The following is a 144,179-nucleotide window of genomic DNA, read 5'->3' as shown; positions in this document are numbered from 1 at the left end:
GTCGTCGATGATTCTCGCGGCAGTTGACAGTGGCGAAGGTTTTATAGAGAAGATGGTGGTGTTGGTGTTAGCGCGGACGGAGGGAGGTCGAGGGTGTGGGAACATCGGATTTTGTGGACGCGGAGGATTTAGTGGTTCGAAAGCGAGTGGTTTGCGGCGTGGTGACGGAGAAGAGGAAGACATTGTGTTTTTGATGGATGAAGGAAAACAATGGTGGGTATGTGGTGAAAGGAAGAAGAGTTTATGAAAGGGTGTGGTTGAGTTGGCGGTTGTTTGTGGCCGGAGGAAGAGTGAGCCGCGGTGAGGTTTTGCGGCTGTGAGTGGAAAGGTGAAGTGACACGTGAGGTGTGTGGGTTGAGCGGCAGCGGAAGGAGAGTGACAAAGAGGTGAGTGAAGATGGTGCGGTTTTTGTGGAGGAGATTTGGTGAAGAAGCAGAGGATTTTTCGGAAGCTTTTAAGAGAGAGAAGATGAATTTTCTTCCCAAAATGCACAAAGAGCATCCTCTTTCTTCTTTTCTTCCCCGAATTTTAAGAGACCCCTTTTTGATCTTTTAAAAGAGACATTTTTTCTTTTTCTTTTGTCCTTACCTTCCCAGCTGATGAGAGAGGGCATTTTGTCCGTTGAGAGTGGAGTCATGGGAATAACATGTGTCTCCAGGGAGAATGGGATGTGTGGCCATGTGTTATTGGAAATGAGAAGATATTATTTCTTCTTATTATCCGTAATTCCCTGCCAGCTAATGAGAGAGATTTATGAGCTGTCACACATGGAATGGAAAGATTACACACTCTTATTATTTTTGTTATTTTGAAATGTTAGTAATAAAATCTATTATCTTTAATAAATTCAAACTAACTTCTTATTAAATTCTAATAATTTCAAATGTTAATTTTGCTAAAAATTAAAAATAAAATGATAAATAATGAATAAAGATCGGGCACAAATATGTTCGAAAAATTAAACTGAATGCACTAAAATGATCAGCGCGAAATAGCTTTATTGAAAAATATAGCGTTTCTTTTAATTCTAAACTTTGTTTTGACCGGTTGAAAGGCTTAGACGGATCAAAATGCAACCGAAAAAGTCGTCGAAAAATATAACGAGCACACCAGGTTTAACTACGTAGACCATATATTAATAGTACTGATATTTGCATGCTTGATTTCGAAACTTTTTACCCGCTGATTTTTCATGTATTTGAGAAATGATTCAATCAGTCTGTCTGTATATTCGAGAATTTTTTCTGACTGATATTTTAGGTATTATTCATGATAAAATGCAAGTTATGTTGTACAACTGATGCAATTTGAAAATAAAATCAAATTTATGAAAATTTTAAAATGCCCGGACAAAATTAGGGTATGACACCCTCCTCTACCAAAATGCCATCGGGTTCAAAAGAAATCTGACCCAATAGGCGGAATGTGTCTGTAGCATGATCCCCATAAAGAGTGTGCAAACTTAACTGGGCAGCGTGAGCAAAGGTTTCCTCCGGCGAATCAACTTCGTCAATCAATTCCGCAACCGTATACTATAATTCACCTGTCATAAAGGGAAAATCCTCATCGTTAACAACCATTAAAAAACACGAGCACCACATTTGTGTTGTTTCGACCATGGTTGATCACAGTTGAAATAGAGACCCTTGTGATGCTGTTAATCCATTTCATGCCCAAAGAGATGCCAGAAACGAGGCTTGATAGTTGGTGTGGGAAAAAGGCATGGTAGCGGTTTCACCATGGAAGAGGAATCAAAGGTAGGTTTGGGCGAATGGTGAACCCCCAAATTAGGTTGCCACGACGGTGGCGACGATCGAGGGCGTGGAGAACGCGCAGTGTCTTGCTACTTATCTTCCAGTAAACGAGCAAGACCGGCGGCATGCAAAATGGGCGTTGGTTGTTGAGCCAACACTTTACAGTGAACCTCGTTCTTCAACCCAGAAATGAAACAATCGAGAAGATCAACTTCTGATAAACCATCAATGTGATTGGCGAGGGCTTCAAAATCTGTGAGATACCCCGTCACAGATGAAATTTGGGTGAGCTTGAAGAAGTTTCTGCAAGGATCGTCGAACGCGGTAGGAGCAAATCAAATTTCCAACTTCTCTAGAAGTTAAGACCATGAAGCGATATGGTTGTTGCGGTACATCCATTGGTACCAAGCCAGAGCAATACCGTCAAGGTAGAAAGAAGTAATTATTATGTGTTCTTCTTCAGGGGTTTGGTGGTAATTGAAAAATTGGGAAATCTTGAAGATCCACCCGCGTGTCTCAGATCCATCAAAACGAGGGATGCCAAGTTTCAAATGAGGTCGAAAGTTGGATTTGTTGGATAAACGCGATGAAACGGTCGAAGCAGTGTCATCGAGGCGTTTATGGAACACGTTAAATTAAGTGGTGAGGGATGCAACTTGACAGGTGAGTTCAACAATGGGGTCTGGCAGCGGAGGACGAGAACCCGTGAAGGAAGGGATCAACATAATGAAAGCACCAAAATGATAATATTGAGTTTTTGTAAGGTCTGAGTAAACCTCCTTAAGCAAATGGAAAGGTAGGAAGAGAGAATTTTAATGATCATTCATCAGTATTGCTATTCTTACACTTAAACTTACACATACACCGTATGCACTGTTCACAAATACGGTGAACAATATCGTGAACAGTGAAACCGTGCATGAACAGTAACGTGAACAGTGTCATATGAACAGTGCGTATGCATGAACAATATCTCTGTGAACAGTGTCCGTGCACAGTGCATGAAAAGTGAGTTTTTATACTAAAACAAAGTTGGTTAATGAAATATAAACAATTGGTTAATAAAGTGATGAAGTTGGTTAATAAACGCTCAAATATTAAAAATAGTTCTTAGTGGTAAAATATAATTGGTTAATGAAATATAAAAAGTTGGTTAACGAACTTATGAAGTTGGTTAATAATCATCCAAATATAAAAATAATTTTAATAGTAGAATAAAGTTGGTTAATAAAATGTTAAATGTTGGTTAACAAAGTTATAAAGTTGGTTAATCACATAATACTCTTTAATCCAAAAAAAATATTAATTTTTATATATAATTTTTAAAATATTATTTTATTATAATATTTTACTGTTCATCATATTGAATAGAATAAAGTGTAGTGTATCTTTTGGTGTAGAAATAACATATTTCATGATTCATTTATAATATGATCCAATAGCTGCATACAACTTAAATAGCAAAATATTCCAAATTTGATATAATAGAATCTAGCCTAGATATCACAGCTCAGCTTGTAACAACCTAGTTGAGTCACCACTCTCTAGAATTTAATGGAATAAACAAGCTATCATTTGAAGAGTACATGATCCTGAAACTTGTTAGAAATTCTTCTGTTTGTAATGGACCCAACAACATGAGTAATAGTAGGCTGCAAGTTGCTAACCCCACCTCCCTGGTCCGCAGCTGTATCATGTTAGCTGTTAACATCTCACACTTGTTTTAAGTTGTTTGAAATAGATTTTAGGATCCTGCAATATATCATTTTGCTATCATTCTGTCATTGAGTTTGAGTTGTGTTTTAAGTTGTCTAAGTGTTGTTATCATTATGTCATTTTATGGTGTCTTGTAATAACTAATAACAAAATTTATACGACTAATAAATGATTGTATATTATATATTTACATATCTTAAGAGCAAAATATTGGTTTCGAGTTGTAACAGTTGATGTTTGCTAGGTAAGTTATGTTGAAGATAGTGTTTTATAATGATGTCTTCAAGGGGAAAAGTATATAGTATGTATTATCACGGATTTTAAGGGCATTCACTTTATGCTTAACTTTTAAGGAAAATCTATATTAGTCTATCTAGACGTTTGTTTGGAGATTTTACTTTGTTCTCCTAATGGAATTTATTGTTTTATTTAGGAAAATCTATGTACACATTATAATAGGAATTTATGTTTTAAGATTACTATTCTTGGTTAGCACTTACAATTTTACAAAATAGGAGTACATCATATAAGATACTCTTATGTCTAGTGGGGCTATTTCTTTTTGTATTAGTTGTGCTTTTTTATGAGATAAAAGTTAGCTTGATGTCTAAATATTATGGTTGGTGTTGAAGTTAGGCCATAATCATTTAAGCAAAGGCGTTAGAATTTCAGTATTGTTTGTGTTTAGTAAGAAAGTATAATCACAAAAAGATACTATAACTTTTTGGATCTTTGACGAGTTAATTTTCCTTGTTGAGTTTTTTTCTTAGAAACAATAGACTACCCCTTTTGAAAATTGATGTTTGTATCACTGCTATAATCTTTAGAGACTCATAATGTCCGCACCTTTGATATAATCATGCTGTATAATGAGAGTAGACAGTTAAGTATGCATAAGGTAGTGATATAATCTATACCAATATTTAGAGTAAGCATAAGGTATGCTTCCATGAGTTCTAATAAATTAAAGTTTAGGTATGCTTCCATGAGTTCTAATAAATTAAAGTTTTTGAACTCCGTTTTGGTATTGCATTCAGCAGGGTCGACCCAATCAAGTCAGATGCCTTATTCTAATTTAAAAAATGAGTCTATATATTAAAAATGAGGGCTGCATAGATCCAAAATCTTTTTAGACAATTTGAAAAACTTTTTAGGTTATATAAAACAAAATCGGAGATTTTAAAAAGCGCGGAAGTAAAACACAAAAATAAGAGCATGGAAGCATCTCAATGAATCAAACCACAAGAAACTGATACATGAAATAACCATGAGATATATCACTCTTATTGCAAGTCATTTACATGGCAACCAAAGCCGCTTTAAACGAAGCGATTTAAAAACACATTACTTGAATGTTCTTAACAATGCATAATTAACTTCATGATGATTCCTTAAAGTAAAAAGGGTAGGGAAAAGAGAAAGATATACAAGATATATAATGCTTGGGCATTCACTTTGCCTACATGGACTCTAAAATGGATGATGTCATCAGAACATAATTAAGATCTTCCATTATGATAATAAAATCTTTACAACATTTTGATTACAAAGAACTATCACACAATAATTCATTTTGATGAAGCAGACATTAAACTGCTAACACAATACAAGATCCCTCAAGATCTTGATCCAATAACATCGTTATCCACAATAACATGCTTTAACTATTCTTGTGTGGCGGTCCCTCTTATCTCACTGGTTTCTTGTCTGAGCGAGTTTAGTAATCAAAAGTAAGTATTGCTTGTATCGTATCCACATGGACTGAAGAGATATCACTTCCGTTCAACAGTTAATATGGTTTTAAGTGAAGGGTTTTCAGAATATTTGATTGTGTAAATTAAAGTAATACAAAAACGGTAAAGATTACGAAAAGAGTAGATAGATAAACTTGGCAGGATTAGATTTCATTAATCTATTTCGCATATATTCTACTGATTAGTTATATGAATGCCAATTATCAATCGCTATTATCATGTATCACTCACCGACAATGTTTATGTCTAAATAATGGCGAGGATTCTATTGTATTATTTAATCGGTGAATTCTCAACCTATTAACCAATACGGTAATATTAAGACTCGATACAAGAGTGAATATCAATAATAATCAGAAGGAGTGCATATGATTTTCGATTAACTATGTCTAATCCCAACAAGAGAAGAGTTAGCTCCTCATGGTAGCTTGACACAAGTGAGAAGAGATGAGATGAATCGACTTCAATCTTGATCTCTCGATGATTTCTGTGTATCCACCTTTGATTTCTCCCACTATTGTATTCTCCTCACAAATACTGATGAAAATAAGTGAAAAGCATATAAGCTTCTTTTTGAATCAGGTTTTGAGGTGTATTTATACTTTTTTATTTTTCACTTGCGCTACCATGAAGAGTTGTGTTATGCGCCACACCTTTCTTCACCTTGAAGTAATTTGCCACGTCAGCCTCTGAAACCGCCTTATGGCGCCATGCCCTGGAAAATTGGGCTATGCGCACTCACGCTATGCCCAGGATGAATTCGCTATGCACCAGAACTGGTGAAAACTTGAAGAATGTTTCTTCTTTTGCACTACTAGCTTGCTACTAGCGCACATCTCTTGATTTTATTCACTTCCTCGCACTGCAAGCATGCTACAAGCCGAAGTCTCTGGATTTTTGTAACTTCTTTGCTTGCTAACTTGTCTTGGCTTCCAATTTCTGCTTTGCACTTCATTGCTTCAAATTAGTACCTACAAAATGAGTTAGGATTAGGTCAGAAATGCTTGTTTTAACTCTTATCCTACTATACCTGATATTTACATAAAAATGGGAATTATCAACTTGTTACTTAAGCAATAAGTAGATAAATAGAAGATTTCCACATGCAAAGAACTATATTTTGCCATCTATCAATTCCCCCCAACTTAGAACTTGGTTTGTTTTCAAATAAAAGTCTCCAAAAACTGATTACAAGGAAGAGTAATTTCACCAAGATTTTCATGATCAACCAAAACGAGAAACAAAACTTTCAAAGTGCAGGGTTCAAAAGCAAAATGCACATGCAGGTTGTTATGTTGATTACCTTACCAGAATCAAACCATGATCATGAAATGAGTTTTTTTTAACATAACATTCGTGTCAAGCATTCCAAGGCAATATACATGTACAATCTTGAATCACACCTAACACACCATTTTGCAAACGACTGAAAAATTGAAACAAAATATGGGTTTCAATCTCACATCTACAATTTTGCTAACATATTGATCAAATTATGCATTCATCTAGGCATACCATTATGAAAGCATAAAAGCGTAGATCACTAAGGTCTTTCAAGGGTTGCAATGGGGCTTGGGTACCAATAAAATGTCACATCTAAAGTCAATTAGTCAAAGTATCCAAGGTTAGAAGAGCATTTAAAGCTTTGTAAATTCTGATTGATGTTTTTCTAACCATCATTCCCTTTTTTGCATACATCCTTTGATAAAACATGTTTGATCATAAATATTCTCTTGACACTTTATTCTTTTTCTTTCAAGTTTTTTTTCTATTTTTCTTTCTTTTTCACTCATCACATCTAATTCTTTTTCTTTAAACTATAAACATCATTTCATACAACTCAAAGTATGTAACTACTTAAAAAGAGTATTCGTACGAACACTTTATGAAGCAAATTATGTTTGGTGAGAATATGGAAACAACAATGTCTAGAAGGGACGGGGGAATTGAATAGACCAAAAATCCTTTTAGACAATTTGAAAAACTTTTTAGGTCCCATAAAACAAAATCGGAGATTTTAAAAAGCTCGGAAGCAAATCACAAAAACGAGAGCATGGAAGCATCTCAATGAATCAAACCACAAGAAATTGATACATGAAATAACCATGAGATAGATCACTCATAGTGCAAGTCATTTACATGACAACCAAATCCGCTTTAAACAAAGAGATTTAAAAACACATTACTTGTATATTCTTAATAATTCATAATTAACTTCATAATGATTCCTTAATATTGATACACCTTAGCTTATATATTAAATCACTATAAGCACGGTCTAACTTATATGATGTATAAGCTATGCAATTGCAAACATGCATTAGAAAATATGAAATTAATGAATGTTTGTAAAGTAAAAATGATAGGGAAAGAGAAAGATACACAATATATATAATGATTGGGCATTCGCTTTGCCTACATGCACTCTTCAGTGGATGATGAGAACATAATCACGATCCTCTATTATGATGATAAAGTATTTACAACATTTTGATTACAAAGAATTATCATTCAATAATTCCTTTTGATGAAGGAGGCACTAAACTACTAACACAATACAAGATCCCTCAAGATCTTAATCTAATAATCTCGCTATCCAGAATAACCCAATTCAAGTATTCGTGTGTGGCGATCCCTCTAATCCCACTGATTTCTTGTTTGAGCGATTTCCATTAACTGAGCGCATATTGGACAACTCCCAACTTTGTCTGCTAGCAATATTTCTCCAACGCCACCAAAGAACAACAACTTCGAACTCCACCTTATGGACCGTTGATACTTGATTCTGCCAAAGTCTTCCTTGGAGTATAATGGAAACTCTCATCTTCCTAGATAACCCCTCAATACTAAACTGCACTCAAGAAATGATACTTGCGCCCATTACAATGAAAAACCAACTACACACAAAAATATTAGATACCCTAATGTACCACTAGTCTCCCTTTCAATCAATGTTTAGAGGAGGCTCCATAAACAAGGAAAAATACTAAGGATGAAGATGGTGAACAATGCTAGATAATCTCAACAACAACTGACATTACGAGCGATTAGTCAAGTAATTCAACTTTCATTAATGATGAACACACACAAGGTTCAAACAATTCTCTAGATAAGTGGATCTTGGTTCTTGATAGTTATCAAGAGCTTTATCGAATCCTCAACAAAAGTTGATCAAATCATTCTCAAATTCGGACAAGAACAACAACCAAATTGCATAAATGAGATGCAACAAAAACATATAAAGAATTTACACAGGTTAAATATCAAAGGTTGGTGTTTTAGATAAGAAGAAGTAAGAGTGGTATAAAGATGAACACACTAAGAAGAGAGAACAAAACTCACTATTTTTGTCTCTATGAATCATCATAGGTTTCCCACGCTTGTTACTTTCACCAAAAGAAACAATCATTTGAATAAGTGACGGAAAATTGATTTTTTATGGTTTAATTAGTTTGTTTCGAATCAATCTGGACAGAATAAAAAAGGAACACTTTTTAAAGTAAATGATTCGAATCAAATAGGATTATGATTCGAATCATGTTCATTTTTTGATCCAAATCAAATTATCTAGAATGTAATCCTAATTTTCAACAGGTGAATGATTCGAAACAAATATTACACATGATCCAATTCAAATACCCAAAACATCAAAATTCAAATGTTCTAACTTGTGATTCAAGCTACTCATGTGGAAATGACAAAGCATTAACTTTCATAGGCTCAAAAAGGAAATAATTAACAAGGATCAACTGAATATAATATGAAATGCAAAGAGTTCTTAGTGGTACAATTACATAACCAAAATGATTACAATCAAATGGAAAGAAAGATTAAAATCACACAAATGAATACAAATATCATACAAATTACAAATACGCAATAAAACAATAATCAAATTGTAAAACATTATTACTGATATATATATATATATATATATATATATATATATATATATATATATATATATATATATATATATATATATATATAGGTGAAGTGACAAATAAAATGAATTATGGATATATATTTGGAGTTATAATGCTATGATGGAAGAGAGAAGAGAAATCATGGATTCGAGTAGGGAAAATGAATTAGAGTTGAGAAATATATTTATAATGTGTTACATAGTTATATTTATAGTAGTGAACATTCGTTATTAAAAGTTCCGGAGATAAGAGATTTACTGAGATAAGAGATTAATGAGATTGAAATACATAAGTAATAATTGAATGTTATATGATAATCTTAATAAAAAGGAATAACATTTTATGATATATAAATAAAATTGAAGGAAAAAATGAGATTTAAAATAAAATAAATAAATAAATTTTATTAATAAGGGATAGAAGAAAAATATTTCCTACAAACATTACTTTGTAAAAAAGTGAAAAGCATATAAGCTTCTTTTTGAATCAGGTTTTGAGGTGTATTTATACTTTTTTATTTTTCACTTGTGCTACCCCAGGGAGTTGTGCTATGCGCCACACCTTTCTTCACCTTGAAGCAATTTTCCACGCCAGCCTCTGAAACCGCCTTATGGCGCTATGCCCTAGAAAATTGGGCTATGCACACTCACACTATGCCCTAGATGGATGCGCTATGCACCATAACTAGTGAAGACTTGGAGAATTTTTCTTCTTTTGCGCTACCAGCGTGCTACTAGCGTACATCTCTGGATTTTCTTCATTTCCTCGCACTGCAAGCATGCTACAAGCCAGAGTCTCTGGATTTTTTTAACTTCTTTGCTTGCTGACTTGTTTTAGCTTCCAATTTCTGCTTTGCACTTCATTGCTTCAGATTAGTACCTACAAAATGAGTTAGGGTTAAGTCAGAATTGCTTGTTTTAACTCTTATCCTACTATACCCGATATTTATATAAAAATGGGAATTATCAACTTGTTACTTAAGAAATAAATAAATAAATAGATTATTTCCACATGCCAAGAACTATATTTTGCCATCTATCAATTCCCCCAAACTTAGAACTTGGTTTGTTTTCAAACAAAAGTCTCCAAAAACTGAATACAAGCAAGAGTAATTTCACAAAGACTTTCATGATCAACCAAAATGAGAAACAAAACTTTCAAAGTGCAAGGTTCAAAAGCAAAATGCACATGCAAGTTGTTATGTTGATTACCTTACCAAAATCAAACCATGACCATGAAACATGTTTTTTTAACCCAACATTCGTGTCAAGCATTCCAAGGCAATATACATGTACAGTCTTGAATCACACCTAACATACCATTTTGCAAACGACTGAAAAATTAAAACAAAATATGGGTTTCGATCTCACATCCACAATTTTGCTAACATCTTTATCAAATTATGCATTCATCTAGGCATACCATTATGAAAGTATAAAAGCGTAGATAATTAAGGTCTTTCAAGGGTTGCAATGGGGATTGGGTACCAAGGAAACGTCATATCTAAAGTCAATGAGTCAAAGTATTCAAGGTTATAAGAGCATTCAAAACTTTGTAAATTCTGATTGATATTTTTCTAACCATTATTCCTTTTTTTGCATACATCCTTTGATAAAACATGTTTGATCATAAATATTCTCTTGACACTTTCTTCTTTTTCTTTCAAGTTTCTTTTCTATTTTTCTTTCTTTTTCACTCATCACATATAATTCTTTTTCTTTAAACTATAAACATCATTTCATACAACTTAAAGTATGTAGCTACTTAAAAAGAGTCTTCGTATGAACACTTTCTGAAGCAAATTATGCTGGGTGAGAATATGGAAACAACAATGTCTGGAAGGGAGGGGGGAATTGAATATACCCAAAATCCTTTTTAGACAATTTGAAAAACTTTTTAGGTCCCATAAAACGAAATCGGAAATTTTAAAAAGTGCGTAAGCAAAACACAAAAACAAGAGCATGGAAGCATCTCAATGAATCAAACCACAAGAAATTGATACATGATATAACCATGATATAGATCACTCATAGTGCAAGTCATTTACATGACAACCAAAGCCGCTTTAAACGAAGCGATTTAAAAATACATTACTTGGATATTCTTAACAATGCATAATTAACTTCATGATGATTCCTTAAGATTTATACACCACATACATAAGCTCATACATTAAATCACTATAAGCACGGTCTAACCTATATGATATATAAGCTATGCAATTGCAAACATGCAGTAGAAAATATGAAATTAATGAATGCTTGTAAAGTAAAAAGGACAGGGAAAGAGAAAGATACACAATATATATAATGATCAGGCATTCTCTTTGCCTACATGCACTCTTCAATGGATGATGCCATCGGAACATAATCACGATCTTCCATTATGATGATAAAATATTTATAATAGTTCGACTACAAAGAACTATCACACAATAATTCCTTTTGATGAAGGAGGCACTAAACTACTAACACAATACAAGATCCCTCAAGGTCTTAATCTAATAACCTCGCTATCCGAATAACCTGCTCCAAGTATTCGTGTGTGGCGATCCCTCTAATCCCATTGATTTCTTGTCTGAGTGGTTGCCATTAAATGAGCGTATATTAGACAATTCCCAACTTTGTCTACTAGAGATATTTCTCCAACACCACCAAAGAACAACAACTTTCAACTCCACCTTATGGACCGTTGATACTTGATTCTGCCAAAGTCTTCCTTGGAGTATAATGGAAACTCTCATCTTCCTAGATAAATCCTCAATACCAAACTGCACTCAAGAAATAATACTTGCGTCCGTTACAATAAAAAACCAGCTACAAAAAAAATTAGATACCCTAATGTACGACTAGTCTCCCTTTCAATCAATCTTTAGAGGAGACTCCATAAACAAGGAAAAATACTAAGGATGAAGATGATGAACAATGCTAGGTAATCTCAACAACAACTGACATTACGAGCGATTAGTCAAGTAATTCAACTTTCATTAATAATGAACACACACGAGAGTCAAACAATTTTCTAGATAAGTCGGTCTTAGTTCTTGATAGTTATCAAGAGCTTCATCGAATCCTCAACAAAATTGATCAAATCATTCTCAAATTCAGACTAGAACAACAACCAAATTGCATAAAACGAGATGCAACAAAAACATATAAAGAATTTATATGAGTTCAATATCAAAGGTTGGTGTTTTAAAGAAGAATAAGAAGTAAGAATGGTGTAAAGATGACCACACTAAGAAGAGAGAACAAAACTCACTATTTATGTCTTTATGAATCATCATAGGTTTCCCACGCTTGTTACTTTCACCAAAATAAACAATCATTTGAATAAGTGATGGAAAATTGTTTTTTATGGTTTAATTCAAATCAAGAAGGAAGTTTGTTTCGAATCAATCTGGACAGAATAAAAAAGGAACACTTTTTAAAGTAAATGATTCGAATCATTATTTGTACTTTATTCGAATCAAATAAGATTATGATTCGAATCATGTTCATTTTTTGATCCAAATCAAATTATCTAGAATGCAATCCTAATTTTCAATAGGTGAATGATTCGAAATAAATATTACACATGATCCAATTCAAATACCAAAAACATCAAAATTCAAATGTTCTAAGTTGTGATTCAAGCTACTCATGTGGAAATGACAAAGTATTAACTTTCACAGGCTCAAAAAGAAAATATCTAATAAGGATCAACCGAATATAATATGAAATGCAAAGGGTTCTTAGTGGTACAATTACATAACCAAAATGATTACAATCAAATGGAAAGAAAGATTAAAATCACACAAATAAATACAAATAGCATACAAATTACAAATATGCAATAAAACAATAATCAAATTGTATAACAATATTATATATATATATATATATATATATATATATATATATATATATATATATATATATATATATATATATATATATATATATATATATATATATATATATATATATATATATATATATATATATATATGAAGTGACAAATAAAATGAATTATGGATATATATTTGGAGTTATAATGCTATGATGGAAGAGAGAAGAGACATCATGGATTCAAGTAGTGAAAATAAATTAGAGTTGAAAAGTATATGAATAATGTGTTACTTATTTATATTTATAGTAGTGAACATCCATTATTAAAAATTATAGAGATAAGAGATTAATGAGATTGAAATACGTAGTAATTGAATGTTATATAATAATCTTAATAAAAAAAATTAACATTTTATGATATATCAATAAAATTGAAGGAAAAAAATGAGATTTAAAATAAAATAAATAAATAAATTTTATTAATAAGGGATAGAAGAAAAATATTTCCTACAAACATTACTTTGTAAAATACTAGAATTTCAAGCCTTTACTATGAATAAAGTAACTAACTACCATATTTCAATACCAATAATTTTCTATTTTATAAATAATAGCATATCCATTTTTTGTGCTTTCTTAAAATATAAACTGTATTATTTTTATTTAATTTTAATTTTATTTAAAATATTTATAAAATGGTTAAAATTTTTGGAATGAATAAGATAGTCATATAATATTTAATAAGTAATGAGTGAGAAACTATATTTGTCAAAAGGAAACTCTGAATTCCTATTGGTCCGTGTGCGTGGTGATACATCAAATTGCCACGTCAAATAAGGGCAATAAAAACCTGGAAACATCTCGATGTTCTTCCCGCGAACTCATATGATATTTAGAGAAAGACTCTGATCAGTAATTTCGTCACCGTTAAACATCGTTCTTCTCGATTCCGATTTCAAACGCTCTAAAAATTAAAAAAATTCTTATACGGTTAAGATGAAACGTTCAGCCACCACATTGTTCATCATCTTGGCGACGCTGTGTTTCCTTTTGGAATTGGAAGCCAAAACGTTCGACCCCTACAAGGTTAGTCCATTGAAACCTTTTTCTTTAGGGTTTTATAATTTGAGAGAATTCTCAGCAGGTTTATTGTGTGATTTGAATTAGAATTTATAATCAATGAGTTATATATTGTTTCTATTTTGTTAAAGAATATGCATTTGCAAGTTCTTGTCTTTACCCTATCTTCAGGAACAAGATGGTTCCAAAAGGGGAAATTTGTGTATTGATTTGAATTGTGTTGTTTGCATAAGCTCATTGCACAAGGTTCAATTTTCATCAGGTTCTTGGGGTTGATAAAACTGCAAGTCAACGTGAAATTCAGAAGGCTTTTCACAAGTATGTTAATTTTTTTATTTTTCAAGTTAGCAATATCTGATAACTTGGCCTTATCTACGTTGTTTTTTTCTTTTTTTTTCAGACTCTCTCTTCAATATCACCCTGATAAGAACAAGGCCAAAGGTGCACAAGAGAAATTTTCTCAGATAAATAATGGTATATAAAGTTTCTTTCTTTATGCCATTAGACAAAAGACTTAATATAGTATGATAACTTACTTTCTAGTTTCTAAATTTCTATCGATTTCTTGTTTGAGGATGTTCATTTGAGTGTCTTTTTTTTTGTTGTTGATCCCTTTAACAGCGTATGAGATTTTATCGGATGAAGAGAAGAGAAAGAATTATGACTTATATGGAGATGAGAAAGGTAATCCTGGGTTTCAAACCGGTTATCCTGGAGGGCAGGGTGGTCCTGGATATAGTGGCTTTAACTTCAGACCCGGGGAGCAGTGGGGTAGCGGTGATCAAGGAGGTGATCAAGGAGGCGCTAAGTCATTTTCGTTTTCCTTTGGCGGCGGTGATTCAAATTCTTTTGGATTTGGTTTGGATGATCTTTTTGGAAGCTTTTTTGGTGGCAATTCATTTGGGTCTAAATCTGGGTCCAGTTTTGGGAATTCATTTAGGTCTCAATCTGGTTCCAAGAGTTCCCCCAAAAGTCTTAAAGCCATAAATTCAAATGTCTACCAGAAAGAAATAGTTGATGAAGGAATGACTTGGCTTTTGCTATCTTATTTACCTTCATTGAGGGGCATCCAACACTTTGAGTCCATTATAGGAGAGGTTTCCAGCACATTGCAAGGAGCTTTGAAGGTTTTTTTTTTTGGAACTTAAACCATTTTCATTGATTGTGTTGTAGTTGGATGCTCATTGTTTCTCCTTTTTTAATAGGTTGGAAGCATTAACTGTGAAAAGGAAGTCTCATTATGTAAGGAGCTTGGTGTATATTCCCGAAAAGTGCCTAGGCTTTTTGTTTATTCTTACAAGGAGAATGAAAAGGGTTCTCTGGTGGAGTATGGTGGTGACTTGTCCGTTAAGGATTTGAAGGCTTTCTGTCAACAACACTTGCCAAGATTTTCAAAACGGATTGACTTGAATCAACTTGATCAATTTAGCACTACCGGAAAGTTGCCTAGGGTGCTGCTTCTCTCCACCAAAAAGAACACTCCTGTAATCTGGCGTGTTCTTAGTGGCTTGTATCGCAAACGCATTACTTTCAGTGATGTAGAGGTATGTATGCAACGGATGGCAGTTAATTCATTTCTTTCTCTGTACATGTAGTGAAAGCCTAGTTCTTTGTTTAAAAGCACTTAATGTGTATATTTCAGATTGTTTTTTCGGTGGAAAGGGATCTTGGTATTTATATTAGAAAATAAACAAAAATGCATAAGGTGTATATCTTGAATCATTTGCAGGTTCCTGATGTTTATGATTCAAGAGTGAAAAAGCTAGGAGTTGATGCACTTCCAGCTATTGTAGGTTGGCTACCCAATGGAGAAAAGCTTATTCTGAAAACAGGGGTTTCTGTGAAAGACATGAAATCTGGTGTACAAGATCTTAGTAACATACTTGATAGTTTTGAGAAAGTAAGTAAAAAGGAAACATCAAGTCAGTCCAAGAAAGAACAAGCTGATTCAGAAGACGGACACATTCAGTTGCTTTCTCGGTCAAACTTTGAGGCTCTATGTGGGGAGAAAACTCCAGTTTGCATAATCGGTGCCTTCAGATCTTCAAAAGCAAGGGAGAAGCTAGAATCGCTTCTCTCATTGGTAAGTGAAAATTCATCCACTTAGTGATTTAAAGAGTATATATATAAATTTTATCTGTGCAAAATCTCAATGGGAGCACTGTTATTTCAGGTCTCACAGATGTCCTTGTCAAGAAAACCAAATCCAGGCGGAAGCTCTAGGGACTCTATTTCGTATGCTCTCTTAGATTCTGCAAAGCAACAAACCTTTCTTAACACATTTGACAAAACAGGTTATAAATCATCAGATAAGTTATTGATTGCGTACAAACCTCGGAAAGGAAAATTCACTGTATTTACAGGTGAAATGACAATAGAGGAAGTAGAGAATTTTATCAGCTCTATTCTAAGTGGAGATATACCCTTTAGGGAAACACAAAAGAAGCCTGTACTGAAATAGAACATTAGGGTTATATATAGTTCCCTACGAAGCTCACTGTATTTTGCCATATAGATATAAAAAATAGAGTCATATCTGATGTACAGTAACATTGTTGTAAAAGCTATTTTCTTGAACATGAGACATATTTTCATATCGGCTCATGACTTTGACACAGTTTTTTTGTTTACTTTTAAATTTGGCTTTGCTTCAATTTTATCAAATTAAGTTATTATCCTGCAAACTTAGTAAAGCCAATTTGTCTAATCGTGACCTTGGCTTCCCTGTCATGATGTTCTCCCCCTTAAGGCAGATTGCACTTTTTCATCACATCAATTTAAATGAACTTTTCCAATCTAAGGCACCTTTTCATTACAGGTGATTTGGCATAGTTTATACGATTGTGTATTATTTCATACTTTCACATTAACTTGATAACTTGATAAAGTCGTCTTATTCAATTACGGATCACTGCAGCATGCCCTACTAGCATCAGTGTTTAGTGTGCACTTACTAAACACTAATATACATTTTGTTCCGGTGGCTAGTGAGAGACCTTGTTTTAAAACTCATTCTCTACGTGTTCCTAATTATAAGATTTTATTCCTAATATTTATTTGTTTTTAAATTTTAAGTCTATATTCATAATTTTAAAACTTATCATTTGTTTTTTCTTTTCAAATTTATTTTTATTGCAATAAGATAGGATTGTACAAAGGTTCAATTTTAAATCGTTATCTTTTCACTTTAAAATTTTAAATTTAAATGTATTTATGTAATATGTGCAAGAGTTACCACCAAGATATATATTTTTTTTTGTGATGATATAGTTTTATTTAGAGAGGGAATGAGAGGTTGGAGACGAATTTTAAAAAATCTAAGCAAAAGTTAGTAAAACATAACTTAATATATGGAGCGTAAATTTGGGAAATTGAGAAGTGTTTTTCTAAAGCATAAGTTAGTATATGGAATAAAGCATAAATTAGTATATGGAACATAATTTAATAAACTGGAATTGTTTTTAATTAATTAATTAATTTAAAGGTGAAGGTTCTAAAGTATAAGTTAGTATATGAAACATAAATTTAACAAAATGGAAAGTGTTTTTAATTAATTATAATTAATTAATTAATTTAAAGGTGAAGGTTGAAATATTTTTGTTTCTTAATTTTGAAATATAAAGAAATGAAGAAGGGTCTTAAGAGTTTTATGTCATTTAAATTGAAGAGGAAATTATATTGGACAATTGTAGAATTACATAATGTTTAGGTGATTAAGAATAAAATAAAAATATTGCGTTAAATGTATAATAAAATTACAGGTGATAAGACTAAAATGAGAATATTAAAAAGAATTTGGATAACACCTATAATAAAAAGATGATAGAAAAATAAGTTTAGGTTGTTTCAACACGTAAAAAAGAAACTTTGAAGATTATATTGTAATAAGAGTATATTAAATGAAGAAAAATAAAAAACTAGATGTATCAGAAAACTTAAGAAAAACAATAAAAAATTTATTTATTTATTTTTTCAAAATTAATAAATTGAATACACATGATATTTGATAGAACAAAATTTAATTCGTGCAGCAGATTCTATTTAATGAAATATAATTTAATTGTTGTTTTAATATATGAAAAATGAAAATGAAAAAAAAGAAATAGAAAGATAAGAGTTCAATAATAGTCATAAATAAATTTTCTATAAACACACATATACTGTTTAACAGGGATATGTTTGAATTGTAGAAAATTAAATTTAAAATACATTCAAAATTTTAATATTGAATTGTGGAAATCAATAATCAATGATTTGTTTATCTTAAATTACTATATTAATGGTGAAATAGTAGATAAACTTAATTTTCTTTGGACCAAAGAAAAAAGAGAGAAAGTTCAAAATTGATTTCAAAATTAAAAACCTTTTAGTTATCTTTTTAAATTAAAATCAATTCCACCAAGGAAATGTGAGAAACACTTGAAATGATATATGGAGTATCTCAAAGTATAAAAACAAAAGAGGGAATGAACACACAAGACAAAGAATATGAATGTTTCTTTCATAAATATTTTTCAAACCTTAAAAATCTTGAAAGCTATGTTAGAACCTTTGTAGCTAAGAATTAAGAATTAGAATCAGAAACCTAATCCAATCCTTAAATCGAGAGATGAGAATGTCTATGATTTTCAGGAAAATTCGAAGAGGAAGAAATCATTGAAAAACCAGAATGAGTTGATTCAATTATTAAAGAATGAAGAGGTAAGATCAAACCTAGAAGAATCTCTAGCAACTTCATTGAAAAACTCTTTTGAAGAAGAAGAAGAATCAACTCCAATAGTATCATTTAAAAGAACAATCTCGGTGGTTGAACAATCTTCGAAATATTCAAATTCCAATAGACAAACTTAATCAATAAGATAATATAAAAAATAATAAGTTTCATCTAGTGGAATATGTGGATCTATGTGCTTCGAAGTATGAAGTTGATGATTCCGCTAAGAACCTTCATAATATTTTTGATGACGACAAAATTAATGATTGTTGAAGTAGGTGTAATAACTTTCTAACTCTCTAATGATGGTGATCAAGCTTGAAGGCATCTCAAGCCTCATAAAGTAGGACACTCAAGATTCTATTGAAATGCTTATATGATCGATGTATCTGCCAAAGGATCTTGAAAGCCTCAGATTTATGAAAAAGAGGAAATGTGAAAGCTCGTATGGTCTTATCCGTCTGAGTGATCAAAGTCTTGTGAAAGTAGGAGAGTAACTCCTAAGATACCAAAGAAACTAACACACATACTTAAAATAATTTTGAACATACTTCTTAACCAATAAAGCACCTAAAAATGTCTTCAAACCTTAGCCACTTGATTAGGAAATTGTTAGCTTTATTAAAAGCAGTTTTCGAACTATCTAATCGATTAAGGCCTATAACTAATTGATTAGAAGAATAAAAAATGATTATATAATCAACTATGATAGTGTCTTAATAACTGGTAATGATAACTCACCATGTGTGAGGTATTTTATCCCTTAAAATTTGATTTTATATCACTATGAAGTAAATTTTTAGGATAATTTAAGTTCATTTTGTTGTTTTTGGTAAGTTTGTGAAAAGCACATTAGGTGCTGCTCTCATTTGTGAACTTTTATGTGTTAGCCACTTGTGTTGGACTGATTTTTGATAAGTCTTGACACATCAGAATTGGAGCACCACTTTAACCTCAAACTGCTTTCAGGATTACGACTGACCCTGTAACACCCCAACTAAAATAAGCTAATTATTTAATTTAAATTAATATTTTATTTATTAATTTAATTGAATAATTGGAAGTTTGGATTAATATTATTATTTTTGGGAATAATAATTATTGGGATTATTATTATTGGATTATTATTTTATAATTGGAATAAAAGTGGAAATCAGTAAAAAGGTCCCATTGGGTAAAAAGGTTTATTGTTTTCACGTGGAAAGGGAAAAGAGGCAGAACGTGGAAAGGAAAAAGAGGCAGAACGTGGAAAAGGGCAAAAAGAGAACCAGAGAACAAGGGATTGAAGGGAGGAAAAGCTTGAAGCTGCAGAATTTGCCGGATTAACTCAGGTAAGGGGGGTTTATCGTTGATTAACGGGTATTGTATGATAATATGTCATGGGTAGTGATAGACCTTTAATTTACCTTTGAATTGGATGATTATGATGAATTTGTGGAAATAATTGATGAACGAAATTGGGTGATAATCGAAAGAAATTCGTAGGAAATTGTATGTGATAATGTCAGGAGTTGTGAAATCGAATAGGGAATGATTCGGGATAGATGATATGAGTGATTTCTGTGTAAATTTGGACTGTGGAAGGTGAGATCGAATAGAACTCGTAGCAGGAAAAACCATAGCAGATCTGGAAATCTGGTTTCTGGTCATACGCGTATGGCACTAGGCAATACGCGTATGGGATGGCTGGTACGCGTATGGCGCTAGGCAATACGCGTATGGATGAGGAAGATGAAATTTTGAACGTAAAATGGTCTCTGGTGGTACGCGTATGGGGAAGTGATACGCGTAGCATACGCGTATGGAATTGGGCAATACGCGTATGGCTTGGTCAGGATTTAGGCAATACGCGTATGAGCATAGGCAATACGCGTATGGGCAGGGTTGTGATTTCCTGTGCTGTTGTCGTGCAGTTTTTGACTGTTCGGGCTGAGTAGTGAGACTTAGCTGAGGTATGATGTAATAGGGATCGTTTCTCGTTGTTTTGAGTAGTATAGGTATTAGTAGAATGTGCTAATACTGTGTTTGATTTTATGGCATGTTGTGATATGCTTTTGTGATAAATGTGTTGACAATATGTGTTGGTTGGTATGCTTTATACTGTAAATGTATCAGTTATGTATGCATTAGCGAATAGACTGTTTTATGGCTTAGAGTGTGAGCATATGTCTATTCTTGAGTTGATGTTGTTGTTGCATTGCTAGGTGATTAGCATGCATAGTTTAGCCTTTGGGGCTGTAGCTAATTCCCATTGTGAGGAATTAGTGAGTTGTGGATTGTTGTTGATGTTTGCATACTAGATGAGTAGCGTGCATAGTCTAGCCTTCGGGGCTGTAGCTAATTCCCATGGTGAGGAATTAGTGAGTGAGTCACTAGATCTCAATGAGTGGGACTAGTGAGCTCAGTAGCCGTATCCAGAGGGATCGGTGAGCTTGAACTATATGTTCGAGAATAGTCGGTACCGCATGTGTAGAGTCTCATTGCATAATGAATGCATGGCATAGCCGGTGGGGCTGTAGCTAATTCCCATTGTGAGGAATTAGTGAGTAAATCGTTGTGTTGTGTTGTTGGTATGGAGTATGGGTTGAGATTATATATAGATATATATGCTATATGTTATTGCTGAGTATGATGTTGCGTTGATACTGCCGTTATGGAGTGTGTAGTCTGGTTGGGGTGATTTGATGCGTCATTTACTTAACATTACATAATGTCGTATAATGCCTGTTATATTGATTGAGGAACTCACCCTTACAACTCTTTTTCAGGTAACGAGCAGTGAGTCGAGTAGAAGCTAATGATTGGAGTCTAGTGTAGTCTCCTAGTGGGTCATGCTCTGATAGATGTAACATCGGGGTGGGATGTTTGAATATTTTATCGATTGGTTGTGAACCATTTTGCATGTAATATGTTACATGTTTGGAATAATTGAATTGATTTCTATCCGCTGCGTATTATGCAGATACTTTATGTTTTGAATTAAATAAATGAGCATGACAGGACCTAATTGATGGTTATTGTTGATGATCGTGTGACACCCTTCGGGGCATAATTACTCTGATTATTATATGTTATTATTTTAAATTATTATTTTTGGGGTATTTAGAAGGGTGTTACATTAGTGGTATCAGAGCATAGTCGGTCGTGTCGAGTCGTAGTTATTCTGTTTCCCCTGTACGGGATAGGTGTTGTGTAACCCTATCAGTACTTACTATTTTAGCTTGTTGGGTTTTCAGAATAGAGATGGCTGGAAGAGGTAGAGATGATGCTGCGATTGCTGAGGCTCTGGGTATGCTAGCTGGAGTACTTGGAGGAAATCCGAATGTGGTGGGAATGGGAGCTGCTCGTCAGTTGAGTGAGTTCCAAAAGAACAATCCTCCAATGTTCAAGGGAGCATACGATCCAGATGGTGCTCAGAAGTGGTTGAAGGAGATTGAGAGAATCTTCAGAGTAACTGAGTGTGCTGATAACCAGAAGGTCAGGTTCGGTACGCATATGCTGTCAGAAGAAGCTGACGATTGGTGGGTTGCTACCCGCACTGAGTTGGAAACTGCTGGAGATGCTGAGATTTCTTGGGCTGTGTTCAGAGAGAGATTTCTGAGGAAGTACTTTCCCGAGGATGTCAGAGGAAAGAAAGAAATTGAGTTCTTGGAATTGAAGCAGGGTAACAGGTCCGTTACGGAGTATGCTGCCAAGTTCACAGAGCTGTCGAAGTATTACACTCCCTATGCTGAGGCTGCTGGGGAATTTTCCAAGTGTGTGAAGTTTGAGAACGGGTTGCGTCCCGAGATCAAGCAAGCGATTGGATATCAGAGGATTAAAGTGTTTTCTGATCTGGTTGACTGTTGCAGGATTTTTGAACAGGATTCCAAGGCCAGAGCTGAGAGCTATCAGCAGAGGGTTGATAGGAAAGGCAAGAATCAGATTGATCGTGGAAAACCGTATACAGCTGGCAAAGGTTTTCAGAGGCAGAGTGGGATGAAAAGGCCTAGTGGGGGAGACTCTAGTGCTCCTGTTAAGTGTTACCGATGTGGTCGGGCTGGACATCGTGTTCATGAGTGTACCAGTGCTGAGATGAAGTGTTTCAAGTGTGGAAAAGGTGGTCATTTGGCTGCAGAGTGCCGGTTGAAGACTGTGACTTGTTTCAACTGTGGAGAGTTGGGTCATATCAGTCCACAGTGTCCAAAGCCAAAGAAAGAGAATCAGTCAGGAGGCAAGGTTTTTGCTTTATCGGGTTCTGAGACTTCTGCAGATGATCGTTTGATCCGAGGTACGTGTTATATTAATGGCTTTCCTCTTGTAGCTATTATTGACACAGGTGCGACTCATTCTTTTATATCCTTGGATTGTGCTGTGAAACTTAAGTTAGAGATATCTGAGATGCGTGGTAGTATGGTGATTGATACTCCTGCGAAGGGTTCAGTGACTACTACTTCTGTTTGTTTAAGTTGTCCCTTGAGTATTTTTGGTAGAGCCTTTGGGATAGATCTTGTGTGTCTTCCATTAGTGCAGATTGACGTTATTCTGGGTATGAACTGGTTGGTGTTCAACCGAGTTTCTATCAACTGTTTTGATAAGACGGTGATATTTCCTGAGATTGAAGAAGGAAAGAGTTTGTTTCTATCAGCCAGGCAGGTGAATGAGGAAGTGGCAGATGGGGCAGAGTTGTTTATGCTGTTAGCGACTTTGGAAGCTAAAGATAAACTGGTGATTGGCGATCTAGCGGTAGTGTGTGATTTTCCTGAGGTGTTTCCGGAAGAAGTGAATGAATTGCCACCAGAACGTGAAGTTGAGTTCTCGATTGATTTGGTACCTGGTACTAGACCAATATCGATGGCTCCGTACCGTATGTCTGCTGTTGAGTTAGCTGAATTGAAGAGTCAATTGGAAGATCTGTTGGATAAGAAATTTATTCGTCCGAGTGTGTCACCGTGGGGTGCACCAGTGTTGTTGGTTAAGAAGAAAGAAGGTACTATGAGGTTGTGTGTGGACTACAGGCAATTGAATAAAGTGACGATCAAGAATCGGTATCCTTTACCGAGGATTGATGATTTGATGGATCAATTGGTTGGTGCTAGTGTGTTCAGCAAGATAGACTTGAGATCTGGGTATCATCAGATACGTGTGAAAACTGAAGATATTCAGAAGACTGCTTTCAGAACGAGGTATGGACATTATGAGTATTCTGTAATGCCTTTCGGTGTGACTAATGCGCCTGGAGTATTCATGGAGTATATGAACAGGATCTTTCATCCGTACCTAGACAAGTTTGTAGTAGTGTTTATTGATGACATTTTGGTGTATTCGAAATCTGAAGAAGAGCATGCTGAGCATTTGAGAGTGGTTTTGGGAGTTCTACGAGAAAAGAAGTTATTCGCTAAACTGTCGAAGTGTGAATTTTGGTTAGAAGAAGTTAGTTTTCTTGGCCATGTGATTTCCAGAGGTGGTGTTGCCGTTGATCCTTCTAAGATAGAAGCGGTATCTAAATGGGAAGCTCCGAAGTCAGTTTCTGAAATAAGAAGTTTTCTTGGACTTGCAGGTTATTATAGGAAATTTATTGAGGGATTTTCTAAGTTGGCGTTACCGTTGACAATGTTGACTAGAAAGGGACAAGCGTTTGTTTGGGACTCAAAATGTGAAGAAGGGTTCCAAGAGTTAAAGAGAAGGCTGACTACTGCTCCTATTCTGATATTACCGAGTTCGTCGGAATTATTTGAGGTTTATTGTGATGCTTCATTGTTGGGTTTAGGTGGTGTGTTGATGCAGAATAAGCAGGTGATAGCTTATGCTTCGAGACAACTAAGGGTTCATGAGAGGAACTATCCGACACATGATTTAGAGTTGGCAGCTGTGGTATTTGTTCTGAAGTTGTGGAGGCATTATTTGTATGGGTCAAGATTTGAAGTTTTCAGTGACCATAAGAGTTTAAAGTATTTGTTCGATCAGAAAGAGCTGAATATGAGACAGAGAAGATGGTTAGAGTTTCTGAAGGATTATGACTTTGGTTTGAATTACCATCCGGGTAAAGCAAATGTAGTGGCTGATGCATTGAGTCGGAAATCATTGCATATGTCTATGTTAATGGTTAAAGAGTTGGACTTAATTGAGCAGTTTCGAGATTTGAGTTTGGTGTGTGAGAGTACTCACAATAGTGTTAAATTGGGAATGCTGAAGTTAACAAGTGGTATTCTGGATGAGATCAGAGAGGGTCAGAAATCCGATATGCTTTTGGTTGATAAGTTGACTTTAGTGAATCAAGGTCAAGGTGGTAAATTCAGAGTTGATGAGAATGGTGTTTTGAGATTTGGCGATCGGGTGTGTATTCCGGATGTTACTGAGCTTAAGAAGAGTATCCTGGAGGAAGGACATCGTAGTGGCTTGAGTATCCATCCTGGAGCTACGAAGATGTATCATGATTTGAAAAGGTTATTTTGGTGGCCGGGAATGAAAAGAGAAATTGCGAGTTTTGTTTATTCCTGTTTGACTTGTCAGAAGTCAAAGATTGAGCATCAGAAGCCGTCTGGGCTAATGCAACCGTTGGCTATTCCAGAGTGGAAGTGGGATAGTATCAGTATGGATTTTGTTGCTGGTTTGCCGAGGACAAATAAGAATTTTGAGGCTATTTGGGTGATTGTTGATAGATTGACGAAGTCGGCTCATTTCATTCCGATCAGAATGGATTATCCGTTAGAGAGGTTGGCTGAGTTGTATATTGAGAAGATTGTAAGTTTGCATGGTATTCCGTCGAGTATTGTTTCGGACAGAGATCCTAGATTTACATCAAAGTTTTGGGATGGGTTGCAGAGAGCTTTGGGAACTAAGCTGAGATTGAGTTCTGCATATCACCCGCAGACTGATGGTCAGACTGAGAGGACGATTCAGTCATTAGAAGATCTTTTGAGAGCTTGTGTTTTGGAAAAAGGAGGTGCTTGGGATTGTTATTTGCCTTTGATTGAATTTACCTACAACAATAGTTTTCATTCGAGCATTGGTATGGCACCGTTTGAAGCTTTGTACGGTAGGAGATGTCGGATGCCTTTATGTTGGTATGAGTCCGGTGAGAGTGCTGTGGTTGGACCGGAGATTGTTCAACAAACTACGGAAAAGATTAAGATGATTCAGGAGAAGATGAGAATTGCTCAGAGTCGTCAGAAGAGTTATCATGATAAGAGGAGGAAGTCACTTGAATTCCAAGAGGGAGATCACGTGTTTCTTCGTGTTACTCCGATAACTGGTGTTGGTCGAGCTTTGAAGTCGAAGAAGTTGACACCTCGATTTATTGGTCCTTATCAGATTTTGGAGAGGATAGGAGAGGTAGCCTATCGTATCGCCTTACCACCGTCGCTTGCGAATTTGCATGATGTTTTTCATGTGTCTCAGTTGAGGAGATACATTCATGATCCGTCGCATGTTGTCCAAGTAGATGATGTACAGGTGAGAGATAACCTGACTGTTGAAACATCACCTATGCGGATCGAGGATCGAGAGTTGAAGCAGTTGCGGGGTAAAGAGATTGCCTTGGTGAAGGTAGCTTGGGGAGGACCAGCAGGTGGCAATGTGACTTGGGAACTTGAGAGTCAGATGAAGGAGTCTTATTCGGAGTTGTTCGCTTGAGGTATGTTTTCGAGGACGAAAACTCTTTTAGTGGGGGAGAGTTGTAACACCCCAACTAAAATAAGCTAATTATTTAATTTAAATTAATATTTTATTTATTAATTTAATTGAATAATTGGAAGTTTGGATTAATATTATTATTTTTGGGAATAATAATTATTGTGATTATTATTATTGGATTATTATTTTATAATTGGAATAAAAGTGGAAATCAGTAAAAAGGTCCCATTGGGTAAAAAGGTTTATTGTTTTCACGTGGAAAGGGAAAAGAGGCAGAACGTGGAAAGGAAAAAGAGGCAGAACGTGGAAAAGGGCAAAAAGAGAACCAGAGAACAAGGGATTGAAGGGAGGAAAAGCTTGAAGCTGCAGAATTTGCCGGATTAACTCAGGTAAGGGGGGTTTATCGTTGATTAACGGGTATTGTATGATAATATGTCATGGGTAGTGATAGACCTTTAATTTACCTTTGAATTGGATGATTATGATGAATTTGTGGAAATAATTGATGAACGAAATTGGGTGATAATCGAAAGAAATTCGTAGGAAATTGTATGTGATAATGTCAGGAGTTGTGAAATCGAATAGGGAATGATTCGGGATAGATGATATGAGTGATTTCTGTGTAAATTTGGACTGTGGAAGGTGAGATCGAATAGAACTCGTAGCAGGAAAACCATAGCAGATCTGGAAATCTGGTTTCTGGTCATACGCGTATGGCACTAGGCAATACGCGTATGGGATGGCTGGTACGCGTATGGCGCTAGGCAATACGCGTATGGATGAGGAAGATGAAATTTTGAACGTAAAATGGTCTCTGGTGGTACGCGTATGGGGAAGTGATACGCGTAGCATACGCGTATGGAATTGGGCAATACGCGTATGGCTTGGTCAGGATTTAGGCAATACGCGTATGAGCATAGGCAATACGCGTATGGGCAGGGTTGTGATTTCCTGTGCTGTTGTCGTGCAGTTTTTGACTGTTCGGGCTGAGTAGTGAGACTTAGCTGAGGTATGATGTAATAGGGATCGTTTCTCGTTGTTTTGAGTAGTATAGGTATTAGTAGAATGTGCTAATACTGTGTTTGATTTTATGGCATGTTGTGATATGCTTTTGTGATAAATGTGTTGACAATATGTGTTGGTTGGTATGCTTTATACTGTAAATGTATCAGTTATGTATGCATTAGCGAATAGACTGTTTTATGGCTTAGAGTGTGAGCATATGTCTATTCTTGAGTTGATGTTGTTGTTGCATTGCTAGGTGATTAGCATGCATAGTTTAGCCTTTGGGGCTGTAGCTAATTCCCATTGTGAGGAATTAGTGAGTTGTGGATTGTTGTTGATGTTTGCATACTAGATGAGTAGCGTGCATAGTCTAGCCTTCGGGGCTGTAGCTAATTCCCATGGTGAGGAATTAGTGAGTGAGTCACTAGATCTCAATGAGTGGGACTAGTGAGCTCAGTAGCCGTATCCAGAGGGATCGGTGAGCTTGAACTATATGTTCGAGAATAGTCGGTACCGCATGTGTAGAGTCTCATTGCATAATGAATGCATGGCATAGCCGGTGGGGCTGTAGCTAATTCCCATTGTGAGGAATTAGTGAGTAAATCGTTGTGTTGTGTTGTTGGTATGGAGTATGGGTTGAGATTATATATAGATATATATGCTATATGTTATTGCTGAGTATGATGTTGCGTTGATACTGCCGTTATGGAGTGTGTAGTCTGGTTGGGGTGATTTGATGCGTCATTTACTTAACATTACATAATGTCGTATAATGCCTGTTATATTGATTGAGGAACTCACCCTTACAACTCTTTTTCAGGTAACGAGCAGTGAGTCGAGTAGAAGCTAATGATTGGAGTCTAGTGTAGTCTCCTAGTGGGTCATGCTCTGATAGATGTAACATCGGGGTGGGATGTTTGAATATTTTATCGATTGGTTGTGAACCATTTTGCATGTAATATGTTACATGTTTGGAATAATTGAATTGATTTCTATCCGCTGCGTATTATGCAGATACTTTATGTTTTGAATTAAATAAATGAGCATGACAGGACCTAATTGATGGTTATTGTTGATGATCGTGTGACACCCTTCGGGGCATAATTACTCTGATTATTATATGTTATTATTTTAAATTATTATTTTTGGGGTATTTAGAAGGGTGTTACAGACCCCACAAACCAACACAGGTCTTTTCAGCATGTTTTGACCTCACTCACACGCTTCCTAGGAAACTTCCCAAAAGGTCACCCATCCCAATACTACTCCAAGTCTAACACGCTTAACTATGGAGTTCTTATTGGTTAGGCTACCGAAAAGAAGATGCATCTTGTTGGTATACGTAGTACCAATTAATCCTTATAAGCGTTCGTTCAACCATACAGTCTCATGCCTACACAGTCTCAGGATCCCTCTCATTTCGATGTGAATTCAGTTTTTTCCCTAGAAGCTTCTAGGAGTGTCTCATTGTCATGCCTCATGCACCGACAACCACTCTCTCGCCCTCGGGTGTCACATGTAACCACTCTTTGTCCTCTCCGGACTCGAGTGTTACATGCTTTCAGGATTACCGACTGACCCCACAAACCAACACAGGTCTTTTTAGCATGTTTTAACTTCACTCACACGCTTCCTAGGAAACTTCCCAGAAGGTCGCCCATCCCAATACTACTCCAAGTCTAACACGCTTAACTATGGAGTTCTTATTGGTTAGGCTACCGAAAATAAGATGTATCTTGTTGGTATAGATAGTACCAATTAATCCTTATAAACGTTCGTTCAACCATACAGTCTCATGCCTACACAGTCTCAGGATCCCTCTCATTCCGATGTGAATTCAGTTTTTTTCCCTAGAAGCTTCTAGGAGTGTCTCATTGTCATGCATCATGCACCGACAACCACTCTCTCGCCCTCGGGTGTCACATGTAACCACTCTTTGTCCTCTCCGGACTCGGGTGTTACATGCCCACCAGCTTCCACTTGGTTCGTCCCCGAACCACATCATACTGGGAGAGGTATGGCTCTGATATCATATGTAACGCCCCAGATTGCTTTCAGGATTACCGATTGACCCCACAAACCAACACGGGTCTTTTCAGCATGCTTTGTCCTCACTCACACGCTTTTCGGGAAACTTCCCAGAAGGTCACCCATCCAAATACTACTGGGAGAGGTATGGCTCTGATATCATATGTAACGCCCCAGATTGCTTTCAGGATTACCGATTGACCCCACAAACCAACACGGGTCTTTTCAGCATGCTTTGTCCTCACTCACACGCTTTTCGGGAAACATCCTAGAAGGTCACCCATCCAAATACTACTCCAAGCCAAGCACGCTTAACTATGAAGTTCTTATCTGTTAGGCTACCGAAAAGAAGATGCATTTTGTTGGTATAGGTAGTACTAATTAATCCTTATAAGCGTTCGTTCAACCATACAGTCTCATGCCTACACAGTCTCAGGATCCCTCTCATTCCGATGTGAATTCATTTTTTTCCCTAGAAGCTTCTAGGAGTGTCTCATTGTCATGCCTCATGCACCGACAACCACTCTCTCACCCTCGGGTGTCACATGTAACCACTCTTTGTCCTCTCCGGACTCGGGTGTTACATGCCCACCAGCTTCCACTTGGTTCGTCCCCGAACCACATCGTACTGGGAGAGGTATGGCTCTGATACCATTTGTAACACCCCAAACTGCTTTCAGGATTACCGACTGACCCCACAAACCAACACGGGTCTTTTCAGCATGTTTTGACCTTACTCACACGCTTCCTAGGAAACTTCCCAGAAGGTCACCCATCCCAATACTACAAGTCTAGCACGCTTAACTATGGAGTTCTTATTGGTTAGGCTACCGAAAAGAAGATGCATCTTGTTGGTATAGGTAGTACCAATTAATCCTTATAAGCGTTTGTTCAACCATACAGTCTCATGCCTACACAATCTCAGGATCCCTCTCATTCTGATGCGAATTCAGTTTTTTCCCTAGAAGCTTCTAGGAGTGTCTCATTGTCATGCCTCATGCACCGACAACCACTCTCTCGCCCTCGGGTGTCACATGTAACCACTCTTTGTCCTCTCCGGACTCGGGTGTTACATATTTTATCCCTTAAAATTTGATTTTATATCACTATGAAGTAAATTTTTAGGATAATTTAAGTTCATTTTGTTGTTTTTGGTAAGTTTGTGAAAAGCATATTAGGTGCTCTCATTTGTGAACTTTTATGTGTTAGCCACTTGTGTTGGACTGATTTTTGATAAGTCTTGACACATCAGAATTGGAGCACCACTTTAACCTCAACATTCAGCTAAGTGTAAATTGAAATGAAGGTTACAAAGAGTGGATGTTCATGGTAGTAGGGCATACGTGGCAAAAACCTGAGAATTGGAGTGCATTTGAGCTAGAAAGGAGAATGGATAAGATCAAGCAAAAAAAGACAAACAACTGCAAATAGTACAACCTCTACAAAACATGGCTTATCCCCTTTGCATCGTAGGTCTGCAACCAAACACTTTGTCCCATGCATACGTTGTGCACCTCTTCTAGTACATGTATGAGAAAGAAAGAATGAAGAGAATATGCTAATTCTTATGGGCCTAAAAGTTATGCATAATCAAGAAGCTCGTTATCTAATACGTCACGAAACCCTATATGAGATTGTCTATAAAAATATCCTTTGGAAAAAATGAGAAGAGGTTCAAACTCTGAAAGGAACAATTGAGAGAAAATTGTGTGAAAGTAAGCTGAATAAAGTGTAGAGAATTTATCATCTTCTTCTCAAGTATAAGACACAAATATATGGCGTGACAAGACCCGTATTTTACTAGTCGAGTATTGCTAGAAGATGAAGAAGTTACTCTTAGATTTTCATTTCTTTTTCATTATGTGTTCAAGGATGTTTAGCCTAGGAACCAATATTGTTTTATGTAATGATCTCATCATGAGCTGAACCATTTTATATTGAGCAATGTGAGGTTAATATGAAGTAATATTTTGATCATCTTAGGAAAAGTTAAAAGCTTGTTGATGTGAGAAATCCATCAACAAGTGGAACTCGTGATAAACACGAATGAAAATAGTAGTATAGAAATACTTATTAGACTAGATGCTTTAGGTATAAAGAGTTGCAATCATACAGGAAACTTGGAATGAACTAGACATGTATTAAAGTTATAAATGAGGCTTAAGAATTTGTCCATGTGCTTTCTTGCACATGTTGGTGATGTTGTAGGAATATACCACAAGATCACATTCTGACCTCATATAATACGATACATCACATCACATACACAAATTAGATAAAGTATATTAATGAATCAGTTATATCATTATTTACTTAAAAAACTGGACTTATGACAACCATCAATTATTGTTAATTTTTCTCATGTTCATTCATAAAAGATAGTTTTGAAAGTCAATATAAGTTATTACACTCCTTGTGAGAACAATGTTCTTACTTTTATCACTTGCTATTATGGATCATGTATACTTACACGTTATATAGTTTTCACACAACAAGTTTTTGGCTCCGTTGAAAGGGAGTGTGTCAATAACATTTTGATTTTGTATAAAACATTGTTTTTTTGTGAATATAAATTTAATCTTTTGACATTTTTTGTAATCTGGTGACACGATAGTTGTTTAGCTACTACAAGCACAATTTGCTGTCTCTAATATACAAAGGAGATCTTGAGCCAGAGAAAATACTAATATTACTAAGGAGATTCCAAGTTATTGGTCACTTACCAGGAAGTCCTCCACCTATTATTTTATTTGGTAACTTTGAAGGATACTTTGAAGAAGAACCATTTGAAGAAGAAGTAGTAATGGTAGACAATGAAATTATTGGCATTGCCAATGATAGAGCAAGAACGATAAGGGATTATATTGTGTTTGATCCCAATTCCATGAATACAAGGATTATGAGACCATACATCATAATGGCACAATTTGAATTCAAACCTATGGTGTTTAAAATGTTACAAGAAATAGGTCAATATTCAGGAGCTACCAATGAAGATCCATGTTTTCACTCGAGGAAATTCTTGGAAGTAGCTAGCAACTTCAAAATACTTGGAATTACTGATGATGCTTTCATACTCCGACTGTTTCCATACTCTCTAAGGGACCAAGCCAAAAGTTGGATGAACTATTTAAAGCCTAATTCCATAGCCATATGGAATGCCTTAGCTGAATTTTTTTTAGCTAAGTACTTACCTCATATCAAGAATGCTAAGATGAGGAATGAGATTACTTCATTTAGACAAGGAGATAATGGATCTTTGTTTTATGCATGGGAAGATTCAAAGAGTTGTTAAGGAAATTTCCTCACCATGGGATACCAATTTGCATTCAAGTGAAACATAATGAGTTGATTCAATCATTAAAGAATGAAGAGATAAGCTCAAACATAGAAGAATTTCTAGACACTTCATCGAATAACACTTTTGAAGAAGAAGAAAGAGAAGAAAAACAACTCCAATAGTATCATTTGAAAGAAAAATCTTAGTGGTTGAACAATCCTTGGAAGATTCAACGTCCATTGGAGAAACTTCATAATTAAGATAATATAAAAAAGAAGTTTCATCTAGTGAAATATGTGAATCTATGTGCTTGTAGGTATGAAGCTGATGATCCTGCTTAAAACCTTCCTAACTTTTTTTATGATGATAACATCAATGATTCCTGAAGTTGGTATTAATTATTGGACATGTTACTTCACACACAAGAGAGGGGGGGGGGGGGTGAGTTGCATGTTTCAGAAAAACTTGAGTTTGAATTTTTTTTTGGATCAAAATAAAAGTTTGAAAACATTTTAGATTTAAGCAGCGGAAAATACAAGTTAAGGGAAAAGAGAAAATATCGTAAGTTATATAGGTTATATTAAAAAAGAAAAAGAATCCTCTCGCCAACATTTGTTCTTGAGAGTATCTAATAAAATTAAGATCTTTTAGTAGGTTAAACTCTTGAACTCCCTTACACAAGGAAAATGAATTTTGCGGCTAAATTATAATTAAATAGAAAACACAGAGAGAAATGGAGAGTCTTCCTTCTAAACGGTTAATCGGAGTGATTAGTCTTCAATCTTCCAAACAAGATTTTACACGGGTTGATCTTGAACCAAAATAAGCTTTTAACGTCTAGATGAGCTTGAACCGGAACTTTGTTTTATACCAGGCTAACCAAGAACCTGAGAGATTTTACCACCAGACTGATCTCGAACCTAAGTAAGATTTTAACACCGGGTTGAGCTTTAACCGGAAACTTGGTTTTATACCGGGCTGACCAATAACCTATGATAGTTTACAACCGTGCTGATTTCGAACCTTTGAAAACTGTTGAACGGGTTGAACTTTCGTACCTAAAACGATACTTAATCACACAATCCCCAAAATAAGTTTTTCACATGTTTAGTTTCGAACCTAAATAAATAATCTCTATATCGACAAATTGTCGCATCTCAAGAAATACGATCCCTTATGAAGTGGTTTGCTCAGTCGTGGAAAACTGATTCGAACAGAGTCATCACTGAACTTTATTTATTCCTGAAGAGGAAAGGGAGAATATCGATAAAACCCTTAATTGAAAAGAAGATGGTCGTCGCAACCAAATTCGGGTTCAGGAGTCGATTACGCAAAGGGAAGGTATTAGCATCCCTCATGCCCTTTGTACTCAACGGGAACCTTTTAGTTAAACTTGCAATTGAATGTTGGCTTAGGTAATTGTTTCCTTTGAATGATAGAAATGCAAAAAAGGAAAAGAAAAGGGGTCAAACAAATATTTTTTATTAGGGTGCTTAACGAGATTGCGGGTCTCGCTCCTACGTATCCCCAGGTACAATGAGGAATACAAATCTATGTAGTTTTGCGTAGAAAAACTACGCCTTGGTTGATTAAGAGTGTCGCTTAAGACATTTTGAGTGATTAAACATTTACTTGTTGCTCTTCTTGGAGATTGAAGCCTTTGTTTGTTTCACATCAAAATGGATAAAATATACTCATTTCTGAAGATGATTTTTAATTGGTTGATTTGTTTTATTGGACACGTGCTTAGGTCGCATTTTAACGGTTAAACGTTGGTTTGCATACTCACGAAGGAGACTTAAGCACTAGTTTATACTCACGTTAGGTCAGACTAAACAAATGCCTTTTTTTAAAAATGATTTTAATATTTGTTATGGTGAACACATGTTTAGATCACATTATAACAGTTAAGCGTTGCCTTGCATGCTTGTGGTGGAGACTTAAACGCTAGTTTGTATACACATTAGAGAGGATTAGACAAATGTTCTCTTGTGAAAGGTTTTCAATCGCACGGGGGCGAGAAAATAAGTTTGGTGCGTTGAGTTTTTTAAGCAAATGACGAATATTTGGTGAGAATGATACGTATGTCTAGGGATAATTATTCGGGGTATTAAAGGAAAGCTAGACTCCAATGACACCTTATTTATTCAATGAATTTATGATGTTTTTTGATGGATAATGAACATTCAAAATATTGTTCAAAGGTTCTACCAGAGTGCTAGACTCCAACGATCCCTCTTTTTATCCAAGTTTTTACATTAAATGTTTTAGAAACGAAAGAGTGAACAAACGACTAGTCCAAAATACGTGACTCAAGAGCGTTCATTCGAAGATTCAAGGAATTAGAGACTCCAAGAATCTTCTTCTTTCGTATTTGTTTAGGAAAATATCTTAGAATTAAACTTAAATGGAAAAGAGTTGAATCACATTGAGAATGAATTAATCGGGTCAAAAATGCATTACTTAGTATTGGACCAAGATTTAGTTTTATTTTGGACTAAAAGTAAGTGACTTGTTTATTTATCATTAATAATTAGCTACTCCTTTAATTAATTATGATATTCTAACAAAAATTAAATAAATAAAATTAAAAATAAGGATCAAAATCATGTTGAAAAAATGATTTACTTTTACTAATATTATTAATATTATCATATTATCTTCTTAATCAAACAACTAAAAAAAAGTCAAAATAAGAAACAAATAAATAATAAATAAATATTAGATAGGTTTGTGGAAATAAAAAACAAGGTGAAGCCTTGAGAGGACAAAGCACAGGGCCCATAAAAAACCCCAAGGCACCCAACACTCCTCAAACTGGGATGGGCCCAAAGGCCCAAACCCTCATAAAAAAACCCTAGCGATGAGAAACTCAACTACAGAAGGAGAAAAAACAAAAATTGGCCTCCCCCATCCTTAGGGCCACGCATATGATTCATCAATAACAACCATCATGATGTGGAAGTTAAAGTTATAATGGGAAGACATGCATAATGCTTTGGAATAGTAACAATACTGACAACACAAATAATTTCCATGAATGACATTCAAAACTACTTAATATAATAAAAAAAGGAGAATCAATCAAATTGAAAAAAGATCCAAACACATTTTCATATTCAAACAACTATCTCTCTCCTCATTATCTTATATCACCATCTCTTTCTTTCCAAAACTCAATCGAGTTTCTCTTTTTCTCCCTCATGCTTCTCTCAGCTCTCTCAAACTCATCTGCCTTCAGCCACCGTTAGCCGACCCTGACCACAGAGCTCCACCCTATACCTTTATCTTGTTCACATGAACAAGATGAAAACTCATCTTCTATGCCCAACCAAACCCAACAATCTTAAATCCTAACTCAAAACCATAACAATCAAACCTAAACACCATCTCAAATTAACCCTAAATCCAAATCCAAACAAATAAAACTCCCAAATCCCCAACCATGCGTGTAGATCGAAACATCAAAGATTCTAAAAAAAAAACCCAAACTCCCTAAAACCGAAAAAAACATTTGTACCCTGCAAACCTTTTGCACGCGTGAAGCAAAAAACAACAACGACAAACAAACAATAATCAAGCGTAAATCGAGCCAACACTACAACACCCCTCATAGCCCTAACCGCTTTCAATTTTCAACCAGTTACAACAATACAAGATGAAAATGGAAAATAGCAACGAAAGCAAATATAACAACATCGAAGGGGCAAAAAAACTACAAAAACGAAAAACACCAAGTGGATCTAAAACATGTATCTTCCTCCTCTAAGTTTCAATTTCTTTTGCTCTACGTCTTTGATGTTGCTTGAGACGTTGTTGGGTATGGTAAGTGACTTATTTTGATAATAATAAAAAGAGGATAAGCTCGAGCTGCCTTAAGCTTTGATGGAAAGCTTAAGGAGTTCTCTATGTTAAGAGCTTTTGTAAGGTATTTTGGTGGATTTTCAGCATAGTAACAATAGCAATTTTTTCTTTTTTCTGAAGAAAACAAATGTTGTTTATATAAGTTGCAGATTTAGAGAAGGATTTGGATATTTTAGGATCCTCATACGTGCGAAATTTCCTGCTGAGCTGTGTAAATTCGTGTGAGAGAAATCAAGTCGGTTAGAGTGGTGAGGATCATCCTGATTTCTTGGGATTTCCATAGTGGAACGGAAGGAGGCATGGCAAGCATGCAGAGTAAGTTTCATCTGATATTTTCATCATCTTGTTTTGTCCTCTTCACATTTTTTTTTTACTGTTGTGAGTTTCAAATTGATGCTAATGGTTAAGGTTAATTTCACTGATGTAATTGTTATTTTTTAATGATGTAATTGTTACTGCACAAGTTGATGTGTACGAACTAATTAGTTTTTTACTGATAAAATGACTAATGAAAAAGTTATTGATAAGAAGGTTACTGCTATATCATCGAAATAGTTTAATTACCCCATTTTACTGATAACAAAGATTACTGATGGAGAAAAATAGTTTGATGGAGAAAAATTTGATTACTGGAAAGACAGAATTGAAAGTTTCTTTCTAGGCTATGACGCTGATCTATGGGATATTATCACAATCGGCTACACACCACCTGTGACAGACATTGGCGTTGCTATTCCCAGAAGCAGAATGACAGATGATCAGAAGCGTGAATTCAAAAACTATCACAAAGCCAGAACGATACTACTCAATGCCATTTCCTACAATGAATATGAAAAGATCACCAACAGGGAAACAACTAAAGAAATACTTGACTCCTTGAGGATGACTCACGAAGGAAATTCTCAAGTCAAAGAAACAAAGGCTCTGGCTCTAATTCAGAAATGTGAAGCCTTTAAAATGGAGGAAGATGAAGATGTAGAGGTGATGTTTTCTAGATTTCAAACTTTAATTACAGGACTCAAATTGCTGGACAAGGGCTACACAACTGCAGATCATGTCAAAAAGATTGTTAGAAGCTTTACAAAGAAATGGAGACCCATGGTCACAACTTTAAAACTATCAAAAGATCTGAACAATATAAGCCTTGAGGAACTCGTTAGTTCACTCAAAAGCCACGAGATAGAACTGGAGGAAGATGAGCCTCAAAAGAAGATCAAGTATGTAGCACTAAAGTCCAGATTCGAAAAACGCAAACTAGATAAAAACAAATCCTTCCAGGCTGAAGAGGAAGACAGTGATGACTCTGAGAAGGAAGACTCTGACGACGAAGAAGAATTATCCCTTTTAACCAGAAGAGTAAAACAACTATGGAGAAAAAGGAATAATAACTTCAGAAGACCAAGACCCAAGGGGGACCGCTCAGAATCAACTTCCAGAGGTAAGTCAAACCAAGATATAACATGCTATGAATGTAAGGAAACAGGTCATTACAGAAATGAATGTCTCAAGTTGAAGAAAGAAAGCTCTAGAAGAGAGAATTTCAAGAAAAGTTCATTCAAAACTAAAAAGGGACTGATGGCCACCTGGGACGACAGTGGATCTGATTCATCCGAATCAGACTTTGAAGAACAGGCAAATGTTGTACTCATGGATATCACCTCCAAAAATACATCAGATGGAGAATCTGACTCTGAAGAGGTATTTTCTGATCTTTCTCGCTCTGACCTTGAATCATGCCTTTCTGAAACTCTAACCTCATATCAGAAACTTAAACAAAAATTTAAGGCTTTAAAAGGAGTTCTTGAAATAACAATCAAAGAATGTGATAAACTTGAGATAACTGCTTCAGAACTAAAAGATGAAAATCAAACTTTGATAAAAGAAAGAGACTCCACAAATAAACAATGTTCAAAACTTGAAGAAGCACTATCTCTAGCCCCACAAACTTCTAACACATTGATATATGAATATGAAAAATCCTTTCAAAAGTTTCTGAAAAATGGGATAGAAAGGACCAGAATGGCATCCGTGATTTATGGAGTAAGTTAGAATAAGAAAAGAGGAATAAGGTATGTCCCTAGTGAAGATAAATCTTCCATAGATGACAAACCTAAATCTCCTTTTTCTTATCACTACACAGATACACAAGCACAACGTTTTGATAATGCTAGAAAACCCAAAGTTCTAAGAAACTCTGGGAAAACTAATCCCAAAGGACCCAAAATATTATGGGTACCAAAGGATAAGATTGTTTATGTTGCAAATATCTTATGCAGCAGAGTTAAGACACCAATCATGGTACCTGGACTCTGGATACTTACGACACATGACGAGAAGAAAATATATGTTCCAAATCCTGGAACTTAAAGATGCTGGCTTCGTAGGTTTCGGAGGAAATCAGAAAGGAAGGATCAGAGGCTCCGGAACTATTGGTAATGGAACTCTTACCTCTATATCTGATGTTCTCTATGTAGAAGGATTAATGCATAATCTGTTATCAATAAGTCAATCAAGTGATAACGGTTATGACGTAATCTTGAATAAAAAAACATGTAAAGAAATTAATCAGAATAATGGAACAGTCCTATTCACTAGCAAGAGGAAAAACAATATTTACAAGATAAATCTTTCAGACCTAAAAGAACAAAATGTAGAATGCCTGATGTCTGTTCATGAAGAGCAATGGGTATGGCATAGACGCTTGGGCCACATTAGCATGAGAAAACTCTCTCAGCTAAATTAACTCGAGTTAGTCAGAGGCCTACCTAAACTAAAGTACTTTTCAGAAGCTCTATGTGAGGCATGTCAGAAAGGTAAATTTTCAAAAACGTCTTTCAAAAAGAAAAATATTGTTTCTACCTCTAAGCCTCTAGAACTTCTTCACATTGACCTGTTCGGGCCTGTTAAGACAACATCAGTCAATGGAAAGAAATATGGACTAGTTATTGTTGATGACTTTAGTCGTTGTATGTAACACCCTTCTACCCAAACGACATATTTAAATAAATTATCAGAGTACAACATGTAGAAGAGTTTACATTTCTTACAACATAACACTTATCGCATCACAACATAAAACATATTATTTATTTTATTAAAACTTCGCAGCGGACAACAACACAAATATTATCATTCATCATATAACAATTCATAATAATGTTTCAACATTATTTCAACAAAGCATCTCAACATATTAGTCATCATAAACAACGTAAATAATAACCAATTATCTATCGAATCCCATAACCCCGGTGTCACATGACCAGAGCATTTGACTCGACTCTGTAGAATAACTCTACACTTATTCTTCAAACCTCAACAATAGCTACTCCTCTTTATCTGCACATTGCTCATCATAGATGAACATAAACACATGCAGAAGGGGTGAGAATTACATTATTAAATAATAATATAACGACAGAAATATAAACATAAATATATTTCACATATGCCAACACAGCTCATCATAATCATCATAATCAACATACTCATGAACATCAACAAAACAACATATCAAATGCAATGCACACACCCATGCATGACTCAACACGACTCGGTATACCCATTTTGTGACCAACTACAGGATCACCACTCCCAGATTCATCACCATAGAATCCGAGTTCCCCGCAAGGAACCAAGCCTCTCCACAAGCCCGGAGTCAACAACATCATTGTAACTCAGTCCGTTCATCACTAGGCATCGGCCTTTCATGAATGCATGCACACCAAACATGCATCATAATCAACATAGCAACAACAGCATCATATAGTCATGTTATCATCATCATTAATAGCATGACATACAACTCAACAAAACAACAACAACATTACAACGATATCACATCTGGGAGTTTAAAACGCGAAAGCTGTCCGTCAAACTGATATGGCGAACGCCATTAGGCTAATGGCGAACGCCATTAGCGTTAAACGCTCTTATTCTGGAAAAACTGTCCGTCAAACTGATATGGCGAACGCCATTAGGCTAATGGCGAACGCCATTAGCGTTAAACGCTCTTATTCTGGAAAAACTGTCCGTCAAACTGATATGGCGAACGCCATTAGGCTAATGGCGAACGCCATTAGCGTTAAACGCTCTTATTCTGGAAAAAAGCCCAAATGGCGAGCGCCAAAGGCATAATGGCGAACGTCATTTGGCTGTTATGTGCATAAATAAGATTTTAAGTGCGGAAACAGTGGACGCGCGGGCTTCTAAGCATATAACTCAACAAAACTCACAGATCGGAGAATTTCCATCAAAACCCCAAACTTTCCCAATCTCCCTAAAATCCCCAAAATCCATCAACAATCCAACGTATATCATGAATTTGCTCGCATATTATCGTTTAATAAGGTTCAGACCCCTTACCTCTTTGGATTGAAGGAAGTTCTGAGCAATCTTTGGCCTTTTCCTCTTCCTTCTCTTTCTCTTCAGCGTTTCTCCCTTTCTCTGACTCTGAGGCAAAAATACGTGAAAACACTCTGAGTTCTCACCTTGGCCTCTTTTATCCATTTCCACTTTTACCCTTCCACTCTTCATATTCCATTTATTTTATTTATTTAATTATTATTAAAATAAATAACATCTATAATAATAATAATAATTCCCAATATTATTTAATAATTCATTTTACCTTCAAATAATCATATTAAAATAATATTTAAATTAATCTAACAATATTCTGGGTGTTACAACTCTCCCCCACTTTAGAAGTTTTCGTCCTCGAAAACATACCTCAAGCAAATAGAGCCGGATACGACTCCTTCATCTGATCTTCACGCTCCCAAGTCAAGCTCTCACCAGCTGGACCTCCCCAAACAACTTTCACTAGAGCAATCTTCTTACCTCTCAGGGTCTTCTCTTCTCGGTCATCTATCCGAATTGGCAACACCTCAACGGTCAAATTATCCCTCACCTGGATATCATCCAACTGAACAACATGCGAAGGATCCGCAATATATTTTCTCAACTGAGATACATGAAACACATCATGCAGATTAGAAAGCGATGGCGGTAAAGCTATCCGATACGCCACTTCCCCAACCCTCTTCAAAACCTGATACGGACCCACAAACCTCGGAGTAAGCTTTTTAGACTTTAAAGCTCCACCCACACCTGTCGTCGGAGTAACTCTCAAGAACACATGATCTCCCTCTTGGAACTCAAGTGCCTTCCTCCTCTTATCATGATAACTCTTCTGACGACTCTGAGAAATCTTCATTTTCTCCTGAATCATCTTAACCCTTTCAGTCGTCTGCTGCACAATCTCAGGTCCGAGTACAACACTCTCACCTGGTTCATACCAACACAATGGAGTTCTACACCTCCTACCATACAATGCTTCATATGGAGCCATACCGATACTAGCATGAAAACTATTATTATAAGTAAACTCCACCAACGGCAAATAACTATCCCAAGAACCACTCTGCTCCAACACACAAGCTCTCAACAAATCCTCCAAGGATTGGATAGTTCTTTCAGTCTGACCATCAGTCTGAGGATGATAAGCTGAACTCAACCTCAACTTAGTCCCCAACGCTTTCTGCAAACTTTCCCAAAATCTAGAAGTAAATCTGGGATCTCTATCAGACACAATACTGGATGGAATACCATGCAGCCTCACTATCTCCTCAATATACAACTCTGCCAACTTCTCTAAAGAGTGATTAATCTTCATCGGCAAGAAATGCGCCGACTTAGTCAATCGATCCACAATCACCCAAATAGAATCATTACCTTTCACCGTCCTCGGCAATCCCGTCACAAAATCCATGGAAATGCTATCCCACTTCCATTCAGGAATCTTCAAAGGTTGCATCATACCTGCCGGTTTCTGATGTTCAATCTTTGACTTCTGACAAGTCAAACAGGCATACACAAACTTAGCAACATCTCTTTTCATACCAGCCCACCAAAACAACTTCTTCAAATCTTGATACATTTTAGTTGCACCTGGATGGATACTCAATCCACTCCTATGGCCCTCTTCAAGAATACTCTTTTTCAATTCAGACACCTCAGGAACACAAACTCTACCTTTAAATCGCAGGATGCCATTCTCATCAATCTCAAAATTACCACCATTACCCTGGTTAACCATAGTAATATGATCAACTAGAGCGACATCAACTTGCTGACCATTCCGAATATCTTCCAGAATTTCACTAGTCAACTTCAGCATACCCAACTTTACACTATCAGCGGAAACTTCACAACCCAAACTCATATCACGGAACTGTTCAATTAACTCAAGCTCCCGAACCATCATCATAGACATATGTAGAGACTTTCTACTCAGCGCATCTGCAACTACATTAGCCTTACCGGGATGATAACTCAATTCAAAGTCAAAATCCTTCAGTAATTCTAACCACCTTCTCTGCCTCATATTTAACTCTTTCTGATCAAACAGATACTTCAGACTCTTGTGATCACTGAACACTTCGAATCTGGAACCATACAGATAATGCCTCCACATTTTCAACACAAATACAACAGCTGCAAGTTCTAGATCATGCGTAGGATAATTCCTCTCATGAACTTTCAACTGTCTAGAAGCATAAGCTACAACTTTACCATTCTGCATCAAAACACCACCAAGACCCATCAAAGAAGCATCACAATAAACAACGAAGGACTCACCAGGATTAGGCAAGATCAACACTGGAGCACTGGTCAACCGCCTCTTCAACTCAACAAAACTCGCTTCACAAGCTGCATCCCACACATACACTTGACCCTTCTTAGTCAACTGCGTCAACGGCAATGCCAACTTAGAGAAGCCCTCAATAAATCTGCGATAATAACCAGCTAACCCCAGAAAACTGCGTATCTCAGTAGCAGACTTCGGAGTCTCCCACTGTAATACAGCATCAACTTTAGCAGGATCAACAGAAATCCCACCACTCGAAATCACATGGCCAAGGAAACTCACTTCCTTCAACCAGAACTCACATTTAGATAACTTTGCATATAATTTCTTTTCTCTTAACACCTGCAAAACAATTCTCAGATGTCCTGCATGCTCTTCTTCCGTCTTAGAATATATCAATATATCATCTATGAACACCACAACAAAATTATCAAGGTACGGATGAAATATACGATTCATATATTCCATAAACACACCTGGAGCATTAGACACACCGAACGGCATCACAGTGTATTCATAATGACCATACCTCGTACGGAAAGCAGTCTTCGCAATATCATCTGACTTCACTCGGATCTGATGATAACCCGACCGCAAATCAATCTTACTGAAAACATGAGCTCCAACCAACTGGTCCATCAAATCATCAATCCTCGGCAATGGATACCGATTCTTGATAGTCACCTTATTCAACTGCCGATAATCGACACACAACCTCATCGTACCTTCTTTCTTCTTCACTAACAATACTGGTGCACCCCAAGGAGAAACACTTGGACGCACAAACTTCTTCTCAAGCAATTCTTCAAGTTGCTTCTTCAATTCAACTAATTCAGTTGCCGACATTCTATAAGGAGACATCGACACTGGACTCGTACCTGGTACTAAGTCAATGGCAAATTCGACTTCACGTTCTGGAGGTAAATCACTTACATCCTCCGGAAACACATCCTGAAATTCACAGACAACAGGCAAATCTACACTCACCACTTTCTTATCCGCTTGCAGAGACGCAAATAAAGCGAATATCTGAGCTTCATCTTTCACAAAATCCCCCACCTGCCTAGCAGATAGAAATCTTGCCTCATCATTCTCACCAACTTCAGAAAACCGCACCGTCTTCCTATAGCAGTTGATAAACACGCCATAGAATTCTAGCCAATTCATTCCCAGAATAATATCAATTTGGTGCAAGGGTAAGCACACCAAATCAATCACGAACTCTCTCTCAAAGATCGTCAAATGACAACCTCGACAGACAACAGAAGTCTTCACAGAACCATTAGCAGGAGTATCTATCACCATACTTCCGCCTAGGGACGACATAATCACACCAATCCTGGTCGCACACTCATACGAAATAAACGAATGAGTAGCACCAGTGTCAACAATAGCAAGCAATTCAACATTATTAATCAAGCAAGTACCTTTAATCAGATTATCTTCTTTAGGAGCTTCAGCCCCACTCAGGGCAAACACCCTACCAGTAGTATGAGCTGCAGTAGCCGCCTTCTTCGGTTTCGAGCACTGCGAACTGATATGGCCTTTCTCACCACAATTAAAACATGTCGGACCAGCATCCTTACATTCAGTAACTCTATGACCAGCCTGACCGCATCGGAAACATCTCAGCACTTTCTTGGTACAGCTATCAGCACGGTGGCCTGGCTCGCCACACTTGAAACATTTACCAGCTATGGGAGATCCTCCCCCACTTGGCTTCTTCTCATCTACTACTTTCTGCTTACCTTTACCATTCGGAGATGCATAAGGACTACCACGATCCTTATTCTTCTTCTCACTAAGACTCTTGTAATGAGCAGTCCTAGCCTTGCTATCTTCATCAAATATCCTGCACTTATTAACCAGTGTAGGAAACCTACGAATCTCCTGGTAACCAATGCCTTGTTTGATCTCGGGACGCAACCCGTTCTCAAACTTGACACACTTGGATTCCTCAGCATCAGCATCATTATAATGAGGACAATACTGCACCAGCTCCTCAAACTTCGAAGCGTAATCAGCAACAGACATGTTACCCTGCTTCAGTTCTAGAAATTCCATCTCCTTCTTACATCGCACATCAGCAGGAAAATATTTCTCCAGAAAGACCGTCTTGAACCTTTCCCAAGTCATCTCAGCACCTGGTACTTCAATTCTCTGGCGAGTGTTATCCCACCAGTTTTCAGCCTCTTCAGATAACATATGCGTACCAAACTGCACCTTCTGTGCTTCAGTACACGTCATCACCCGGAAAATCTTCTCAATTTCCCTCAGCCAAATCTGAGCACCATCTGGATCATAGCGCCCTTTGAATGTAGGAGGGTTATTCTTCAGAAACCTTCCCAAATTCTTAAACTCGTCGACCGGCGGATTCTGCTGCGCCTGCATAGCCTGCGCCATAGCAGCCAAAGCCTCAGCAATCGCACGGTCATTTTCTCCAGCCATACTCTGCACAACACAACCACCACCGTTAAATATCGACAGTGTCATTTACACTAATCGACCAACAGGGAAAACATCACATTATGACTCGACTGGACTGACTATGCTCTGATACCACTAATGTAACACCCTTCTACCCAAACGACATATTTAAATAAATTATCAGAGTACAACATGTAGAAGAGTTTACATTTCTTACAACATAACACTTATCGCATCACAACATAAAACATATTATTTATTTTATTAAAACTTCGCAGCGGACAACAACACAAATATTATCATTCATCATATAACAATTCATAATAATGTTTCAACATTATTTCAACAAAGCATCTCAACATATTAGTCATCATAAACAACGTAAATAATAACCAATTATCTATCGAATCCCATAACCCCGGTGTCACATGACCAGAGCATTTGACTCGACTCTGTAGAATAACTCTACACTTATTCTTCAAACCTCAACAATAGCTACTCCTCTTTATCTGCACATTGCTCATCATAGATGAACATAAACACATGCAGAAGGGGTGAGAATTACATTATTAAATAATAATATAACGACAGAAATATAAACATAAATATATTTCACATATGCCAACACAGCTCATCATAATCATCATAATCAACATACTCATGAACATCAACAAAACAACATATCAAATGCAATGCACACACCCATGCATGACTCAACACGACTCGGTATACCCATTTTGTGACCAACTACAGGATCACCACTCCCAGATTCATCACCATAGAATCCGAGTTCCCCGCAAGGAACCAAGCCTCTCCACAAGCCCGGAGTCAACAACATCATTGGAACTCAGTCCGTTCATCACTAGGCATCGGCCTTTCATGAATGCATGCACACCAAACATGCATCATAATCAACATAGCAACAACAGCATCATATAGTCATGTTATCATCATCATTAATAGCATGACATACAACTCAACAAAACAACAACAACATTACAACGATATCACATCTGGGAGTTTAAAACGCGAAAGCTGTCCGTCAAACTGATATGGCGAACGCCATTAGGCTAATGGCGAACGCCATTAGCGTTAAACGCTCTTATTCTGGAAAAACTGTCCGTCAAACTGATATGGCGAACGCCATTAGGCTAATGGCGAACACCATTAGCGTTAAACGCTCTTATTCTGGAAAAACTGTCCGTCAAACTGATATGGCGAACGCCATTAGGCTAATGGCGAACGCCATTAGCGTTAAACGCTCTTATTCTGGAAAAAAGCCCAAATGGCGAGCGCCAAAGGCATAATGGCGAACGTCATTTGGCTGTTATGTGCATAAATAAGATTTTAAGTGCGGAAACAGTGGACGCGCGGGCTTCTAAGCATATAACTCAACAAAACTCACAGATCGGAGAATTTCCATCAAAACCCCAAACTTTCCCAATCTCCCTAAAATCCCCAAAATCCATCAACAATCCAACGTATATCATGAATTTGCTCGCATATTATCGTTTAATAAGGTTCAGACCCCTTACCTCTTTGGATTGAAGGAAGTTCTGAGCAATCTTTGGCCTTTTCCTCTTCCTTCTCTTTCTCTTCAGCGTTTCTCCCTTTCTCTGACTCTGAGGCAAAAATACGTGAAAACACTCTGAGTTCTCACCTTGGCCTCTTTTATCCATTTCCACTTTTACCCTTCCACTCTTCATATTCCATTTATTTTATTTATTTAATTATTATTAAAATAAATAACATCTATAATAATAATAATAATTCCCAATATTATTTAATAATTCATTTTACCTTCAAATAATCATATTAAAATAATATTTAAATTAATCTAACAATATTCTGGGTGTTACATTGTACATGGGTAAAATTCCTAAAGCACAAGAGTGAGTCTGACTCTGTATTCACTAGCTTCTTTTCCAAAGTGCAAAACGAATTTGACTCTAAAATCATCAGAGTCAGAAGTGATCATTGTGGAGAATTTGAAAATAATTTTTTTGAGGAACTAATTGATTCTAATGGAACATCCCATGATTTCTCCCGTCCTAGAACTCCACAACAAAATGGAGTTGTAGAAAGGAAGAATAAGATACTCCAAGAGATGGCCAGGACCATGATCAATGAAACAAATGTGGCTAAGCACTTTTGAGCTGAAGCAGTAAATACGTCGTGTTATATTCAGAATAGAATCTCTATAAGACCTATTTTGGAGATGACTCCCTATGAACTGTGTAAGGGAAGAAAACCCAACATTTCTTGTTTTAATCCTTTTGGATGCTCTTGCTTTATTCTCAATACTAAAGAACATCTAAACAAGTTTGATTCAAAACCACAAAAAGGTATTATGTTAGGGTACTCAAAACGCTCTAAAGGCTACATAGTATACAACACATAAACCAAAAATTATGGAAGAATCAATCCATGTTAGATTTAATGATAAGCTTGACCCTGAAAAGTCAAAGCTAGTTGAGAAACTTGTAGATCTGGAGATTACTCTTGCAGGCTCTGACGAAAAGACTAAAGCACCAGAAGTATCTGATAAACAAAGTCCAGATGCAACTGAAGCCTCTACTATCCAGAAGAAATTAAGAAGTTGCCCCAATATCTCTGAAGATTTGATTCTGGGAAACAAGGATGAACCTATCAGAACTAAGTCAACATTCAAAGTATCTGAAGAAATTCCTCTAGGACTAATATCTCTGATTGAGCCTACTTCATATGATGAGGCACTTCAAAACAACAAATGGGTTCTAGCTATGAAAGAATAGCTAGATCAATTCTCAAAGAATGACGTATGGGATCTTGTTACAAAGCCTAAAGGAACTCATATTATTGGAACCAAATGGGTGTTCAGAAATAAACTGAACGAAAAGGGAGAAGTAGTCAGAAATAAAGCACGATTGGTGGCACAAGGGTACAATCAACAAAAAGGTATTGACTACAACGAAACCTTTGCCCCAGTCGCTATGTTAGAATCTATTCGCTTACTTGTTTCATTTACTGTAAATCATTCTATCAAACTATATCAAATGGATGTCAAGAGTTCATTTCTTAATGGTTATATATCAGAAGAAGTTTATGTCAATCAACCTCCAGGTTTTGAAAACTCTAAATGTCCAAAACACGTTTTTAAACTCAAGAAATCACTATAAGGTTTAAAAGAAGCTCCTAAAGCTTGGTATGATAGATTAAGTAACTTCCTTCTGGAACATGAATTTATTAGAGGAAAGGTTGACTCTACGCTCTTCTGTAAAAACATTAGAAATGATCTCATGATATGCCCGATACATGTTGATGACATTATTTTTGGTTCAGCTAACCCTTTTGTATATCAAGAATTCTCTGAGCTAATGCAGGCATAATCTGAAATGAGCTTAATGCAAGAACTAAAGTTCTTTCTAGGGATTCAAATCAATTAAGCTTCAGAAGCTACCTACTTTTATCAAAGTAAATACATAAAAGACATTCTGAAGAAATTCGAAATGGCTTAATGGAAACCTGGTAAGACACCTATGCATCTAACCTGCATTCTAGAAAAAGAAGAAACTAGCCAGAAGGTTTGTCAGAAGCTCTATCGTGGTATGATAGGCTCTCTTCTCTATTTGACTGCTACACGTCCTGATATTCTGTTTAGTGTATGTCTCTGTGCCAGATTCCAATCAGATCCTAGAGAATCTCATTTAATAGTTATTAAAAGAATACTCAGGTATCTGAAAGGAACACCTAACCTGGGCTTGATGTATGAGAAAACATCAGAGTATAGACTTTCTGGTTATTGTGATGCAGATTACGCAGAGGACAGAATGGAACGTAAAAGTACATTTGGGAACTATTAGTTCTTAGGAAAGAATCTGATATCCTGGGCCAGCAAAAGACAATCAACCATAACTCTGTCCACTTCAGAAGCAGAATATATATCAGCATCACTATGCACTACTCAGATGCTCTGGATGAAGAATCAACTTGAAGACCTTCTGATTTTTGAGAGTAACATTCCTATTTTCTATGACAATACTGCTGCCATCTATTTAAGTAAGAATCCTATTTTGCATTCCAGAACTAAGCACATAGAAATAAAACATCATTTCATTAGAGACTATGTTCAGAAAGGGGTAATCACTTTAAAATTTATTAATAGAGACCATCAATGGGCTGGCATTTTTACCAAACCCCTGGCTGAAGATAGATTCTTTTTTATCTTGAAAAATTTAAACATTCAAAATTGTCCAAAATAAAATGTGCCTCTGAAATAGCAAAATAAGACTCTGAAGTAAACACCTGGAATCTGTATCTGACTCTGATGCTACTACCAGTTAGAAGTCATATGAGTCAGAAATCCTCAAGATCCAACCCTTTGGTATTCCTGAAGATAAGATAAAGTAACACGTGGTACATCTTGCGTCTGACCTTGGAACTTCTAGACATTTGTCTAGCAGAAATCAAGAGACAGACTCTTGATATCTCCTTGAGCAGTGTGCTGATTTGGGGATTAGACCTCTATCACGGGCCGTAATCATTCTCCTCCAAACGTGCTTACTTGGTTAACGTGTTGCATTAAATTTCTTAACAGTTAAACACTCATCTTGTTGTTGTTTTGCATGCATCCTATTGTGTATAAATTCATTTCACATACTCCACTAGCACACTTTACACTCACGACCTCACAAAACCCTCCTTCTCTCAGTTCTTCATCTCCTTCAAAGATATATGCAATTTTTCATCAAGTTATTCAATCCTTCAACATCATCTTCAACTGTTCTTCATGGATTCTCAGCAACAACCCGTTTAAAAACTTCTCCCAACAAATGAACTCAATGGAGCAAACACCTATTTCTAGTCAACAAACTACAACAACCACCGGCGTCGTCTCAATCCCAATCTATAGGGAACCCCATATCCTTGATCGTGAGCCCCACATCCATCTAGCATCTCCCTTTGAGAAGCTTGAAGTTCTCTGTGAATCGTTAGTTGATTTTGAAAACATGAAGAGAAATGGCGTCGACCTTACTGAAGAATTAAGAATGCAAGGGTGGGAAACCTACTTTCAACACCTCTTTGGTCCTGTATACACTAATCTGGTGAAGGAGTTCTGGCGTTTTGCAGACTCAGATGATCACTACATTGTCTCCTATGTTCTGGGAGTCAAGATAGTCATCACAGAGAAATCTATTGCCTCCCTTCTGAACATGGAGAAGACATGAGGCATACACATCTACAACATAAACCCTAGGGAAAAATACTTATCCTAGGAAATCAACCCTACCATCTTCCAACAGAGTGCTGAAGGCAAGCATTCAAGGAACAAGGAGCTACATCAGAACCTCCGAGTCTGGTTGAAGATCATCTTAGGCACCATTCATCATCGCTCTACTTCAAACTCTTATGACTACATCAACACAGATCAGAAGTGTATCGTGTACTACATTCACAAGGGTCTGAAACCGTGTCTACCTGCACTCCTCTTCAAGTACCTCAGAGACTCAATCAAAGACACCAGAAACAACATGAAGACAAGGAACTACATCCCTCTGGGGAGACTCATATCAGATATATTGGTTGAGAGCGACTTAGTGGATCACCTGATTCAGTTCAGACTCATGGAAGATGTCACCATTGACACTGGAAGACCGCTGAATGCTCGGAAGATGAAGAGCATGGGAATCATTGATCAAGTCAGAGCCAAACCAACACTTGATACCTCCTGGGAAGCACTCAGAGATCAGAGGGAGATTCCGAACTCTACCTGCTCTCCAAGATTGACCTCTAGAGGTAATAGCCTACTATCTACAGGACCTTGCCAATCAAGGGGTGGATATCTCTGACTTCATAGTGGACTAGATTCCTGAGCATCCACCTAACTTCATGAAGAGGATGCGAGAGCCCTTTGAGAAGTCCAAGAAGGCGAAGAAAGCAAGGTTGGGAGAATCCTCTGGGTCAAGACCTCCAATCCCTCTGGCTGGCTCTCCAAGTAAGTCTATACCTCTCTCTCGCTCTGTTAAAATAAAACCTCTTGCTTCTTCTCTTCCCCAAACCACCCCTATATACACCACCTCTGATACTCCTCCCTCAACCACCATAACCTCTAACCCACCCTCACTTAAATTTAACCTAGCTACCATCACACTACCCGTTTCAGAAGAAGAAATGCTGAATGAAACCACTTCACCATCATTATCACCATCTCCACAATCCCCACCATACTACGAACTCTCCTCCGACACCGAACCATCTGACCACCAATCCCCCACTCTGGCTCAGCTACAAGCCCGTGCTCTGGCCTCTCAACAACCATCACACTCTGAACCTAAACCAAAAGTCACTTCCCCACCTCCTGAACATCCAAATCCCACCACATCTGAACTAACACCACCACCTGCACAACAACCAATCCACTCTGAACCACAACCAACCCAACCATCATCTGAACCACACCCAGAACCTGAACAAACAACACAGTCACCCTCTGATATTGCACCACCCATCACTTCCGCTGCCTCCATCACTCCCACACTCAACCTCAGTGCCCCAAACTCACCCTCTCCACCCTCTGCCACTGAACTAGAAACTACCCTTCTTACCCTTGAAGAAGCAATCCAAGTTTTTGCAGAGTCTTCAGTCGAGAAGGTCAAGTCTCTGACCATCAATTTTGCATTCAGTGATGATCCCTCTGCTGTAAGGATCCACTGGAACAAAGTAATAAGTTGGATGACCTCTGAAGCCTTCAAACTGAAAGGCCTCTCTGAACAAGTCCGCAACGACTTTATCAGAGACGTTGTTATTAGACTTCAAGAGCGCTTAGCCAGAGAAGCTGGGGAACGGATGCCTCCTGCACCAAACCCTTAGGCACCTAGGCTTTTTGCTTGTTGCTTTCTCTGTTTTGATGTTTTCTTTTTGCTCTTTTATATCTGCCATATGTGCTGCTTATCTGTAACTGCTATCCTTATTAATATCATCTTTTTGCTATGTCTTTTTGATTCTGAAAAAAAGGGGGAGAACTAAAACAACTCTGATGGAAACATAACTAAATCCTCTCAAAGCACTGCAAACATTATTAAAAATTATTACAACTAATGACTTAAGATATGCAGGAAAGTAGCTAAAGCACTAAACCAAGGAAGGTTCGGTAAGAACTTCTGATTAATCCAAGGATCTAACTCAGGGGGAGTTCCCCTTTCTATCTATTTTGAAATAATTTTGTATTGTTCCACCTCTTCTCTGTATTGTTTTGTCATCATAAAAAAGAGGGAGATTGTAAGAACAAAGTTGGTTCTACAATATATCTCTAAGATTTTGATGATAACAAAGGATGAAACAAAAATGTGGTCAGATATCATCAACCTCTGACGTTAAACTCTGATCTACCGAGACTCTGATACAGATTCACCAGTTCAGAACATGTAACCGAAAAAAAATCTGGTTTTGGAAAGAAAGTATTTCTAGAAGGAAATAATGAGGCGCACAAAACTGTTTTAGAAAGAAAAAAGGAGAGTAATGACAATAAACATTCTTCAATGACCAAGATCTTGTCATCACTCCAACGGTCCTTCTCAACGCCTATATAAAGGACTGAATACTTCACAAGAAGATACACCAGAGACACACAAGAATACGAAAACTCTCAATCACTCTTTCTTATCTTTCACGAGCTGCTGATCTTACACGAAAAACTATTATTCTTATAATTATGTAATTCTTGCTTGTTTGTTAGAAGCACATTACATTATAATTCATACTTTTGCTTAAAATACTTCCTCAAGTGACTCTGTGTAGTCTGAATACTTGAGAGAGCTAAGGGATTATTCTCTTAGACGATTGGTTGTGTAATCTTTCAAGATTAGTGGATTAAGTCCTTTTTGAAGGTGAAATCACCTTGGCCGGGTGGACTGGAGTAGCTTTGAATTTCAGGCAAACCAGTAGAAAATTCTGTGTCATTTACTTTTTATTCTGTGTGTGTCTGATTTCTAAAAAAGTTTTTATTTCCAAAACAATTCAAACCCCCTTTCTTATTATTCTCTACCTTCATAATGGACTATGCTCATGAAACATACCACACACAAAAAGAATATGCAAAAGAGGTGGCCTAATCTCCTCCATACTTATGTTGATTTTGCAATTAACTAGCCTTAGGATGTTGAGATATCATAGGTCAAATGAAATGGATGCATAAAGAAGGGGAATTAGATGAAGAGGGAGGGGAATGGATTAAAACTCAAATTAGACAAAGGAGGATTTTACCAAATTAAGATCATTCATTCATTTTGGGAGATGGAATGTACATTCCAATCAATCCCCTAAATCCAATGATCTTAACCTAACAAAGTCAAATCAACCTTGACCAAGGCCCAACAACACAAGTTAAACTTATACGAACAATCAAAATGGCTCAACACAATTATTTGGCACTTATTCAATTTAAAAATACTAAAAATAATGCATTAAATTAAATATGGTTTGTCAAATTCCTAAAATCTCATCAAAACACCAAAGAAATGGCCATGAGATTTATCATAGGTCAAAGGACCTTGGAGAAAAAATTTCAGAATTTTTGGAGACTTAAAAGTATTTTAAACAATTAAAAATATTCGCAAAATCAATTAAATCATGAAAAATATTAATAATGATCCAAGAAATATTTTTAATTCAAAATATGAAAGAGGATTTTATTTAAATTTTTTTGGTGAAACTCTCATACTTTTTGGATCAATATTAAAATTAATATGAATTAATGAAAATAAAGTAAATTAAATGAAATTCACAGAATCAGAAAAAACGTGGACCACTTGATCTCCCTCATTAATTGAGGTGGCAGATCAAGTGGTTTTTAGTGCGCTTTCCACCATGGACTTAATTCAATGCGTCACAAGAATGGTAATCAAAACCAACATGTGAGATTAAAATATTTTAAACAAGATCAATGGCTCAGAACCTGTCCAGCACACCACCGACACTGAAACTCCGGTCACCTTCTCAGGCGAGGCTCACCGAACTGGTTCAGTCATCACCATCACATAAATGAAAAAGGAGGACATGATCTGAAAGAAAAAATGGCGTAGAGCACGAATCTGACCTCAATTTTAACTAACTCCACATATATATAAAGATATGAGGAGTTGAACTTTGAGGTGTGTCAACTGAGTTGCTTCGATTTGACCTCAAAGCAACTCAATCTTCTTGCCTATATTGGTAGGACTTCAGACAACCAAAGATCTAAGATAATTGATGAGAACTGAGTGAGAATCGAAGAGAAAAAGATTTCTGAAAAATACGTTCAATGCTGTGCAGAACTGGATCTTGCTTGCTTCAAACTTGACTTGATCACACTCGAGGAGCTTGCAGAAGTGGTTTAGCAATGGAACAAAGCTTTGGATCCTGGAGTTTTTGAATCTCCAAACAGTGAGATTCAAACTCAATTTTCAAGTTGAAAATTCTCAAGTTTTCCTTTGAATTATGAGGGTTTGAAAAGAGGGGGCAAAGCTGGCGCGCAAGGTGTGTTTGAAATGAGCTCAGAGGTCATGTAATTATAGCATTTGGGATTGATAATTGCACACTTGAAATTTTGCTAAATTTGGCAATGTCATGCACAAGCTTGCATGGGCGTGTACAAGCTCATGAAGCAATCCATTTTGATCCAATTCCAACTGTACCGAAGTTCAAATGATGCTTGAATGGCAAGGTAATGCAATGTGAAGTTTTAGACATTTCATTTTTCCACTTGATGCAAACCTGTTAAGACCATGCGCAGCCCTAACAAACCTCATCCAAAATGCATGAAATAGGACTCTTTGGAAAGCTTAGATCAAGGGGAACAACTTTGATGTTGGACACTTTTTCATTTGGAACTTGGATCATACCTGGTCTGACACCATTCAGCCTCAGTTAACTTTGCTTCCATCAAGACACACAATGAAGGAATCTCAACCTCTACGGGGAGCACTGCTTCCATACCATATGCAAGAGAGAGGGGGTTTCCCCTGTTGAAGTGCGGATAGATGTATGATACCCGTGTAAAGAAAATGGGAGCATCTCATGCCAATCCTTATACGTCGCTACTATCTTCTGAATGATCTTCTTGATGTTCTTGTTTGCAGCTTCAACAACCCCATTCATCTTAGGTATGTAGGGAGAAGAATTATGATGTGCAATCTTGAAGTCCTTACAAAGAGCTTCCATCATATTATTATTCAAGTTCGAACCATTATCAGTAATGATCTTACTTGGCACACCATATCGACATATGATTTGATTCTTGATAAACCTTACAACCACTTGCTTGGTTACATTCGCATACGACGCCGCCTCAACCCATTTTGTGAAGTAGTCAATTGCCACCAGAATGAAACGATGTCCATTTGACGCTTTGGGCTCAATCATGCCAATCATATCAATTCCCCACATGGAGAAGGGCCATGGGGAGGAAATGGCGTTCAACAGTGTCGAAGGAACATGAATCTTATCTGCATATATTTGACACTTGCGGCATTTCTTCACAAACTTGCAACGGTCAGATTCCATTGTCAGCCAATAGTAACCTGCTCACAACATCTTCTTTGCCATTGCATGTCCATTGGAATGAGTACCAACGGAACCTTCATGGGCTTCAATCATCAATAGGCTTGCTTCGTGTCTATCCACACATCTGAGCAGAATCATATCGAAGTTTCTCTTATACAGCACATCACCATTCAGGTAGAAGTTGCCGGCTAATCTTCTCAAAGTCTTCTTATCTTTCAAAGATGCCCCAGGCGGGTAAATCTGACTTTGGAGGAAACACTTGATGTCATAATACCACAGCTTTTCGTCTTTGACCTTTTCAACAGCAAACACATGAGCCAGCCTATTAAGACGCATCACAATCAAATTGGGAACCTCATTCCAATACTTCACTACAATCATTGACTCCAATGTTGCAACAGCATCTGCCATCCGGTTTTCATCTCGAGGGATATGATGAAATTCAACCTTTGTAAAGAAAGTTGAAATCCTCCTCGCATAATCTTTATACGGTATCAAACCGGGTTGATTCGTCTCCCATTCACCTTTGATCTGGTTCACAACCAAAGTTAAATCTCCAAAGACATCTAAATGCTTGATTGTGAGATCAATGGCCTCTTCGAGCCCCATAATGCAAGCTTCATATTCTGCCATATTATTTGTACACTTGAAAGTCAATCTAGCTGTAAACGGAAAATGCGTGCCTTGAGGAGTAATAATCACTTCCCCAATACCATTACCATATTGATTAATAGCTCTATCAAATACCATGACCCAACGGGAACCAGGTTATGGCCCTTCTTCAAGCAATGGTTCATCATAATCTTTCATCTTTAAGTACAAGATCTCTTCATCAGGAAAATCATACTGCACTGACTGGTAATCTTCAATTGGTTGGTGAGCCAAATGGTCAGCCAATACACTACCTTTGATTGCTTTCTGAGATCGATATTCGATATCATACTCTGATAACAACATCTACCAACGGGCAATCCTCCCAGTTAAAGCAGGCTTCTCAAAAATATACTTGATTGGATCCATTTTGGATATCAACCAAGTAGTATGATTCAACATATACTGACGCAACCGCTTAGCAACCGAAGCCAATATGCAACAAGTCTTCTCTAGCATAGAATATCGAGTCTCATAGTCAGTGGACTTTTTACTGAGGTAGTAAATTGCAAATTCTTTCTTTCTAGTCTCATCTTGCTGACGAAGAACACAACCCATACTATCTTCAAGCACAGTCAAATATATAATCAATGGTTTTCCTTCAACAGGTGGAGACAAAATCGGAGGTTCAAGCAGATATTCCTTGATACTATCAAAAGCTTTCTGGAAGTCTTCGGTCCAATCACAAGACTGATCTTTCCGAAGAAGCTTGAATATAGGCGCACATGTGGCAGTCATGTGTGAAATGAATCTCGAGATATAATTCAAGCGGCCGAGAAAATCTCTGACTTGCTTCTCAGTTTTGGGTGCAGACATCTCTTGTATTGCTTTGACCTTGGCAGAATCAACCTCAATACCCTTCTCGCTGACAATAAAACCCAACAACTTACCAGAACGAACACCAAAAGTACAATTATCGGGATTCAAGCGAAGTTTATACTTCCTCAAATGTTGGAAAAGTTTCAATAAATGCTCAACATGTTCATCTTCATCAATCTATTTGGAAATCATGTCATCGACATAAACTTCAATCTCTTTATGCATCATATCATGAAAAAGAGTAGTCATTGCTCTTTCGCAAGTTGCACCAGCATTCTTCAAACCGAAAGGCATCACTCTATAACAGAATGTTCCCTAAGGTGTAATGAATATGGTCTTATCCATATCTTCGGGTGCCATCTTGATCTGATTACATCCGGAAAATCCATCCATAAACGAAAAGACCTTGAATTTAGCAGTATTGTCTACCAACATATCAATGTGTGGTAGAGGGAAATCATCTTTCGGTATGGCTTTATTCAAATCTCTATAATCAACACACATGCGGACTTTTCCATCTTTCTTTGGCACAGGCACAATGTTGTTCGAACAGGGTATAGACCCTTCGGTTCAATACTACACGATCGCCAATCATGAAGACAGACCCCAATTTAAGATGAGGTTCCCAGAGTCACGGACCATGTTCGACGTTTCCTTGCAATAATGGGCTAGCCATATTATGATGGAAATTCTGAACAGATCTACTCTAGGTGGAGTTCTCGTATTATCCCAGTGAGGTGTACACCCCTCGGTTCAATACTACACAACTCCAGGTTCTAAGTTCTTCTCAAAGCTCGGGTAGGGAGCTTATCTCACAACATGTATCAAGCACCATAGACCACCCAATATAATAGCAGGATAAATCATATAGCCTAAATAATACAACAAGATATAAAGAAGCAATAAGGAAGAAAACAATATTTTAACATTCATAGCAATTTGAACTAAATTAGGCTTGACTCTCTCTAGCTTGGAGCTAAATTTCCCCAGTGGAGTCGCCATCTGTCGCATCTCGAAAAATACGATTCCTCACGATGGTCACGGAAAAAATTATGTTCGAACAGAGTCGCCACCGAACTTTATTTATCCCAATGAAGGAATAGGAAAATATCGATAAAACCTTTGAAAAATAGAATAATGATCATCGCAACCATATTCGGGTTCGGGAGTCGACACGCAAGGGGAAGGTATTAGCACCCCTCACGTCCATTGTACTCAACGGGAACCTTTTAGTTTAATTTGCGATTTGAATGTTAGTTAATGTTGTTTGTTTTCTTTGAGTAATTTAAAATATTGAAAAGAGATGGATGAGAACCTCAGAAGGGGGAAAGGGAGGTTTTTTATTAGTGTGCTCGCGAAGATACAACAATCTTCTGCCTACGTATCCTTATGGTACAATAAGGAAATAAGAGCATTCGTAGTTCGGGGAACTACGGTTGGTTGATGTCTTTTACCGAACAACTGTTTAGATTGTGTTCTAAAGGCTAAACGTTGGCTTGTCTACTCTCGGCGGAGGCTTAAGCATTGGTTTGTTATGCGCATTAGAAAGGATTAAATAGTGTTCTTTCTGAAAAGAGTTTTGGTCACACGGGGGTGACGAGTTGAATTAATATGTTAGGTGTTTTGTTTGATTGGTTGTGATCGCACGAGGGCGAGAAATTGGATTTAGTATGTTTGATATTTTTGAAGAACGACAAAAGATTGAGCAATATGGTGCACACCAATCGTTCAATTCTTTTGAAGAATAATAAGGCGAACACCTTCTACTCCCTTTTCGTTTAAGTATTATTGAAAAGTTTGTTTGCGGATGCCGAATATGCACGGTAGTGAGGCGTACGCCTCCTACTTGCTTATTCAAAGAATAATGAGGCGTGCGCCACTTATTCCTTTATCCAAGTTTAATTAAAATGTATTAATCGGAAGTCGATGATTTGTGTAATATGGCGAGCGCCAATTATTCAAATAATCGAGAGATGGTGAGGCGAACGCCTCCCATCTTTTATCATCCGAAGTTTAATTTATAAAAATGTTTTAGAAATTATATTAATCTGGAAGAAACGATTTGGGTATTGTGCGATTAATGTTTTAATTTTATGATAAGAATTCGAGCAATATGGCGTGCGCCAATCGTTCGAGTACTTGAGAAACAGTGAAGCGAACGCTTACTGTACTCTTTTTCATCCAAAGTTTATAAAAGAAGATATATTATTACATTAATTTAGGAAGATGATTTGTATTTGTAAGTTTTTAGGATTTTGATTAAATGACGAAAATTCGAACAATATGGCGGACGCCAATTATTCGAATTATCGAGAGATAGTGAAGCGTACGCTTGCTATACTCATTTTCATCCACAAGTATATGAATCATGTAAGAGCATAATTTTTTTGGAAGTGTATTGCCAAAAATGATTCAGATTCGAATTTATTTGAATTAATCGAATTTTAAATGAATCGCCAAGGTCTTGTTTATGAAAAAAGATTGAAAGAACTTAGTTTGAAAATGAATTATGAAATGATTTGACTTGGTTTCAAAAATGGTTTAAAGATTATTGAATCAATGGTGAAAAATATTTATCTAATTATGAAAAAAAAGTAACAACAAGAAAATTAATCATCAATGTTTAATAATTAATCAAACTTATAACCATGATGAAAAACATAAATTATAGAAGAGGGGTGCAAGCAAACATATGGGGTATGGTGAAAAAAATTGAGTTTTAAGCCTAACCCATTAACACAACCTAATTTGAAAGTATATCATCTTATTAAAAAAATTAAAAGGGAACAAAGTGTGAGAAAGAGCCAAATAATAATATTCAAATATCAAATACTAATAATCATGTTCAAACTTTCAAATTCCTAAAAAAAATATGAAGAAACATAATGAAAAGTGGTAACATAAATTCTCTCTTTATCTCATACGTGAATCTTCTTGGTGAAATAAACAACAAGTAAGACTCTCTTCCGGCATTCGAAACAATCACCAACTTTCTTACTCTCTTCTCACTGTTCCTTCCTCTATTAGAAAAATACCAACAACGCAACTTCCAATTTATCAAAATATCCACTGAAATCTAACACATTCAAACATTACCATGAACCCACTTTCAGATTATAAATGGCATTTATACTAGCTCCCACAAATCCAAGAACTAAATATCAAATGATTTAACACAGTAATGAACTTAAACCTTCATTCTAAACAAAACCATAGAAAATTCAACAACACAAAACAATCCAAAATTAACAAGAATCAATAATGAGTGATAGAAATTGAAAAGCAAACCAAATTGGTGATGTTCCAACAACAGTAGTTACAATTCGTGAACAGCCGGAAAATGAAGAAGGCGGTTCAAAGCGGCGTCGCAGGTTGACGGTGGATCCGCAGATTTGTTGGTTGTTTTGTTTCGATGATGTAGGAAGCACGCGAGGTGAGTCATGGAGGTTGTCGTTTGGTTTGTGAAGGAAAGGTGATGTAGTGAAGCGGATGCCGTCAAAGCTAAGAAGCCGAAGTGGGAACAAACACGGAGAGATGTTTAGAATGGAATTTGTGAGCGGTTCAAGACGGAGGTAATTGGTTCGTGGTTGGAGAAGCGGGGGTTCGGCGGTGACGGAAGGATATGTGGCACGGTCTCCGCAGGGAGGCGGAGTTCGCCGGCGTGAAGGACGGCGACGATAAAGAAGTGGGTGTAATCGTTGTATGGAAGAGAGTTTGTGAGTTTCGTCGGCAACGGTCGGAGAGGTTTTAACAGTGGTGCGGTGGTGGTGTTGACGGAAATGTTGTGAAATCGTTGATTGATGGAAGATTTGGCGGTGGGTTTTGTGAGGTGTGGATGAGGTTGAAGAAGTGGGGTTGTGGTGTGGAGAAGAAGAGGAAGGGAAGTGAAGAAGCCTTTTCTTCTTTCTCTTTTTTCGTTTTTTATGTTGAGAGAGGTAAAAGAGTGAGGTGGTTACTGTGAGAGCAGAGAGAGAGCGTGCTTGAGTAGTGAGTTTTTTTTTTCTTTTGGCTTTCATTTCTTTCTTTATTACACTCTGAGTGGTAACCGCGTGCCAGCTGGTGAGAGAGGATAGGTGAGTGGAGTGAAGGTAGTGATGGAAGAGAGAGACAAATCTTTTTTTTTTTCTATGTAACCGTTTGGATATGGATTGGAATGCCTGCTGTCCATTATTACAAGGAACCTAATGCACAGAATATATTATTTTTGCAAACAATTATTATTTATTTAAGAAAATATACTCATAAAATTTCTAATCAATATTTTAATTTAAATAAATTCTAATTACTTTAGTTGAGTAATTGAACCAAGAAAATTAGTGATCAATTATAAATAGAAGTCAGACATAAATTTCTTCGAAAAATTAAATTGAGTGCATTAAAATGATCAGTGTAAAATATATTTATTGAAAAAATACAGTGTTTCTTTTAATTTTGAAATAAATTTTCACCGGTTAACAGGCTCAGACGGATTAAAATGCAGCTGAAGAAGTCGTCGAAAAATATAACGAGCATATCCGATTAAACTACGTAAACCGTAGATTAATAATACTGACGCCTGCAATTTGATTTTGAAACTTTTTATCCGCTAATTTTGTCCGTACTTGAGGAGTGATTTAACCAAATTGTCTGTATCTTCAAGAATTTATTCCAACTGATATTTTATGGTTTATTCATGATGAAATGCGTGTTATGCTGTACATATGATGCAAACTGAGAAATGAAATTGAATTTATAAAAATTTAAAAATGCCTGGACAAAATTGGGGTATGACACCACCCATTGCGGATACTCAGCGATCACAAGGAAACCGGCATCAATCTGCTTTTGCACTTCTTCTTTGATCTTCACTACCATATCAGGATGCGTTCTTCTCAACTTCTGCTTGACTGTCGGACATTCTGGCTTCAACGATAATCTATGCTCCACAATCTCATAATCCAAACCAGGCATGTCTTGATAGGACCAAGCAAACACATCTTAATACTCTAGAAAAAGATTAACCAACCCCTTCTTCGCATCTGGACACAGTCGAGACCCAATCTTGACTTCCTTCACATCATCCTCGGAATCCAAGTTGACTAACTCAGTTTGCTCTTCGAATGGTCGAATGGCTTTTCCTTCATGCTCAAGAAGACGAGACAATTCATCAGATATTTCTTCATCACTTTCCTCCTCGGCCTCAAACACAGGGAATTCAAAATTTGGAGAAGGAGAAGGATCATTGTATTCAATGGGGTTAGAAACCAACCTGCATAATGATTTGATATTTTGATTTTAGAGAAGTGAATTTGTGACCAAACATTATGCAGATGGACAATTATATTGTTTATTTATGCTTTTTGTGATTACCATTTTCAGAATAAAGCAAAAAGTAAAAACAAAACATCATAGATGTGGATGAATAAAATTAATTTTATTGATGATCAAATTTGAAATGCCTAACAATGTTCACTTCTCCCTTAGGCATAGGAGAAGGATTTTTAAAACAAATAAAAGCAATTACTTAGATCGATGCAAAATAATAGGAATATCAATAGCAGTCCAATTGTTGCAAGCCTTTCCATGCGTCACAAAATTGGTGCAGTCATCTTCTTCGTTATCCTCTAGCACTGCAACTAAGTGTTGCTCATTGCCATGAATGAACCCTCCGCTATGGAAGCTAAGTTATATATCCTCTGATCTAGCAATTTATGAACCTTGTTGAAAACCCATACCGGTCATGTTCTTATTGTCGGAGACCTCTACCATGCATCCCCACTGATCCACATTTCCTTCCTCAACAATCTTCCTTGCATCTTTCAATGAGGACATAGGTTCCCCAACTCTCTTTTCAACAGCAATAGATAAGGCTTGGAACAGATTCCAACCTCATCCTCAGCTTCAACGTAAGAGAAATATGACAGGTGGCTAACCAACATCGCCTTTTCCCCACCAATAATGACTAATTTTCCATTCTTAACAAATTTGAGTTTCTGATGCAATATGGAGGTAACAACTCTTGCCTCATGGATCCATGGCCTTCCCAACAGACAATTGTAGGCTGGGCGGATATCCATTACTTGAAAAGTAATCTGGAAGTCACTCAGACCTATCTTCTCCGGAAGGTCCACTTCACCTATCACTGTCTTGCACGAACCTTCAAAAGCTTTGACGATTACACCACTATATCTCATGGGCGCTCCTTGATATGACAACTTTGAAAGAGTTGACTTTGGAAGCACGTTCAATGAAGACCCGATGTTAACTAATACATTGGATAAAGCGTCATCTTTGTAATTCATGGAGATATGCAAAGCCAAGTTATGATCCCTACCCTCCTCAGGGAGTTCTTCATCACAAAAGCTGAGATTGTTGCAGGAAGTGATGTTAGCTACAATATGATCAAACTGATCCACCGTAACATCATGTTCCACAAATGCTTGCTCTAGAACTCTTTGCAGTGCTTCTCTGAATTCATAAGTAAAGACACTGCTGAAATCTTCGAGGTGGTTTGGAGCAGCTGCTCCAACACATTAAACTCACTCTTCTTTATTAACCGAAGTACTTCATTATCATCATTAGTCTTCAAATTGTTGGATTCACCAGACTGACGCTTTGAAGCACTAACTGGATCTGCTGCAGACACTTCCACTTCTAACTGACTGTTGAATCTTCTACAACTTTTGGGAACACCGACCCAAACACTCGACCGCTACGGGTCACCTTAGTAACATCAGCAATGCTCACAACAGAACTGGTTGTAGGTAACAGGACCTCTTGACCATCCTTCAACATAGTTGTATTATACTAATAAGGAACAACCTTATCGGATGAATACGGGAGTGGGCCCGCTAACCGTATGACCAACGATGATACCGATCTTTGACTGATACTGTTACTGTTACTGCTGTCATACTGAATCACCACCCTCTCGAGATTCTTAAACACTTGAACGATAACATTCACATCGTCATCTACATGGCGGGATTGAACAATCTGAATCATACCCTCATCCATCAACTGTTGGATGTCTCTTTTCACAATCATACAACCCCTTGGGTTGACACTGCAGATAGCACAACCATCATGGTCATGCTCACAATCTCTTACCATACAAATGTCCTTATACATCATCACCAAAGACCTTCTGATGAAACGGACATCAAACACCTTGAACTCCCCAGGACAACCGTCTACCATATTAACAAATGAATTTCCATGGGTTGGCCGTGGGTTTGCTTTCACATTAGGTGCGCGGTCCTCAAAGGACACCATCCCACTCTTTAATATCTTCTGAACTTTATATTTTAGCGAATAGCAGTTCTCAATGTCATGTCTGGGTGCTCCTTGATGAAAATCACAACGGAGGTCAGGCTTGTACCACCATGGAAGTGGTTCAGGAATTTATGGCGGATTTCTGGGTTGTAGCAAGTTCTTGAGAACCAATGACGGATAAAGTTCTGCATATGTCATAGGAATTGGGTCGAAAGAGACCTTCTTCCTCTCAAAAGTTTGTTGTTGATGATTATTGGTATTGTTGTTGTTGTAGGTGTTTGCTCGTTGCTGTGGTTGTTGCTGTTGACGTGGTTGTTGTTGAATTAGTGTTGATTGATTTGCTGAAAATACTGGGATTACTGATGATACTTGATAGTGGTGTTGACGGGGTGGTTGACTTCTTCTGGCCTGAGGCCTCCTCCGCCTCCCACTAATGATCGCGTTGGCTTCATTATCCTTCTTCTTACTAAAGCTGCCGCCATATCTCTTGCTAGATGATACCTCCTCCTTCGACAACCATCCTTCTCGGACACCTTCTTCAAGCCTCATCCCCATATTTACCATTTCGGTAAAGTCACTAGGGGCACTGGAGACCATCTTCTCATAATAAAATGAGCTAAGGGTCTTCAAAAATATCTTGGTCATCTCTTTTTCCTCTAAATGAGGGGTGATCTGAGCAACGAGTTCTCTCCATCTCTGCGCGTACTCCTTAAACATTTCCTTGTCCTTCTGAGATAGTGATCTCAACTAATCTCGGTTAGGAGCCATATCAACGTTGTACTTGTACTACTTAACAAATGCTTCTCCCAAATCATTGAAAGAGTGGATGCTTGCACTATCCAACCCCATATACCATCTTAGTGCAGCGCCAGTCAAACTGTCTTGAAAGTAGTGGATTAGCAGCTGATCGTTGTCAGTTTGGGTAGACATCTTACGGGCATACATCACCAAGTGACTGAGCGCACATGTGTTCCCTTTGTATTTTTCAAAGTGAGGCACTTTGAACTTCACAAGAATCTTCACATTCGGCACCAGACACAGTTCAACAACACTCTTCCCAAAAAGATACTTACCTCTCAAAGTTTTCAACTCCTTGCGCAACTCAAGAAATTGATCTTTCATCTCATCCGTTTTCTCATAAACGTCCGGACCCTCAAATGGCTCAGAATGAAAAATGGTGTCTTCTACGCAAAGTAAGGTGTGCACGACAGGCAGTGGTACAAACATGACCAGACTAGATGCCGACATGGAAGCATATGTAGGTGCAAAGCCTTCAGGTATGAAGTTCGGTGGCATTCCCCACAGGAATCCGGCAGGCATAACAGGTGCGAAATGAGCGGTAGCACCAGGCATGGTAGAGGTAACCACCTCTGAAATAACGTTCCTATAAGGAGGAGGAGTTACAGATGTTGGAGAAGACTGACTCTATGCGGATAGAACTGACTCCATCATGGCAGTCAGGCGGGCAATCTCGTCCTTTAGCTCTCTATTTTCTTGCTCAAGATGTTCCATGATTCTGGAGTGATTGGCGCGAGTGTTAGTCAGCTTGGCTAAAGCATAGAAGAAACACCAATGAGACATCTGGCGAAATTCAATGCTTGTTTATTCATTTTATTTTTATTTTTTAAGGAACTTACTATATTATTTTCAAATATATATATATATATATATATATATATATATATATATATATATATATATATTTAACAACAATTACAATAATTTGATATGACCAAAAATCTCTTTTCATTTATATAATTGGAAGGATTACACTGAGTACAATTTCAGAAACCAAATGAAAAATACAAGAGAAAAGGAGACTAGTCATCCTAAGGACCCCTAACAACAACGTCAGAAGATCTGGTTGTAGGCGCGTACTTCCTTCGAATGCAGCGAATCTCTGTATCAAAAGAAGCCTTCATCTGAGTCTTCTCGAGGACAAGCTGATCAACAATCTTCTTCCAAGCAATGGAAGGCTGAGGCATGCTAGAAGATGAAACCTCCGGCTCTCTCTGTCTCTTTGTCACCCGGTCTTCAAGTAGCTCAATAAGTGCATCTTTGTCCTTAGACTCCAACTGCAACTCCTCATGTTTTTTGCTCAAAGCACGAAAACGCTCTTCTCACATATCCTTATGTTGCTTCATCTTGGTGAGTGCGTCTTCCAACTCCTCTACATCTTGGTTAGGGAGAGTTTAATGGCTCAACCACAACCATAGACATAGGTCTCTCACAAGGATAAGGCATCTTCAACTCCAAAGCTCTCTTCTTCACCCAAAGAGTATAAGCTTCCAAAGCTATACAATTGCGCGTACCAAGCTCAGATCTTCCTTTCCTATGTACATTATGCCAAGCATGCACAATCTTCTACTTCAAATGTTGGGGATCTTTACCCTCTTGATAGAAAAGACCTTCTAACAAAGTTTTATTAGGTTTGTCTCTCAAGGGGAACCAAAGTTGACGACGAGCCAAAGCAAGGTTGTAGTTAATTCCTCCTTGTGTACCAATGAGAGGCACATTAAAGAATTCACCACAACAATCAATAATCTCCAAACTGCTCAAAGAGGGATAATACAAAATTATATCATCATTAGTGAGATACATAAGTCTCTGAGACCACCGTAGACATTGTTTGTTCTCCACAAAAGCAGGCGTCTGAGGCAAGTGCGAAATAAACCAATTGTATAGAAGAGGAACATAACAGACAATAATTCCACCACCCTTAGAATTCCTTATATGCAAAGAGAAGTACATATCACCTAACAGAGTAGGCACAATATTCCCAATCAAGAAAATTCTAATGGAGTTAACATCAACAAAACCGTCAATGTTAGGGAACAAAGCTAATCCATAAATGAGCAACACAAAGATAGCTTCAAAAGCGTCCACACGACCGACTTGAGCAAAAGCAGTAGCTTCCTTGATGAGGAAATCAGATGGCAACCTAAACAATCCTCCTTTCTTCACCCAATGAACCTCTATCTCAGATTTCTTTAAGTGAAGAGCTTTAGCAATAAGATGAGATCTGGGAATCTCTTCCAACCCACTAAATGGCACTCTACTAGAAATAAGTATCCCCAAGAGATGGGCATACTCCTCCAACGTAGGCACAAGCTGATAATCAGGAAAAGTGAAGCAACGATAGAGAGGATCATAGAACTGCACCAATTCACTCATAAGTCCTTCAACCAAATCAGCAGACAAGATAGATAGTAGCTTCCCATGACGTTGTTTGAAGTCCAAGGGATCTAATACAAAAGATGCTAGCTTCCTTAAGTCTTTCAAGTCGGAACATCTGAAACTGTACTTCTTAGTGTTCCTTCGTCCACAATCCATGGTCTGAACATATTTGCAAATAATACCTCAGTTCCTTGAAATTTTCGTGTGATGAATGTTATGATGCCCATGAATGCATGAATTGAACAATCACAAATAAGGGATGACACACAAGACAAACAAACAAAGGTCAAGGCATGAATCAAGTCATTGTCAAGATCAATCATCCATTTTGGTGGATTATGGTTTTCACCTTATCAACACCCAAGTTCCATTGATATTGACAAGACTTGATTGGATCAACTAAGAATCAAGGTTTTGTGAATCACGAGCATGGAGTCTGGGTAAGAACCATACCAAAGGAGTGAACTAAGGATAAAACCTGTAGATCATCTTCTAAAAAGTTCCCAGAGTCTTAATTCCAACTATCGAATATTACAGGTTAAGATGACTGACTCATCGACCCATAATATTCTCAAGAGAAACTTGTTTGAGTGTAGTATCACGTAACAACTGTTATCAAGTCTACACTTGAACAGTCTCCTCACTACGTCCTAAATAGGCCAAGGGGGGGGGGAGGGTAAGTGTTCTACGGTCCTCAGCTTCTCGGACCCAAATTAGAGATAGGAATGCCTAACCACAAATACTTGTGTGACATTTCCAAATCCAAAAGAGTCTCCACTGAGCAGATGGATCTCAAGCCAACTTGTTAAGGACTACTCCACACAAGTCGAACATGACTATACCATCCTCATATCTTAATTGCACTCAAGTTCGGGTTAGAACTTATCTCACCACTCAGAGATCACCAAGCACAACCAACAAATTATATCACACAAACAAATATACATACATCACATATATACAATTATATACACAAAAAAGTAGGCTAAACCCACTGGAGACTACTCCCCAGCAGAGTCGCCACTTAATTCCTGTAGCGGTAAATTCATGATCATCAAGCTATGGATAAGCAAGACATCAAATAACAAGAGTCTCCACCGCATTTTTATTGGTTCCAAGGGAAAAAGGAAAAGTACGAACAAAACCCAAAAATAAGAAGTTTTCAAATCAAAACTAATAAAATGCCAGAGATTACAGGTAAGGGGGTTGGTTACACAAAGGGAAGGTGTTAGCAGCCAAAGTGTCCTAGGTACTCTTAGGGAGCCCTTTCTTGTGTGCATATGTATTTTGTATAAAATGATGTTTACAAACAAATAGAATGAGGGGATGAGAAAAGAGTTCATGGATTATATTTTTGTGTTTGACAAGACCTTCAAACTTGTGCCTACGTACCAAAATAAAAATGAGGGATCAAAACCTCGTAGTTCGTGATACAAATTTCAAAGTGGATGCATTGCTTTTAATCAAAAATTAAGTTTGAAAGGCACGATGGCCTAGAAAATGGTTTGAATGAGTTAGTTCTTTTTGGCTTTTGAAAATTTTAAGTCAAGTGTAGTTAAGTTTATTTACAAATTTGATTTAAGAAAAGAAGTTTGAAAATGCAATGGCATAAGGCCAAAGTTTCTTATTTGCAAAGGGTCTAAGTTAAAAAATATAAGCACAAGCAAAGAAGTTTTTAAAAGGAGGGAGATATTTTGAAATTAAAGAGATGGGGAGGAGATGAAGAGACTAATCCTAAGCATAAATTTAAAAGTTAAGAGTTGAAAAGATCTGACCAATGGGTTGCAATCCAATAGACAAGAATGTCATATATAAACCCCAAATTCCCTTGGACATTAAAATCAAGCAACCAATAATGCATACAATATTAACTTGAAAGGAAAGGCATCAAATAAAGATAGCCACATCCAAGCTTTAGCCTCTCCATGATCTCCTTCACATTTGCCCATGTAACAGATGAATTCCACAAGTCACAGGTTTAGCATAATAACTTCACAATGATCATGTTGCAGATGAACTCAAATGGATCTTCAATGATGTATCAGATGAAGTTTCAGATTACAAGCACTTGGTTACCTGAAAGTTGGCATTCGCCAAGTCCTTTGTATAGGGAGTGTTGGCCAAATTCTAAGTCCAATTGTCTCAGATCAAACCAACAGTCGACACAAGAAGTTTTTTAGGGTTTTTGTTCTTATTATGTACATTAATGGTCAAAGACCACACAAGCAAACAAAATATACACAAGCAAAATATATCACAAAATATGGTCCAAATGGACAAAGTGAAAATGACATTAACATAAACAATTAGAATGGGATGAATAAAGGCAAATGAATAAGGCTTAAAGATAAAGTGCATTAAAAGTAAAAGACTTGAAATTAAATGTTATTTGTTAATGAGTTAGAAGTTAGTATTGCTTTTGCTTGTTATTGTTTAAGTCATTCTTTGGAGAACACTCAACCTATTTATCACAAGCATAGATCCTTGAACCAAGAGATCTTCCAAAGAAAAGAAAAAAGGTTAAGTTTCCACGCAATACCATGAAGGAGGGGAGACTTACAATCTCACTAACTAGAATGCTATGCCTTTTGTGTCGAAAATTTAGCGCTATGTTAAGCAATCATAATTGGACTTATGTAGAAGTCACAACTATTTGAGGTCGGGCAATAGAATTTTGGTGTTAATGCATGTTAGAGACATAATATAATGGACTATGCTCATGAAACATACTACACACAAAAAGAATATGCAAAAGAGGTGGCCTAATCTCATCCATACTTATGTTGATTTTGCAATCAACTAGCCTTAGGATGTTAAGATATCATAGGTCAAATGAAATGGATGCATAAAGAAGGGGAATTAGATGAAAAGGGAGGGGAATGGATCAAAACTCAAATTGGACAAAGGAGGACTTTTACCAAATTAAGATCATTCATTCATTTTTGGGAATGGAATGTACATTCCAATCAATCCCCTAAATCCAATGATCTTAACCTAACAAAGTCAAATAAACATTGACAAAGGCCCAACAGCATAAGTCAAACTTATACAAACAATCAAAATGGCTCAACACAATTATTTGACACTTATTCAATTTAAAAATACTAAAAATAATGCATTAAATTAAATAAGGTTTGTCAAATTCCTAAAATCTCATCAAAATACCAAAGAAATGGCCATGAGATTTATCATAGGTCAAACAAGGTCAAAGGACCTTGGAGAAAAATTTTCAGAATTTTTGGAGATTTAAAAGTATTTTTAAACAATTAAAAATATTCACAAAATCAATTAAATCATGAAAAATATTAATAATGATCCAAAAAATAATTTTAATTCAAAATATGAAAGAGAATTTTATTTAATTTTTTTTTTGGTGAAAATCTCATATTTTTTGGATCAATATTAAAATTAATATGAATTAATGAAAATAAAAAAGTTAAATGAAATTCAAATAATTAGAAAAAACGTGGACCACCTGATCTCCCTCATTAATTGAGGTGGCAGATCAAGTGGTCATCAGCGCACTTTCCACCATGGACTTAAGTCAATGCGCCACAGGAATGGTAATCAAGACCAACGCGTGAGATTAAAACATTTTAAACAAGATCAATGGCTCAGAACCTGTCCAACACACCACCGACGCTGGAACTCCGGTCACCTTCTCAGGCGAGGCTCACCGGACTGGTTCAGTCATCACCATCACATAAATGAAAAAGGACATGATCTGAAAGAAAAAATGGCGTAGAGCACGAATCTGACCTTAATTTCAGCTAACTCCACATATATATAAAGATATGAGGAGTTGAATTTTGAGGTGTGTCAACTGAGTTGCTTCGATTTGACCTCAAAGCAACTCAATCTTCTTGCCTATATTGGCAGGACTTCAGACAACCAAAGATCCAAGAGAATTGATGAGAACTGAGTGAGAATCGAAGAGAAGAAGATTTCTGAAAAATACCTTCAATGTTGTGCAGAACTGGATCTTGCTTACTTCAAACTTGACTTGATCACACTCGAGGAGCTTGCGGAAGTGGTTTGGCAGTGGAACAAAGCTTTGGATCTTGGAGTTTTTGAATCTCTAAACAGTGCGATTCAAACTCAATTTTCAAGTTGAAAATTCTCAGGTTTTCCTTTGAATTGTGAGGGTTTGAAAAGAGGGGGCAAAGCTGGCACGTAAGGTGTGTTTGAAATGAGCTCAGAGGTCATGTAATTATAACATTTGGGATTGATAATTGCACACTTGAAATTTTGCTAAATTTGGCAATGTCATGCACAAGCTTGCATGGGTGTGTACAAGCCCATGAAGCAATCCATTTTGATCCAATTCCAACTGTACTGTAGTTCAAATGATGCTTGAATGGAAAGGCAATGCAATGTGAAGTTTTGGACATTTGATTTTTCCACTTGATGTAGACCTGTTAAGACCATACGTAGCCATAGTAAACCTCATCCCAAATGCATGAAATAAGACTCTTTGGAAAGCTTAGATCAAGGGGAACAACTTTTATGTTGGACACATTTTCATTTGGAACTTGGATCATGGTTAATTTTGAGGTGGAAGTTTGGAAATTTCAACATGTTGAAATTTTTTCTAAGTGTTAAGTCATATATCTCAATATTCCACCTTACTTAACTATTCATGTGAGCTCCAAATGATAAAAGTGCCTTCATAAAAGTTATAGCTCTTTCAAATACCTTCAAAATGGTCACCAATATCATTTCATTTGGATCTATAATGATAGATTTATGCATTTTTGAAGTTGAGGAAAATCACTTGTTCAATGGTATATGGCAAAAATGACCTATAATGTATCCTTATATCACATGTTCATAAAAGTTGAATTAGCTCTCACTCCAAACATCAAAGTTTAAGTAGACATCTTGAATTTGATTTTGAAACTTGGAAATATTTTATCTCATAAAAATGGAGAAAGGTGTGGCCTTGGGAAGTTGACTTTCAAATTAGGGTTTAGACAAAATGACCTATAATGTTTCAACATAGAAAATGATTTTCCAAGCAAAACTAGCTCTAGGTATCAACATGAAAGTTATTTGGAATGTTATTTAGAGTAACGTGGATCTTGGAATAATTTTCATATGGTGAAAATTATAGGAGATATGGTCTAGGGAGACCTAGTTTTGATCAGATGAATTCATCTGGCCAACCACCATCAACCAACTTGCTAACCTCCAATTCTCTTGACTTTTTAGGCTCATGGTAGATCATATATGCATAAGATAATTAAATGTTAAGTGTCCCTTGATAAATTTGATCAATTGGTGAGGAAGCTTGTTGAAGAAGTTACTCAAGATACCCAGACAAACTAGGGTTTCCAAGGCAAACTACCTCCAAACTCTTGAAGAATACTTGATCAAAGTAACATATGAAGATCATGGGGACTCATATATGATGCTTAGAGCCATTATGGATCATTCCTTGGTTGTGCTCTTGTAGCCCTGAGGGTCTTAAACCCTAGATATGAGCTTGCTAGATCAATGGGGATCATGCCCTACCTACAAAAGAGTTAGGCAAATGCAAAGACATATTTTTGGTATTTTGTTTAGTAGAAATGATAATATACAAGTATTATACAATCACATGGTGCTTGGTGATCTCTCCTAAAACAAACCTAATGAAAGAGGGGTAAGGAGGATGCCAAGGTATGATCCCAATGCTAATGCATATGATGAAGTTGCATGAGGGATCTTAGGTTCAAATTTGGGGTCTTACAACAGTTCTGAAATCTTTGAGGGGGTTTGGAGCAGTTGTTCCACCACATTGAACTCACTTTTCTTTATCAACCGAAGTACCTCGTCATCATCATTAATGTTCAAATTGCTGGATTCACCAGACTGACGCTTTGGAACACTAATTGGATCTACTGCATGCACTTCTACTTTCTTACCAACTGAACTATCTTCTACATCTTTTGGGAACACCGACCTAAACACTCGACCACTGCGGGTCACCTTGGTAACATCAGCAATGCTTACGGCAGAACTGGTCGTAGGTAATGGAACCTCTTGACCATCCTTCACCACAGTTGCATTATATTGATAAGCAACAACTTTATCGGATGCGTACGGGACTGGACCCGCCAACTGTATAACCAACGACGATACCGATCTCTTACTGACACTATTATTACTGCTGCTATCGAATGAAATCACCACTCTCTCTGGTGTCTTGAACACTGGCACTATTACATTGACATCATCATCTATGTGACAGGTGTAGCACCTCAAATTTGAACCTACCTTTTGTACATACATCTTCATATTAGGTCATTAACATAACATAGTCCACTGCATAGCATTGCATTGTCCTTTGCCCAAGTGCAATTCCTCAGACAAATTAGGTCAAACTGGTCAGGAGATCAGTCAATCAAGTAAGCAAGTGCAATTTCCATTGAGACAAGGCCCTAGGGTTGGTCCAACATGTTCACATGACCTAGGGGTCCTTTTGAAGTGGTTTGGTCAAGGATTGGGTGCTCAGAAGTCATCAATCATTGTTCAATCCACCAGAAACCCTAGAAAGTCAACTATGGTCAACTGTGGTCAACTGTGCCTGATTTTATGGATTTGAAGGTGTGAGATGGTTTGAAAGGCTTCATTCATGTCCATACAAGTCTCATTTGACATTTCAAAGATCAAGATTGGAGAAAATAAAGTCAGACAAAAAGTTTCCAAAAATAGCAGGTGACCTGTAATTGGAAACTGCCAAAAATGGAAAGTTTTTCCCCTCAAATTTACATCATCATACAAGCTTCAAATGAAATTTTGTCCAACATGAAAGTTGAAGATCTTGCTCTCACCTTTCCAAAAAGTCCAAGAACATTCATTTCCCATTTATGGTTGGCAAGTTATGACCAAATCATTTTCAGAAATTTTGAACTTCAAAGTGGCATATCTTCCAAACCATTTGGCCAAATTGAGTGAGGTTTTTTGCTACAAGTCACATTTGATACGCTCTATCCAATTTCTTCATCACTTTTCACCAAAAATAATCCAATCAAAATGGCCTTTTTCAAGTGGTTTGAATTAAAAAGGGGAGAGTTGAAAAATGGACTTTCAAATTAACCATTTCCTACACTTTTTACCATTTGCCAATGTTCAGAAACTACATTTGGGGTGTGCCTAAGCCCATTTTCATGCAGTAGCATGCACCCCCATGCATAATGATTGGATTTAGCAATTTGCACATATTGGTCATTTTCACTAATTGGCAAAGTTTGGCTCAAATTTGATTAACACATTTCATTAACAGTGGACATATATGGTTAATCAAAACAGAAAATAGATAAAAAACATACACAAAAACTCAGATCTAGATCTAGAAAAAGAAACTCTCTCAACTTTTGCTTTGATTTTTCTTCTATAAAAATTCCAATTCCTTGCCATTTACACGACTGAATCATCATCTACTATCACATTGGAGTTGGATTAAAGCTGGAATTCATCACTGTAGAGCAAAGAACAGCACTGTTGCATTTAAGATTCATTCATGGCAGCTACTTGTTTGAGCTAAATCGTGCAAGCTGAGCTCCAAATCCTACTTCCATTCATCAATACAAACATCATTGAGCTACTGTTTCAACTCAACACGGCCAGAAAACCGCGATTCCATCACTGTTCTTCAAATCTGGTAAAAATTCGAACCTAGCCATTGATGAAATCATGATATGCTTATTAAAGATCTTGCCATGCTGAGTTCACTGAATGTTGTAGTTTTGATTTTGGTTAAGTATTAAGCGAGATATTTTGATTTGAAATTTGGTTGTTGGATCTTCTTTCGTTCGATTTGCTCACTTGCGTTTGAATTAGGCTAAATGATTGTTGTTTTGTGAATGTACATGCTAAGACGAACATGTTGATATGTCATTTGTGAATTTTGGTGAAACTTTTTTCTTGCTGGATTTTTGGGCGATGAACACGGTGAAGATGCTGCATAAACCCTAAATTTCCCACGCCAAACCCGTGTTTGATCTTCAGAATTGATTTTGCATGAGCTTTTCGTGTTTCCTGGCCATGAAGCCAATCGCGGCTTGACACACCCTTAAGTGAAACGCGGCGTTTCACTTAAGGGACTCCCAAATTACAAAAATGCCATTGCCGTTTATTAAATTCATTTAATTCATTTTCTTTTTTCAATTATTATTTCACTTGGCATGGCAAACTTAGAAAATTCATAAGTCACTCATTTTTAATCCAAATTGGATGGGGTTTTTTGTGAAATGCTCCTCATGATCTCTAGTTTATTATGGTAATTTTTCCAGATTTTTTGCACGTGTGGTTTTTTAAATGTGCTAGGGTTTGTTCATGTGTGTCCATTTTGTGTATGCTTTGCCAATTTGCTTGTGAAATGATGATACATAATCCAATGCCTCTAAATTTTTTTGGTGCTTAAACTAGACATGTTCATGGTGACTTTGGTATAGAGTTTGCAATTTTATCATTGCTGGTTGTGGAGATATGATTTTTTGAATAGGGGTGTGACAATTTGTGTCACACCATTCATGTCCAACTTCATGATTTTAATTTCCATGCTTATTGAACTCAAAATGGTCTGAATTTTTGCATGAAGACACTTGTGCATGTTGAGAATGCTTGTGAATTATTCTGGAATTTTAGAATTCATTTCCTATTTGTTTGATAATTTCTCCCCTGTTTGACCAAATTGTTGACCTCTTGTGACACATGATGTTATTTGATTTGTGAAATTCTAATGCTTAATTGGATGGACTTGAAATTTGATATGTGAATTGTAGACATCTTAAAGTTTGTCATAGTTTTAGTCCCATTCATTTATCATATGTTGTTTCTGTTTTATGATTAATTGAAGTTGGTGCATGTTTTGATGCTTTGTATGAGTTTGCTTAAGCTTGGCTTGACTTTCTGATTTTCATTGACCTAATTCCCTTGATCCAAATGAGATGAAATTTGATATGCCTATCATGTTATGGATGATGATTGATCATGAATTATTTGAAGATTTTTTGAAATGTTTGTGATTGGATTTGAGTTGAATCATTCTGTTGACTTCTATGAGCTCCTATTTGCATGCTTTGTGCTATTTTGATCATGAAATGATAATGATGAATGATATGAACATGGGACCAATTGGGTTTGATTTCTAATTGTTTGATCTTGATTTTGGATAAATTTCATGTTCTGTTTTGTTGATTTGATCTCATTTTGACCCTAGTCTTGGACTAGTGGTTTGTGCTCTCACTTTTGAGTTGTGTTTCAGGTTAATAGCACAAATGCTTATGCTTGATGGTGTGCCTCATTTGGAGTTGCTTTCTTGATTGTTTATGACTAATCATTGGTTTGTTTTGTAGGTTTTAAAACTTGGTCTTGTGCCTTAAAGCTTGCACCTTTGTGCATTGACTTGTGTTTGACTGTGTATAATTAACTGTTAACCATTTGCTGTTTAATGTTGGTTTGTCTGAGTACTGATTGTATTTGATTGATTTCAGGTACATTAGTTGCCTTAGTTCTATTGAGAATTTGCTTTGCTTAAGAGCATTTGCATTGAGGTATACCATCCTAACTCCATGTAGTCTGGAAGACCTGGCCTGTTACTTGGCCAGGCACCTGTCTGAAGTCCTCCTTAAGAGGCAATGTTTGTGTTTGTTTACATTTGTCCTTGCACATATTCAAAGACCTCCTAAGTGAAGAGGCATTGGCAGATACAAGGGATGTGCAATCCATCCCCTGCTATTCTGTGTGTCATCTGCTTTGCTCATACCACTGTGTTGATGCATTGCAGATACTAACCCAAGATCTTGTACAGTTGTACAGTTGAGTCAGTGTCATATGTGTAGAAGGGTTCCCACTTTCTGAACCCACAAATTCTTGTCATAAGCTCTCTGTAGCACCTCAAAATTTGCACCTATCATTGTACATACATTCTCATATTAGGTCATAGCATAACATGGTCCACTGCATAGCATTGCATTGTCCCATCTGCCTCAAGTACAAAGTCATTAGAAGAATTAGGTCAAACAGATCAGGAGATCAGTCAACCAAGCAAGCAAGTGTGTTTTTCATCGAGCCAAGGCCCTAGGGTTGGTCCAACATGTCCACATGACTTGGGGATCCATTTGAAGTGTTTTGGTCAAGGATTGGATGTTCAGAAGTCATCAGTCAATGCACAGTCAGTCAGAAACCCTAAAAAGTCAAACTTGGTCAACTGTGTCTGATTTTATGGTTTTGATGGTGGGATTTGGTTTGAGAGAGCTTATTCATGTCCAAATAGACCTTATATATCATGTCAAACAACATCATTGAAGAATTTGAAGCCAGATCAGAAATTTCCAAAAATGGAAACTGGACCTGTAATTGAAACCTGCCCAAAATGGAAAGTCTTGATCCTCAAACTTACATCATGATACAAGCTTCAAATGAATTTTTGCCCAACATGAAAGTTGAAGATCTTGTTCTCCCATTTCCAAAAAGTCCAAGAACACTCAATTCCCATGTATGGTTGGCAAGTTATGATCAAATCATTTTCAGAAATTCTTGAACTTCAAAAGGCCATATCTCTCAAACCATTTGGCCAATTTGGGTGGGGTTTTTTTCCTACAAGTCACATTTGATCCCCTCTTTCCAAAAATGTAACTTTCATTCACCAAAACTTCACCAAGCAAAATGGCCTTTTTGAACTTGCCTTAATTAATTTCAAGTGAGTTGAATTTTGACTTTTCAAAATAATCATTTTTAAACCACTTGGCCAATTGAAATAGTTCAGAAATGTGGTTTGTGTCATGTTTGAAAGCCCAAATTCGTGCAGTACATACAGCCATGCCAACTTGCTTGAAAATTGGAAAAAAAGTACATTTTTCAACAACTACATCCCACCTTTTCATGGACTTTGATTTGTACTTTTAAACAGAGAATATAAAGATGATTTTCTGTCATTTACAAACCCTAGCAGCCACACATAACCAACAGAATTCTCACTCTCTCAAAAATCTCCATCTTTCCATCTTTGAATTTTTTGTGAAAAATTGTGAAGCACACAACATTGCCTTGCTTACTACATCATATACCCACCATTTGGAGCTGATTTCAAGCCTCGAATCTCAACTGGAAACCACTTTCATGGACTGTTTTTGCTGAGCTCCATTAATGGCAGAAGTTGATTAGAGCCAAACCAAGCTTTCTTGAGTTGAACTTCCTTTATCATTCATCATTTGGAGCATGAGTGTGCATCTGTTCTAGCTGATTGAGGCCAAAAAACCACGATTCATCTCAGTTCTTCAAAACTGGTATATATTTCGAATCTCCCTTCTATCAAAATGATGCTATGCTTTGTGTAGAGTTTACCTTGCTGGTCATTATGAGCTTTGAACCATTGAAAATGGTTGAGTTATTATGAAGTTATGCTGAAATGAAGTTTGACGCTTGAATATGTTTTTGCTTGGTTTTCTCTTAATAGCTCGAATCAATGTTAATGGTTGTGGGATTATTAATGTACATGCTTAGAGGAACACATTGATACATGCTTTTCTGATTTTGGTCACGATTTGTTTCTGCTGGTTTTTTGTTAAAAATGATGAACATGAGGAACAGTAGCGAAGAACCCTAAGTTTTAAACCCAGAAACACGGATTGGCCGTTGGCATTTTCGTTCTGCATGTGTTAGCCCTATTCCATTGCCGTAGCCAATGACCAAGCGCCACGCAGGATAAGCTGTGCGCTGCGTTTTACTTGAGTTGCCCGATATTTTCAAAATTGCCATTGGCCATGGCATGTGTCCTATTAATCCATGTTATGTTCATTATTTATTTCATTTAATTACTCAAACTTTGAAAAATCATATCTCATCCATTTTAATTCCAAATCTCATGGGAATTTTTGCATCATCTTCATCATGATCCCTAGTTTTTTATCATGATTTTTGCTGATTTTTTGGATGAGTATATTTTAAGTGGCATTAGGGTTTGTGACATGTATGCATATTTTGTACACTTTGCCAAAACATTTGTGAAATGGTGATACTTTATCCAATGGCTCCCAAATTGTTTGTGCTCAAACTAGACACATTCATGGTGATTTTGGTGTAGAGTTTGTGAATTTATCATTGCTGGTTTGTGAGATATGATTTTTTTGAATTAGGGTGTGACAATTTGTGTCACACCATTGATGTGCAACTTCATGATTTTTGTATCCATGCTTCTTGACCTCCAATTGATCTGATTTCTTGCATGAACCTACTCTTGTATGTCTAGTTTACATGTGAATTTTCTTGGAATTATTTGTGGCATTTCCTAATTGTTTGAGATTTTCTCCCCTGTTTAGTCATATGTTGACTTTTGGTGACACATGTTCCCATTTCATTCGTGAAATTCTCATACTTTATTATATGGACTTGAAATTTCATATGTGATTACTAGACATCTTAAGCTTTGCCATGGTTTTAGTCCCATTCATTTATCATACACCATTTCTGATTTATGATTTTTCTAAGTTGATGCATGTTTGGTTGACTTCTTTGAGCATGTTCAAAATTGCTTTGACTTTCTGATTTTCATTGACTGCCTTCCATTTGTCCAAATGAGATGAAATTTGACATGCTTACCATGCTGTGGGTTAGGATTGATCATGATTTATTTGGTAATTTTTGGAAATGTTTGAGTTGACTTTTGATGCAAGTCTTTCTGTTGACTCCTATGAGTTTCTGTTTGCAATGCTTTGACTTAAACTGTTCATGAAATGATGATAGTGATTGATATGAATGTAAACCCAATTGTAATTGTTTCTTGATTGATTAAACATGATCTTGAATGCTTGCCCTTTGCTGTTTTGACTTTTTTATTCTCTTTTGACCCTAGGCTTGCCCTAGTGGTCCTGTTACTCACTTTTGAGCTTGTGTTTTCAGGTTGACCAACAAATGCTCCAATGAGACCATTTCTTTTTGATTGAGCTTGCTTGAATGTCATTGTTTAACCTTGTTTGTTTTGTAGGTGACTTGGCTCACATGCCTAAGTCTTGTGCCTTACACATACACTTGCTTCTGATTAGCTGTTGATGTCTGATTCCTTTTGCTTTGATTTGAGTTGCATACTAACATCTGCTTGACTATTTCAGGTGCTTTTAGTTGCTTAGTTCCTTGTGAACTTTTTGCTTTGTTTTGCTTTAAATAGCAACTTGCTTGAGGTATAATTCCTTTTTCTTCATGTAGTCTGGAAGACCTGGCCTGTTTGCTTGGTCAGGCAATTGTCTGAAGTCCTCCTTAAGAGGCAATGTTTGTGGATGTTTAATTTTGTCCTTGCATAAAGTCAAAGACCTCCTAAGTGAAGAGGCAATTGGCAGAACCCAAGGGATATGCAATCTATCCCCTGCTATTCTGTGTGTCATCTGCTTTGCTCACACCACTGTGTTGATGCATTGCAGATACAAACCCAAGATCTTGTACAATTGTACAGTTGAGTCAGTTTTAAATGTGTAGAAGGGTTCCCACTTTCTGAACCCACACATTCTTGTCTTAAGCTCTCCCAGGCCAGGGATAAGAGTTGTGAAGTCTTATCTTCACTCACCTATCATCTGCTTCACCTTGGCTCTCAATGTCAAGGTTAAGAGCAACATCTACCCAGTTCTAGAGGTTTGTTTGTTGAGGTTGATATGACCCCTCAACTAAAACCTAACCTTGTTTGAGCCCCTTGCTTGCATATAGTGTGTGCTACCTGTGCTTGTGTGTTTGTTTGACTTGCTTCCTGTGCAAGTTAGGGTTAGTTTAGACTTGCTTCCTGTGCAAGTTAGGTTTTGCTTGGCTTGCTTCCTGTGCAAGTTAAGTATGTGTGTGGCTTGCTTCCTGTGCAAGTCATGTTTAGGATAGGCTTGCTTCCTGTGCAAGTTAGCTAGAAACCTTAACTTAGGGATGATTTTGCATGATAACATCTAGGCTCGAGTCGTAGTCTCCCTAGTTGTGTCTCCCTCTGTTATCTGGTTAGGCTAGTCCTTTATCCCTCTGTAGGGGAACTACGTCGCCCTGATCCTCATACCAGATGAGGTACGTAGGCAGGAGATGAGCAGATCTCTCTGGGCGCCTGTGTCTTTGTTTTGTCTTGTCGTGTGCTTGGAAGCTGATGTAAGTCCATCAAGTGGCATTTAGGTTCCAGTGTGGTTTTGTTGGTTCGGATGCGGATGTAAGTCCAGTGATTGGCATTCGGGCTCCACGTTTGCCTTTGCCTGTGTTTGTTTGTGTGCGTGTCAGCCGAGCTACGAATGCTCTGATTCTTCTCTCGTCCGAGGAGATACGTATGCATAGGATGCGATATCCTAGCGAGCATGTGTCGTTTCCCCAGTCCGAACTACTTCGACTCTGATGTCTATGCCTGATAGACTAAGTAGGCCCAGGATGCGATATCCTGCCGAGTCAGTTTCAGTTTTGTTTTCTTGTGTCTCTTTCAGCCAGTGTATGTGTTTTGAGCAGTGATTTAGCAACCATTTTCCTTTCTATTGTGCGTGGATCCCGTCGAGTACGACGGATGTGTAGGGGTGCTAATACCTTCCCTTCGCATAACCGACTCCCGATCCCAATCTCTTTGGTCGCGAGACCATGTCTTTTCCAGGTTTACTCTGAGCGTTTCCTTTCCCTCTTTTGGGATAAATAACGCAGGGTGGCGGCTCTGTTGTTCTTGTTTTCCCGCCGGTTTTTCGCGTGATGCGACAGCTGGCGACTCTGCTGGGGAAATAGAGAGGTTGACCTGTGCTGGTCCATCTTCCCTAAGCGAGACTCTCCTAGCGCTCTCTAGGTTAGGGTTTTGGTTGCTGTCGGCTGTTATCTGTTGCATTCATTTGTATATATGTGCATTTATTGTTTGCATTTATGTTTGCACTTATGTTTGCATTCATTCACATTCGTTATTCATCTGGCTGGTTGTCTGTTTCTCTCTGTTGGGGTGGGAGTTACATGAGGTAAAAGGCCCAATGCCCAGGCTATGAGTGAAATCTAGGATACTTAGGAATAGAGTGATTCATGGGAAGCGGGTGGTATTGCGCCACTTAGCGGAACATTGATATCACGAGCAGTTCAGACCCTGGTGGGATATTATCGTTACATACTTCGGGTGTGTATATGATGATATTCTGCGAAAGGTTATTTATGCTGCGTTTCTCTCGACCTTACCCTGGCCTAGATGATACCCGTGAGTGGGGAGGGAATGATCATTATTACAGGTACAATTGGTGACTTGTTGGTGACTTGTTGGTGACTTGTGATCCTGTTGGTGACTATTGGTTCAGAATTTTGGAGTCTCAGATGACTTTGGGTTTCAGATGAATTTGTGGTTCCGAGTTCAAGCCGAAGCTTTGATCCTGTGTTCTGAGAGACACAGCCAACCAGTCGAGTCTGCATCATTTGCATCATAGCATATTTATTTTTCAAAAGAAACGCAATAAAAAAAAGATACAAAAAAAAAAAAGGGGAAAAGAAAAGAAAAAAAACTAATCCCTGCATGCATATCATTTCTCAGGTACATTCCAGAGCTTGTTCACTGATAGAGATGGCAACAGTCCCAGAGTTGAAGCGGAAGACTTGTTCCTACAGCTTTCACCGTGAACCTTTGACGTCTCTGATTGAGTTGAGCAACCTTATGACCAGTGGTAACCAGAAGGGGTTTGTTGACCAGTATGGAGATATTCTGACCCTGTTGAAGATGGTAGTCGATCCGGTGCCGTTGCAGACTCTTCTACAGTTCTACGACCCAGAGCTTCATTGTTTCACCTTTCAAGATTATCAGTTGGCGCCTACTCTTGAGGAGTACTCCATTCTGCTGAGTGTCCCGGTCCGGTATCAGGTTCCTTTTTTGGATGTGCCCAAGGAGGTTGATTTCAGAGTTGTTGCCAGAGCTCTCCATTTGGGTATCAAGGAAGTCAGTGATAGTTGGAAGTCCAGTGGGGATGTTGTAGGATTGCCTTTGAAGTTTCTGTTGAGGGTAGCTAGAGAAGAAGCAGAGAAGGGAAGTTGGGAAGCCTTTCATGCTCAGTTGGCCGTCATGATCTATGGGATCGTCCTGTTTCCGAGTATGCCCAATTTTGTTGACTATGCTGCAGTCAGTATTTTCATTGGAGGAAATCCAGTTCCTACTCTATTAGCTGACACTTACTATGCTATTCACAGTAGGCATGGTAAGGGTGGGGCTATCAGGTGTTGTCTCCCGCTTTTGCTCAGATGGTTCTTGTCTCTCCTGCCAGTCAGTGGACCTTTTGTGGATGCTCAGAGCACGCATAAGTGGACTCAGAGGGTTATGTCTCTTACCTCCTATGATATCAGATGGCAATCTTACCGGATGGATGTGCGTAACGTCATTATGAGTTGTGGAGGATTTCGTAATGTGCCACTCGTAGGGACTAGGGGTTGCATCAATTACAACCCGGTTCTTTCTCTTCGCCAGTTGGGGTTTGTGATGAAGGGAAGACCACTTGAGGCTGAGATAGCTGAAAGTGTGTATTTTGAGAAGCAGAGTGACCCGGATAGATTGGAGCAGATAGGGAGAGCTTGGAAGTCTATTGGTATGAAGGATGGATCTGTCTTAGGGAAGAAGTTTGCCGTTGCTATGCCCGATTACACTGATTGGGTCAAGGAGAGAGTAGAAACTTTGTTGTTACCCTACGATAGGATGGAGCCGTTGCAGGAGCAACCACCTTTGATCCTTGCTGAGAGTGTGCCTGCGGAGCACTACAAGCAAGCCTTGATGGAGAATCACCGTTTGAGAGAGAAGGAGCAAGATACCCAGATGGAGCTGTACAAGGCCAAAGCTGATAGGTTGAATTTGGCTCATCAACTCAGAGGAGTGCGAGAAGAAGATGCTAGCAGACTGAGAAACAAGAAGAGATCCTACGAGGAGATGGAGAGCATGTTAGATGCAGAACACCGGGAGTGCTTGAGGTTGCAGAGGGTCGAGGCCAGCTATCAGAAGAAGATCAGAGACTTGGAGAAGCAACTCAGAGATAAAGACATCCAGTTGAAGAAGGAAGTAGACTTGAGACAGGCATCAGAGAACCACCTTGGAGGAGAAGTGGTAGAGCTTAGACGACAACTGAAGGAGAAGATCACTCTTTTGCTAGAATGTTCAGAGTGTGACCTGTTGATAGACCAGTGTCAGTACTTGAAGACTCTCATTCCGGAAGGCCGTTTGTCTTAGCTTGTATCTTCGATATGTATGTTGAGAATCACCTCCAGGCTTGTTGGATGGGATTCACTGTTGTACTCCGATTGTTTGGATTTTCTTTGTCGACTTTGTTGTATGATCCTGTTACTCATATAGATGAGGTTGTTGGTTTCACCTTGTACTCATCACTCTTGTGTATGTTGTTTCTGTGCTTCTATGTTGTTCTTGCTGCAGGTTGCCATCTTTTAAGGATGACTCAGGCTCTTTGAATGCCTGAGGAATGAACATATCATGTGCATCATACGCATCATTAGCACCATACTCATATCATTTTGCATAACAGGTGTTCTTGGTCGTGACTTCTCACTCTTGGTTCCTGTTCAGGCAGGATAGCTGATCAACGTCCGCACCGCTACTCAACAAGACTGAATCAACAGAGAGGTATGGATCAAGTTCAAGCTGAGTTGGCTGAGATGAAGGCTAACATGGCCCAGTTTATGAATATGATGCAAGGAGTTGCACAAGGTCAAGAAGAACTTCGAGCCATGGTTCAGAGACAAGAGGCTGCAATTCCGCCGGTCAACCATGCTCCGCCAGAGGGAGGCCCGGTTAATGATAATAATGTTGCTGCTGCTGTACCCATCAACAACTATGCTGTAGGTGATGAGTTGGGGGGTATTCGGATCAACGGTCAACCTATTGCTCCAGATGCCGCTAATGCCAGAGCAGTCCGTGCCCCGGCCCGTAATCCTGTTCCGATTGTTGACAGACAAGAGGATATGTTCACTCTGCTCAGTGAAGACGAAGATGTTCTGGGAAGGGTTGATGAGAGGGATCGTAAAGTTGATGCCCTTGCTGAGAAAATTAGAGCTATGGAATGTCAGAATTCTCTCGGTTTTGATGTTACCAATATGGGGTTGGTGGAAGGTTTGAGAATCCCTTACAAGTTCAAAGCACCGTCCTTCGATAAATACAACGGTACTTCTTGCCCTCGCACCCATGTGCAGGCTTATTATCGAAAAATCTCTGCGTATACCGATGATGAAAAGATGTGGATGTATTTTTTCCAAGATAGTCTATCTGGGGCTTCTTTGGACTGGTACATGGAATTGAAGAGAGATTCTATCCGATGCTGGAGGGATCTGGGTGAGGCCTTTTTGAGGCAATACAAACATAACATGGACATGGCGCCTAGCCGGACTCAGCTGCAGAGTCTTTGTCAGAAATCCAATGAGAGCTTCAAGGAGTACGCCCAGAGGTGGCGTGAACTGGCTGCTAGAGTTCAACCCCCTATGCTGGAGAGGGAGTTGACAGATATGTTTATCGGTACTCTTCAGGGTGTGTTTATGGACCGGATGGGGAGCTGCCCATTCGGTAGTTTTTCTGATGTTGTCATTTGTGGAGAGAGGACTGAGAGCTTGATTAAAACTGGGAAGATCCAAGATGTTGGTTCCTCTTCTTCCAAGAAGCCGTTTGCTGGGGCACCTCGTCGAAGAGAGGGTGAAACTAATGTTGTTCAACATCGCAGAGATCAGAACAGAATTGAATACCGTCAAGCTGCTGCAGTAACCATTCCGGCACCTCAACCTCGTCAACAACAACAACAAAGAGTTCAACAACCGCAACAACAACAACAGCAACGTCCGTATCAGCCCAGACAAAGGATGCCTGATCGACGTTTTGATTCGCTACCCATGTCGTACGCCGAACTGCTGCCCGAACTACTCAGGTTGGGGATGGTTGAGTTACGTACAATGGCTCCGCCTACAGTATTGCCTCCTGGGTACGACGCCAACGTCTGTTGTGACTTTCACTCTGGGGCACCAGGGCATCATACTGAGAAGTGTCGGGCTCTCCAGCACAAGGTCCAAGATTTGATCGATGCCAAGGCGATCAACTTCGCTCCAGTGCCTAACGTCGTAAACAACCCTATGCCTCAGCATGGTGGGCATAGAGTGAACAATATTGAGGGGAAAGAAGCTGAAGATCTGGCTGTTAATGTTGATGATGTTCAGACTTCTCTGCTAGTTGTGAAGGGCCGTCTGCTGAATGGGGGTGTCTACTCGGGTTGTGATGAGGATTGTTTGGGCTGTGCAGAATCTGAGAATGGTTGCGACCAGTTAAGGGCCGGTATCCAGGGTATGATGGATGAGGGTTGTTTGCAATTCAGTAGGGCTGTAAAAGATCGTGGAACAGTGTCAACTATCACCATTTACTTTAAACCGTCTGAAGGACGTGGACAAAGGGTCGTTAGTGCACCTGCAGCAAATGGTACCCCAGTTACCATTTCCGTGCCTGTAACCATCAGTGCTCCAACTACCATCGTTGCGTCTGGAAGAAGGGCTGTTGAGAATAGTAGAGCCGTGCCGTGGAAGTATGATAATGCTTACCGCAGTTACAGAAGGGCTGAAAGTCAGACGAGACCAGTGAATCAAGCTCCAGTGACAATTGGTTTACCGAATAGAGTTCCTGCAACTGTTGGTCCGGCTGTGGATAATGTAGGGGGTCTAGGAGGTTTTACCAGAAGCGGTCGTCTGTTCGCACCGCAGCCTTTGAGGGACAATAGTGCTGAGGCTCTCGCCAGAGCAAAGGGTAAGCAAGCTGTGGTTGAGGAAGAACCTGTCCAGAAGGAAGCGCCCGAGGGGGCATTTGAGAAGGACGTGGAGGAGTTTATGAAGATAATCAAGAAGAGTGATTACAAGATTGTAGATCAGTTGAATCAAACTCCGTCCAAGATTTCTATACTTTCACTGTTGTTGTGCTCTGAGGCACACCGTAATGCCTTGCTGAAGATGTTGAATCTGGCTTACGTGCCTCAGGAGATTTCTGTCAATCAACTGGAGGGTGTGATGGTCAATGTGAGCACCAGGCATGGTGTAGGATTCACCAACCTGGACTTACCGCCTGAAGGGCGGAATCATAACAAAGCCTTGCACATCACCATGGAGTGCAAGGGGGCAGTGTTGTCTCACGTATTGGTAGACACCGGGTCGTCGCTGAATGTGTTGCCTAAGCAGATTCTGAAGAAGATTGATGTGGAAGGGTTTGTGCTTACTCCCAGTGACCTGATCGTTCGTGCTTTCGACGGATCCAAACGTTCTGTGTGTGGGGAAGTTACCTTGCCTGTGAAGATAGGTCCTGAGGTATTCGATATCATCTTCTATGTTATGGACATCCAGCCCACCTATAGTTGTTTATTGGGGCGTCCATGGATTCATGCAGCAGGGGCAGTCTCGTCGACTCTCCATCAAAAGCTCAAGTATGTCTGGAACGGTCAGATTGTGACTGTGTGCGGTGAAGAAGAGATTCTGGTGAGTCATCTATCCTCGTTCAAATATGTTGAGGTGGATGGCGAGATCCACGAAACCTTATGCCAGGCGTTTGAGACTGTGGCTCTTGAGAAAGTGGCGTACGCTGAGCAGAGGAAGCCAGGTGCTTCAATTGCTTCTTACAAGCAGGCCAAAGAAGTTGTTAAATCCGGCAAAGCTGAAGGCTGGGGCAAGATGGTGGACTTGCCTGTCAAAGAAGACAAATTTGGCGTTGGTTACGAGCCTCTCCAAGCAGAGCAGAATGGTCAAGCGGGTCCGAGTACCTTTACCAGCGCTGGGCTGATGAATCATGGCGACGTCTCTGCAACCGGTAGTGAAGACTGTGACAGTGATTGTGATTTGGACAACTGGGTTCGCCCGTGTGCACCAGGGGAGTCTGTCAACAACTGGACGGCTGAAGAAGTGGTTCAAGTTACTCTTCTGACAGAGTAATTTTCTGTTGTTTTGTCATTTTGCATGAAAATCCTACGATCTGCCCAAGGCGTAGTGATTCATTGTAGGGCCTCATCATGTTTTAATGATTATCATTAATGAAGGACATTTTTTGAAATCAAACTTTGTGATCCCTGTCTTTCTATTTTTTGTTTTCATCTTTTTTCAAAATAATAAAAATGGCAATGTTTTTGTTTTTTGTGACTTTATTGAACTCTTTTTCTAAAACAAAGCATTAAACATGCAGAAGCGATCTTATGGCATTCACTATGAACAGTTCTGTTATGGCTCAGTATGATTTCGACAACCCCATCTACCAAGCTGAAGAGGAGAGTGAGGAAGACTGTGAACTCCCTGCAGAATTGGTCAGATTGCTGAAGCAGGAGGAAAGGGTCATCCAACCTCATCAGGAGGAGTTGGAGGTTGTTAATTTGGGTACTGAGGACGCCAAAAGAGAAATCAAGATTGGGGCTGCTTTAGAAGACTCTGTCAAGAGGAGGCTGGTTGAGATGCTGAGAGAATATGTGGAGATATTCGCCTGGTCATATCAGGATATGCCTGGTTTAGATACAGACATTGTGGTGCATCGATTACCTCTTAGAGAAGGATGTCCTTCGGTCAAGCAGAAGCTTCGTAGAACGAGTCCTGATATGGCAACTAAGATCAAGGAAGAGGTTCAGAAGCAGTGGGATGCAGGTTTTTTGGCTGTTACAAGTTATCCCCCATGGGTGGCCAACATCGTTCCTGTGCCGAAGAAGGATGGCAAAGTCAGAATGTGTGTCGATTACCGGGATTTGAATAGAGCGAGTCCGAAATATGATTTCCCATTACCTCACATTGATGTATTGGTTGATAATACGGCTCAATCCTCGGTATTCTCTTTCATGGATGGTTTCTCCGGATATAACCAGATCAAGATGGCACCAGAGGACATGGAAAAGACGACATTCATTACACCTTGGGGCACGTTCTGCTATAAGGTGATGCCATTTGGGCTAAAGAATGCTGGTGCTACCTATCAGAGGGCAATGACGACTCTTTTTCATGACATGATGCACAAAGAAATTGAAGTGTACGTAGATGATATGATTGCGAAGTCGCAGACAGAAGAGGAGCACCTGGTTAATTTGCAGAAGCTGTTTGACCGGTTGAGAAAGTTCAAGCTGAGGTTGAATCCGAACAAGTGTACATTTGGGGTGAGATCAGGGAAGCTTTTAGGCTTCATTGTCAGTGAGAAAGGGATTGAGGTTGATCCAGCGAAAGTCAAAGCTATTCAAGAGATGCCTGAACCGAAAACGGAGAAGCAAGTCCGTGGGTTTTTAGGGAGATTGAACTACATTGCAAGGTTCATATCTCATCTAACAGCCACGTGCGAACCAATTTTCAAACTGCTTAGAAAGAATCAGGCGATCAAGTGGAATGATGACTGTCAGAAAGCTTTTGATAAGATAAAGGAGTATTTACAGAAACCTTCAATTCTGATACCTCCAGTTCCAGGGAGACCTCTGATAATGTACCTGTCAGTGACTGAGAACTCGATGGGGTGTGTATTGGGACAGCATGACGAGTCTGGTCGAAAAGAGCATGCCATATACTACCTTAGCAAAAAGTTTACCGACTGTGAAACAAGATATTCACTGCTCGAGAAAACTTGCTGTGCTTTGGCCTGGACTGCTCGCCGACTGAGGCAGTATATGTTGAACCATACTATCTTATTGATTTCTAAGATGGATCCAGTGAAGTACATCTTTGAGAAACCGGCTCTCACCGGGCGCGTTGCTCGTTGGCAGATGATTCTAACAGAATATGATATTCAGTACACGTCACAAAAGGCCATCAAAGGTAGTATTCTGTCAGACTACCTCGCCGAGCAACCGATTGAAGATTACCAGCCTATGATGTTTGAATTCCTTGATGAAGACATCATGTATCTTAAGATGAAAGATTGCGAAGAGCCTCTTGTCGAGGAAGGACCGGATCCGGATGACAAGTGGACACTGATGTTTGATGGGGCTGTGAATATGAACGGTAACGGTGTTGGTGCAGTATTGATTAATCCCAAAGGTGCTCATATACCTTTTTCTGCCAGATTGACGTTTGACGTCACCAACAACGAAGCTGAGTATGAGGCTTGTATCATGGGGATAGAAGAAGCCATTGATCTGAGGATCAAAACTCTTGATATATTTGGAGATTCCGCTTTAGTGGTCAATCAAGTCAATGGAGATTGGAATACGAATCAGCCGCATCTGATTCCGTATAGAGATTACACCAGAAGAATACTGACGTTCTTCAAGAAGGTGAAGTTGTATCATGTCCCCCGGGATGAGAATCAAATGGCCGATGCCTTGGCTACTTTGTCGTCTATGATCAAAGTTCATTGGTGGAATCATGTGCCACATGTTGCGGTGAATCGACTCGAGAGGCCTGCGTATGTGTTTGCAGCCGAGTCTGTTGTGATTGATGAGAAGCCGTGGTATTATGACATTAAGAACTTCCTCAAGACTCAGGAGTATCCTGAAGGTGCGTCGAAGAATGACAAGAAAACCCTGAGGAGGCTAGCTGGAAGCTTCTATTTGAATCAGGATGATGTGCTGTATAAGAGAAACTTTGACATGGTCTTGCTCAGATGCGTGGACAGACCCGAGACGGACATGTTAATGCAGGAAGTTCATGAAGGTTCCTTCGGTACTCACGCCGGCGGACATGCAATGGCTAAGAAATTGTTGAGAGCGGGTTATTACTGGATGACCATGGAATCCGATTGTTTCAAGTATGCCCGGAAGTGCCATAAGTGTCAAATCTATGCTGATAAGGTGCATGTACCACCAAGCCCTCTGAATGTCATGAATTCGCCTTGGCCGTTTGCCATGTGGGGCATTGATATGATTGGGAAGATTGAGCCTACTGCTTCGAATGGACACCGCTTCATTTTGGTAGCGATTGATTATTTCACCAAATGGGTGGAAGCAGCTTCCTATGCTAACGTTACCAAACAAGTGGTTACCCGGTTCATCAAGAAAGAAATCATATGTCGTTATGGAGTTCCTGAGAGAATCATCACTGACAATGGTTCGAATCTCAACAACAAGATGATGAAAGAGCTTTGTAAAGATTTCAAGATTGAACATCACAATTCTTATCCTTACAGACCGAAGATGAATGGTGCTGTAGAAGCGGCAAACAAGAATATCAAGAAGATTGTGCAGAAGATGGTCGTTACGTACAAGGATTGGCATGAGATGTTGCCTTTCGCTTTGCATGGGTACCGTACCTCAGTACGTACGTCGACCGGGGCAACCCCTTACTCCCTTGTGTATGGTATGGAAGCTGTCTTACCTGTCGAAGTAGAGATTCCTTCTCTGAGAGTTTTATTGGATGTCAAGCTGGACGAAGCCGAGTGGATTCGAACAAGGTTTAATGAGTTGAGCCTTATCGAGGAGAGACGGCTAGCAGCCGTATGCCATGGACAGTTGTATCAGCGAAGGATGAAGCGAGCCTTTGATCAGAAAGTGCGTCCTCGAAGCTATCAGATCGGTGATCTAGTTTTGAAGAGGATCCTCCCTCCCGGTGCAGATAACAGGGGCAAGTGGACTCCTAATTATGAAGGTCCGTATGTTGTGAAGAAGGTCTTCTCCGGTGGAGCCTTGATGCTTACAACTATGGATGGTGAAGACTTTCCGTCTCCTGTTAACTCAGATGTAGTCAAAAAATACTTCGCATGAATTGACCCGCTGGACAAAAAGAAAAAAAGAGTCCAGGCAAAAAAAGGGCATCCCGGCGAACCAAAAACAGAAAGAAAAGGTTCGGGCAAAAATTAGGGATAAAATGAAAAGAATTTGTACACCCGGTAAGTCGAAAACCCGCAAGGGCGGCTTAGGCAAAAATGGGTATCCCGGTGGATTGAAAACCCGAAAGGGCGATCCAGCCAAAAGAGGGATTAAAGCGAAGACTACAGTCTGAGTTGTCTGTACTTCATCGAGCTTTGTCGTCTGCCATCTCGAAAGATGTAATCCGTCCAGTCATTCTTCTCAGAAAGCAAGGAGTTGGGAGGAAAACTGATGATCTGTGAGTTATAACAGAATTGGGAAATAGTGGATGTCGTGTTCACATTGCCGTTAGGATAGATTTTTCCTTTTACGCGCAATTACCTCTTTCTAGGAATTGCTTCCCAATGTATTTGCCTCTTCAGGCGCATTTTCAATCAATAAAAGTCGTTATTCAGATAAATGGCTCTCTTGTTTTTTTTTTTTTACTGTTTTGTTTGCAAAAATGTCCGAATTTTTGATAAGCATTGCATATAAGAACATGAAGGCTAAACAATGGCTTGCAGGATGACAAAACATTTGAAAATCATTTTGAATGTTGAGGACACTTGAGCGTATCTTGTCCATGTATCCCCTGCGGGCATTTTGTTGTGCTGTTTTTTAGGTTGGCATCTGTGAGGACGTTTCCTCAGCAGATATTCTCCCCAAGCAAGTTTGGAAGCTATCAGAGCTATGTTCCCCTGCGGAGACGTCTGTGGATAGTGCCTTCTATTCCCCAACAGATCTAAGGATTGCCTATTGTAACACCTCAAAATTTGCCCTCCTCTCTTGGGACTAGCTTAACATATTACATATCATTTTTAGGGCATTAGGCATTGCATATTTCATATCATGTGGTTACATTGTGCAAGTCATCCTCACAAGTCTTGTTCAGAAGATGAGGAAGTTAAAGTGCAAGCTAGGGTTTTATTGACTGATCATTGGCCATCTGAGGATTGGGCTGTGAATTAGGGTTTTGTGATTCTCAAAGGATATTGGTCTTCATCTTGATTACAATGATACATCATCATCATCATGGTTTGTCATCATCAGGAGATTGAAGCTTATTCCTTGAGATTAGGGTTTTGACCACTGGTCAACCCTAATCAGTTGCATTGGGCCAGTCAGGGCATGATCAGGAGATGGGGTCTATGATGGCTATGGGGTTCATTATATGATTATATGGAGATTATTGAGGCTAGGGTTTCACCCTTGAGCCATTTCAGTTGAAGATTGGGGCTCAGTTTGATCTATGCATTGCCAGATTCATCTATCAGATGAAAAAGTCAACTGTGGTCAACTGTACATGGTTTGATGGATTTGGAGGTGGAAATGAGTTGGATACACTTCATTCATGTTGGAACAAGTGTTATATGACATCTCAAAGCTTAAGAATGGAGAAAATCAAGTCAGAACAGAAACTGCCAAAAATAGAAAGTGACTTGTAATTGAAGTTTCCAAAAATGGAAAGTTTTTGACCTCAAGACCACGTGTCCAAGGAAGCTTCAAATGGAAATTTGTTCAACATGAAAGTTGTAGATCTTATTCTCACCTTTTCAAAAAGTCCAAGAACTTGAAAATCCCATGTATGGTTGGAAAATTATGGCTCAGTGAATTTCAGAAATGACCCATAATCAGGAGGCCATAATTTCCACATGGTTTGTCCAAATTGGAAGTTCTTTATATGCACAAACTCCATTTGACATGTACTTTCATGGTGCATAATTGGATTTTCTCAAAAGTGGTCAATGCAAAAAGTCAAATTTCAACTGGACAGTTAAAATGGACCAAGGGCAAAATTGTCCAACTTGTGAAATAATTGGAATTTTTGAGTGGGGATTTTTGCAACACTTCATAATTGGCATTTGAAAGTTGTGGGAATCATCATAACATGGCAAAGGCTTGTGGTTTGAAAATTGACTTGTAAAATGAAATTGCAAAATTGGACACATAACCATTCACATGTGATTTTCCAAAATACACATCCAATGAGAGTGAAGCAAGTTGCAACAGCTCACACATGTCATTTAGAGAGTGTGTGAGCTGTCCATGAGGTGGCAATGAGCTGGCATGGAAAGGACCATTTTGCCCCTAAGCTTGAATTAACACTTTTGCTAATCAATTCCATTTGGTTAATGATTGTGATTAAGCTTGGATTAAGGTGGCATATATAATCCTAATCACATTCTAATCATAACAGAAAATCACACATCCCAAAATCAGATCTGAAATTCATCCAATTCTCTCAAATTCCTCAAGAACACCAAAACCAAAATTGGCAAGAACTCTCTCATTTCTTGCTCAATCTTCGAATTTCTTTTTGCTGCAATCTCCTTTCATCATCCTCATCAACTGTTTGTGAAGTTTGGATTGAAAAGAGCTTGGAATCGTGACTGCACATACAAGCATCATTCATGGCAAATCCAAATCTCGTGCATTAGAAGCTGTTTTATCACAACCTAGTCACATCATTCAATTGCCTGGACCTTCTACTGCACCTGTTTGAGGAAAACGCGCACGAAGAACACCGATTTCATCGCTGCCAGCTCCAGGTATGTGAAATTCGAATGTCACGAATTGATGAATGCTTATAGGTGTTTCGTAGTTCGTTCAATGTAGAATCCATTGGTGCTTGTGGTTTGTAGGATAGTGAACCGTAGGTGAAGTAATCTTGATTTGAAGTTTTGAGAACAAACCCTAGGTCGATCGATTTGAGAGATTCAGGAACAGTTAGGTCGAATTAGGTTCATATTCGTGATCCGCGTAGTTAGACGATTCCAACGAGTATTCATTTGCTCATTTTGGTGGAAGTTTCATGTTCTTCGTGTTCATAGGTTTCTGGAAAATTCTGGATTGGAAACGATGAAGATTAGGTGTTTGATCTGAAATTTGGTTTGATAATTCAAATGGAGTGTTTACCGCCCCCGCGCTTGAGAAATTACGATAGTGCCATTACTGAAAATTCAATTAATTAATATTAATTCTAAAAAATTCTTAAAAATCATACAAATGTTAAAAAATTCATAAAAAATTAATTAAAAATCAGAAAAAATATGAGGATTTTTGTGTTGACTTCCTTGTTGACTGTAGAATTTTATTGACCTATTGATTGAAGTTGTGCATGGTGATTTTTTAGGTTTGACTTAGGGTTATTTGGCATGTGTGCAATTTGATACATTCTACCATTTTGATTGTGAAATGCTCATGGTTACAAATAAATGCTTGAAATTTTTTGTGATGATTGTGGACTGGCTAATGTTGATTTACATGTAAATTTCATGAATTTTGGATTCCTGGTGTTTGAGTTATGAATTTTGGAGCCTAGGTGTGACAATTTGTGTCACACCTCATTATGTCAACTTGCTGGATTTATTTGAATGACCTAGGCTTGTTAGAATGATATGAAATTTTGCATGGATGTTCATTAACATGTTAAGATGCTATGTGAATTTTTGTGGAATTTTATGTGGCATTTTCAAATTGATTGCTATTTTTCATCTCTGTTGGTCAAATGTGCAAGCTTGTGTGACATAGGTTGGTAGATCTTATGTGAAATGCTCATATGGTAGTGAATGAACATGAAATTTGGCTTGCTGGTTATAGACACATGGTAGAACATGATGCTTTTGGTCCCAGTCATTTCTTTATTGTTTTCATTGAATTATGAATTTTTGAAGTGAATGCATGTGTTGATGTTGTGATTTGGCTCACATAATTGTGTCTGTTTTTGTTGATTTTCATTGACATGGTTTCCTTTGCCCAATTAAGCTAAAATTTGACATGCTAGACCTTGAATACCCTCTGTTTAGGTGTAAATTATTTGAGAATTTTTAGAATTGTTTTGATATGGAATTGAATGCAATAGTTCTGTTTGGATGTTTGGTGTTCCATTTGAACTAGTTTGCCTTGTTTTGTGCATGAAATAAATATAATGAATGACATGGACATGGGACTAATTGTGTTGGCTTTTGTTTGACATTAATTTGACTTTGGTTAGAGATACCTTGCTGTTTAGGAATTTTTCTTGCCTTTGGACCCTAGGCTTGGCCTAGTGGTCTAGTTTCTAACATTTGATTGAGTTTTCAGGATGAAAAGGTGCAATGCTTATGGAGAATGATCCAAGTCAATTCAATTGATGTTGTTTGATGTTTGTACACTAACATAACTTTGTTTTGTAGGTTGTGAAGTTTGGGCTTGAGCTCATAGCTTGCCTTTGTTGTGCATTAGTTTGTATAGTCTGACTGATTAATATTTGCTGTTTATTTTTGTCTGTCTGAGTACTAACTGTGTTTGACTGTTTCCAGGTACTTTTAGTTGCTCAGTTCCTTGTGAACTTTTGCTTTGCTTTGCTTAAGCAACTTGCATTGAGGTATAACTTCCTAACTTCATGTAGTCTGGAGACCCGGTCTGTTATTTGACCGGGCAAACTGTCTGAAGTCCTCCTTAAGAGGCAATGGTTGTGATTGTTTAAAATTGTGCCTAAGCAGGTAAAGTCCTTAATCAAGGCAATTGGTGGAAGGTAGGGGTATGCAATCTATCCCCCACTATTCAGTTGAGTCTTCTCCTTGCTCCCATTACATGGTTGTAGCATTGAGATCACAAGCCCAAGATCTGTGTTGTCGCACAATCGAGTCAGAGTCATTGAGCGTAGAAGGGTCCCTCCATTCTGGACCCACGCTCCCTTGTCTAAAGCTCTCCCTGGTCAGGGATAAGAGCTGTGAGGTCTGATCCTCACTTCACCTTTCATCTGCTTCACCTTAGCCTCGTAATGGCAAGGTTAAGAGCAAACACAACCCGTACAGATGACTTGCTGAGGCAGTCAAACCTATTGTGTGAGCCCACTTGTTTGGTTATAGTGCGTGCTATGTGGATATCTGTTTGAGATGCTTGTTCTCATTTGATGTATGCTTGAATTATTTTGTATGCTTGTATGCTTGCTTCCTTCCTGGATAGGAGTGGTTTGCTTATGCAAGTAGGATAGAAAACTGAACTTAGGGTAACGATGCATGACAACACTAGGCTCGAGTCCAGCTCCCTGGTAGTGCGTCTTCCCCCGGTTTCTGGCTGAAATCTTTTTCCCTTTCGGGGGAACTACATCGCCCTGATCCTCGTGCCAGACGAGGTATGTAGGCAGGAGACCGTGCGAGGTCTCTCCGGGCACCCTTTTCTTTTTTGCGTGTGTTTTGTTTGGCAGCTATCAGGCTCGAGTTCCCGACTCCCTGTTAGTCTGTGTGTGTCGTTTCTCCTGACGTCTCAGCGTCTCTTCTGGCTTGCTTGATGACTTGTAGGCTCGGGTTCCCGACTCCCTACTAGTTTGCATGTTCTTTCTCCCCCTTTAGGGGGAACTACATCGCCCTGATCCTTGTTCCAGACGAGGTATGTAGGCAGGTGGTCGTGCGAGACCTCTCCGGGCAACCTTTTTCTTTTTTGTGTGTGTTTACTTGTTATCTGATTGTGTGTTTGGTTCGGATGCCGACTTAAGTCCAGTGATTGGCTGTCGGGCTCCACGTTTGCCCTTTTGAGTGTGTTTTGGTTCGGATGCTGACGTAATTCCATCTAGTGGTTGTCGGGCTCCATGTTTGCCACCCTTGTTTGTTTGTATGTTTTGTGTTGTTTGGCGTGCGTTAGCCGAACTACAGTGGCTCTGATTCTCGTTCCAGACGAGATATGTAGGCATAGGATGCGATGTCCTATCGAGCTCCCTTCTCTTAACCCCACCTGCGTTCCCTGTGTGTGTGTGTGATGTTTAGCAACCTTTTCTTTTCTTAGAACGTGGATCCCGTCGAGTAAGACGGACGTGAGGGGTGCTAATACCTTCCCCTTGCGTAACCGACTCCCTTACCCTTTCTCTTTGGTCGCGAGACCATTTCCTTTCCAGGTTTCTCTGAGCGTTTCCTTTCCCTATTTAGGGATAAATAACGCGCAGTGGCGGCTCTGTGTTGTATTTTTATTTGAGTCCCGCCGGTTGTTTTTTCGCGGATGCGACACCTATCCCCAGCAGGCCTGTATTTGCCGATTTCCTCCCGAGTGAGGCAGACTCATTGAAATTTATCTCCAGCATTTATCCTATCTGTGGACTGAAGGATATCCCCAGTGGAGTTTACCTTCCCCCAGCAGCAGTGCTATTCTCCAACATGAGTGAGAAGTCGTTGCTCTCCTTGCAGAGTCTCCCCGCAGAGTTGGAGTACCCAATCAGTTTTGGCTCCCCAGCCGGAGTTTTTCATCATTTTTGCATTGTTGCATGTTAGTAATCATTGCATCCTCAAACTGCGTAGCATTCCCATTCAATATGGAACATTACGCCATAGAAAAATTCAAACATATGCATTCATGTGTTAACCTCACCAGACCGTATCCCCGGCAGAGGCGGATCATTTCATTCAACATCAGCACAGCAAGTCTGCTACAGTTGCTCTTGACAGCATTCAGGATTGATATCCCCACAAAGGTTTATTACCTCACCCGTTGGTGACAGAAAGTTTGTTTCTCCCCAGTGAGACCCCCAGCAAGTGGTCAACCTTGCCTTGACATATCTAAGATGTCGTTCTTGTGATATCGGTAAGTGTCATACTAGCACTCGCTTGTGTTTCTTTGTTTGGTGTCGGTAAACACCATTGTTTCGGTGTATGTAAACATCGGGTATTCTCCCCAGTCATCAGTAAATGTCTGGTCATTTCATTTTTGGTGTCGGTAAACACCATTGTTTCGGTGTCTGTAAACATCGGGTTTTCTCCCCAGTCATCGGTAAATGTCTGGTCATTTTTTGATGTCGGTAAACATCATCTTTCGATGTCGGTAAACATCGAGTCTTTTCTGCAGACATCGGTAAAATGTCTGATAATCCCCAACTAGAGATTCCCAGTAGAGTCATCTGTAAATGTCCTATCTGGTTTCCAGTTGCAAATATTTGTTTTTCCCTTAGTGAAGTGTTCCCCGGTCATCGGTAAATGTCTGGTCGTTTTCGGATGTCGGTAAACATCATCTTTTGATGTCGGTAAACGTCGAGTCTCATCCCAGTCATCGGTAAATGTCTGGTCATGCTTTGTTTCCTTGTTGATAAAATCAAGATCCCCAGAAGTCGTCGGTAAACGTCTTGTCTGATTCCATTACAAAGATTTTGTTTCTCCCCAAGTGGAGACGCCATCGGTAAATGGCCCCGTTTGCTTCGATATCGGTAAATATTGAAGGCCCAGTTTTCTTCGATATCGGTAAATATCAAGTTGCTTTGAAGCCACCATCGGTAAATGGTCTTGCTTCCTTTTTACATCAAAGTTGTTTCCCAGCAGCCATCAGTAAATGGTCTCGCTGAAGTTGATATCGGTAAATATCAAGTTTCCAGTTTCTAACCATCGGTAAATGGTTTCGCTTTTCTCAAGTTGTTTTCCAGCAGCCATCAGTAAATGGTCTCGCTGAAGTTGATATCGGTAAATATCAAGTTTCCAGTTTCTAACCATCGGTAAATGGTTTCGCTTTTCTCAAGTTGTTTTCCAGCAGCCATCGGTAAATGGTCTCGCTGAAGTTGATATCGGTAAATATCAAGTTTCCAGTTTTTTAACCATCGGTAAATGGTTTCGCTTTTCTGAAGTTTGTTTCCCAGCAGCCATCGGTAAATGGTCTCGCTGAAGTTGATATCGGTAAATATCAAGTTTCCAGTTGCTAACCATCGGTAAATGGTTTCGCTTTTCTGAAGTTTGTTTCCCAGCAGCCATCGGTAAATGGTCTTGCTGAAGTTGATATCGGTAAATATCAAGTTTCCAGTTTCTAACCGTCGGTAAATGGTTTCGCTTTTCTGAAGTTGTCAATTGCAGGCGTCATCAGTAAATGACGTGGTTCTTCTTGTATCGTATCCGACAGCGTGCAAATTTCTACGGTTCTTGGTATTCAATCCCTGTTTACCCTGAAAGTCTAACAGCCGTTGCTCTCATCCATTCGGGTTCCTAGCTGATTGAATAGGGGCAGCTGTAGCACCTCAAAATTTGCACCTATCATTGTACATACATTCTCATATTAGGTCATAGCATAACATGGTCCACTGCATAGCATTGCATTGTCCCATCTGCCTCAAGTACAAAGTCATCAGAAGAATTAGGTCAAACTGATCAGGAGATCAGTCAACCAAGCAAGCAAGTGTGTTTTTCATCGAGCCAAGGCCCTAGGGTTGGTCCAACATGTCCACATGACTTGGGGATCCATTTGAAGTGTTTTGGTCAAGGATTGGATGTTCAGAAGTCATCAGTCAATGCACAGTCAGTCAGAAACCCTAAAAAGTCAAACTTGGTCAACTGTGTCTGATTTTATGGTTTTGATGGTGGGATTTGGTTTGAGAGAGCTTATTCATGTCCAAATAGACCTCATATATCATGTCAAACAACATCATTGAAGAATTTGAAGCCAGATCAGAAATTTCCAAAAATGGAAACTGGACCTGTAATTGAAACCTGCCCAAAATGGAAAGTCTTGATCCTCAAACTTACATCATGATACAAGCTTCAAATGAATTTTTGCCCAACATGAAAGTTGAAGATCTTGTTCTCCCATTTCCAAAAAGTCCAAGAACACTCAATTCCCATGTATGGTTGGCAAGTTATGATCAAATCATTTTCAGAAATTCTTGAACTTCAAAAGGCCATATCTCTCAAACCATTTGGCCAATTTGGGTGGGGTTTTTTTCCTACAAGTCACATTTGATCCCCTCTTTCCAAAAATGTAACTTTCATTCACCAAAACTTCACCAAGCAAAATGGCCTTTTTGAACTTGCCTTAATTAATTTCAAGTGAGTTGAATTTTGACTTTTCAAAATAATCATTTTTAAACCACTTGGCCAATTGAAATAGTTCAGAAATGTGGTTTGTGTCATGTTTGAAAGCCCAAATTCGTGCAGTACATACAGCCATGCCAACTTGCTTGAAAATTGGAAAAAAAGTACATTTTTCAACAACTACATCCCACCTTTTCATGGACTTTGATTTGTACTTTTAAACAGAGAATATAAAGATGATTTTCTGTCATTTACAAACCCTAGCAGCCACACATAACCAACAGAATTCTCACTCTCTCAAAAATCTCCATCTTTCCATCTTTGAATTTTTTGTGAAAAATTGTGAAGCACACAACATTGCCTTGCTTACTACATCATATACCCACCATTTGGAGCTGATTTCAAGCCTCGAATCTCAACTGGAAACCACTTTCATGGACTATTTTTGCTGAGCTCCATTAATGGCAGAAGTTGATTAGAGCCAAACCAAGCTTTCTTGAGTTGAACTTCCTTTATCATTCATCATTTGGAGCATGAGTGTGCATCTGTTCTAGCTGATTGAGGCCAAAAAACCACGATTCATCTCAGTTCTTCAAAACTGGTATATATTTCGAATCTCCCTTATGTCAAAATGATGCTATGCTTTGTGTAGAGTTTACCTTGCTGGTCATTATGAGCTTTGAACCATTGAAAATGGTTGAGTTATTATGAAGTTATGCTGAAATGAAGTTTGACGCTTGAATATGTTTTTGCTTGGTTTTCTCTTAATAGCTCGAATCAATGTTAATGGTTGTGGGATTATTAATGTACATGCTTAGAGGAACACATTGATACATGCTTTTCTGATTTTGGTCACGATTTGTTTCTGCTGGTTTTTTGTTAAAAATGATGAACATGAGGAACAGTAGCGAAGAACCCTAAGTTTTAAACCCAGAAACACGGATTGGCCGTTGGCATTTTCGTTCTGCATGTGTTAGCCCTATTCCATTGCCGTAGCCAATGACCAAGCGCCACGCAGGATAAGCTGTGCGCTGCGTTTTACTTGAGTTGCCCGGTATTTTCAAAATTGCCATTGGCCATGGCATGTGTCCTATTAATCCATGTTATGTTCATTATTTATTTCATTTAATTACTCAAACTTTGAAAAATCATATCTCATCCATTTTAATTCCAAATCTCATGGGAATTTTTGCATCATCTTCATCATGATCCCTAGTTTTTTATCATGATTTTTGCTGATTTTTTGGATGAGTATATTTTAAGTGGCATTAGGGTTTGTGACATGTATGCATATTTTGTACACTTTGCCAAAACATTTGTGAAATGGTGATACTTTATCCAATGGCTCCCAAATTTTTTGTGCTCAAACTAGACACATTCATGGTGATTTTGGTGTAGAGTTTGTGAATTTATCATTGCTGGTTTGTGAGATATGATTTTTTTGAATTAGGGTGTGACAATTTGTGTCACACCATTGATGTGCAACTTCATGATTTTTGTATCCATGCTTCTTGACCTCCAATTGATCTGATTTCTTGCATGAACCTACTCTTGTATGTCTAGTTTACATGTGAATTTTCTTGGAATTATTTGTGGGATTTCCTAATTGTTTGAGATTTTCTCCCCTGTTTAGTCATATGTTGACTTTTGGTGACACATGTTCCCATTTCATTCGTGAAATTCTCATACTTTATTATATGGACTTGAAATTTCATATGTGATTACTAGACATCTTAAGCTTTGCCATGGTTTTAGTCCCATTCATTTATCATACACCATTTCTGATTTATGATTTTTCTAAGTTGATGCATGTTTGGTTGACTTCTTTGAGCATGTTCAAAATTGCTTTGACTTTCTGATTTTCATTGACTGCCTTCCATTTGTCCAAATGAGATGAAATTTGACATGCTTACCATGCTGTGGGTTAGGATTGATCATGATTTATTTGGTAATTTTTGGAAATGTTTGAGTTGACTTTTGATGCAAGTCTTTCTGTTGACTCCTATGAGTTTCTGTTTGCAATGCTTTGACTTAAACTGTTCATGAAATGATGATAGTGATTGATATGAGTGTAAACCCAATTGTAATTGTTTCTTGATTGATTAAACATGATCTTGAATGCTTGCCCTTTGCTGTTTTGACTTTTTTATTCTCTTTTGACCCTAGGCTTGCCCTAGTGGTCCTGTTACTCACTTTTGAGCTTGTGTTTTCAGGTTGACCAACAAATGCTCCAATGAGACCATTTCTTTTTGATTGAGCTTGCTTGAATGTCATTGTTTAACCTTGTTTGTTTTGTAGGTGACTTGGCTCACATGCCTAAGTCTTGTGCCTTACACATACACTTGCTTCTGATTAGCTGTTGATGTCTGATTCCTTTTGCTTTGATTTGAGTTGCATACTAACATCTGCTTGACTATTTCAGGTGCTTTTAGTTGCTTAGTTCCTTGTGAAATTTTTGCTTTGTTTTGCTTTAAATAGCAACTTGCTTGAGGTATAATTCCTTTTTCTTCATGTAGTCTGGAAGACCTGGCCTGTTTGCTTGGTCAGGCAATTGTCTGAAGTCCTCCTTAAGAGGCAATGTTTGTGGATGTTTAATTTTGTCCTTGCATAAAGTCAAAGACCTCCTAAGTGAAGAGGCAATTGGCAGAACCCAAGGGATATGCAATCTATCCCCTGCTATTCTGTGTGTCATCTGCTTTGCTCACACCACTGTGTTGATGCATTGCAGATACAAACCCAAGATCTTGTACAATTGTACAGTTGAGTCAGTTTTAAATGTGTAGAAGGGTTCCCACTTTCTGAACCCACACATTCTTGTCTTAAGCTCTCCCAGGCCAGGGATAAGAGCTGTGAAGTCTTATCTTCACTCACCTATCATCTGCTTCACCTTGGCTCTCAATGTCAAGGTTAAGAGCAACATCTACCCAGTTCCAGAGGTTTGTTTGTTGAGGTTGATATGACCCCTCAACTAAAACCTAACCTTGTTTGAGCCCCTTGCTTGCATATAGTGTGTGCTACCTGTGCTTGTGTGTTTGTTTGACTTGCTTCCTGTGCAAGTTAGGGTTAGTTTAGACTTGCTTCCTGTGCAAGTTAGGTTTTGCTTGGCTTGCTTCCTGTGCAAGTTAAGTATGTGTGTGGCTTGCTTCCTGTGCAAGTCATGTTTAGGATAGGCTTGCTTCCTGTGCAAGTTAGCTAGAAACCTTAACTTAGGGATGATTTTGCATGATAACATCTAGGCTCGAGTCGTAGTCTCCCTAGTTGTGTCTCCCTCTGTTATCTGGTTAGGCTAGTCCTTTATCCCTCTGTAGGGGAACTACGTCGCCCTGATTCTCATACCAGATGAGGTACGTAGGCAGGAGATGAGCAGATCTCTCCGGGCGCCTGTGTCTTTGTTTTGTCTTGTCGTGTGCTTGGAAGCTGATGTAAGTCCATCGAGTGGCATTTAGGTTCCAGTGTGGTTTTGTTGGTTCGGATGCGGATGTAAGTCCAGTGATTGGCATTCGGGCTCCACGTTTGCCTTTGCCTGTGTTTGTTTGTGTGCGTGTCAGCCAAGCTACGAATGCTCTGATTCTTCTCTCGTCCGAGGAGATACGTATGCATAGGATGCGATATCCTAGCGAGCATGTGTCGTTTCCCCAGTCCGAACTACTTCGACTCTGATGTCTATGCCTGATAGACTAAGTAGGCCCAGGATGCGATATCCTGCCGAGTCAGTTTTAGTTTTGTTTTCTTGTGTCTCTTTCAGCCAGTGTGTGTGTTTTGAGCAGTGATTTAGCAACCATTTTCCTTTCTATTGTGCGTGGATCCCGTCGAGTACGACGGATGCGTAGGGGTGCTAATACCTTCCCTTCGCATAACCGACTCCCGATCCCAATCTCTTTGGTCACGAGACCATGTCTTTTCCAGGTTTACTCTGAGCGTTTCCTTTCCCTCTTTTGGGATAAATAACGCAGGGTGGCGGCTCTGTTGTTCTTGTTTTCCCGCCGGTTTTTCGCGTGATGCGACACTCTCCCAGGCCAGGGATAAGAGCTGTGAAGTCTCATCTTCACTCACCTGTCATCAGCTTCACCCTAACTCTCAATGTTAGGGTTAAGAGCTAACATTACCCTGTTACAGTGGTTTGTTTGTTGAGGTTGATATGACCCCTCGACTAAAACCTAACCTTGATTGAGCCCATTGACTGCATATAGTGTGTGCTATTTGTGCTTGTGTGTTTGTTTTTTAGCTTGCTTCCTGTGCAAGTTAGGTTTAGTTTGGCTTGCTTCCTGTGCAAGTCATGTTTAGGATATGCTTGCTTCTTGTGCAAGTTAGCTAGAAACCTTAACTTAGGGATGAATTTGCATGATAACATCTAGGCTCGAGTCGTAGTCTCCCTAGTTGTGTCTCCCTCTGTTATCTGGTTAGGCTAGTCTTGTGTCCCTGCGTAGGGGAACTACGTCGCCCTGATCCTCATACCAGATGAGGTACGTAGGCAGGAGATGAGCAGATCTCTCCGGGCGCCTGTGTCTTTGTTTTGTGTTGTTGTGTGCTTGGAAGCTGATGTAAGTCCATCGAGTGGCATTCGGGTTCTAGTGTGGGTTTGTTGGTTCGGATGCTGATGTAAGTCCAGTGATTGACATTCGGGCTCCACGTTTGCCTTCTTGCGTGTGTTTTGGTTCGGATGCTGATGTAAGTCAAGTGATTGGCATTCGGGCTCCACGTTTGCCTTTTCCTGTGTTTGTTTGTGTGCGTGTCAGCCGAGCTACGGATGCTCTGATTCTCCTTCGTCCAAGGAGATACGTATGCATAGGATGCGACATCCTAGCGAGCATGTGTCGTTTCCCCAGTCCGAACTACTTTGACTCTGATGTCTATGCCTGATAGGCTAAGTAGGCCCAGGATGCGATATCCTGCCGAGTCAGTCTTGTTTGTTTTCTTGTGTCTCTTTCAGCCAGTGTGTGTGTGTTTGAGCAGTGTTTTAGCAACCATTTTCCTTCCTTTTGTGCGTGGATCCCGTCGAGTACGACGGATGCGTAGGGGTGCTAATACCTTCCCTTCGCATAACCGACTCCCGATCCCATTCTCTTTGGTCGCGAGACCATGTCTTTTCCAGGTTTACTCTGAGCGTTTCCTTTCCCTCTTTGGGATAAATAACGCACGGTGGCGGCTCTGTTGTTCTTGTTTCCCGCCGGTTTTTCGCTTAATGCGACAACAGGATTGAACAATCTGGATCAAACCTTCATCCATCAACCGCTTGATGTCCCTCTTCACAATCTCACAACCTCGAGAATTAACACTACAGATAGAACAACCATCATGGTCATGCTCACAATCATTCACCAAGCAAATATCCTTATGCATTGTCACCAAGAACCTTTTAATGAATCGAACGTCGAATACTTTGAACTCCCTGGTACAACCGTCCACCATATTGATAGATGAATTTCCATGGGCAGGTAGCAAGTTTGCTTTCACATTGGGTTAACGACCCTTAAAGGACACCATTCCACTCTTTACCAGCTTCTTAACTTCATACTTGAGCGGGTAACAGTTTTCAATATCATGTCCGGGTGCCCCTTGATGAAAAGCACACAAGAGTTCTGGCTTGTACCACCATGGAAGTGGTTCGGGGATTTATGGAGAATTTCTTGGTTGTAGCAGGTTCTTGAGAACCAATGACGGATATAGCTCTGCATACGTCATAGGAATAGGGTCGAAAGAGACATTCTTCCTCTCAAAATTCTGTTGCTGATGATTGTTGGTATTGTCATTGTTGTAGGTGTTTGTTCGTTGTTGTGGTTGTTGTTGTTGTTGAACTGGTGCTGATTGACTTGCTAAAAATACAAGAATTAGAAGATACTTGACGATGATGTTGATGGGGTGGTTGACTTCTTCTGATCTGAGGCTTCCTTTGCCTCCCACTCGAAATTGCATTGGCTTCACTGTCCTTCTTCTTACAAAACTGTTGTCGTATCTCTTGGACAATACCTCCTCTCTAGACAATCGTCCTTCTCGGACACCTTCTTCTAGCCTCATCCCCATGTTTACCATTTCGGTAAAATCATTGGGGGAACTGGCGATCATCCGCTTATAGTAAAATGAGCTAAGAGTCTTCAAATTTTTTTTGGTCATCTCCTTTTCCTCTAAAGGAGGGTTAATCTAAGCAGCGAGTTCCCTCCATCTCTAAGCGTACTCCTTAAATGTCTCTTTGTCCTTCTGAGACAGTGATCTTAACTGATCTCGATCGGGAGCCTTATCAATGTTGTACTTGTACTGCTTTACAAATGTTTCACCCAAATCGTTGAAAGTGTGGATGCTCGCATTATCTAACCCCATATACCATCTCAATGCAGCACCGGTCAGGCTGTCTTAGAAATAATGGATCAACAGCTGATCATTATCTGTTTAGGTAGACATCTTGCGGGCATACATCACCAAATGGCTGAGTGGACATGTGGTGAAAGAGAAACCTGCTTATGCAAATGATGCATGAAATGCAATGCTTGATTATTTTTATTTTCAAGGAACTTACTATATTATTTACAAACATATATATATATATATATATATATATATATATATATATATATATATATATATATATATATATATATATATATATATATATATATATATATATATATATATATATATATATATATATATATATATATATATATATATATATATATATATATATATATATATATATATATATATATATATATATATATATATATATATATATATATATATATATATATATATATATATATATATATATATATATATATATATATATATATATAACAATAATTGCAACAATTTGATATGACCATAAAAATCTATTTTATTTATATAATTGGGAGGATTACACTGAGTACAATTTTAGAAACCAAATGAAAAAAATACAAGAGAAAAAGGAGACTAGTCATCCTAAGGATCCCTAATAACAATGTCAGAAGATCTGGCTGTAGGCGCATACTTCATTCGAATGCGTCGGATCTCGGTCTCAGAAGAAGCCTTCATCTGAGTCTTCTCGAGGACAAGCTGATCAACAATCTTCTTCCAAGCGACGAAAGGCTGAGGCATGCTAGAGGAAGATGAAACCTCTGGCTCTCTCTGTCTCTTTGTCACTCGATCTTCAAGTAGCTCAATAAGTGCATCTTTGTCCTTAGACTCAAGCTGCAACTCCTCATGCTCTTTGCTCAAAGCATGGAAACGCTCTTCCCACATATCCTTCTCTCACTTCATCTTGGCGAGTGCGTCTTCCAACTCCTCTACATCTTGGTTAGGGAGAGTTAATGGCTCAACCACAACCATAGACATAGGTCTTTCACAAGGATAAGGCATCTTCAATTCCATAGCTCTCTTCTTCACCCAAAGAGTGTAAGCTTCCAAAGCTACACAATTGCGCGAACCAAGCTCGGATCTTTCTTTCCTATTCACATTAGGCCAAGCATGCACAATCTTCTGCTTCAAATGTTGGGGATCTTTACCCTCTTGATAGAAAAAACCTTCTAACAAAGTTTTATTAGGTTTTCCTCTCAAGGGGAACCCAAGTTGATGACGAGCCAAAGTAGGGTTGTAGTTAATTCCTCCCTGTGTACCAATGAGAGGCACATTAGAGAATTCACCACAACTATCAATGATCTCCAAACTGCTCAACGAAGGGTCATACCAAACTATATCATCATTAGTGAGAGACATAAGTCTCTGAGACCACTGTAGACATTGTTTGTTCTCCACAAAAGCAGGTGTCTGAGGCAAGTGTGAAATAAACCACATGTACAGAAGAGGAATGCAACAGACAATAGTTCCACCATCTTTAGAATTCCTTAGATGCAAAGAGAAGTATAGATCACCCAACAAAGTAGGCACAAGATTCCCAATCAAGAAAACTCTAATGGCGTTAACATCGACAAAACCGTCAATGTTAGGGAACAAAGCCAACCTATAAATGAGCAAGACAAAGATAGCTTCAAAAGAGTCCACACTACCGGCTTAAGTAAAAGCAGTAGTTTCCTTGATGAGGAAGTCAGATGGCAACCCAAACAATCCTCCTTTCTTCACCCAATGAGCCTCTATCTCAGACTTCTTCAAGTGAAGAGCTTCAGCAATAAGATGAGATCTGGGAATCTCTTCCAATCCATTAAACGACACTTAGCTAGAAACAGGTATTCCCAAGACACGGGCATACTCCTCCAACGTAGGCATAAGCTGATAATCGGGAAAAGTGAAGCAATGGTAGAGAGGATCATAGAACTGTACTAACACACTCAAAAGTCCTTCAACCACATCAGCAGACAAGATATATAGAAGCTTCCCATGACATTGTTTGAAGTCTAAGGGATCTAATACAAAAAATGCTAGCTTTCTTAACTCTTTCAAGTCGGGACATCTGAAACTGTACTTCTTAGTGTTCCTTCATCCACAGTCCATGGTCTGAAAATATTTACAAATAACACCTCAGTTCCTTGAAAAATTCGTGTGATGAATGTTATGATGTGCATGAATGCAACAGTCACAAATAAGGGATCACACACAAGGCAAACAAGCAAAGGTCAAGGGATGAATCAAGTCATTGTCAAGATCAATCATCCATTTTGGTGGATTATGGTTTTCACCTTATCAAGACCCAAGTTCCATTGATATTGACAAGACATGATTAGATCAACCAAGAATCAAGGGTTTGTTGTGAGTCACGAGCATGGATTCCGGGTAAGAACCATCCTAAAGGAGTGAAATAAGGATAAAACCTGTAGATCATGTTCTAAAAAGTTCCCAGAGTCTTAATTCCATCTATCGGATATTACAGGTTAGGATGACTGACTCATCAACCCATAATATTCTCAAGAGAAACTCGTCTGAGTGTAGTATCATGTAACAACTGTGATCAAGTCTACACTTGGACAGTCTCCGCACTACGTCCTAAATAGGCCAAAAGGGGTTAAATGTTCTACGGTCCTCAGCTTCTCGGACCCCAAGTTATAGATAGTAATGCCTAACCACAAATAATTGTGTGACATTTCCAAATCTAAAAGGGTCTCCACTGAGTAGATGGGTCTCAAGCCAACTTGTTAAGGACTACTCCACACAAGTCGAACATGACTATATCATCCTCCTATCTTAATTGCACTCAAGTTTGGGTTAGAACTTATCTCACCACTTAGAGATCACCAAGCACAACAAGAAGATTATATCATACAAACAAATATACATACATCAAATATATACAATTATATACACACAAAAAGGTCGGCTAAACCCACTGGAGACTACTCCTTAGCAGAGCCGCCACTTAATTTCTATAGCGGTAAATTCATGATCATCAAGCTATGGATAAGCAAGACATCAAATAGCAAGAGTCACCATCGCACTTTTATTATTTCCAAGGTAAAAGGGAAAAGTATGAACAAAACCCACAAATAAGAAGTTTTCAAATCAAAACTAATAAAATGCCAGAGATTACAGGTAAGGGGGTTGGTTACACAGAGGGAAGGTGTTAGCACCCAAAGTGTCATAGGTACTCCTAGGGAGCCTTTTCTTGTGTGTATATGTTTTTTGTACAAATGATGTTTGCAAACAAATAGAATGGGGGGATTTGAAAAGAATTTATTAATTATATTTTTGTGTTTGATCTTGCTCCAATAGCTTGCAGAAGTGGCTTAAGATTGGTACAAAGCTTTGGATCCTGGAGTTTTTGAATCTCCAAATAGTGAGATTCAAACTCAATTTTCAAATGAAAATTATCAGGTTTTCCTTTCAAATATGAGGGTTTGAAGAGTGAAGGCAAAGATGGCGCGCAAGGATCCTCTGAAATGAGCATAGAGGGTCTCTATTTATAACAAAATGGAATGTTATTTGCACACTTGAAATTTTGTCCAAATTTAGAAATGCTATGTTCATGCTTGCATGGGCGTGTATAGGCCCATGAAGCAACTCAATTAAGTCCAAAATCAACTATGCTGAGGTCTGAATGAAGCTTGAATGGCAAGGCAAAGTTATGTGATCACTTGAAGTTTGAATCTTGCCAACTGATACAACCGTGTTTACACCATGCACATACCCCTCAAAATTCATCCAAAATGAATGAATTAGGACTCTTTGGAAAGCTTAGATAAATAGGAACAACTATTATGTTGAACACTTTTCCATTTGGGACTTGTATCATGGTGAATATTAAGGTGGAAGTTTGGAAATTTCAACATGTTGAAATTTTTTCTAAGTGTCAAGCCATATACTTCATTATTCCACCTTGCTTAACTTTTTATGTGAGCTCCAAATGAGAAAAGTTTCTTCGTCAAAGTTGTAGCTCTTTCAAAGACCTTCAAAATGAGTGAGTTATGCATTTTTGAAGTTGAGGAAAATCACTTGTTCAATGGTATTGGTCCAAAATGACCTATAATGTATCCTCATAAAAGTTGATTCAGATCTCACTCTAAACATAAAAGTTTAAGTAGACATATTTAATTTGATTGTTCAACTTGGAAATCTTTCATCTCATAAAAATTGAGCAAGTTATGGTCTTGGGAAGTTGACTTTCAAATTAGGGTTTAGACAAAATGATCTATAATGTTTCAACATAGAATATGACTTTCCAAGCAAAACTAGCTCTAGACCTCAACATGAAAGTTGTTTGGAATGTCATTTAGAGTAACGTTTCTCTTGGAATCATTTTCATATGATGAAAATTGTAGGAGATAGGGTCTAGGGAGACCCAACTTTGATCATATGAATTCATCTAGCCAACCACCATCAACCAACTTGCTAACTTGCAATTCTATTGACTTTTTAGGCTCATGGTAGATCATATATGCATAAGATGATTAATTTTGAAGTGTCCTTTGATAAATTTGATCAATTGGTGAAGACGTTTGTTGAATAAATTACTCAAGATACCCAGTCAAACTAGGGTTTCCAAGGCAAACCAACTGCAAATTCTTGAAGAAATCTTAACAAAAAAAAACATGTAAAGATCAATGGGACTCATATATGATGCTTAGAGACATTATGGACAATTACTTGGTTGTTCTCTTAGCAATTAGGGTCTTAAACCGTAGATGTGAACTTGATAGATCAATGGGGATCATGCCCTACCTACAAAAGAGTTAGGCAAAAGCAAAGACATATTTTTGGTATTTTGGTTAGTAAAAATGATAATATACAAGTAAGATACAATCATATGGTGCTTGGCGATCTCTCCCAAAACAAACACAATGAAAGAGGGGTAAGGAGGATGCCAAGGTATGATCCCAATGCTAATGCATATGATGAAATTGCATGAGGGATCTTAGGGTCAAAATTGGGGTTTTACAGATTCTCACTCATTTTTGGACCTGAATACATCACTTGATGGGCCTACCACACGCCCATGCAAGCATGCAAAGAGAATTACTAAAATTGGCAATTTTTGGAGGTGTGTGGAAATGAATCTCTTTGGATATAAATACAACCCTCATTGCTCAGAATTAAGGACCTCATGCCCAAGCTTTGAACCTGCAATCCAAACCCTCACCATTAAAGGATAATCTTGAAGGTTTTCATTTGAAAATCATGCTTCAAATCTACTTTTGTTTTGAGATTGAAACTCCAAGAGTACATGCCATTTCTTGATCATAATCACTTCCTACAAGCTTCTGAAATAAGGCCAAGCATAATTGGAATCAAGATCAAGTAAGGTTGAAGCTCCCTCGAAGGTAATTTTTCAGAATTTTCATCTCTTCGATTCTCCTTCAATTCTTTGTGATTTTTGGTTGGATGAAGTCCTACCAATGTAGGCAACAAAATTGAGTTGCTTTGAGGTCAAATCGAAGCAACTCAGTTCATGATCCTCAAAATTCAAATCCCTGTATCTTTTTATATACTTGGAACTGGAGAAAATTGAGGCCAGATTCGTGCTCCTGAGCATTTTTCCTTCAAATTAGTGTATCCACTTTTCATTTTTCATGAAGTTGAGTTTGAACCAGGCTGGTGGTGACCACCGGAGAAGATGACCGGAACTAGGGCTCCGGTGGTGCGTTGGCAATGTCCAAGCCATCTGATCTGATTCAAATGTTTTAATCTCAAACCTCCATTGTGATTACCAAGCCTGCAGCGCATTGAATAAGGACCATGGTGGAACGCGTGCGCTTGGCCATCAGATCTGCCACCTCAATTAATGAGGGAGATCTGATGGCCCTTGTTTTTTTTTGTATTTTGATTTTTTATTTAATTGTGTTATTTTGATTAATTCATATTAATTTCATTTTAAATCCAAAAAATATGGGACTTTCACCAAAAATCTTTAAATATTTTCCTCTTTAATTTTCAAAATTAAAATTATTTTTTGGATTAATTTTGATATTTTTCATGAATTAATTGTTTTTGTGCATATTTTAAGTTGTTTAAAAATACTTCTGACTCTTCAAAAATCATGAAATTTTTTGTCTAAGGTCCTTTGACCTTGTTTGACCTAGGATAAATCTCTTGGCCATTTATTTGGTGCTTTGAAGAGGTTTTAGGTTTTGGCCAATTTAAATTGAAATTTAATTCATTTTTAATTTGATTTTTAATTGATTAATTGTATAGAAATTATGTTGAGCCATTTTTGTTGACTTGTGATGTTTGACTATGTGTTTTGGCCTTGGTCAAGGTTGATTTGACTTTTGTTAAGTTAAAATCATTGGATTTAGGGGATTGATGAAATGTACATTTCATCTCCCAAAATGAATGAATGATTTTAATTTGATAAAATTCTTCCCATGATCAATTTTTGTTTCTCTCATCTCCCATCCTTCTTCATCTTCAATCCCATTCTTTCCCATCCTTTTCATTGGCCAATGAAATCTCAATATCCTAAGGTTAATTAGTTCATCAATAACCATGTGTTAGATGAACCAATACAAGTATGGATGAGATAGATTCATCCCTTTGATCTTTTTCTTTTAATGTGTGGTATGCTTTAGAAGTTTGGTTCATTATACCAAATCACTAACATGCATTAGCACCTAAATTTTTATTGCCGGGCCTTAGATAGTTGTGACTTCTACATAAGTCCAAGTATGATTGCTTAACATAAAGCTAAATTTTGACCCTAAAGGCATATCATTCTAGTAAGCGAGATTGTAAGTCTCCCATATTTCATGGTATTGTGTGGAAACTTGGCCTTTTTTCCTTCCTTTGGAAGATGTCTTGGTTCAAGGATCCATGCTTGTGAATAGATGGTTGAGTATTCTCCAAAGAATGACTTAATCAATTGAAAAGAAAAACATCACTAACATCTAATCAACTAACATTTGACTAACTTGTATTAATATTACTTTTATTTTCAAGTCATTTACTTTATGCAATTTAAATTCAAGTCACTTACCATTCATTTGTCATTTACATAGCATTTAAATTGTTTATGTTTATGTCATTTGAGCCATATATTGCGTTTGTATATATTTGTTTGTGTTTATGGTATTAGGACCTTAAAATACTTAATAAATAACAAAAACCCTAAAAAATGTTTGTGTGGACTGTTGGATTTGATCTGAGCTTTTGGATTTTGAATTAGGCAACATTCCATAGACAAAAGGACTTGGCTAATGCCAATATTTCTGAGACCAAGTTATTGTGATTTGAGCTTTCATCTGATGCAAGTATTGGGATCCACTTAAGTTCATCTGCTACATGGTCTTTATGCAACTGTTATTTTGATCTCATGCTACACCTTATTCTGATCAAAAAATCAAGAAGTATTTCATCTGATACATGAGAAGACAAAGAAGATTGTTAGCTATGGATTTGTCTGCTTGGATGTGGCCATCTTTATTTGATGCCTTGCTCTTCATATTGATAATTGCTTGTTGATTATTACTTGATTCAGAGTCCAAATGAAAAGTGGGTTTTCTATATGACATTCTTGTCTGTTGGATTGCATCCCATTGGTCATATCTTTTCAACTCTTAACTTTTAATTTTATTCTTAGGTTAATCTCTTCATCTCTTCCCACTTCTTAAATTTCAAAATCTTCCCCCCCCCCCTTTTTAAAAAAAAACTTTCTTTGCTTGTGATATCAAAACATAGACTTTATTGCAAAAATTAGAAACTTTGGCCTTATGCCATTGAATTTTTAAACTCTTTTATTAAATCAAACATGTAAATGAACTTAACCATATTCACTTAAAATTTCAAAATACAAAAAGAACTAACACCCATTCAAATTTTTAGGCCTTTTGTGCCTCTTTTAAACTTAACTTTTGGTTAAAAGCAATCCACTTATTTTGAAATTGAAACCACGAACTACGAGGTTTTGATCCCTCATTTTTATGTTGGTAAGTAGGCACAAGTCCGAAGGTCTTGTCAAACACAAAAATATAATCAATGAATTCTTTTCTCATCCTTCCACTCTATTTATTGCAAACATCTTTTATACCAAAAACACATACACACATAAAAAAGGGCTCCCTAGGAGTACCTAGGACACTTTGGGTGCTAACACCTTCCCTCTGTGTAACCAACCCCCTTACTTGTAATCTCTGGCATTTTATTAGTTTTGATTTGAAAACTTCTTATGTTTGGGTTTTGTTCGTGCTTTTCCCTTTTCCTTTGGAAATAATAAAAGCGTGGTGGTGACTCTGGTTTTATTGACGTTAAGTTTATCCATAACTTAATGGTCATGAATTTACCTCTACAGAAATGAAGTGGCGACTCTGTTGAGAGTAGTCCTCAATGGGTTTAGCCTACTTTTTTTTATCACAAACAAGGGATCACACACAAAATTGTGTGTATGACCATTAAGCTATGGATAAACTTAACGTCAATAAAACCAGAGTCGCCATCGCGGTTTTATTGTTTCCAAAGGAAAAGAGAAAAGTATGAACAAAACCCAAAGATAAGAAGTTTCAAATCAAAACCAATAAAATGCCAGAGATTACAGGTAAGGGGGTTGGTTACACAGAGGGAAGGTGTTAGCACCCAAAGTGTCCTAGGTACTCATAGGGAGCCCTTTTTTTATGTTTGTATGTGTTTTTGATATAAAAGATGTTTGCAATAAATAAAATGTGAGGATGATAAAAGAATTCATTAATTATACTTTTTGTGTTTGACAAGACCTTCAGACTTATGCCTACGTACCAACATAAAAATGAGGGATCAAAACCTCGTAGTTCATGGTATCAATTTCAAAATGAGTGGATTGCTTTTAATTAAAATTTAAGTTTAAAAGAGGCACTAAAGGCCCAAAAGTTTGAATGGGTGTTAGCTCTTTTTGTCTTTTGAATTTTTAAGTCAATATGGTTAAGTTCATTTACAAGTTTGATTTTAGAAAAGAGTTTAAAAATGCAATGGCATAAGGCCAAAGTTTCTAGTTTACAATTAAGTCTAGGTTTAAAATCACAAGCAAAGAAAGTATTTGAAAAGGGGGAGAGATTTTGAAATTTAAGAAGTGGGAGGAGATGAAGAGGCTAACCTAAGCATAAAATTAAAAGTTAAAAGTTGAAAAGATTTGACCAATGGGATGCAATCCAACAGACAAGAATGTCATATAGAAAACCCATTTTCCCTTTGGACTTTGAATCAAGCAATAATCAGCAAGCAATTAGCAATATGAAGAGCAAGGCATCAAATAAAGATGGCCACATTCAAGCAAGCAGATTCGTAGCTAACATTCTTCTTTTGTCTTCTCATGTATTAGATAAAGTACTCCTTGATCAACTCAGAATAAGACATTAGGCACAAGTTCAAAGTAATAGTTGCATCAAGACCAATGTAGCAGATGAACTCAAGTGGATTCCAATACTTGCATCAAATGAACTCAAGTCCTTTTTGCATAGGGAATGTTGCCTAATTCTAAGTCCAAAAGTTCAGATCAAACCCAATAGTCCACACAAACATTTTTTAGGGTTTTTGTTGTTTATTAAGTATTTTAAGGTCCTAAAACCACTAACACAAGTAAAATACACAAACAAATATATACAATCATAATATATGGCTCAAATGAGCAAAGTGAAAATGACATAAACATAAACAAGTTAAATGATATGTAAATGACAAATGAATGGTAAATGACTTAAAATTAAATTGCATAAAGCAAATGACTTGAAAGTAAAGCAAAGTTAATAATAGTTAGTGTTAGTCAAAGTTAATTAGATGTTAGTGGAGTTTTGTTTTTCAATTGATTAAGTCATTCTTTGGAGAACACTCAACCCTCTATTCACAAGCATGGACCCTTGAACCAAGACATCTTCCAAAGGAAGGAAAAAAGGCCAAGTTTCCACACAATACCATGAAATATGGGAGACTTACAATCTCACTTACTAGAATGATATGCCTTTAGGATCAAATTTAGTTATATGTTAAGCAATCGTAATTGGACTTATGTAGAAGTCACAACTATCTGAGGCCGAGCAATAAAAATTTAGGTACCAATTCATGTTAGAGATTTGGTATGATGAACCAAACTCCTAAAACATACCACACACTAAAAGAAAAAGATCAAAGGATGAACCTATCTCTTCTATACTTGTATTGGTTCATCTAACACAAGGTTATTGATGAACCAATTAGCCTTAGGATATTGAGATTTCATTGGTCAATGAAAAGGATGGGAAAGAAAGGGATTGAAGATGAAGAGGGAGGGGAGATGAGAGAAACACAAATTGGTCATAGGAGGAATTTTATCAAATTAAAGTCATTCATTCATTTTGGGAGATGAAATGTACATTTCATTAATCCCCTAAATCCAATAATTTTAACTTAGCAAAAGTGAAATCAACCTTGACCAAGGCCCAAACACATAGTCAAACATCACAAGCCAATAAAAATGGCTCAACATAATTTCTATACAATTAATCAAATTAAAAATAAATTTTAATTAAATTTAGTTTGGTCAAAACCTAAAACCTCTTCAAAACACCAAATAAGTGGCCAAGAGATTTATCCTAGGTCAAAGGACCTTAGACAAAAAATTTCACGATTTTTGAAAAGTCAAAAGTATTTTTAAACAATTTAAAATATGCACAAAAACAATTAATTCATGAAAAATATAAAAATTAATCCAAAAAATATTTTTAATTCAGAAAATGAAAGAGGAAAATATTTAAAGATTTTTGGTGAAAGTCCCAAATTTTTTGGATTAAAAACGAAATTTATACGATTTAATCAAAATAACACAATTAAATAAAAAATCAGAAAATATGGAAAATCAAGGGCCATCAGATCTCCCTCATTAATTGAGGTGGCAGATCTGATGGCCACACATGCGTATTCCACCATGCACCAAGTCAAATGCGCTGTACGCGTGGTAATCAGAACCAATGGCTAAGATTAAAACATTTTGGATCCTATGGTTGAGAGGTGTGACAACACACCACCGGAGCTAGGGCTCCGATCTTCTTCTCCGGTGGACCTCACCGGACTGGTCCACCATCAGCCATCACCAAAATAATAAACAAAGACATGGATTTAAAGAAAAAAATGCTCAGGAGCTCGAATTTGACCTCAATTTTTTCCAATTCCAAGTATATAAAAAGATACAAGGATTTGAATTTTGAGGATCATAAACTGAGTTGCTTCGATTTGACCTCAAAGTAACTCAATCTTGATGCCTAGATTTTTAGGACTTCAGCCAACCAAAAATCACAAAGAATGGTGAAGAATTGAGAGAGAATCGAATAGATGAAGTTTCTGAAAAATCACCTTCGAGTTGATTCAGTTTCACTTTATCTTGATCTGGATTTGCTTGCTTTCTCTTCCTCTTGCTTGTAGAAACCAATTGAGATGAAAATGGAAGTGAATTTATGGAGTTTGAACTTCCAAACATAAGATGAAGTTCAAGCTCGATTTCTAAAGAAATCTTTAGAAACTCTATGGAAATGAGGGTTTGGATCAGTCTAGCAAAGCTTGGGCAGGGTGTTGATGAAGTTCTGATCACATTACTTCTCTATTTATAGACAATGCCATTGCTTTTCACATACTTCCTTTCAAATATCCAAAAATAGCAATGACCTCATGCAAGCTTGCATGGGCGTGTGCAAGGTCCAAAGAATGACTGGAAAAGGTCCAAAAGTCTGCACATGTCATGCTGAAGGTGTTGCATTAAGCCGTGCATTGTTGAATTGATTTGGATCATGAATTTCTTCCAAATGGTTCCTCACATTGCACCCATGCGTAAGTTCTTCATTCTTTTGCCAAATAAGATGATCTTGGACTGTTTGATAATGTGAGATCAAGGGGAACAACTTTCATGTTGAACACTTTTTCATTTGAAGCTTGGATCATGATGAATTTTGAGATGGAAGTTTAGGAAATCAAACATATTTGAAAATTTTCTAAGTCCCAAGTCAAATGTTCACTTCTTCCACCTTGAATAACGTTTTCTATGGACTTCAAATGGAAAACATTCCTTCATCAAAGTTGTATATCTTTCAAGCCTATTCAATTGGGTCACAAAGTTGACCTCATTTGGATTTGGCATGAAGGAGTTATGCATTTTAGAAGTTGAGGAAAATCACTTGTTCAATGGTATTGGCCCAAAAAGACCTATAATGTTTCCTCTTGGCACATGCATTTGCAAGTTGAATTTTAACTTCATCCAAACATAAAAGTTGAGTTATACATATTGAATTTGGTTATGGAATTTTAGTGGCTTTCATATACTAATAATTGAGGAAGTTATGGTCTTGGGAAGTTTACCTCCAAACTAGGGTTCTGACAAAATGACCTATAATCTTTCACCATAAAAAATGACTTTCCAAGAAAAACTAGATCTTGACCTCAACATGAAAGTTGTTTATAATGCAATTTTGAGTAACTTTTCTCTTTGAATAATTTTCATATGACCAAAATTGTAGGCGATAGGGTCTAGGGAACCCCAGTTTTGACCAGTTGACTTTCTCTGACCGACCACCATGAACCATCTTGCAAGCTTGATATTATCTTGATTTTTGGGACTCATGGATGATAATATATGTGTAAGATGATGTAATATGAAGTATCCCTTGAAATATTTTATCAATTATTGAAGAAACTTGTTGAAGAAGACACACAAGACACCCATATGAATTAGGGTTTCCAAGGCAAACAAACTCCAAACTCTTGGTGATTTCTTGATCAAAATGATACGTGAAGACCATGGGGATCCATATATGATGCCTAGATCCAATTTGAACCATTTCTTGACTGAACTCCTTGCACTGAGGGTCTCAAAATATGAGCATACACAACACCTACAAAAGAAACAAAGTTATACATAGACATATTTTTGGTATTTTGGTTAGTCAATAATGGAAAACAAATTATTATACTATCAAAAATGATTGGTGACCTCTCCCAATGCAAACCCAATGACTGAGAGGTAAGGAGGATGCCAAGGTGTGATCCCAAAGCTAATGCATATTGTAAGACCCCAATTTTGTCCCTGAGATCCCTCATGGCACCATATCATTTCATTGCATAGCCTCAAGGATCATTGAGCATATTTGCTTCCTTTCCTTTGGGTTGGGATCTCCTGTGAGTGTTTGAGATCACTAGGCATTGCTTGCATTGTATATCTTTGCTTTTCTTGTTTAATCACTAACCAAAAGCACCAAAAATATGTCATCTAACCTTTTGTTTTGTAGCATCAAGCAAGCACAGGTCAAAGCAATTCAAGAGTTTCCTTTGTGCAAGAGAGGATGGTATTTTCTTGGTATGAGGACCACATGACAGTATATTGAGCTTATATGAGCTAGAGGTTCATTTTGAAACAAATTCCCCAAGTGGTTGAAGCTCAAATTCATCAGACATTGTCAAGGTCATCTGAGGACCATACAATCAACTGTACAGTCAATTGAAGGCTTTGAGGTGTGGGAAATGATCTGAGACATCCCATTCATGTTCAAACAAGGCCTATTCATCATGTCAAACACTTATTTTGAAGATTTTGAAGTCAAATCAAAAGTTTCCCAAAATGGAAAGTGACCTGTAATTTCAAGTTTCCAAAAATGGCAAGTTTTTGGTTCACATTCAACTTGACTTTCCAACATCAAAGAAGCTTCAAATGAATTTTTGGTCAACATGAAAGTTGAAAATCTCTCTCTCCCATTTTCAAAAAGTCCAAGATCATGAGCATCTGATGAATGGTTAAGTTATGATCCAATGATTGCAAAGTGTGCTTGGAACTTCAAAGTGGCATAACTTTTGATCCAAAACTCCAATTTGAGTCACTCTTTTTGCATTATGCTTCTCATGACCAATATTTTCTAAATCCATCATTGCATTGCATGAAATTAAATCACATGATCATTTGTTCATACATGAGTATTTTGGAGGGAAAATGCCTAATTCAAATTTGGTGCATTACATGAGCTAACTCCAATTTAAGTGATTTTACACCCTCACATGGCACTGTTCACGTGCTCATTTACCATGCATAGGTTTTTTTGCTAATTGGTCATGCACCTCATATTTCATTAATCTTCAATTAGCCAATGCCTAATTACAATTTCAGCATGATTAGCACATGGTATATAAGCTTAATTGTAACAGAATTTTGATAACAATCACATTCTAGATCTAGAAATTTCACTTCCCTCCAAAAATTCTCTCAATTGAAACTTGAATTTTCTTCACATAACTCATTGATTTTATTGCATAATCGTGTTCAGCATGTGTCATTGAGTAGGAATCAAGCATTGATTTGAAGATTTGGATCAAGAATCAAGCAAATTGTGCACAAACTCATGAAGATGGAATTTGCAATTTGAGCTAGATCTAGGTGGAATCAGCTGCCAATTCATACATAAAGCTTCAAGTCATCAATATAGGAGTGGATCTGGATCATTTGAGGCCTTGAATCCACGAAATCACCACACTGTTCTTCAAGAAGGTTGGATTTCGAACCTCATGATTATTCATTCTATTGCCATGTTTAGGTAGAACTTTTAATGCTGATGATCATGATATAAATAGAATTTGAAATGGATGAATATTAAATGAGATATGTTGAGTTGAATTTTTGATGTTCAAACTGTTTTCACTCGATCCGTCCATTATGTGATGAATTAGGCTTAGTAAATGTTAGATTCGTGCTCCTTGTTGAACAAGCTTTCGAACCATGTATAATATGCTGGATTCTGGTTTTTTTTTTTATGAAATGTACTGTAGCATCGCCGGTCTCAACGAGGAAGACGGTGGAAACCACCGTCAACCACCGCGCATGAACAATACTTAGGGTTTTCTGGTTCGCGCGTGTGAATTCACTGTTTGAGCGCTATTAACATCATAAACCTGTGTTCGATTCCGCGTGTGGATGTTTTGAAGTTCACTTTTAATTTCTCACTTTACACCAAACGCTGCGTTTCATTTTCTAATGCGCTTGCAACCGCTTGAATGCCTGTTCGATCCTTGCCTGTGATGTTTTGGATTGTTTTATATTATTTTATTCAGCGCTTCCTGTGACCGCACCGTCCTTGGTTCGAACCTGGCATGTGTATATTTTGGATTTCCAATTGTTTTTTTTCATGCGCCTCATTTGACCTACAGGACCTGAGTTCAATTCCTACTTCCAGCATATTTTCAAATTTAATTCATCATTTCATTTTCCCTCCATATTATTTCATGCATTATTTCATATATTTTCTTCAAATTCCAAAAATCATTAAAAATAGCAAATAAATTCAAATTTCTCCCAATTTTTTCTCACTTGATTGTATTGATGTCTATTATTTTTAGATGTCATTTGTGTGAATTGAATGGTTCTGGATTTTTAATTGAGATTGTGTGTTTGAACATGTATGCAAAATTATCATGCTTCATTCAATTGACTTGTGAAATGCTCATTGATTGTCCAATTGCCATGAAATTTGACATGCTGATTCTTAACATGTTATATGATTTTTGAGCTTTTGTTTGGTATTTTTAGCATATTCCATCTCTGTTTTGGACACATGGATGTATGGTGTGACAATGTATGTCACACATTTTGATGTTGCTCTTGTTCATTTTCATATACATGTCAATTGAGCTTTTCTGATTCCAATTTTTCGCATGATGCTTGTGTTTAACATGTTGTGTGCACATAAAATTTTTCATGATCATTGAATTCATTTCTGTTTTAATGTGGATTTTTGTGTGTTTGATATCCAATTGTGTGCATTGTGATTGCCTTTGCCTTATCTTGTTCATTAGATGGCTTTGCTTATTGATTTGGATTTGATCCTTTTAAGGACATGTTCTTACTTGATTAAATGTGCTTCATGTTGAACATCAACTTCTGTTTTGACTTTTTGCTTTGCCTTTGACCCTAGTCTTTGCACTAGTGTTTGTACTCACCTTTTGAGCTTTGTATTTCAGGTTCAAGCAATTAGCTATAATGGTTGATGTGATCTCATTACTTGAGATGCAAGTTACTTTGGTTAACTAACTTTGATTGTGTTGTAGGTCCTTTGGTGGTGAACTCACTTGAATGATTGCCTTTTAGGACTTGCTTTGTGTACATATTGGAAACCATTGTTGTTGTCTGTTGGTTGTTTGTCTGAATATCCTACTGATTGTTTGGCTTTTGTACAGGTACATTAGTCGCTTTTAGCTCATTACTTGAGCTTTGCTTTGCTTGTGGTTGGTATACCACTTAGGTAACCTCTCTAACTCCATGTAGTCTGGAAGCCCTGTCGTTTCTTTTGACAGGAATTTGGCTGAAGTCCTCCTTAAGAGGCAATGACTGTGATTGTTTACTTTTGTGCTAAAGACCTCCTTGTCGAGGCATGTGACTTAAGTCCTCCTAAGTGAAGAGGCAATTGACAGATAGAAGGGATTTGCAATCAATCCCCTGTTAATCAGTTGAGTCTTTCATTATGCTCACACTACGTGCTGATGCTTTTGAATAAACACCCAAGATCTTGTATAGAGTCAGTCATGTGGAATAGGGTCCCTCATTCTGGATCCCCATACCTTCTTTGATTCAAGCTCACCCAGGCTAGGGTTAAGAGCATGAGGTCTTATCCTCACTTCCTATTCATCAGCTTCACCCTAACTCTCAATGTTAGTGGTTAAGAGCTTCAGAACACCCATACAGTTTTGGCTTGTTTGTCGAGGTCGATATGACCCCTTGACTAAAGCCCAACCAATTTGTCTGAGCCTCTTGTTTGTATATAGAGTGTGATGATTGCTTTTGTGTGTTTGCATTTGTTGCTTTGTTTGTTTGTTTGTTTGTGGAGTTAGATGTAAGACCATTGATTGGCTATCTATTTCCTATTTGTTTTGTGGAGTTAGATATAAGACCATATATTGGAATTCTGCATCCATTTGTTTTGTTGTTCAGGAGTTGGATATAAGTCCATATATTGGCATTCCGTTTCCATTTTATTTGTTCAGGAGTTAGATGTAAGTCCATATATTGGCATTCTGTTTCCGTTTTGCTTTTCAGGAGTTGGATGTAAGTCCATTTATTGGCATTCCGTTTCCCCTTTTTGTGGCTCTCTTGCTTATTGCTTTTACCTTGTGTTGGCTAAATCCAAAGGAACTTACTTGGATCATCTCTATGATCTCGAGAAAGCAACCTTGTTTGTGTGGCTTATTCCTTTGTTCCCACCTCTTGCATGCTTAACCTTGATCCATGTTTCCATCCTTAACCCAAACTAGAAAAACTTTTGTGCAAACATTTGACTTGTTTTCAACATTAGAAATCTAGGCCTTATGCCTTTGATTTTCAAACTCTCTTTTCACTAATACTCATTGTAAATGAACTCTAATTCATACTTTGACTTCATTTTGTGAATAATTCTAATTGGTTAATTCAACCCCACTCAATTGCTTTTGTGGCCCTTGTCCATTTCTTAATCAAATTTTCATGCATTAGCCATAGATCTGAATTATCTTAGTGGTTGATGTAAATCTCACCGCATCCTTAGTGATTGAATCGTAAGTCTTCCATACTCATAACAGGGTTAACCCCTCTAGTATGTCGAAGCTATTCTCACATGGTGGATTGTTGGCTCAGGTCGAGTTTTCTCCCCTTGATAATGAAAGACCTTAAGGCTTTTGTTTTAAAATCAATTTACACATTGTTTTGAAATCTTTTACCCGAACTACGGGGTTTTGATCCTTATCTTTCATGAAAAGGTACGTAGGCAATGGGTTCATCCATCCAAACACAAAAATAACTAACTTGTACATTCTTTTCTCATCTCTTCAATCAATGTTTGCACAAAAATATTTTCATAAACAATAACAATGCAACAAGTTGTGAAAAGGGCTCCCTAGGAGTACCTAGGATGCATTGGGTGCCTAACACCTTCCCTTTGCATAACCAACCCCCTTACCCAGATCTCTGACCCCCTTTTACTAGTTTTGTTTGTAAAACTTTATAGGCTTTTGTTCGCTTTCTAGCCATTCCTTTGGATAAATAGAAGTGCGATGGCGACTCGACTTTGTATGATTTACCTTGGATCTAGTTAATATTTCCAATGGTGACGAATACACCGCTACACATATGATGAGGTAGCATGAGGGATCTTAGGGTCAAAATTGGGGTCTTACAGCATGGTAATGGATATTTATTTTGTTTGAATATCCTTCGTTTACGAGTTAAGCATGGTAGTGGATATTTCTTTTGTTTGAATATCCTTCATTTACCAGTTAAGCATGGTAGTGGATAATTCTTCCTGTTGTCCCTTTGTGGACACTTTATTGTTTTGGGTTGTTTGTCCTTAGTTTACCTCAGTAAAAAGTAGTGAATAATCCAATTCACGCCTATCCCTAGTGGATAGTTTTCCTGTTGTGTTGGTGGTATCCTGATACATGCAGATTATTCTCTAGTTTGAGTCTTTCCATTGATTTATTTTTATGGAAATCCCCTTGTGTCTCCAGCAGTTTTTTAAGTCGTAGCCTGGACTACACATGGCTTATTATTCCCAAAGTTTATGTCCCATCAGTGAGTTTTCCTTATGGAATGCATTGTGCTCCTGTGGGCTTTTAGTTTCTTCCGAATTCTTTTCCTTTATGGCAATATATCCCCCACGAAGATTATATTTTGCATTCATGTCATATGCATCATGAGGTCTCTTAGGGACCAAAATTTGTTTCTTGTTGTTAATATTTAAGTCCATTCTACCATGTTGATACGAAGATTTTAACCTTCACATCTCCCGATAGAATGACCTTAAATAGGGGAAGCTGTAAGACCCCAACTTTAACCCCTAAGATCCCTCATGCCATCTCATAGCTTTGCATTGGCATTGGGATCACACCTTTGTATTCTCCTCACCTATCATTCGTTGGGTTTGCATTGGGAGATATCACCAAGCATATATGATTGTATCATACTTTATTTTCTTTGTTTAATAACCAAAATACAAAAATATGCCTTGTATAGCTTTATTTCTTTTGTAGGTAGTGTGTATGTCCATCTGTGCCCCACTAAGCCCATGACTAGGGTTTGAGACCCTCAATGCTAGAGATCAATCAAGAAAAGGTCCACATTATTTCTAAACATAATATATGGATACCCATGTTCTTTATTTGTCATTTTATCAAGAGTTTATCAAGAGTTTGAAGCTTGTTTGTCAAGGAATCCCCAATTTATCTGGGTATCTTATGGTCTTCCTCAACAAGTTTCTTCAATGGTTGGTCAAAGATATCAAGGAATACTTCATTTTACATCCTCATAAGCATATATTATCCTCCATAAGCCCCTGAGAGCAAAGGAACTTCAAGTATGCAAGTTGATTCAAGGAAGTTGACCAGAAAAAGTCAACTGGTCATATCTAGAGTTTCCTAGACCCTATCTCCTACAATTTTTGTCATATGAAAATGATTACAAGATAAAAGTTACTCTTTATGTCATTATAAACATATTTTATGTTATCCTTAAGATATAAATTTGCTTGTAAAGTTATTTTGAATGGTGAAAGATTATAGGTCATTTTGTCTGTGCCCTAGATAGAATGCCAACTTCCAAGAGCCATAACTTCTTGATTTTTTATGATATAAAGATGATCCAAGTTTAATTATTAACTTAAGACGTACTCTTCAACTTTTATTCTTTGATAAATATCAAATTCTACTTTCAAAGTCATGTACCATGAGGAAACATTATAGGTCCATTTTGGTCTTCATTATTGAACAAGCAAATTTCCTCAACTTCTAAAATACATAACTCCATCATCAAAACTACAAATGGTGACAAATTTGTGGTCAAATTGAATATAATTCAAAGAGATAAATTTTTTTAGAAGGAACTAAGTTCATTTGAAGCTCATATCAAACGTTATTCAAGGTGGAAAGATAGGTCATTTGGCTTTTAACTTAGAAACATTTTTAAGTATGTTTGATACCTCCATATTCAAGGCCAACTTCCTCCATTTCCCAAGCCTCAAATTGAAAAAGTCACAACATCAAAGTTGTTCATTATGATGAAAGCTTTCCAAAGATTCTAATATCACATCATTTGTATGAGAAATGAGGGAGTTGCGCATGAGGTCTTTCCATGGCTTATTTTAGCAAGTTTTGAACTCCAAACATTGCACAACTTTGCATGGCCTTGTGTGATGACTTCAATAACATTCTTGCACGATTTAGAGTGGATTCCAATCATTGTTTAGGCCTATACATGCACCCATGCACCAAGAATTGCTCATTTTGATTCAAAATTAGAAAGGTGCATTTATCAATTGCTTGGACTATAAATCAAAGGGCATTTACTCAAAATGAAGGAGAACACTTCCCAAGCTTTGCTAGCCTTTGCTATAACCTCACACCATAGAATTCTTTGAATGTTTCTCAAGAAATCGAGTTTTTGTTCAACTCAAGTTTGTGAACAAAAACTCCAAAGGTTCATTCCCTTTTCCATTCCATTGAGCTTCTGCAAGCAAGAGGAAGAGAAAGCACGAAGCATTGCATTAAGAACCAAGCTCTCAGAAGATGCTCACAGAAGGTGAATTTCTCAAAATTTTATCTCTTCGATTCTCCCTCTATACTCTGGATATAAACTGAATTTTGTGTTGGCTGAGGTCCTACCAATGTAGTCAATGTGATTGAGTTGTTTTGAGTTTGATTCGAAGCAACTCGGGTTGGACACCTCGGTTTTCATCTTCACTTTTCTAATTATAGAGTGAGAGATGGAATAAATGGAGGTCATATTTGTGATCCTTGCAATTTTTCATTTGAAAGGATGTTAGATCCATAAATTTTTGGTCAAGTTTGATCTTGACAGTCTGGTGACCCTCACCGGAGAAGATGACCGGAGCTAGGGCTCCGATGGTGGCGTGGTATTGCTCCCACCCTTGGATCTCTCTTCCATCTTCTAATTTGAGCCTTTGTTTCTGATTACCTTTTGTGTGGCACATTGACTGAACAACACAATGGAACACGTGTTGTGGATCATCAGATCTGCCACCTTAATTAATGAGGGAGATCTGATGGCTCCGGTTTTTTCCTTTTTCTAATTTGATTTTTAAATAGATTTTTCTTCAAAAATTCACCATAAATTCATTTTTGAATCAAAAATTATGGAACAAACACCAAAAATTCACAAATATTTTCTTCTTCCCATTTATGATTGAAAATTAATTTTTGGATTAAGTTTAATATTTTTGTTGAATTTTGTGATTTTTAACTTGTTTTAATTAGTTTTTAATTACTTCTGACTTTTGAAGAATACCAAAAAAATTAGTCAATGGTCCTTTGACCTTACTTAACCTATGATAAATCCCTTGGCCATTTCTTTGGTGTTTTGAAGGGGTATTAGGTTTTTGATCTTTGAAAACTTATTTTTCTTCATTTTAAAATGTTTCAAAAATAGTTTAATTGATTTAATACTTTGTTTAGCTTTTGTATTAACTTTATGTTAACCTTACTTCTGTTTGGCCTTGGTCTTGGTTGAATTGGACCTTGACTTGGTCAATACCATTGGATTTAGGAGGTTGATGAAGTTTAAAACTTCATCCCTCAAGATGAATGAATGGTATTGATCAAGTGAGATTCATCCCTTCACCAATTTGGGATCCCCTTCATTTCATATCTCCATTTTCATCTCATTTATTCCCCAATCATCTCTTGGCCAATGACTTCTCATGGATCATTAGCTAGTTGATTCATCAATCACCTTATGTCAGATGAATCAACATAAGCTTGAATGAGATAGACCCGTCCCCTCTTGTTTTTGTGTGTGGTATGCTTTAGGAGCTTGGTCTTGGATACATTGTCTCTATCATGCATTAACACCAACATTATTATTGACCGATCTCAAATAGGTATGACTTCTACATAAGCTAACTTACGATTGCTTAACATAACGCTAAATTTGCCTCAAGGCACACATTAACATACTAGCTTGACAACTAACATTTAACTTTCTTGTCATTTACTTTAATGCAATTTAAATTCTTGCACTTTATCATTCCTTGTCATTTACATTCATGCGAATTGTTTATGCTTTAGTCATTTGCTCTTTGCCCACTTGGGCCTATGTTTATACTTTAGTTATTTTCATTTTTCTCACTTGAGCCATTATATGTTGTGCTTGTGATATATTTTATGCTTGTGATATATTTGTGCTTGTGATCATATTTTATTTGTGGTCTTAGGACCTTAAAACACTTAATAAAAACAAAAACACTAAAAAATAGATTGGTGGACTGTTGGATCTTTGCCTGTGACTTGATTTGGACCTATGAACTTAGAGTAGGCAACATTCCTAAGCTATGGAAGAAAAACTTGGCCAATGCCATTAATTTGAGACCAAACATGGTCACTGCCATTCATCTGGCACAAGCTTGAGAGACTCCCTTGGGTTTTATCTAATACACTCTTTCTTTTTGTATAAATTGTGATTTTGATCTTATTGTTATTATTTGATGTTTTCTCTTTGAGTATGTTTAAAGAGATTTTTTCATCTGATACACATAAAGGACATTGAAGATTGATTGCTTTGGAGTTCTAGCTTGGATGATTGGTTATCTTTATTTGATACCATTGGATTTCTTATTAGTTGCTTGAATGATTATGGCTTTGTTATTTACTTGACAATCCAAAGGAAATGGGTTTCTATCTGACATTATTGTCTTATGGATGCTTCCCATGAGTTAGATCTTTTCAACTCATAACTCGTAATCTTGTTTAGGATAGCCTCTTCATCTCCACCTCTTTTTTCTTTAATTTCAAAATCTCCTTTTCATTTTCAAAACTTCTTTGCTTGTTGTTTTTCAACTTAGACTTGTTTTAATGAGTAGAAACCTTGGCCTTATGCCATTGATTTTCAAACTATTTTATTAATCAAACTTGTAAAAAGACCTAATCATATTGACTTTATTTTCAAAAAGACCAAAAAGAACTAACAACCTCATCTTATCATTTTGGCCACTTTGTGCCTTTTTCCTTTTAAACTTTTAAAAAAGAAAGCATTTAGATTTGAGTTATCCTTGGCTGAGATGTAATTCTCCCATTACATGATATGTTGGATGTAATACTTTCCATTTACTAGGGGTTAGAGGCATACTTGTTGATTTAATCGAGTTAGAGCCATCCCTCTTAAATTTTGTAAAGCCCTCATTATCGGTGGATGTTTGGTTGAGTATTCTCCCATTGATAACAAAATATCTTTAAGCTTTTGTTAAAATCAATCCACACACCTTTGAAATTTTTACCATGAACTACGAGGTTTTGATCCCTCATTTATGTTGGTACGTAGGCATAAGACCAAAAGTCTTGTCAAACACAAAATATAAATAATGAATTATTTTCTCATACCCCCATTCTATTTTTAAAACAAACATCTTTTCAACCAAAACAAGTACACACAAAAAGGGCTCCCTAGGAGTACCCAGGATACTTTGGGTGCTAATACCTTCCTTATGTGTAACCAACCCCCTTACTTGTAATCTCTGACATTTTATTAGTTTTGATTTGAAAACTTCTTATCTTTGATGTTGAGTTAACCAATAGCTCAGTGGTCATGAATTTACCGCTACAGAAGGTAATCGATGTGAAGTGGGTATACAAGGTGAAGTTGAATCCCAAAGGAGAAGTGTCTCGACACAAGGCGAGACTTGTGGCGAAAGTATTTCTTCATAAAGAAGGAATCGACTTCAATGAAGTTTTTGCACCTGTTACTAGGATTGAAACAATCAGGCTAGTTGTTGGTCACGCAAACATAAACAACTGGAAGATGTGTCAGATGAATATGAAATGTGCATTCCTGAATGGCCCCTTAGAAGAAGAAGTTTATGTTGCATAACTATCTGGGTTTGTGAAACAAGGTGAAGAAAGAAAAGTGTATAGGCTGCATAAAGCCCTGTACGGACTTAAACAAGCTCTAAGATCTTGGAACAAGAAGATAGATGGTTTTCTAAGGGAGAAGGAATTTGTGAAGTGTATAACTGAACATGGAGTATAGGTAAGAAGAAGCAAGAGTGAATTTCTTATACTATGTCTCTATGTTGATGACTTGTTGATAACAAGTAGCTGCAAGAAAGAGATCGAAGACCTCAAAGGTGATCTCAACAAGGAATTCAAAAGCTCAGATCTGGGTGACATTTCATATTTTATTGGAATCGAATTCTACAAGAGTGGTAGAGGTTTGATGATGCATCAAAGAAGGTATGCAGGCGAAATAATCAAGAGATTTGACATGCAAGATTGAAACCCAACTTCGACTCCAACTGAGCCCAATTATAACTGTCAAAAGATTCAGATGAAGATGATGTCGACCCAACCCAATATAGAAGACTTATTGGGTCACTTCGATACCTTTGTCACACAAGGCCTGACTTAGCATACATTGTAGGTATGGTAAACAGATTCATGCAGAAGCCAAAAGCATCACATATAGTAGTGGCGAAGAGGATACTAAGGTATCTGAAAGGAACTCTCGACTATGGAATTTTGTTTCCTGCAGCTGATAAAGGAAAATAATGCAATTTAATGGGATACACCGACTCAAGTTGGTGTAGTGATACTTGTCGCATCTCAAAGAAACACACCCACAAAAACAGAGTCGCCACCAATGTTATTTATCCCAAGAGAGGGAAAGGAAACAATGAGTAAACCTACAAAAGAATGAATATAATGGTCTCGCAACCAAGTGATTGGTAAGGGAGTCGATCACGCAAGGGGAAGGTATTAGCACCCGTCACGTCTATAGTACTCTACAGGATCCACCCTTGTTATTATAATCAAAGGGTGTGTCAAGTATAAAGCTAGGTTGCGAAGGGATTGCATGAAAATGAATTATTAACAGAGAAAAAGAAAATATTTTTATTATTGCGCTCGCTTAGGTTTTGCAACCTAATGCCTACGTAACCCAAAAGAATCATAGCACCGTAGTTCTTCTAAAAAACCTTGGTTTGTTGGTGTTTTTTATGGGTAACAAGCCTTATTGAAAATTTTCTTAAGAAAAGCCAACTGAAAAAAGGAGTTTTGATTGGTTGAGTGTTTTTATTGAAAGAATACATCAGATGGCCCCTCAGAAGATGGGGGTATCTATGTACTTCTCTCTTAATTATGGGAGAAGTTCCAATAGTATTAGAGTGTTTTTGATTTTTGATTAAGAAAAGGTTTTAGTTTTAGAATGGATACAAAATAGGAAAAGACTAACAAAAGGGGAGTCGCGATCCTACTTGTTGTCATGCAATATGGACCTAAAGTTAGGATCAAGGGAAACTTCTACCTAATGTTGTCATACATGGATACCTATCCTAAGGTCTAATTTAGTTCAATCTTGACCAAGAAATAACTAAAGAATCCTATGGGGAACATGCAATCTCACAAGGAAAGGAGAAAGAAGAGGAGGAAAGAAAGAAAGCAATTAAACACTTAAACAAGGTATTGAAAGCAAGCAGACATCACATGAGAAGTAACCACTTACTCAAAAATTAGGCACTTAAGCAAGGTACCTACCTACTTAACCAAGCAAGTATCAAAGAAAAAACATGCAATTAGGTAAACACGTATGCAAGTAACAAACCAAGACCACAGATAACACAAAGAGAACTTAAACAAGTAGCATTCATGTCGTCAAGGAAAAATAAGAAAAGAGATGGTAATTAAACAATCACACATCAAATGAGAAGTAAACACTTACTCACACATATTCCTTTAAACAAGATACCTAAAGCAATACTTACTTAAACTAGCAGGCATCAAAGATGAAAGAACATGCAATTAGATGAACACCTAAGCAAGCAACAAGGTATAAGAAAATATGATAATTGAACAATCATACATCAAACCACAAAGATAAAGAGTTAAGGCATACAAGATATGAACATCTCCCAACCTAAGAAATATCATACTTGAACAAGTAAGGAAGCAAAGCACACAACCAAAGGTTAACCAACCAAATGAACATATTATGAGAATACAATAAAATAACTTGAAGCTACTGGTTCTAATATGACATCAACCTATTACTATATTAAACAAGGCAACATAGGTCAAGAAGAAGAGAAAATCACATAACTAGGCAAGTAGAAGAGCAAATAAGCAATTAGAAGTCACCACTTCAAATAATGCCCAAAACAAGCAAGCTAATAAGAGATAAGAGGTAAACACCTAAGTCTAAACATGATTTAAGATATTTCAACTTAACACAAACATTTCATGTTACACATCAAAACTTAACTAGTCATGGTAATGGAAGACAAGGCTCAAGCAAATTGCAAACAAAACCCAATCAAGGAGCATGTTATCAAACATTCATGGGGAAGTAACTTATCATCAAAGTAAACATATATACATGTTAAACAAACCCCTAAGGTTCATGCACAAGAGGTTTTGACACTAGAAGGCCCAAAAGAAAGTAAGCACTTCAGAAAGCTAGCATACAAGACTATAAGTGTTGAGTGCTTAACTTAGCATTGCATAAGAAGGTGAGTTGAAGTGAAGAAGATGATAATACATACAAGTAAGAAACTAAGGCACAATAAACTCATCATCATCAATCAATCATTCTTGGTAAAAAATACATCACAAAATTGCACAAATGTGGGGTCACAAACAACTCTAATTGGAAACTAGTCCTCCAAACTAGGTGCTAACAAGCAAAGAAAAAAGAGAAGAGACATGGTGAACAAAAAGAGGAAAACATGAACAAGACATTCAACTTAAACATGTCTCTATGGCATATAAAGATTCAAACGAGAATTGAATTCAAGAGCATAAGCATCAAAGTAAACAATCATTCATCCAAGTCAACAAGAGAAGTCAACTATACTTACCAAGGAAGGATGGGCACAAGGCATAGAATCAGGCAATAAAACAAGAGAGGTTAGTATCTTAGACATGTCATACTAACACATAAAATACCCATAATTACCACAAAGGTATCATACCAAACCAAACTCAAAGATGGGAACAAAAGATGAACATAGTGAAACCTAAACATGCCTCTAAATGGTGCATAACATCATGTTAAGCAAAAATGAGAATGGAACATGGGAATGAGGTGCCAAGAACCCAGTCATAAGCAAATGGAATGTTACATAAACCAAATAAATCAACCAAGAATTAAGAATCCATAGCACAAGATATGCTTAAAGAAAGATCACAAGCTGGATCATGCGAGGCCCATGATCCAATTCCACTTAAATATGATTTAATCACATGTGATAATTAAATAAATAACAAAAAAACACAAAAATCATGTAACACGGTATCAACCGGTCACGCCCACTTAAGTCATAAAAGACAAAAAAAACAAGTTAGCCAATCAGAAGAGGGCACACATCATCTTCAACCTCAGACCAAACTCATGCACGACTCAAAAACCCTAACTCCATGTATCTAAAATAGCAACTTCAAGCTTACATAACTTCATCCACAATCCCTGAAACCAAATGAAATAAAAAACAAAAATGAAGATCTCATAGAGTAGAACACAATCATGCCAAGCAAATCTCAAAATGATGGATTAAACATGGAGAAAATTATCACGAAAGTCAAACAAACACAATTGTTTTCAAATATTTCAGCAACTTCAAATCATCAAGTATCCAAGAAAGCAAGCAAGAATATCATCTTAAGCCAACTATATGCAATGTATGTAACCTACTCATGACATTTTTAGATCTAGAATGAAGTATATAAAGAGAAGAGAATCTTACCTAGTGGAGAAGGTACATTACCTCTTATGCTTGCTTACAACTTCAGAAACCCCACCAAAAATGCTCTATGATCTTCAAATTATAGGAATGGAACAAGAGAAATGACGAGAATAGAGCTTCAAATGAGAAAAATTGCTTGAAAGCTTCAATGGAAATATCTGGTTTCTCTCTTTTCAAGGGCGTGTGTGTGAAATGGGGGTAAGAGGGTGTTATATAGAGTGCATGGAGTAAGCTGAAGTGTTGGCCAAGATTAAAAAATCTGTTAAGGGGCAAGTTTTGAAAATTGAGTGAAAATGAGAGTGAGGTGAAGTGGTGCATTTCATGATGAACCAAGGGAACGTTTGGTGTGTTTTGGACAAGGGAAAAGGGATGGAGAAAAATTTGCAGGCTGGCACGTGAGAGGGAGTGGATTCAACAAGTTTGCATACTCTTCATTTCCTTCTTTTGGCCAAATGCATGGAAACAAGGGCATGCATGCAATACTTCTTGTTTGGGCCATTTATGGAAAGAAAAGGGTGATGCGTGTGATGGTGATGGAATTTTTTTGGTCATATGAAGCAAGTTGTGCAAAACTTGGTTGATGCATGCCTCTATCTCAAAGTTAATGCATGGTCATGCAGCCATCTTGGAACGACTATAACTTGATGCATGTCCACCCAAACTTCACAAACTTGGTACCAATAGAAAGAGGAAAGATCAAAGAACATTTTTCATGTTGAAGGTATTTTGAAATGAATCCTCTAGCACACCTTAAAATTGCCATGAACTTGCTTGAAAATTTTGACTTGAAACACTTAGAAAAAATTCTAAGTGTTGAACATTTGATGAACTTGAAACCTCCACCTTCAAATGGTCATAACTTGAACCACGATGCTCCAAATACTACAAACTTGGTATCTACTTAAAGCTTGAAGGAAGGAGAACAACTTTAATGTTAAGGCCAACTTGATTTTAAGTCTTTATCATAGGGAAAATTGGCCATGAAAACAGCCAATCATTCACACAAAACTTGCCAAAAGTAGTAAGTTCTCATAATTCCTAAATTCCCAAATTAGGCAATTTTGACAAATCTATTGATTTTCTTGATTCTTGGGATTCCACTTGGACAAATCTCAACCATTGGCCATATTTGACTCATGAAACATAAGTTTGACCTTAAAAAGTCAGGAGTTAACTTTTTGGTTGCATAGTTGACTTTTGTTCTTCACAATCAATTCATCTTTTCTCTTGATCAATTGAGCATCTTCTGATTAAATCCAATGATCAATACTTCACACATGAATGCTTTGAGACATATATAGGACCATGGAAATAAGTTTTGCTCAAAAAGTCAGTCACAAACTGACTTTGACCAAAACCCTAGTTGATAGTCAAAAGATAGGAGAATGGTGACCATCTTCAAATCCCTTGCCAATCTCAATCATCTGAAGATACAATGAACATGTTGTAACCTCTTGAGGTATGTGGAACCCTTGTGGCTTTAGTGAACCATGATATTGAGTAAATCTCTTCACCATTGACTTGAATGTCGGTCTTTCTTCTTTCTTGCTTGAAATAAACCAATAGAACAAGATACCTTGATCCCATAACCATAGAATCGATGATATGAATGGGTACACGTATGATAATGAGGCATAATCCAATTAGGGTTAAAGAGAATAGGGTAAATTTTGGGGTACAAAAATGTTGAGGATCGAAAATCAACAACTGACTATGTGTTTATGTTAGGTGGTGCACCAGTTGCTTGGAGTTCGAGAAAGGAGCCAGTATTGGCATTATCGTCGTGCGAAGCAGAATACATAGTTGCTTCTCTTTCTGCATGTCAAGCAACGTGAATGGTGAATCTGGTCGAAGAGATAACAACGAAGAGTCATGGAGCAATTACCATGAAGATCGACAACATGTCAGCTATCAATCTGGCAAAGAATCTGATAGCACATGATCGAAGCAAGCACATTGAGATGAGGTTCCATTATCTTCGAGAGAAGGTAGCAGATGGGAAGATGAATGTGGAACACTGCAGAAGTGAGAATCAGATTGCAGACATCATGACAAAGGGAGTGCAGGTCGAGGTGTCCAGAAGACTAAGAGCTATGCTGAATGTAGATACTTTAGACACAATGAACTAGGTGGTGTGTTGAATTGTAATTCCTTGTGTCGAAGTAGGTTGCTTGACAGAAGCAAGAAAGTGCCGAATCACCTAGTGTGTCGAGTTGTACTAGTGTGTCGAATCATGTTGTTTCACACAAGATTTCGACTTAGGCATATTTTTAGTAGTGTTAACTATTTTAGGCTTTTATAGTTTTGGCCTTTAACTTAGGGAGTAAGTTAACCTAAATCTATAAATAGAATGAGTAATCCTTATTCTTGTAATGTTGTATTCATAACATTGTATTCATAGAATTTTGCAGTTGAAAAGTGAATAAAGAAGTTTTCCACAGGTTGTGGGCAGAGAGAAACTCTACAAAAAATATTCTTCTTCTCCATCATTCTTTCTTATCTATCTCCATTGTTCTTTTCTTTTATTGTTATTGTGTGGGTGATAACAATCATATTAATCAAGATTGATATAAATTCTCCATAGGTTGTGGTGAATTTTTAACACACTTCACGAAGTGTTGCCTATTTTCAAATTTAAAATAACACTGATATGCATATTTTTTTTGTCATTTTGGAACAAACTCATGATGATTAATTTTATTAATTACAACAATAAGGTTGTGGGTTGTCAGGATATTTTTAGGAATCACAAAGGTGATTTCATCTTAGCTTTTGTAGAGAATCTTTCGTCTAGGTCCTCTGTTTTTGCACAATTCTATGCTTCCTTAAAATCTATTGAGATAGCTAATTTTCGGGGTTGACAGAAGATTTGGATTGAAATGGATTGCATCATTGTTGTCAAAACTTTCTCTAATTCCATTTGATCCCTCTGAGACTTCAGCATAGGTGGTATCACAATTTAGATTCCTCTAATCATTCTAACATCATCATTACTGGTATATATATATATATATATATATATATATATATATATATATATATATATATATATATATATATATATATATATATATATATATATATATATATATATATATATATATATATGTGTGTGTGAGAGAGAGGAACTCTTGTGCTGTTGTTGTTTTTGCAAATATAGTTCTCAATCCAAATTTCACTTTTGATTCCATTTCTTTAAGAATTAGGAGTAATTTTGTAAAAAATAAATTAGATATACCTTTTTTTAAAAAATTTAATTATTGATAGGACTAACTTAGTTCTCATCTTTTTTATTCCCTTTATATCATTTTTTCTTGTTATCAATATATGAGCTTGATTAAAAAAAACTCATCTATTAATAAAAATAAACAAAAATTATTGTGCGACATTAAACTTTAGACGTGCGACTAGAATGGAAATATTAAGACAATCATTGTCAGACACATGACATTTAAATAACTAAAATTTTCGTCTGGCAATTAATAAAAACTTATATAGCTTGCGACTTAAATAAATCAAAATATTTTTAAGAAAATAATTGCCAGATGCATGACAATTAAATAACAAAAACGTTGTTAAGACAATTAGGAAAAATTATTAGATGCGACTTAAATGAAAAATATTTTTTAAAATAAGTGCCAGACGCATGGCAATTATATAATTAAAATTTTCGTCTAGCTTTAGAAAATTAATACAAGCAAATTGAATAGAATTTTTTTTTAAAAATATTTACAGTCAAAAACCCGTATTACACCGAGTTCATTGAATTGTACTGTCTGCGGTCTAAAGATCTAAGCGTATAAGGCTTTTACTAAATAAATAGTATATCATAGATAAATTATTTTATAGTGGATAATTAATAAATTAATTGAGTGGTTTTATAGTATTTGATAAGATTAATCGTTGATAAATAAGAAATGACTTAGAAAGAAAGTTTAATTAGTATTAAAAGATTCATTTAACAACAACATGAATCCGATTGAAAGAAAAAAAAGATAAGTTCTAAACTATTTAAATTAGTTTATAAAAAATAATAAGTTACTAACTCTTGCTAATAGGCAGGTTCGGAGTCAAAAATAAAAATATCTTTTTTATTATTAACTATTTATAATCTCATCCTGACTAATTCTATAACTCTTTAGTATAAATAGTAGGCTATTAGAGTGTAATTAACATATATTATTGTACGACAATTCATATATATTGTAATAGTATAAATTAATATTAGTTTTTTTGGTATAAATAGTAGGCTCATAAGTTATAAAAGTTATAAAGATCACAAAATTTATATATTTCTGTATAGAATTAGGGTACCCAAATCAAAAAGCGAAACCGTTTGTGAGTAATATGTATGAGTCTGCATCTTTTTTTTCATTGTCTTTATGTTTCCTTAATTGAAATATTTTTCTATTCTTGTCATTTAGTGCATTTTGTTTAATGTTGTTTATTATATTTTTCATTGATTGCGTTGATCCAAATTTTTTAGTTATTAAAGTTCGTGTTCACTTCGTCTTCATACAGACATCCACATCCCCGTTACACACTCTCTTTCTTGTAAACTTGTTTTGCACAAATTGCTCCCTAAATTTTTTGAGTTAATCTTACAATCTAATTAAACTCGTAATTATTCGCTAAAAATACTTGCGAACAAATTGGCACGCCCAATGAGACCGTTTTGTGCAAAAAGATTTTTTTTACAAGAAAGTGTTGCATTACTTTGTTATTTCTATTTTTACATGAAATATTTTCAATATCTATAAGTTTAATAGTGTTGGAATGATATCTGAGATGAATAACTATGTTGCTAGACCTCCAACATTCAGTGGAGATTCCATTAAATTTGAATGGTGGAAAAGTAAGATGTACACTCACATCATAGATCTTGATGATGAGTTGTGGGACATCTTAGAAGATGGTATTAACATTCAAGTTAATAGTGTTGGAATGGTATCTGAAAGGAAATCTCTCACACCTGCTAAGAAGAAGATATACAAAAAAACACCATAGAGTAAGAGGCACCTTGGTTGATACTCTACCTCATTCTAAGTATATCAAAATCATTGATAAATCCATGGCTCAGACCATCTTTAAATCCCTATGTGCTACATATGAATGGAATCAAAAGGTTCAAGAAGCTAAGGCTAACCTTCTGGTTCAGCAGTATGAGTTGTTCAAGATGAAGGATGATGAAGACGTTGAAGCCATGTTTTCTAGGTTTCAAATTCTTATGTCTGGTCTTCAAGTAATAAATAAGAGTTATACTACCTTTGACCATGTCAAGAAGATTCTTATGAGTCTTCCTGTAAAATTTAGACCTAAGGTAACTGTTATCCAAGAGGCTAAAAACTTAAACACATGAAGTCTTAAAAGACTATCAGCAATCTTCAGAATCATGAGATGGAGCTCAATGGAGATGGACATGTCAAGAAGTCAAAGTCCATTGCCTAGAAATCTTCTACAAAATCTGCAAAGGCTCTCAAAATCTGGAAATCTGAAGAAGTTTCTTAAGAAGATTTAGATAATGACGAGATGACTTTTGTCATACCCTAATTTTTAACCCTAAGATCCCACATCTCATTTGCATCCTTGCACACAAATAAGGTCACATTTTGATCCTTCCCCTTATCCATCTTCGGATTTGCTTCTTGCAGGGATCACCAAGCACCTCTTTATCTACCTTTGTGTTTATATGTTCATTTCTTATCTAACCACTAATAAAAATACCAAAATATATGTCTTGTTTCCCTTGAGTTTATTGTGCAAGGTAGGGCTCCTCAAATCAAAAGCATCTCAAAGTTTGGTGGTTTACTTCTCAAAGAAAGTCAAAAGTTCATTTGTTTATTTCCATGCCTTCTTCAACAAACAACTTCAAGATTTGAGAAATTGAATCAAGAGACAATCAAGAAAACCTTATCTTGAGTTCATAATATCACCCATGTGCTTTGAAGTCCGTGAAAAGTCCAAGTACGTAAGCTTGTTCCAAGTGGTTTGACCTAAAAGTGAACAAGTTGAAGTCAAAGTTCCAAGGATCACAACTCCTTCAATTCTCAATATTTTTAAATGCCCATTTTTGCATATGAATCTTCTCAACATCTTATAAAAATTCTCTTTACATGAAAAGATCCAATTATACTTGGAGGATCATCGAAAGTTTGGAGACATTATAGGTCATTTGTGGACTTAGTGAAATTTGACCTATTTTCAAGTGACTTTTCCCCAACTTTCAAAGATCATAACATCTTCAATTTTCAACATATGAAGCTGATTCTTTTTGCACAATGCCATTTGTGATGCTCTTTACAAGTTTTCTTCAAGGACCAAGGTCAGGATATGCTTGGAAGGCCATGGTATTCATTGGGATATTATAGGTCATTTTCAGCCATGAAGCACTCAAATTTTTCTAAGTTACATAACCAGTTTTTCATGCCAACTTTAGCATGTCATAACTTTATGCTCAAACATCCAAATGAAACCTTTCTTGGCACATTGTAATCTTGGCCATGATGTTAGTACATTGCAAAAAGAATGGGATAAAAAAGCCTCTTGAGTAGGATGCCCCATTGAGTTGAACATGGTGACTTGAAACTGAAGAAATCACCATTGCCCGAGTTTTGATCATGACTAATCTCAATTCCAAGCCAAATTAGAAAGTGTTTTGGTCTTAAACATGTTTTAACAAGACTCCAGAAGTTAATTGACACTTAAAACGCATCATTTGGCGGACTTTTGATGAGTTTCAAGTCACACTTTTCACACACTTTGATCAAATTCATTTTGCACAAATTCAGCATCATTCCACACGTATTTGGATCCAAACACATTCCCTATAAATTGAGGAAGTTATTGCCTTCATTTTCAAGCATTGGAGAGCTAAGAAACCCCTGCTGCAACTTGAATTTTTTTAAGAAAATTCAACTATCGTGTTTTGAGTTTCAGCTTGTTTCAATTCCATTTCTTGATTCCATTAGCTCCATCGAAATCCTCTGAAACTTTTGCAACAATTCCCAAGCTCTGAGACCTTCTAAAGTGCTCTAACCAGATCGAGCTTCATCAACTTCTGATCACCATTTGGACAAGGTAGTATTTCACTCTCTGAGGCTTTCCCCTAACTTATCTAGTATTTATTGATCATGTTCATCATTTAATTATATTTTTCGTGGCTTGCTTGTTTATGAAACTTCTTTGAAATTCCTTTTGCTCAGTTCACATAAATGAATTTGGAGTATAAGGTTGAATTAGGGATGAGAAGAGGATCATAATGGTGGTGGTCTCGTGTCTTGAATTTACGAAATGATGAAACTCCGGTGAGAGCTCACCAGAGAAGACGACCAGAGTTTTCCTAAGGTGGTATGAGTTTAAACCAGACACATTGGCAAAATGAAATGTTTTGATTGGTTGAATTTAAACTGGATCCTGTGTTTGGCTTGCTGCGTGTTCCACCATGCATTCTAACCTTTGGAGTGTTGAATTTGCCACGTCAATTAATGAGGCATGTGTAGTGGTAAATTCTTGATCAACAAGCTATGAATAAGCAAGACATCAAATAACAAGAGTCGCCACCGTGCTTTTATTGTTTCCAAGGGAAAAGGGAAAAGTACGAATAAAACCCACAAATAAGAAGTTTTCAAATCAAAACTAATAAAATTCCAGAGATTACAGGTGAGGGGGTTGGTTACACAGAGGGAAGGTGTTAGCATCCAAAGTGTCCTAGGTACTCCTAGGGAGCCTTTTCTTGTGTGCATATGTGTTTTGTACAAATGATGTTTGCAAACAAATAGAATGGGGGGATGATAAAAGAATTCATTAATTATATTTTTGTGTTTGACAAGACCTTCGGACTTGTGCCTACATACCAACATAAAAAATGAGGGATCAAAACCTCGTAGTTCGTGGTATAAATTTCAAAATGGATGCATTGCTTTTAACAAAAAAAATTAAGTTTGAAAGGCACAAAGGCCTAAAATGGTTTGAATGAGTTAGTTCTTTTTTGGCTTTTGAAAATTTTAAGTCAAGTATGGTTAAGTTTACATACAAATTTGATTTAATAAAATGAGTTTGAAAATGCAATGGCATAAGGCCAAAGTTTCTAGTTTGCAAAAGTGGTCAAAGTTTAGAAAACAGAAACAAGCAAAGAAGTTTTTTTGAAAGGAGGGAGATATTTTTGAAAATAAAGAAATGGGGAGGAGATGAAGAGTCTAATCCTAAGTAAAAATTTAGACAAGATGATCGAGCTTCATCAACTTCTTATCACCATTTGGACAAGGTAGTATTTCACTCTCTGATGCTTTCCCCTAACTTATCTGGTGTTTATTGATCATGTTCATCATTTAATTATATTTTTCGTGGCTTGATTTTTTATGAAACTTCTTTGAAATTCGCTTTGCTCAGTTCACATATATGAATTTGGAGTATAAGGTTGAATTAGGGATGAGAAGAGGATCATAATAGTGGTAGTCTCATGTCTTGAATTTACCAAACGATGAAACTCTGGTGAGAGCTCACCAGAGAAGACGACCAGAGTTTTCCTAAGGTGGTATGAGTTTGAACCAGACACGTTGGCAAAATGAAATGTTTTGATTGGTTGAATTTAAATTGGATCCTGTGTTTGGCTTGCTGCGTGTTCCACCATGCATTCTAACCTTTGGAGTG

At 37.4% G+C, this 144,179-nt stretch overlaps 2 protein-coding genes and 1 non-coding gene across 3 annotated transcripts; 2 read left to right on the top strand and 1 right to left on the bottom strand.

The window, feature by feature from the left end:
- Positions 1–13,731: 13,731 nt before the first annotated feature.
- On the top strand, positions 13,732–16,656 carry LOC127127423 (dnaJ protein ERDJ3A). The gene is made up of 7 exons (XM_051056604.1): positions 13,732–14,066; positions 14,323–14,378; positions 14,461–14,534; positions 14,682–15,187; positions 15,266–15,604; positions 15,790–16,143; positions 16,234–16,656. The coding sequence occupies exons 1-7, from the start codon at positions 13,977–13,979 to the stop codon at positions 16,519–16,521; spliced, it is 1,707 nt and encodes a 568-aa protein (XP_050912561.1). The 5' UTR covers positions 13,732–13,976; the 3' UTR covers positions 16,522–16,656.
- A 15,976-nt stretch (positions 16,657–32,632) lies between these two features.
- On the bottom strand, positions 32,633–32,738 carry LOC127134089 (small nucleolar RNA R71). The gene has a single exon (XR_007807860.1). It is a non-coding gene; the product is annotated as a small nucleolar RNA R71 (small nucleolar RNA).
- An 18,774-nt stretch (positions 32,739–51,512) lies between these two features.
- Positions 51,513–140,537, top strand: LOC127131086 (extensin-like). Its single transcript, XM_051060024.1, has 2 exons — positions 51,513–52,247; positions 140,292–140,537. Exons 1-2 carry the CDS (start codon positions 51,513–51,515, stop codon positions 140,535–140,537), a joined length of 981 nt encoding a protein of 326 aa, XP_050915981.1.
- The last annotated feature ends 3,642 nt before the right edge of the window (positions 140,538–144,179 follow it).

The sequence above is a fragment of the Lathyrus oleraceus genome, chromosome 3 (assembly GCF_024323335.1).
Source record: "Lathyrus oleraceus cultivar Zhongwan6 chromosome 3, CAAS_Psat_ZW6_1.0, whole genome shotgun sequence".
Lineage (NCBI taxonomy): Eukaryota > Viridiplantae > Streptophyta > Magnoliopsida > Fabales > Fabaceae > Lathyrus > Lathyrus oleraceus.
This window is presented reverse-complemented; position numbering and strand designations above follow the sequence as displayed.

Bases quoted from the DNA above. Each gene is read 5' to 3' on its own strand.
- LOC127127423 (XM_051056604.1), top strand. From the start codon at position 13,977: ATGAAACGTTCAGCCACCACATTGTTCATCATCTTGGCGACGCTGTGT. The intron at 14,067-14,322 runs GTTAGTCCATTG...AATTTTCATCAG, and splicing joins AAACGTTCGACCCCTACAAG to GTTCTTGGGGTTGATAAAAC. The intron at 15,605-15,789 runs GTATGTATGCAA...AATCATTTGCAG, and splicing joins TTACTTTCAGTGATGTAGAG to GTTCCTGATGTTTATGATTC.
- LOC127131086 (XM_051060024.1), top strand. From the start codon at position 51,513: ATGAAGAGGATGCGAGAGCCCTTTGAGAAGTCCAAGAAGGCGAAGAAA. The intron at 52,248-140,291 runs GTTTTTGCAGAG...AATATCTATAAG, and splicing joins CCCTTGAAGAAGCAATCCAA to TTTAATAGTGTTGGAATGAT.